The 125,710-nt window shown below is 39.9% G+C and overlaps 3 protein-coding genes across 5 annotated transcripts; all 3 read left to right on the top strand.

The window, feature by feature from the left end:
- Positions 1–22,136: 22,136 nt before the first annotated feature.
- LOC102437317 (myosin-2) lies at positions 22,137–48,448 on the top strand. Of its 2 annotated transcripts, none has more exons than XM_023763354.1 (40): positions 22,137–22,158; positions 22,378–22,420; positions 24,570–24,796; positions 24,883–25,026; positions 26,319–26,475; positions 27,584–27,611; positions 27,694–27,808; positions 27,899–27,991; positions 28,123–28,186; positions 28,820–28,918; positions 29,014–29,117; positions 29,269–29,407; positions 29,610–29,728; positions 29,812–29,961; positions 31,223–31,393; positions 31,518–31,827; positions 32,451–32,524; positions 33,377–33,464; positions 33,552–33,669; positions 34,762–34,885; positions 34,974–35,110; positions 36,555–36,810; positions 38,740–38,982; positions 39,091–39,267; positions 39,353–39,498; positions 39,582–39,672; positions 39,756–40,145; positions 41,003–41,129; positions 41,781–41,899; positions 42,039–42,235; positions 42,944–43,127; positions 43,205–43,370; positions 43,462–43,586; positions 43,752–44,060; positions 44,145–44,348; positions 44,876–45,001; positions 45,084–45,254; positions 45,334–45,438; positions 45,557–45,652; positions 48,166–48,448. In XM_023763354.1, exons 3-40 carry the CDS (start codon positions 24,590–24,592, stop codon positions 48,316–48,318), a joined length of 5,826 nt encoding a protein of 1,941 aa, XP_023619122.1. In that variant the 5' UTR covers positions 22,137–22,158; positions 22,378–22,420; positions 24,570–24,589; the 3' UTR covers positions 48,319–48,448. The 2 variants fall into 2 exon arrangements, with proteins under 2 accessions (XP_023619122.1, XP_006099792.1); XM_006099730.3 differs by lacking the exon at positions 22,137–22,158 and adding an exon at positions 22,174–22,234.
- A 2,401-nt stretch (positions 48,449–50,849) lies between these two features.
- LOC102437011 (myosin-1) lies at positions 50,850–76,962 on the top strand. Of its 2 annotated transcripts, XM_006099729.3 has the most exons (40): positions 50,850–50,955; positions 51,215–51,245; positions 52,800–53,043; positions 53,138–53,281; positions 53,388–53,544; positions 54,613–54,640; positions 55,397–55,508; positions 55,599–55,691; positions 55,823–55,886; positions 56,548–56,646; positions 56,742–56,845; positions 56,996–57,134; positions 57,340–57,458; positions 57,541–57,690; positions 59,538–59,708; positions 60,663–60,975; positions 61,070–61,146; positions 62,397–62,484; positions 62,564–62,681; positions 63,510–63,633; positions 63,722–63,858; positions 63,955–64,210; positions 64,883–65,125; positions 65,216–65,392; positions 66,464–66,609; positions 66,690–66,780; positions 66,864–67,253; positions 68,162–68,288; positions 69,848–69,966; positions 70,090–70,286; positions 71,461–71,644; positions 71,929–72,094; positions 72,182–72,306; positions 72,659–72,967; positions 73,054–73,257; positions 73,594–73,719; positions 73,809–73,979; positions 74,249–74,353; positions 74,479–74,574; positions 76,704–76,959. In XM_006099729.3, exons 3-40 carry the CDS (start codon positions 52,840–52,842, stop codon positions 76,854–76,856), a joined length of 5,826 nt encoding a protein of 1,941 aa, XP_006099791.1. In that variant the 5' UTR covers positions 50,850–50,955; positions 51,215–51,245; positions 52,800–52,839; the 3' UTR covers positions 76,857–76,959. The 2 variants fall into 2 exon arrangements, with proteins under 2 accessions (XP_006099791.1, XP_023619121.1); XM_023763353.1 differs by lacking the exon at positions 50,850–50,955 and having other exon boundaries at positions 51,016–51,245; positions 76,704–76,962.
- An 18,996-nt stretch (positions 76,963–95,958) lies between these two features.
- MYH4 (myosin heavy chain 4) lies at positions 95,959–119,156 on the top strand. Its single transcript, XM_023763356.1, has 38 exons — positions 95,959–96,162; positions 96,248–96,391; positions 96,758–96,914; positions 97,602–97,629; positions 97,733–97,850; positions 98,247–98,339; positions 98,492–98,555; positions 98,677–98,775; positions 98,891–98,994; positions 100,723–100,861; positions 101,421–101,539; positions 101,640–101,789; positions 102,864–103,034; positions 105,031–105,340; positions 106,692–106,762; positions 107,325–107,412; positions 107,495–107,612; positions 107,927–108,050; positions 108,145–108,281; positions 108,411–108,666; positions 109,238–109,480; positions 109,769–109,945; positions 110,168–110,313; positions 110,580–110,670; positions 110,751–111,140; positions 111,592–111,718; positions 112,418–112,536; positions 112,649–112,845; positions 114,102–114,285; positions 114,369–114,534; positions 114,638–114,762; positions 115,030–115,338; positions 115,935–116,138; positions 117,453–117,578; positions 117,666–117,836; positions 117,917–118,021; positions 118,124–118,219; positions 119,004–119,156. Exons 1-38 carry the CDS (start codon positions 95,959–95,961, stop codon positions 119,154–119,156), a joined length of 5,823 nt encoding a protein of 1,940 aa, XP_023619124.1.
- Positions 119,157–125,710: the final 6,554 nt, after the last annotated feature.

The following is a 125,710-nucleotide window of genomic DNA, read 5'->3' as shown; positions in this document are numbered from 1 at the left end:
CTCGGTCTGTGGTTGCTCCTTGGGCGGTTGTGGTAGCAGCGGCTCCTCTGTTGATAGCAGGGCCTCTGATGGGTGCTGTTCACAGTTGTGGTGGCTCTTCTGGTTGGTGGAGGGAGGCTTCAGACGCAGCAACTGTTCCCCAGGCAGAGCGTGTGGTGATCAGGAGGCCGCTGTTGCTTGAATATGCACTGGGCTCAACAATCAAACCCACAGAAGTAAGAGGAAGTGTGCGAACAAGAGCCTGGGAAGCTGCTGGAACTCGCAGGATTCTATTAATTACACTTGTTATTGTTTCTCTAAGAGATACTTCATTTAATTTGATATACCCAGAAATGGTGTGGAAAATAGAAATGTTGCTAATTCCAACATATCATTACATATATTTTTTCCTCACTAAAACACTTTATTTTTTATTTTATTTTATTTTTCCCCATCACCATTTATACCCTCTATGCCCTCTTCCACCTCCACCCACTCCCTCCCCACCCTGAAATCACCACACTATTATCTATGTCCATGAATTCTCTTTTTTTTTTTGCTCAATCCCTTCAGCCCCCTAAACACCTCCCCCACCCTACTAGAGCTTCTGCCTGCTTAAAATAAAATGTTTATCACATGCTTTAAATGTATTTTATAGAAACCTTAGAATAGCAGATTTCACTCGCTGAATTTATAGAGGATGTCACAACATCATGTTGGTGAATCCAGACCTCACTGGCAAACCTGCAGACAAATAGACTTACTTTCTGTCAGAAAAGCCTCTTTTCGCTTTTCAGTTGAAACACGGGTGTTACTCATGTAACACAATCCTGCCACCTCTGAATTCTAGACTGATATGGAGGCAACAGGAAACCAGTCACCACCTCTTCGTCTTTCTCATGCCTGCCTTTTCTTTGTTCTCATGAACTTCTCCTTCCAGAATACTGCGTTTTTAAGCAGAGTTTGGGGCAAGAAGACATGGGGGCTATAAGAGGAAATGTTCACCTCTCCGCACCATGTGACATCTGAGTGCAGAGCATGCCAAGGTGCTCAAATGCTTGCTTTCTAAGTCCTGCTTCGCTCTTTTTGCTGTTAGTAATCCTCACCCGAGGATATTTTTTTCCATTGATTTTTAGAGAGAGTGGAAGGTAGGGAGAGAGAGAGAGAGAGAGAGAGAGAGAGAGAGAGAGAGAGACATTGATGTGAGAGAGACACTTCAACTGGTTGCTCCCCACACCTGTCCGAGGTACGTGCCCTTGACCAGAACTGAACCCAGGACACTTCAGTCCTTGGTCCAATGTTCTATCTACTGAGCAAAACTGGCTAGGGCAGTCATGCTTCACTCCTAACAGATGTGTAAGACAGGAAAGTCATAAAGCCTTGATTAAAGGAGCTTGCGCCGCGGTAATGTTTCAAACTGGCCTTTCTGAGTGCCCCCCAGGCAATGCAGCACAGTAACAGGTGATGGGTGAGACATGCCTCTTTCCTGGTGAAAGGGGCACGAAAGGACTGGTCCGACGCCTCACCTGCAGACAGGTTCTCAGCTCTTTTCAGTTTAGGCAAGAGGAAGTGAACATATGAAAATAGACTGCCTTCGAACTATGCAAGCTGTGTCGCTTTTGGATGGCTTCCTTCACCCTGGAGGCTATGCACAGCTCGTTTAAAGACACCTGACCTAGGCTGAGCAGATCACTGCATTCCTGTCCCCTGGCCACAGAGATGAGCATGTGCCAAGCTTGTCCAGGAGAGAAACGCTCCCTTACTCCTCGCCTTGTGTAGGGAAGCATGTAGACCTGTGTGTGGGCTCTGGCAGCCTTGTTAGACCATGGAGAGATCCGGCCGTAGAGCGAACAACTCACAGGGAGAGCAGAGAGAGAGAAGGAAGTGGAGCCCTTGATTCAAGCAGCACTGGGCTTCCGGACCAAGCCTTGCCTTATACCAGGCCTCCGTGGCTTTTCCAAATATATTAGCTGATGAGTTCATTGTTTCATCTTCTTTGAGTTGGAATTTCTGTTCTTCTTAACGAAAACATAGTAACTGAAACATTTCAAGAACATTTTTTATATAAGTACTTATACCCACTAGCTCCATTCCCTTATCACGTCCTCCCTGAAATCAGCTTCAAGCTAAGGGATATAGCCATGAGCCAAGTACCCCTATGTGTGTTCACAGTCCTTATAAATATGTTTTTATTGATTTTAGAGAGATGAAGGGAGAAGGTGAGAGAGAACATCAATGATGATTGGCTGCCTCCTGCACGCCTCCCACTAGGGATTGAGCCTGCAACCCAGGCATGTGCCCTGACCCAGAATTGAACTGTGACCTCCTGGTTCATGGGTCCACACTCAATCACTGAGCCACGCTGGCTGGGTGACACAGTCCTTTTTATAATAGCATTTATTCCACTTTATTGTGTATTGTCTAGGTCTACCATGCTTTATCTGCAATTCTGAAATCTAAAAAGGTTTGAAAAGACAGATTTTTATGCAGATGAATCGACAAATAGATAGATTTGCACTGTGGCAAAAACAAAAATCCTCATCTTAAACTGCTATGAATATTTGTGTGCAGAGACCATTCGTAAGGTGTTTGATTCTGAGGTGCTATGGCCCTGCTGGGGATGTTGTGTAATACAGGCCCACAGGTCCAAATCCAAAACCTCTGGGGCCAGATGTGTTAGGAACACAGTATTTTTATGATTTTAGGAAAGTTTCACATGGTGCATAACACATATAACCCTGCTGGGAGTATGATGTGATATTCAGTAACTCATTACGGATGCCAAGAGAAATCTCCTCTAAAGAGGAAGGGCAGCCCTAGCTAGTTTGGCTCAATGGATAGAGCGTCAGCCTACGAAACAAAGGGTCCCAGGTTAGATTCCAGTCAAGAGCATGTACCTTGGTTGCAGTCTCCTCCCAGGCCCGGGCCCTGGTCAGGGTGCGTGAAGGAGACAACCAATATTTCTCTCATATCAATGTTTCTCTTTGTCTTTCCCTCTCTCATCCACTCTCTCTAAAAGATCAATGGAAAAATATCCTCGAGTGAGGATTAAAAAAAAAAGAGGCAGGACACTCAAAAGTCCTCAGCATAACCATGGGGACCCACTGATTTCAGTGTAGGGACACTGAAAATCCCTTGGTGGTCACAGAAAATCCCTTTGTCAGTGTGGTATTAATCTGCACTGTCCCTGAAAGAGAAAGTAATGTCTGTAGGATCCTGTCATAGTGCATGTCTGACATTACACATTTGTCAAAGTCCACAGAACTGTCAGCACAGAAAGTGAGCCCTGATGTAAACTATGGACTTCAGTTGGTATCAATATTATGCATTAATATTGGTTTCTAAATTCTAACCAGTGCGCCACGCTAATGCAAATAGGGGCAACTGTGGGGTGAGGGGTGAGGGGGGAGGGAGAGGTCCTAAGAGGACTCTGAAGTTTTAGTTAGATTTTTCTGTAAACATAAAGCTGCTCTAAAAGTAAAGCCTATTCTTTTTATTTAAAAAAAAGAACATACATTTTTGAGAGATATGCCTACCTTTAATCAACCATTTGGTAAAGAAACTGGTATGCCCACATTGAAAGGGATATTTGCTTGGGAGGTGGAGGTGTATGTCCATCTTTATCTGTGGAGCTGGACTCCCCCTCCCAAAGCCTGAGCATTGATGAACATCACTTCCTATTTGCCTGGGGATCTGGGTGTTATTCAAGCTCATGGAACTCACTTTAGGACAGTGTATGGGGAACAGACAGAGATATGTGGAGGGGGCGCTCCGAGGTGGGATATGGTAAAGCTTCCCAAGGAAGAGGAGTGAAGCTTTGCGTGGGGAGAGCTGAAGGTGAAGGAGCTGGGGGGAAAAGGCCCAAGAACCGGGCAGGAAGCCCCTGAGGGCGTGGGGAGAAGTGGCAGGCCTCCCTGGGAAGGTCTCCGTCTGGTGTTTCTATAGCCTAGCGCGGCGCTTGGGGTTAGGCTCTGAGGCCACACTCCCTGGGCATGACTTTTAACTGTACCACTCAGTGGAAGCCTGACTTTGGGAAAGTTGCTAAATTTGTCTGGGTCTTGATTTCCTCTTTTGTAAAATTGATTTCACCTACCTCTTTGGATAGGTTGAATGTTTTGTAAAGACTAAAAAAAAAAAAATCATGCATGTAGAGCGCTCAGTACTGTGGTGAGGATAGAGTAAGCACTCAATGAAGGTTATAGCTCTTACTGGCTTTTACCCCCTTACTTTATAATTCTCTTCTAACTCTTCAATAAAGAAGCTTCATAGATCATAGTCATTGTGTGGATGTTGAGCTTAGAGGAGCAGGATGGCAAAAGGCTAAGTGAAGGAGGATCTGTTTTTACCTCATCTACGCCAAAGAGAAGGGTTGTTGGCCTCTTAAGGGGTTTACATCGCCAAGTTTTAGGTGGGGATGACAACCTGGGGCAAAGCTAGCAGAGAGACTCACAATGCGATAGGAGCATTCTGGAGAGGACATCAAAATATTGCTGAGAGAGGCAATAAAATAACTCCTGTAGTTTAGAGAATGCTGTTTTCCTCAAAGGATAAGAGGACTCAGTGAACCCCTGGATACAGCAGCATAAGGAAGCCTTTCAAACATGCTTGTTAGACTGAAATAGACTGTAGTGCGCAGCAGGTTGGACCAGACAGCGGCAGACACCATCTAGCCTGTTTAGAATTCCTCTTTGTGAGCTCTCTGTTCTTTACATTGGTTCAGATCTGTCTCATCTCAGCCTACACACTCAGTCGGAAATGCCATTAGCCTCTAAATCCAACTTCTGCTCTTTGTCCCAGTCTGCACTCGACTTCCCGATTTGCCTCTCCAACACACTGTCTTCCTTGCCTGCCTGTTTCCTTCAAGACCTTCAGTGGCTTCTACTATTTACTAAGCCAAGGTCATGAGCTCCCCTGGGCGCCTAAAGTCATAATGAATTCAACTGGTTCCCCGTTTACTCATGCAAGCTTTAGCTCACCCTAGCTCACTCTCCCTCCACGAGGATCCCCTATTAAAGGAAAATTCCTCAGTGAATATTTGTAAAAAGGGCCCAGACCCTTGTTCCTTCTGCCTTTTACCTTTCACTGATTTGGATTGTGTACTTCTAAATTATTTTTGCCATTGTCATAGCCACTCAGTTCTCATGCATCGATCTGTCCGTAGGCCTGCTCAATTGTTCTACTCTTGAAAAATCTTTCTTGGTTCTAATCTCACATTTCAACCATGACCAGTGTAGTTACCTAATTTGAGTTTTTAAACATTATTTTCCAAAGGGGAATCCTTGATGAATTACACTCCCTTTAAATGTCAGATCCTTATAGGAAGCTCTGTATTTGGGTTCCACACACTTAAGAGTCTGTATTGTCAAATTTCCCAGTAAGAAGAACCAATTGTTCCACTGCTTTCAATATAAGATTAGGGAGAGAAGGATCACTTTCTTGACATATAAAAGGACCATTCAGTCATAACAATTTAACGAAAGGAAAGGATTAACTTGGATTTGAGGTATGTCATTTTCTGTCATCTCTGGAACACAGACAAGGGACCGGTTCTCTGAGACCAAAACTCAGAATGTCATTCTTCTTGATGTTGGTCTGTTTTGTTTTCCATCTTTGACACCTACATTTTGTTGTTTGTTTTTGTCAGAGCACATGTCCATAGACTAACATGAAGCTTCAGATTCCTATGCTGTCTCTAACCAGAAACCTAAGAATTCAAAGGGTGAGTCAGTGCACCCCTGGCTCTTGATTTCATTGGTTTTGGAAGCCAAACACAGGCGGGAGGAAAATGGCTGTGAAATTTTCTTTAAAGCTCAACTCATCTCATCTCATAAGTGATTGCTGCTGAAGAAGACATGGGGCTTATTCAAATCCAATAGCCTCAGAGGAAAGGGACTTTCCATAAAATGGCCTGGTCCATCAGCAAATGTCACACAGACTTTCCCAAGTGAGTAAACCCAGTTTTCCCAGATTCTGACAACATTGAAGGAAGAGTCACCAATGGTATTCACTGACAGCCAGATATAAAATATTGTCTTCTGAAAGTTACCAGCTATGCATACATATGGTTGAGGTGCACAGGTGAGAATATGACAAAGTGATATATAACTGCTTGTAAACAGTAATTTTGACGAATAGGAAAACTTCTAGAATTCAGTCTCCCTCCCCTGACTAAGGCCCAAGTTTTGTTCCTATGATACAGTATATTTTTCACAAGTTAATACCTTTCAGAATTATTATAGAAACTTGAGTGACCTCTCACACCACCAGATGTGCTGCATCTGAATGCCCAGGCTCCTACAGACTGCGAGGACACTGCTCCAACCACCTCGGAGCCGGCGCTGGACTGGAATGGAGTCCAACATTGCTGAGTAGGGCTTTATTTGGTGAGAGGCGCAGAAGTAGCTGCTGGGCTTTCAAACGATGGGTTTAGGTAGCAAAGGTGAATCAAGAAATGAGGAACACCTCATTCTGTAACTAAGGTGAATCAAGAAATGAGGAACACCTTAAAATTCTGTAACTAAGAACCAGAGAAATGGTGACAATTGTTAGTAATTGGCAGTTAAAACAAAAACCCTGAGAGTAAAGATGAAGACGGTGAAGATGATGACCCCAGTTTTAACGTGAGATGGGTGTTCTGGCAAAGTCTACACACAACTGGGACTGCAGGAGGAAGAGAGGGTTGGGACACAGTTGTCTGCCTGCCCAGAATCTGTTTAGGCAACTGGTCCTCCCCGCTCCTGGTCCCCATGACCCGGTGACTAACTCAACTCGCAGGATTCAGGAATCCACCAGCTCCTTGGACACAAATGACTGGGGTAGGGACAGGGCTGCCAAGTTCAACAAATAAAAATATAGAATTGAATGCTCACTTAAGTTTGAAATTCTGATAAATAAAAGCTTGTTTAGTATAAGCATGTCACAAAGATTGCATGGGACATAATTATACTTAAAAAAATTCTTTGTTTATCTGAAATTCGGAGTTAAGTGGGAGTTCTATATTTTGTCTGGCAACCCTACTGAAGCATGAAAATGTGACTTGAGCAGGCCATTGGAATTGGAACTGGACTCCTGGCCAAGCCTTCCTTTTTCCTCTGAGCTCTCTAACCGCAAGGACAGTGAAAACTTTGAGCTGCCACTGGCTGCCTTTCTCCCCACAGAGAGGGCCCTGCCGAGGCGTGAAGACACCACAGAGCAAAGCTCAGCTGTGGAGTGGAGGAAAGAGATATTTCTGGAGACAGAACTTGAATTCCAAATCTGAGCCTTGTCAGAGCCAGACTCACTCCCTTAAGGTTCTTAATAATCCAAACCCATACATTTTTATTTGTTCGCACTAGTTTGATTTGCATTTCTATCACAGCTAAGAGGGTGTGTGTGTGGGGAGGGGGGGGGGTTGGTGGTGGGGGGAGCCACGGCTGAGATCTAAAAAATCATCCCTGTGGATGGGCCCAGTCGGGTATGGCAGGTGCTTGACCCGAGGCAGAACTTGAGTCTAGATCTGGGACTAGTCACATTTGGGATGCTTGCAGATGGTTCTATTATAGCGAGAACAATGTGCTTTAGGAGGCTCCTCATAAACTCCACAGTCGGTCCTTTGATCCCTGAACATGCCGGTCCTTGCTGACTGCATAGCCCTGCTCCACCTTGCCCTCCAGCTATGGAGCCTCCTGGCTCCCACCTTCTGCCTTGCCTGACTTGCTCTTCCACTTCGACCTCCGGCATCAGTACTCTCTGCATACACACTGTCCTTTAAACTAGCTTCGGAATCCTCTTTGTGTCGCTCCTTGATTCTGCCTACCCTGGACCATTGCCCATAATAGGATTCTGTGAGTGCTAGCCCTAATTCAGCGACAGAAAAAGACCCCAGTGGTCCAAGCATTGAAAACACTATATACATCATTCAAGATAAAAGGGGAAATAGAGGCCACCAAACATGAGCGTGCTTCTTTTAAGGGAACGGGCACACACAGACCTTTTTGAATCCTGGCTTCACCCTTACAAGTTGGGCAGCATCAAGCAAATTACTGAAGTTTACTGGGCTCCACGATCACAGGGCAAAAGTCAAAAAAATCATTCTCTCTGGTGAGAATTATGGGGAACGGTGGACATGAAGAGCCCAATATCTGGTCATTTCAGTCATTCAGTCAATGTTAGCTTGACTTCAATTTCACAATGTGTGTCAGCTCAATTAGAAAAAGCCAGCTCTAAAGTTAAATTAAATGACTGGGGAGCTTATCTTGATTGGAAATTAGAGGCTTCTTAGGAAGGGATCAGATAAAATATCTTCCAAACAGGAAGTTAATAAGAAAGTTTCAGGGATTGTCTCTGAACTAAAGAAGGCTTCTGAGGCAAATAAATGCCAAGAACCTTTCCCTCTTCTTTTTCAGCTTCTCCACGATACCCTCTGCTCTCAGTTTCCTCGTGCAGACTTGCCCTCCGCCTCTCTTCTGCCTTCTGTCACTTGAATTCAATAAATATAATCTGATAAAATATGTTTATTGTTTATCTGCTACAATAAGTCCTTAAAACCCACAGCTGAACAATGTGACTAAGAACCTTGCAGCAACCCGGCCAGTCCCTGCCCTCAGCACTGGCCAGTGTCTGCCATTTCAGCATAATTTGCAGGACCGACACCCCACCCCAGTCCCATCCCTGGTTCACACATGGTTTTCCTGGTGGGAGGGAAATGAGGGGAAGACTTTTCTCTCAGAGGCTGCCCAAAGCAAACAACTAGGAAGGCCCTTTAGTAAGAAGTTGTGACACGAGGTCAACACAGAAAACAGAAGCTTTCTTTCCAGCTAAATTAGTATCTATCAACTATAATAAATTAGTAAATATAATGAAAAATTGTATTCAAGTAGCAACAAAAACTGCAAACTATCAAGGAATAAACTACTAAAAGTGAGTAAGATATGTATGAATAAAACTATAGAACTATATAGGATGCAAAAGAAGACTTAAATAAATGGGAAAAAAAACCAACAACAACCACAAAACACCCAGAAAACATTGTCATGGTCCCAGGTGCAAAGATGCTACATTGTAAAGATATCAGTTCTTCCTAAATTAATCTACAAATTAAATATATTGCCAATTAAATCTCACTGACTATTAAAAAATTAACTGAAAGTGGATTACATAAAACAGAACAATCATACATTTACTAGGTAGCAGAAGAGAAAATCTTCGTGATCCAAGAGTTCTGGACAACCCAGCAAAGGAGAAGTAGATGAACTGGACTTTATCACAACGTAAAACTTCTGCACCGGTAAGAGATGAAAAGACAAACTACAGACTGAGAAAAGTATTTGCAAATCTCGTATCCAACAAACAGGACCAACTACATAATTTTGGGGCCCATATAGGCTGAAAATGTGGGACCCCTTCCTGAGAACTTATTAGAATTTCAAGACCGTAACAGCAGAACACGGACTGAGGGAGGGCCCTTTGAGCTGGGGACCTTGTGCGACTGCTCGGGTCACGCTCATCAAGCCATCCTGCCAACAAGGGTTTTGTATCCAGAACATGCAAAGAACCCTCAAAACTCAATAGTCAGGGGACAAATAACCCAGGGTCTTGGCCAGAAAAGTCTTCTGAATGCTCCACGACTTCTTCCTGGAGAACTGGGGCCTTGGGTGGCAAAGGGACAGGTCTGGCCACGAGGGACCTGGTAGCCACCTAGCACTCACGTCCCCCGCTGACCAGGTGAGCTTTCTCCAGGCTTCCATGGCCTCTCTCAGACCCCTTCCTCCCGTTGATCCCCAGGTGGTGAAATTAACTTTTAACAATAAATAATACACTGCTATGTAAGTGATAAACTAGAGCCACTGATTAGCATTTCCTGTGGGATGTGTTAATCCATTACATAGCATCAGCAGTGATAACTTACACACATACACACATACATACATATAGTGTTACATGTAGTGTCTTATCATTTCAAAACCCTCAGTGCACAACTTTGCATTATCCTTAAAGCAGGACAGGTGTCATCCTGACTTTGCAGACAGGGAACTAGAAGCTTGGAGAGCTACATGTCTGGCAATTCCCTCACCAGGTCCCATGACTGCACCGGCAGGTGCCCAGGCAGAGCTGAGCACCTGCACCACCAGAGGGACGCGTCCAACACACCAGCAGCAAACTTGCAGCTTCTTTAGAAAAACCCATAGGAAGGTCCATCCCATCTCAGCAATGGAAAGAAGCAGTTTGAAAAACATGGCTCTAAAAACAGTAACTTAAAAAAACTCACAGACACAGGCAGCCATATGGTGATTACCAGAGGAAAGGGTGGGGGGAGGTAGGAGAGGGTAAAGGGGGTAAAATGGTGATGGAATGGAAGGAGACTTGACTTTGGGTGGTGAACACAGAATACAATATGCAGATGATGTGCTGTAGAATTGTACACCTGAAACCTATATAATTTTATTAGCCAATGTCACCCCAATAAATTCAACAACAAAAAATAAAAATACTTATTTAGTGATTATGTAAGCATAAAATGTATATTTATATACACACAGAACTTTTGTTAGAATTATTAATGCCTCAATAATAAGAACAAAATTCAAAATTACTTCAACAGCATAAACAATGATATTCTTAAGGTAAATCAAGTCCAGCCTTGTGTTTTAAAGTAATTGTCAGTCACATTAATTTACTTTTAAGACACACTGCTACAAGGAGGAACTTTCTTTAGCTGTGCTCCTAGGCTTAAAGTCCTTTGATATTGCTTGAATAAATTGTAGCTAAATTTGGAAGGCATGGTGACATAATTATCATAAGGTTGCTCAGTAAAATTATCCTCTTATGACATAATTTACCACTTTAAATGAGACAACACAGCTTCCTACAAAACATGAAAAGAAAAACATTTAATGTAACATCATTTTTTAATAAAAACATTTGTAGCTTTATGGTTATAAGTCAATAGTCCTTGGAACTCAAAAGACACATTTTTAATATTATAGGAAATCTCTTTTTTCATCTTAACAAAGAGACTCAGAGAGAAATTAAACTTCACATGGAATAGTGTGGAGTAACTTATTGATTTATCTTAAATCTTATGTAAATATGTGCTAATCTTTTTCTCCCAACAGATGTGATGGGAGCTGAGTGCCATCTCCTCCCAGAGCCTGAGTCAACAGCCCCCTTCAAGGTTTCTTTTAAAACTGCCACCGGGGCCTGTAGTTTGTGTCTTCAGTTAAATTTCTATCTAGGGATCAGGCTTAAAAGATTCTGTTATATTTATTTATTTATTTATTTATTTATTTATTTATTTATTATATTTTATTCATTTCAGAGAGGAAGGGAGAGAGATAGAAACATCAATGATGGGACTCGTTGATTGGCACCAGCCATGTGCCCTTGGCCAGAATCGAACCTGGGACCCTTTTATTCCACAGGCCAACACTCTATCCACTGGCCAAACTGGCTAGGGCAGTTTCTGTTATTTTTTTTTAAAGTTTTGTGGAAGAAGACAAGGCTTACAAGGTCCTGTTTCCATGCAGCTAACACAGTGCACTGTGCCAAGGCCTTATCTGTATTGTGTCCTTTCATTCTCACAATAGTACAAGAAACTGTCACTTATATGTGGAATCCAAAGAACAAATAAGTGAAAAAACAAAACAGAAACAGACTCATAAATACAGAGAACAGACTGCTGGTTGACAGTAGGGGTGGGGGTGAAGCGGGGGGAGCTGGGTATAAACGGTGAAGGGATTAAGAAGCACAAAATGGTTGTTACAAAATAGTCACAGGGGTGTAAAGAACAGCATATATAGTCAACAATATTGTCATAACTATATATGGTGCCAGGTGAGTACTGGAAATATCCGGGGGACACTTTGTAAAGTATATGATTGTCTAACCCACTATACTGTACACCTGATACTAAAACAGAATACTATTGAATGTAAGCTGTAATAAAAAATAAAAGTTAAATAAAGAAATAAATATTCTTAGTCACAAAAAAGAGGAGAGAGAAAGTTAAGCACCAGGGTCAAGGGCACACAGCAGCAAATTAAAGAATGAAGACTTGACCCTTGCAGAGCTATGCAAATCCAGAGCACAAACCTTCGTCCGAGAACATGAAAATAAAGACGTAAATGTGCTATCTAACATTTGAAAGGTGCTAACTCACAGGTTTAACTTTGTGTTTTCTTCATCAGCATTTTTCAAGAAATATTTCTTGTATCCACTAGACTCCAGGAAATACCCTAGATGCTTTGTCAGATATGGTGGTGAATGAGATTCTTGGAGCTTATGTTCTACTGATGAGAAAAGACAATAAACTCACAGATGAATAGGAAAAGAAAAACGAAAGACATCAGATACGGGCTCTGTCGGGCACTGAGGAGGATAAGCAGTGAGTCTAGTTATAGGCATATCTCAGGATGTGGGTTCCGTTCCAGACCAACCCAATGAAGAGAATATTGCAATAAAGAAAGCCACACAGAGTTTTTGGTTTTCTGGTACATATAAAAGTTATGTTTACACTGTACTGTAGTCTATTAAGTGTGCAATCAATAGCATTTTGTCTCATAAGTGTGCATTTTGTCTCATAAGTGTGCATAATTAAAGATAGTTTATTACTAACTATCATCTGAGCCTGTTGGAAAATGGCTCCCACAGACTTGCCCCATGAAGGGCTGTCACAAACCTTCCATTTGTAAAAGATACAATGTCTGTGTAGCACAATAAGTGGAGCGCAATTAAACGAGGTCTGCCTGTTTTTGTCTGCCTGCTCCACCTTCTCTCCTGGGTCGTGAGCTCTCAAAAAGTAGAAATATGTATTTCCAATATGCCCTGATTGGTCTTACACAACTGTTTGCACATAGTAGGACCACTGAATCAGTAACACACTATTTAGAGAGGAAAGTATGCTCTCTTGAAAACCTTTTATTTGAATGTAAATCATGCCCTTCAGGGAATTATAGTCCTTTGTAGCTTTAGTTTATTCTCCCTGTATTTGAAAGTGAAATACAGGATTTCCTTCTTCATTCACTAGGGTGCAAGAGCCCACACCTTACTGTAGTGAGGAAGATCAGAAACCCCGGAGAGCTCAAGTTCCCTTGATTTAAAAAAATGCACAATTTAATTTAACTTGGTGAAGACGTTTAGGTTTTAAAAGTCTGACCTGTGGGCTTGTTTTTAAAAATTATCCCACAGCTGAGCCACAATGCATCGTTTGTTAAATAATGATGCCCTGCAATAAGGGGCACCTTCAAAGGGAATATCCATATTGCAAAGGGCTCATTGTACCTAGTTCCTGTGCAAGTCACCAGAGGCTGATACATATAGCTGCTCATCACTGAAAGAGTGGGCCTCGAAAATCTCATTTCCTTCTTTTATTTGACAAATATTTTTGAGTCCTGACTGTGACAGGCACTAGAGCTACACTGATGAGCAAAACTGGACTATGCCCTTGGCCTCACGGAGTTTACTGAACAATGGTACTTTTTCCATATAGTTTTCTGAATTCCACACCATACCTTCCGAATCAGAATCCATAGGACAGTGATTCTCAAACTTGAGTGCATATCAAAATCAGAGATTGCTGTCCCCTCCACCCCAGAGTTTCTGATTCAGTAGGCTTGGGGTAGGGTTCAACTATTTGCATTTGTTGCAAGTTGCCAGGCTATGATGATGATGTTGGTCTGGGGACCACATTTTGACAACCGCTGGCATAGGACATAGAACCCAAGCATTTCCTGGTCATTCTGATGTCTGTCCAAGGTTGAGAGTCACTGGAGTATAATCTGACCATCACTGTGTTGGTTGCATTGATCAGGGAATTTCAAAATAAGTGCAAGTCCAGTCTCTGTATCCAAGAAACCCACAATCGACATGCTTTGCTGGGTGTTATTATTATATAAACACAAAGGCTCCAGAAATGTGGGGTCTTAGTGGAGGCTGGAATAGGTGGAGAAATCTTCTGGGTCCTGAAAAATGAACAGTATTCAGATAGGTAGTAGGAAATTGGGAAAATCTCATTTCCATTATTCAGAGAAGATTAACTTAAAGTCCATTTCCTTAAATATGATATGGGTGACAAACCCCAGTACTATAGTAGTAACTGTGACTTTTTCACCAAAGAAAATCTGGGTATTTTCATATCAGATCTCAAGGTCTTATATGAAATGCAAATATATTTACTTCTCTTATTAACACAATTTTAAAAATATTTTAATAACTGTATTTCACTTTCTTTTGAAGTCTTACATGTTTCATTGTATGTAATTAAGAACATTCTGAGAAGGGCATAAGAACTAGAAGGCACAGTGGCTGTGAAGTGGATTATGCAAAGATAACAGTAAGCAGTATATAGGGCTGGGTATAAAAGAAAATTAAGTTTGGATTGGGTGGGTGGGACCTTAAAAACCAAAGAGCGAATCTATAAAATTTGGTGGATTGGTTATCTAAGTACTGTAATTGTTGGTCTCAGTTCTGACTAAACAGCTACTTCAAGGCTTCTTTCTAGTGTGAACAAAAATCACATGGCAAGCTTATGAAAACAGATTCCTGGGCCACACATGCAGAGATTCTAATTCAGTAAATGTCAGTGGGACCCCCAAATCTGCATTTTTAATAAACTCCCTGGTGACACCAACACAACCTGCCCACACAGACTTCACTTTGATTACCAATGATGTACTTAATGAAACATACAGAAAAGTACATTGTGTTAATGCTTTCCTGCATTTGTTATTATGGTGCAAGTACAAAATGGGAAAGAAAAAAAGTCCCATGAATAAGTAAGTACAGTATGTGAAAAACTTAGAACAATAAAGTCAGACGTGCTAATACCCTACATCATGTCAAAATGCACGGCTACTCTTCAGGAGGACATGGCGTACCATGTGTCCTAAGCTTATGTGACCAAAAATTCTTTGCCATCAGTTGTGCTGAAACAATGGTCCCAAGGACATATTTTGAGCAAAGCTTGTCTATAGTACTTTTGAAAGAACTCTCCCAGGAGACAAATACCAGAAACTGTTAAAAGCAGGCTTTCAAAGAAGGCTCTTTTGTTTGAAACTCTTTTCTCACAGTCCTGAATAGCTCAAACAACATCACAAGACTCAATTGAAGATAGTTTCTAGAGGTTCAATTTCCTTATTTCACCTAAATTACTGATTTTCCTGAATGTCAATTTAGAATTATTTTTTCTAGTAAGACCTTAGGGGAGAGGATTGATCTCAATACTCAGCTACCCTATGATGAGTTTAAAAGAAAAGCACTCAAGAAAAATGGGTGTCTCTCTCATTCCTGCCTTTCTCCTAACTGCATGGAGCACTTTTTCCTAAGCATATACATGTGTGCTGGGCACACCTACACACCCACATGTATGTACACACACAAGCATCTAATCTTCAATCCATCATTTCTTCACATAAGTTTTACTTTGAGAGCTGTTCAAGATTGGCCAGCTAACATTTTCCCATGAGGATATGACATATCATGGGGATTTCAATGGAAATTTTTGTTTTTATTGCTCAAAGGAGGATACAGGCTTGAGCCTCCCACAGGGCAAGGAAACAGAGCATATACCTGTGTTCATTGACAGTGTATAAAAGGAACAAAGAATGAGAAATCCACTCAAACTTCTGTCAGGTTTTTCAGATAGATGAGCAGAACAACTGGGTCTCCATAACCTTTGGCTGCATTCTTTTTGAGGTATGATTCTCAAGTCATGTCAGGTCGAAGCTTCTGCATAGGACTAGGACTTTGGATGACATTACCATCCTTTCCTTCAAATAAAAAAAACACCTCCTTCCTCGAATTCTAAAAATACTCCTCAGCCTTGGAGTGCTGCCTTGTTTTCATTAACGCTGTCCACTGGACCATTTGTTTGAGGAAGCTATTCACATTTGGCCCTCCTTGAAATGTCCAGCTCACAGAAATAGTAAAAATATTCCCTTTTCAACCATGAGAATCCCATTCCCACCTCCAAATCACAACTCCTCTTTTCCTTTTCATTTTTGGGATTTTTTGGGGGAGGGAGGTGGGGTGGGAAGAGGATGACCTTGGTAGGACAGAATTAAAATTAATTTGACTGATTTTTTATTCTTGCAGTTAGGGTAAAGAAAACAGAATTGTGTTAACGGAATATTTCTCTTCCTAAAAATTGACTCTACCAATCTCATCACAGTCAAGTACAATAAAAATTTCTCAGACAAATGTTGGGTAGATTTTATTTTACAACATGTGTAAGATTATTTTAATACTCAGTAGTATAGCATTCTAAATTCATGGCAGTGTTGTTTTGGTTAATAGCTCCATATTTAAAAGACTAAATATTCATTTTATTCAAGTCAAGCTCTTGTGTCTAGCATTCCAGGCCCTTTGCTGTCACATGCCATGAGTGGGCTTGGGAGGATGGTGTAGGAGCTGGGGGCTGTGTCCACCTTCAAAAAGCATCAATAGGAGGAAGGATCCTTTCTCCTATTGTCAAGGAAGATGGTGAAGGGTTAGGTTACCCGACAGTGTGATCAAATGTAGTCAAGGGAGGAAGAGGTTGATGGTGGGAGGAGTCCAACAGTGGAGAATACGGTGAGTGGATGTGGGAGATGGAAAAATAGAGTGCTGAACTGAATGAAAAACAAGGAAACTGGGAAGCCAAGTGTGGGGACAAAGGCAGGAGTGCTCTAGTGGGCCTCATTTGCAGTGTGGGGACAGGACATTTCATTCTTAATGAATTAATCATAGAAAAAGCTTCTGACATATCTGGTCTCACTCTGTCTCCCTAGACTTCTCCCTTACACTTATGTTAGACTCCAGGCAGACTAGAAAAGCTCCCTCTTCCTCAACAGACTTCAGACTTTCCCTCTTCCCACTTTTGTTCTTTCTGCTTCCATTCTTGCACCTAGAACTTCTTTCTTCCTGGATCGCCACCTGTCAGATCCTACCTAATTCTTCATGGACCATCTTAGATGTTGTTTCCATGAAACCTTCCCTGATCCCTCAACCATACACCATCTCTTCATTAAAGAAATTTGCATGTGCTGTTACAGTCAGTGTGCTAATTTTGAGGCAATTAAGGGAACAGGGTAGTAGAAGGTTAAAAGGGACAGCTATTCCATCCATTTGCTCTGGGGCTCTTCACTTAAAATGTTCTGCATTCTAGAATAACGTTTGGTATATTCATATTGGTTTATTATCTTACCTTCCCCACAATAGTTGAAGATGTTTGGTTAAGGTTAGCAGTTTACTAACTTACATGCTAATAGTCAACCTAAAGGAGTTAGAGCAATTCTATAATGAACACAGTCAGAGTTACACAGATTAGTCATTAAAGTGATGGAGAGTGGAGCAGGAAATCTTCATGTGTGTTCCACTCTGAATCAACAAGTTACTTCACACCCCTATGAATCGTGGTTTCTTCACATATGAGATGAGGAGAGTTTATCTGCCCTATTCATACACCAGAGTTTTGAAAGAAAAAGTGAGATAGTGCCCATATACTATTTATAGGTTATAAAATGCTATGTAAATAGTGGAATTATAAAAATAATGTTAATTTATTATTTAATTTATATATTCAACTAATATATATTGATGCCTCCTGTTTAATAAGCAGGAGGATAACAGAGACCATCTATAGCAGATCCTTGAATATCATCGTTTTGTTCAACGTTGTTTTGTTATAATATTGATAGGATGCTATAGGAACTTAATTCTTATTTATGTCAGTTAGCTTGTGGTATAACTAGTTTTGTTATACATCATTTCACTTAATGTCACTTACTGTACATACTGAGTATACTTAATTGCATAATCAAATTAACCTGATACAAGTTGGTAATTGAATGTTGAGATGTGCAGAAGTAAATGCATGCTTCTCTACATCCACCATTAAGAAATCATTTCCATTCTTTTATTGTTCTTATTCCAAATTTCTAGGATATCTATAGATCTACATTCCTTTCATAGCTATAAAAACAAATGGTTTAGAGTTAAGGTAGTTTTGCTTCTCCAAAATGTCTCCTGAAAGGGTCACCAAACTTCCTTATGTACATACAGATTATGTGCTCTGTGCTGGCAGAACCTTTGGATGTTAGGCACTGAGTATGGTCCATCTTCCTCTCTCCTAAGTGCTTCATAGATGCTTTACATGTGACAAGCCTTCAGATTCTTGTACTTTAGTGCAGTACGGTTCCAGCAACATACTTACCATTCTGTCCGAGTGCTCACAGGTACAAGCTTTCCCCACCCACATCTATCTCAAATTAGGGCTAATCAATGGATTCTTTGAAAGCTCAATCTGCAACTACTAAAAACGAGCCATGTAGTATATGACAAAACCAAATTATAAATGGCTTTTGAAAAATCCTCATCTCTCTCTCAATGACTAAATTTCAAGCACTGCCATAGGCCCCTTGCTAGCCATTCTCTTTTTTCTTTGCAAAGCAAATGCCCAGGAAATCCTATGACTGGCCATTTGGAAGTGTAGGTTTCTGCTGGTGGGACTTCTACGTGGGGGTTGCTGGTGCAAAGGCACCAAGCTTGGGCCAGAAGATCAATCATTCCAAGAAAACAACATCAGCAGCCACAGCTTTCCACATGCAGGTTGGTGGACCTGGCTCCTAGTCCGTGGAACAGAGAAGTGGCCCCTGGAAACTCACATCCCTGCTCCTCGAGGGCTTAACCTTCTCTTTAGTTCTGTGGTTGGCCCTCTTTCCATTCCATCTGTTTTTTTCTTTCATTTTTAGAGGATCCTCATTGGACACATCACTTTTTATTTTTAAAGCAGTACTACAGGAACAACATTCAAAAAGTACAGAAGAGAACAGTGTGAAACGTCAGTCTCCCTTCAGCCCTGTTACCAAACATTCGCTTCCCCTCTCAGGGGGCCAGTTGACCAATTTCTTGGGCACCCTTTCTTTTTCATTTCCACCACCAACTCCCTAGACCGGGCTCTCCTTTCTTCATGCCTCTCTTAATGTAACAGCTCACACCAGTTTTTCTCTTTCCAAGCCTGACTACCCTTCCTCTATCAGGTAGAGTAACTGAGAAAAATGCCTGGGTGAGACCTGATCTGGAGCTTGATATGCATGAGACATGTAAATGGTACCAGAGGGAGGAGGGAGTCCAAGGTGGGAGCTTACTTAAGTGGGAAGCTTACCTGAGATTCTGGCATACAGCGATTCTCTGTAAATGTTTCTTGGGTAACTGGGATGAGCAATGAAACAAGCGTGCCATGTTACAGGAATCAGGAAGGAAAGAACTTCACTGCAGCAGAGAATTCAGAATAAGAACTGAATAAGGACAGGGCCAGTACCACAATGTTAATATCTATTGGATTAGTCATGGATGTCCTCAGCTTCTAAGCATTCTGTTATTTATTCCTATTATTTAACCCTTTATGAGATAGCACTCATTATCCATTTTATAGATCAGGAAACAGAGTCTTGGGAAGGTTTAGTAAATTTCCAAGGACACTCAGAGGATGTGCAGTCAAAAGTCAAATCCAGGATCCAAGTTCAATGGTCAGGGATAAGAATAAAGATAGGATAAAGAAACCCGGAGCATCTGGAATTTGCAAACTAGGATTTGGGGGACACTGCCTGTATGTCACCTCATTCTAGGTATTGATGAGGACCTAATGTGTGCATAAAATATGTCTCCTTTCCTGTAAGAACTTGTATGCTGTATGTTTTTAAATCTGATGTGACATTGTTTTGAAGGTGACCTGAGCTACTTCATTAGTGCTCTCTTGGTGTTTCAGTTACATTACAGCCTCCTGAAGACAGGGTCAGTGGTTAATATTCCCTCTGAACCTCCTTGTACTGCACAGACAAGTCTTGTACCATTTACATGTCTTATGCATATCAGTATTTATTCTTGAATTCCCTCTGTTCCTGAGTTGTTACCAAAACTAAATGTGACAGATATCCCAAGGGGCAAACAATGGAAAGAAGAAGGCCCCTGACTCATTAGCGCAAGGGTCAAAATATTGATGAAATCAAGAAAAATGCTAGAACTGAGTGTATGTATATCTTCACCTGTTTGCAGAGTGGAAAAGCAAATTATCCTGAACATTTCCATAACATCAGCAAATTCTCCCCTAACATTTGCCAATCACGAGTCATGAGCCGAAAGGCATAGGGAACAATCAAGATGGTGCAGTTCTCAAACACTAGGAAGGCGGCTTTGCATTTTCTTCTTCACATTAAAAAATAATATATTAGACAGCTTCTGCCTTGGTATCCATTGAAGGAATTTAACAACTGAGAAAGAAGAATATATAACCATGACATGACTTAAAATTAAAGGGCACTTTATAAAGAATATAAACAATAAATATTTTTTAAAAGTATAAAGGAAGTGCCCATGGGCAGGAGGAAGGGGATAAGAGTTTAGTTTGGGCACTAAAAGGGCTGCATTTTTAGTGAAACAGCATAGGGAAATAGAACCACAGCTCTCCTTTTAGCACAGCTGCCTAGCCAGTGTGTCTTGGCATCAAGAAGGTTACAGATGTGCCATGAAATGTTCTTGCCTTCTATCTTTGGGTGGCTGGGTGGGTAGGGGATGTCAGAGCCTCTGGAGATGGTCTCCAGCTGTGAGAAGCTCAACAGGGGTTCCTAGAGGGTGGCCTGGGCCGAGTTAGAGTTTGACAGTGTACCCTAGATCCCTAAAGGAGACAAGCAAAAACAGTGGCATTGACCATGTGCTAAGTGGAGCCAAGAAGAGCAATTACTTCAGCAGCCAGCTGGGAGTGTGATGCTGGCAGCTGTAGGCAAGAGACCCCTGGGTTGCTGGGAGGGTTGGTATTTCAGGATGCCTGAAACAGGGCACGCCGCCAGAGTGCCACCAGCCAGCGTGGGGAACCTAGAGGGCCAAGTCGTTTGTCCTGGTGGAGACAGCTCAGGGTGGGAGCTCCGGATCTTGGACTTTGAACGGATCACGCACCTCTGTGTATTTGTGGCTGATGTCCCCTTCTAGTGGGGACCGACCCAGCAGTGGGGTGACTCTAACACAGATTAGAGCTTCACCATCTTTTGAAATAGTTGATATAAACAAGGGTTCAAGTAGATTTAAAATTTACTCTCATTATCCTAGAAATTTTGACATTATATTTGCTAAAGAAGGAAAAAAGGGCAGGTACATTTAAAAAATATAAATTCAACAGTTGTGAAGAACATGGTTTTATATTTTTATTGCCTTCTTGTGCAAAATTTTCCCACAATGGTAATTACCAAGAATGCAAATACCGTATGTGATCATCTTTTAAATTTTTGATCAGAAAATGTGTGCCATTATTTCAAGAACAAAACCAGGTATAAATAAGTTTTTGTCCTTTCAATCTAGCTGAAATTTCTCCTTAAAAGTTTAAAAATTATGTTATTTGGAAGTTTTAGACACATTCAGTATTTAATATTTTCCTTCATGTTGACTATATTTATTATATTTATATCACATAAAGAAAAGTTCTCACCAAGCCCTTTATAGATATAGCCAAATCACTTCCATGTTACTCTAGCATACCACTCTAGTATATCTGATGGAAAATGTTGGGCAGTACTCCCTAAACACACTTTTTCCTACAAGAAAGCCTTTCTTATTGTAGGCAAGTCAAACAAGTAGTTGGGTGGGAGACTGCACTGTATAGAGAACCAGCTGGGATAAAGCAAAACAGTGGGAAAGTAAGGATATTCCCCCAAACCACAACAGTATTGGAACAAAGAGAGGACTTTCTCTTTCCACTGTTGAAGGCTCATAGCTTAGTTCGGCAAGGGCTGGAAAGGACAAATCCAACAGGTAAAAATTAACCCTCACAAAACTAAAATAAGTATTTGTATTTTATGTCTATCATTTAATATGTTGGCTGTGAAGGCAAACCCAGATGGCATGCCCAACAGGGCCAGAAAGAATTTGTGAGAGAAGCCAGGTATCCTGGCTGCCCAGTCACTGTCTTCATCCACCAGCCTGAACCTCCCATCCAAATCATCTTCTCAAATTATCCATAGGAGATTTATTCACATACTCAATAACAAAAATATTTCTAATTATATCCAGCCATTCTTAATATGAATGAGAATTATGCGGGGATGCGAGATTGCCAAGAGGTTTTTGCCAAACGACTTCTTTTGACTGAAGAACAGGCAGCTGCATTGTTTTCATAGCTATGCATATAAAAGAGTTCTTGGAAGGAGGCTGACTCCGCCTGCTTTAAAAAGCTCCAAGGTAAGTGGGACCAGGACAGGACTTTCAAGAAGGACACTGGCCACTCTGCCCGTATTGCTTGCAGCTGCCAGTTCTGGTACTGCTCCTTCTGCTCCTGCACGTTTCCCAGCCAGGCTCCCGTTGCCTTCTGTGTACAGTAGCAACTAAGGCCACGAATGAGATTTTGTTTGGTTTTGGTTTTGGTTAACTAATCCAGTGCTTTTCCCTTTTCTTTTACAGAACGGTCTCGCTTCCAGGCTACATCTTCTCTCTGGCTAACAAGGTAAGATTTAGATGAAGCAGTCCTTCGAGGAGAAGGCAAGGGCCTGAGGGATGGATTGGTGTCTCTTAGCAACCTTCGGAAAGTGGTGCCTCAGTAAACACCTCACAGCTCTCCAGGAAAGGAGAGGGGCAGGAAGGACTAGCCTTTCAGCGCTGTGCACACATCCTCACTGAGCACTCAGGCGTTGGTGGGTGACACATTAGCAAGATATTTTGTTCTACATGTTTCTGTTTGGAAAAATGTCTGCACTGAGATTCCCTTGCTAAAAATCTCAAATTTGATAAAGATGTATCCTGCTATTAGGATTCCTTTAGGAAACATGATATCTAACAAATAAGAAAGGAAGTACCTAAGAAAATGCTTCCTTTAAACTTCTCTAAAATCTTTTTTAAATGTTACCTTACTCCAGCGACTCTCAACTGGTGTGCTGCAAAAAATTTTAAAATATGCAATACCTGACTATGTAGTCAGGGGCACTGACCTCGTTTCTCTTAGATTGTCAAGGAAATGACAACAGCCAACACAACAATAGTTGTCTGGTGTGAATGAATGAAACTTATACCTATTTTTTGTCAGATCTTCAAAAAATATGATTTTTGGTGTGTCTCAGAATTCTAGTAATTAGTTTTACGTGTGCCATGAGATGAAAAAGGCTGGAAATCGCTGCCTTACCCAGTGCTGAGTGTTGTATGAAATGAAAGCACCATGAAATTGTTGCCTATACAGTAGAGGCATTAACCTGCCCTGCTGCTGCAGACTGCAGTTCTAGAGAGAGAGCTGGGGGAGAGCTGGTTAAAAGGAGCTTCAAGTAATGTGATCATGTAATGACCACAGGAGCATCCTTTGCCAAACCTTTTATTCTACCGATCCCACCGGCAACCTGCAGATAACACAGAATGGGGCAGCCGAGCCTGCACTTTTCAGGAGGGAATTTGAGAAAGCAAAGGGAGCCCTTCAAGGGAGAAGAATGAGGATAACGTTTGCTATGGCTTTTAGCCTCAATTAGTTTACCTCGGTTAAATGAGTAAGTGGATATTATATACACAGAATTATGCCAGAGAAATTCTACTGAGCACACAATTAAAACAAAAAAATGGTAAACAAGATTACAACCCCCCAAATCCACTGAAGGCGAGCACTTCTGGATGAACACCCAAAGGAGGAAATCAAGTTCTCCATCACCTGGCAAGATGCCACTTTATATCTACATGGTAGCCTGAACTGTTTCAAATTGCTTCCTCAGTCAGCATTCTTTTTAAAAACTGTCTTCACTATGTCTCAGGCCTGTGAATTAAGAAAGGCAAGATATGCCCTAATAATCAGTTTGGCTCGGTGGATAGAGCATTGGCCTGTGCACTGAAGGGTCCTGGGTTCGATTCCGGTCATGGGCATGTACCTTGGTTGTGGGAACATGTAGGAGGTGTGCAGGAGGCTGCTGATCGATGTTTCTCTCTCATCAATGTTTTTAACTCTCTTTCCCTCTCCCTTTCTCTCTGTAAAAAATCAATAAAATATACATATATATGTATTTTTTTAAAAAATATATTTTATTGATTTTCTACAGAGAGGAAGGGAGAGGGAAAGAGAGTTAAAAACATCGATGAGAGAGAAACATCGATCAGCTGCCTCCTGCACACCCCCCACTAGGGACGTGCCCACAACCAAGGTACATGCCCTTGACCGGAATCGAACCTGGGACCCTTGAGTCTGCAGGCCAACGCTCCATCCACTGAGCCAAACTGGTCAAGGCAAAATATATATATATTTTTAAAAAGGCAAGATATCGTAGTCCCTATTCTACAGATGGAGACACCGAGGCTCAGAAAGGTTAAGTGCCTTAGCCAAGGCCACGAGCTTCTCGGCAGCTGCTGGGCCTACCACTCAGCTCCCTGATTAGAATGCCAGTCTCGAAGAGTAAAAGGAGATAATGGATGTAAAGCCGCATGTTTGGCGTTGGGTGCACAGGGACCCCAGATGCATTTGAGTCTTTGTGATTATGTTTGTTTCAGTAACTAGAGCACAGTGTCCGGTGGACGCGCTTGGTGGGGTTTCTCACGGGGCTCTTGAGATATCATCAATGTAGAGATTTATTGATCTGCCTGACAGGGCAGCATCTACCTCTAGGGTGACGTTTCCTCTCCTCCTTTAGGCCCCCAGAGTCCCGCAGCCATGAGTTCGGCCGACCAGGAGATGGCTGCTTTTGGGGAGGCTGCTCCTTACCTCCGAAAGTCTGAAAAGGAGCGCATTGAGGCCCAGAATAGGCCCTTTGATGCCAAGACATCTGTCTTTGTGGTGGAGCCCAAGGAGTCCTTTGTCAAAGGGACTATCCAGAGCAGAGAGAGTGGGAAAGTGACCGTGAAGACTGAAGCGGGAGCGGTGAGTTGAGTCCCAGGAGCTGACATTTAATTGATTTTTTTGTTTGGTCACTCAGTTGACATAAAGTTATCTTTTCTGTTCACCAGACTCTGACAGTGAAAGATGACCAAGTGTACCCCATGAACCCTCCCAAATACGACAAGATCGAGGACATGGCCATGATGACCCACTTGCATGAGCCCGCTGTGCTGTACAACCTCAAAGAGCGCTATGCAGCCTGGATGATCTACGTGAGTGCCCTCTCTCGAGTGGTCATCACTTGGACCCCAGCCCATTGCTCTCACTGTAGTATGAATGGGACACGGATAGTGACCCATTGTGCTTTCACTAGTAGTGGAACTAGTTAAAAGGGTCACTATTGCTATTGGGAGGCACAAGCCAACAGCTGGCACTTTATCCTATCTTCTCATCCCAAGCTGGGCATGGCCATTGTCCACACACTGAGTTTGCAGCAGATCCTTTAAACAAATCTTAGAGCAGCTGCTCATATCTCAACCACATGCCTCCATTTCAACCCTCCCTTATTCCAGCAGCAAAATCATCCAGAGAGAAAAGATAAACTTATGTTGTAGCACTTAAACATAATGCCTTTAAAGACCAAATTTCACTCATTTTCACTCCTCCTAAATAACAGCGATGTGTCTATGCCTTTTCAACCCTTCTATATGGAATGTCTTGATGACACCTTTCCAACGTCCCAGGCAGAGTTGCATTTTCTGTCCTATTGTTTCTGTCCCTGCAATAACACTGACCATGTTTTTTGACCATCTGCGACTTCCTCAAGGAACATCATCTTATTTAGGCTTCATTCCTGGTGCCTCACAGACACCTGACATATAATGCACACTCAGTACCGATTTCCAGCTGAAGTTATGCTACACTGTATTTGGTATAGGTTAGTCAGTGCTGATGTTCAGCTGGACACACTATGCAAACAAACCTGGTGTTCAGTCAGCGTCCATTGTTTCGGGGGGGTGGGGGATGCCTGTTCTGATAAGTTGTCAAAGATTTGAAAATCATCCTATCGTAATCATGATGCATTTACATCATTTTCTGTTTGGTTTAATTATTTACCTTTTTAAATGCCTGTAATATATTGTCTTAAGAAGATTTAGTCTATTTCACCTAATCATTCCTGTATTGGGTACTTAGGTTGTGTCCAAATTTATGTTTTTATGAATTTGAACTATCTTAATGTTATAAAAGGGATATATCCTTCTTTCCTAAAGTACAGTAAAAATGTCTCATATTACACATAAAAAATCTTTTTTGGAGCTTCTGCTATGTGAAAATCACCAATAAATTCCAACGGGAATAAATTTAAATTGTGGTCCCTTCCCTCAAAAAGTTTGCTATCCTATTGTTGAACCTTCTAACTAGTTTTCACGCTGACATCTTGAAGAAGAACGGCATCAGCATTTTACTTAAGTGCTCCTTTTAGTTAAAATTCATTTAATAAGTGAATTGTACAAATAATGGAAAAAGCCTTTGAGTAGTTATTCTTTCTTATTCCTTTGCACAGACCTACTCGGGCCTCTTCTGTGTCACCGTCAACCCCTACAAGTGGCTGCCGGTGTATAACCCCGAGGTGGTGGCTGCCTACCGAGGCAAAAAGCGCCAGGAGGCCCCGCCCCACATCTTCTCCATCTCTGACAACGCCTATCAGTTCATGCTGACTGGTGAGCTGAATGCTATACATGTGCATCTTTTTAGAGCAGAACCATAGGAGGAAGAAGCTCTAACATCTCAACACTCTTTGAGATGGTCCCCTTCAGTTGAGGTTGATGTGTTTATGAGAGAGACGGTCCAGGAAGGAGAGAGCGTAAAAGATGACTTACAATCCCTACTATTCCATAATTACTAATGATCCGTTAAACTTTTGAAAATCAAAAGATGTTGGCCATAGTTAGATAATTAACTTTTGAATGACTGAGACACTAAATGAGCTTGAGCAAAAATATGAACATATCTACATATATGTAATCACACACACACACACACACACACACACACACACTCACACAAACACACTGTGTTTCTATTACCAAGAGTTAAAAAACAGAAGAGTAAAATTTGCCTCTCTGGTCTTATCCTCATATCTACAATTAGGACTAATGAACAGACTCTTTACATTAAGGATGGCATAAATGCTATTGCCCTTCTCCTAGAACCAACACAAACACATTCCAGATTTTAAGGTGTTCCTGGTATAAAAACAGTTATACCATGAATCTTCTTCCTAGAATATTGTCTCAGCTAGACCACTCCTTAGTACTATACACCTTGGGGAAAGAGCTTAGAGAAGTCCTCCTTAGGCAGAGTAAAACATGAAAACTAACTTTTACCTTTCCCTAAAAAAATGACCAAAGCCATGATTACTTCCAAAATTACCATGTTTACTATAGTTATTCCTTTTCACAAGCTAAAATATCTTTAACACCTATTTTTCATTACTTCTTCTACCTACAATAAATAAGTCAATAACTTGCCATCTAAATCCAACTGAAGACCCAAGCCCACTTTCGATGTTTAGTGATAGAGTATTTAACTAGCCTGGTGCTTCCCAGCAGTGTTCTGTTTAAATGGTTATATGTATGATAAATTGGGTGGGAGGTGAGGGGTGCCCTACAGAGCAAAAGAGAAGAGACTAAAAAAGGGAATAGACCTCAAGCCCATCAGCCCTAGCGATAGCTGAAAGTAACACTAGGGTCATTACATTTTACTTTACTTGCCAGTTACAAATATATGAGAGAAGAGTACTAAATGACTATAATTTCTCTTTTGTAGACCGAGAGAATCAGTCAATCCTGATCACGTAAGTAGGTTTATGCTTTCTTTTCTTGGCTGCAATAGCTGCCAGCTTTGGGACCTCTTTTGACTTAGTTACTATTTGACAGCGGAGAATCTGGTGCAGGGAAGACTGTGAACACCAAGCGTGTCATCCAGTATTTTGCAACAATTGCAGTTACTGGGGATAAGAAAAAGGAGGAAACTACTTCTGGCAAAATGCAGGTGAGTCCAATACCACAGTCAGAATCAAGACTGTCGGGGCTCTCAGGAAGTGGGGAGCCTCAGATGTGAGCACTGCGCTTGCCTTTGCAGGGGACACTGGAAGATCAAATCATCAGTGCCAACCCCCTGCTGGAGGCCTTTGGCAATGCCAAGACCGTGAGGAATGACAACTCTTCTCGCTTTGTAAGTGTCTTGGTCACAGAGGGGTCTTCTTAGCCTTTAAATGCCAGAGAAAGCATGTCTGAATTTTCATTTCAATCTCATCTTTCTTGTGTGCTGCAAGCTTTGCACATAACATCTTTTTTACTTTCAAGGGTAAATTCATCAGGATCCACTTTAGTACCACAGGGAAACTGGCTTCTGCCGATATTGAAACATGTGAGTAACAGGACCTCCTAAATAGAATCCAAGAATGATGGCTTGGGGGCAATATCATGCAGCTTCTGACGAGCCTGGAGCCTGTTTAACACCATTCTGCTGCCAAACATGCCCACAGTTAATGCCATCCTTACCCAAAGTCCACAGTGTGCTTTATCCACGTCAGTCATGAGCTGCTGATTCTTTAGGAACTGCCAGGAGCTGTTAGGCTTGTCTAAATTATTTCAGCATCAGAATTGACCTCAAAATTTTCTAAGAAAAAGAAATTAACACTATGGGTTGAGTGTGTGCAATTACTTCCAAGTCTGAGCCTTGATAAATTTCACTTTTCAGTATTTCCTCTATTATAAAGTGAGAAGAGACCCTGGGAAGGAGGAGTTAAAGAATCTATTATATTTCATGCATCAGGCATCTTCTGTATGAGAAATGAATATGCCTTGGACCAGCAAGCTTTAGTTTCTTTCTAGAGATACAAGAGCAACTGCCATTGTAGAGATGTATTATGTGGTACCTCATGGGAACATTCAGCTGGAATCTCAAGGGGCCAATAAAATATAACTGATGACCATAATGCCAAATCACCAAAGGAACTTTACAATTTCCCTCCAATCTAATATCTACTTTCCACTGCAGATCTTCTGGAGAAGTCCAGAGTTACTTTCCAGCTAAAGGCGGAAAGAAGCTATCATATTTTTTATCAGATCATGTCTAACAAGAAGCCAGAACTGATTGGTAAGAAAGACCTTAAATTCACAGATGAAAGTTAATCTTTTTTATTAACAACAACCTGTAATGTACAATGTATCTCCTGAATTCTGTGTACCCAGAAATGCTCCTGATCACCACGAACCCATATGACTATGCCTTTGTCAGTCAAGGGGAGATCACAGTCCCCAGCATTGATGACCAAGAAGAGCTGATGGCCACGGATGTAAGTGACACATGCAGTTTTTATAAAAATACATTATGCATGGGAATGACAATAGCAACCTACTGTAGGTGTGGTAAGTATATAGTATAAATTCTCCTAAATAAGTTAGTCTCTTCTGCCCTAATCTTTATCCTCTCGTTTCTCCCGGTAGAGTGCCATTGACATCCTGGGCTTCACTTCTGAAGAAAGAAGTTCCATCTATAAGCTCACAGGGGCAGTAATGCATTATGGGAACATGAAATTCAAGCAAAAGCAGCGTGAGGAGCAAGCTGAGCCAGATGGCACTGAAGGTACAAAATGTAGTTCCATTTGGGTTTAACAGGAGAATTTAGGCAAAAAAAGCCCATTCCAAACTCATGTCTCCTTTACAACTGAGCTTCTGGTGGACATACAGAAATGTACTCCTGCACAGACTTTCTATAGTGATTCACACTCCATGAACAGTGGGGTGCACAGTAGGTCATGTTGGGTACCTGAATTGTGTCTCTACAGTTGCTGACAAGGCAGCCTATCTCCAGGGTCTGAACTCTGCTGACCTGCTCAAAGCCCTTTGCTACCCTAGGGTCAAGGTCGGCAACGAGTATGTCACCAAAGGCCAGACTGTAGAGCAGGTAGGTGCACAATTCAAATGCACTGTCAGGGATGCAAGAATTTTACAGTCCTCTAATAACCTCAATATATCTTTGTCTTTCAGGTGATCAATGCAGTGGGTGCTCTGGCCAAAGCCGTCTACGAGAAGATGTTCCTGTGGATGGTCACCCGTATCAACCAGCAGCTGGACACCAAGCAGCCCAGGCAGTACTTCATTGGGGTCTTGGACATCGCTGGCTTTGAGATCTTTGATGTGAGTTGAGAGCTGGTTGGTTATTGGGATTTTATATTAAGGCAATAGAAATATCAACAGGAAGAAACCTGTGAATCTAATAACCTTTTCTTAAGTTGTCAAAAAATTATGCTAAGACTTAAAAGAGTGTGATTGGGCAGCTCTTCATCATTTACTGTAGTGGCGATTTTACTTTATGAGAAATAATGCCCTTATGACAACTCTTTAACTTGCTCCATGGCCCAAAGGGAGTCAGACACCAGCATGGTGTAGTGTCAGGGGGCACTCTAAAAATCTGACAAGGCAAAATGAGTTTAACCTATGCAACACCTAATATGCCCTGAATATATGGTGGGAAAATAAGGCAGATAATAAGGTCTGAGAAAAGGTTAGCAATTTAGAGTAAGCATCAATAAACTCAATGCAGCCCTTGCCAGTTTGGCTCAGTGGATTGAGCATAGGCCTGCGGACTGAAGGGTCCAGGGTTTGATTCCGGTCAAGGGCACAGGCAGGAGGCAGCCAATCAATGATTCTCTCTCATCATTGATGTTTCTATCTTTCTTTCCCTCTCCCTTCCTCTCTGAAATCAATAAAAATATATATTTTAAAAAACCCAAACTCTTTGCAATTAACTTTTAATTCTCATGAAAGTACTATCATGGGATAAAGATTCATATGTGAATATGAAATAAATCTTTCTGGTTTATAGTTTTGAAGAAGTTCATATTTTTCATTCAAATTCTTAAAGTAAAACTTGGGCATTGCAGATAATATGGAAGATCTAGGAAAAGGATTCCACATTCATTCCACTATTTATATCTAGCTAATATTAATGTTTTGGCATTTAATGAAATACAAGTATGAGTTAACATACTGTCCATAATATTTGGTATCTTGATTTTTATTTCACTTCAGATTAAAGAAGAATGTGGGTGGCAATCACTGCTCACTGTAATGCTGACCAGGATGTGCAGACAGCAGAAATCCTCTCTGCCAGCTGCCAAGGGCTCACACATTATCTTTGACATGAGTCAACAGAAAATGTAAAAATTAATGCGAATACACATGATGATTAAGTAGGAAGTCAGAAAAATACCTGAGTAGACTTATGCCAGTGCAGGAAAGTGTATGAACAATGATTTAGGGTTGTGCATAAATGGTAGAAGAGAAAACATCCGACTGCTCAGGCCCCCAATGATTTTTAAAGGCTATTGGACACATATTTTTAAATTAAAAAGCCCTATATGTCGAAAGAGGAGAGTAAACACATCTATTTATTTAGTTCAACAGCCTGGAGCAGCTGTGCATCAACTTCACCAACGAGAAACTGCAACAGTTTTTCAACCACCACATGTTCGTGCTGGAGCAGGAGGAGTACAAGAAGGAAGGCATCGAGTGGGAGTTCATTGACTTCGGGATGGACCTGGCTGCCTGCATTGAGCTCATTGAGAAGGTCTTTTTTACATTTCAGAAACCGTATTTTCTGGCAATTAAATTATTCATTGCATCTTATTTGAATTCTATGCACAGAGAAAAGTGTTTAAATAGAATTATAACTGTGTGTGGTCTGCTTCTAGCCTATGGGCATCTTCTCCATCCTGGAAGAGGAGTGCATGTTCCCCAAGGCCACAGACACCTCCTTCAAGAACAAGCTGTATGAGCAGCATCTTGGAAAGTCCAACAACTTCCAGAAGCCCAAGGTTGTCAAAGGCAAGGTTGAGGCCCACTTCTCGCTGGTGCACTACGCGGGCACCGTGGACTACAACATTACTGGCTGGCTTGACAAGAACAAGGACCCCCTGAACGAGACCGTGGTCGGGCTGTACCAGAAGTCTTCACTGAAAACTTTAGCTTTCCTCTTCTCTGGGGCTCAAACTGCTGAAGCAGGTACTGCTCAAAAAAATCTAACACGTTCTCTGGGTGTTACAAAATGCGGTGCTAGATTGAGGCTGGTGATCTCAGAGCCCTCGCAGAATTGCTGGCCAAATCCATTGTGTCTCCAAGTTTTGAGTAAGGAGGCTGTATTGTAATACAGCCTGTGGCTCCCTCCAGCACTGACAGAGGCCTATCGTGAAGGGCCAGAGAGGAACTGCCAGGATCTCAACCATAGCAAAACGTTGGCTTCCATGATTCTCTCCTGCTTCTCCCTCCACATCTGCTGGATATTGAGTATCTGGGGATATTTAAGGCAATATAATGGCAAACTTCTGCCTCTCAATTCTAGCTTCTATTGATGATTTTTAAAGTTATAGTGTCCCTAAGTGTCCTAATATTGAGGAGTCCTCTATCCAGTGAGACAAATGCCCTTCCCTTCATTTCCTAGTGATGAAATAAAATTACAGAAAAGTGGATGCAAACATGGATGGCATAACAATTCTTTCGAGTCCAACAGAGAGCCTAGTGGTGTCAAGAAATGTTCACTTCAGCACAAAAATCAGCAAATAGGCAAGAAATAGCCCTGTTGATTCAAAACTGTATTTGAATGACATCTTTTCTTATTCTTTCTCCAGAGGCAGCTGGTGGTGGCAAGAAAGGTGGTAAGAAGAAGGGCTCTTCTTTCCAGACGGTGTCTGCCCTTTTCAGAGTAAGGGAGAAACTGTTCTTGACACTCCCCAGCCACTTTAGGAATCTGTTCAAATCAAAGGGTCTTCTTTTCACAAGTGTTCAGAAAAGGGCTGACATTAACTAGTGACATGTGTTAATCTAGCTTTGGAGAGAAGAGCTTTAAATTACTCAGAAATTTTTAGCTCATCTTTCATGTTAAGTCAAATAATAAACAATATTTTATAGGAAATTTTATAAAACTTAATACTCTTTAATTCATAATTTAGTTGAGTCACAAAAATAAGCAATGGCATGTACTCAGAGAGACAAAATAATCAGTAAGACTAATGAAAATCTAACAGCTAGCCTATAAGCAATGTAATACGGTATCCTTGTTCTTAATCTGGTCAATTCTCAAATATAACTGGTAGAATTGTTCCCTTTATAAAAAAAATTTATGCCCTAAACATTGATATAATTGGAAATGGGGAACCATTTTTATAAGAAAAAAGTCCAAATGTGGTGCAGGCTTGTATTTTCTTACTTGGAAAACCATGGGGTATAGGAGAAGAAAGTGTGACCATCTAGTATGGGAAGGCAATGGCCTTGTGAATGTATGTGGGTGACCAGGGGGTAGAAAGACAGACAGTACTTGTCCACAATAAAAAGCATCATGTGTCAGATTCTTTAGGTGTGTAACTCTTGGCCACTCAAATGGAGAAGGAAGTACTGAGGCAGAAACTGCATCTCAGGAGAAGCATATCAAGGTGTTACCTTAAGTGAAAATGCTCCATGTAGGTCATTCAACTCCACCATAGACACTGATTTTATAGACATCATCAAAATGCTTAGTCTAAAGTCTGAGATAACAGGATTTTTCCTGACTTTACAGGAGAATTTGAACAAGCTGATGACCAACCTCAGGAGTACCCATCCCCATTTTGTGCGGTGTATCATCCCCAATGAGACAAAAACTCCTGGTAAGAAGTTCTAGAATGAAGGCACAAGGCATGATGGCCATACCTCCTTTTAAGCAAACTCTTCAATGAATAAATATCTATTTTTAGGGGCCATGGAGCATGAACTTGTCCTGCACCAGCTGAGGTGTAATGGTGTGCTGGAAGGCATCCGCATCTGTAGGAAGGGATTCCCAAGCAGAATCATTTACGCAGACTTCAAACAGAGGTCAGACTCTCCTAAATGATGCATCTCAAAGTTTAGCATGAATATATTTAATGCAGGCAAAACAGTTTAGTGAAAATATGCTTTTGTTATATTAATTTTCCACAAAAAGTAAAAAAACATATGCCTCAAAACACCTTTAAAATAAACACAGACTACATATTTAAGTATTCTGCAAACTTTTCGTAGAATTTACCACGCTTCTGGGTTAGCTCATAGATGTATACCTTAACTTTGATAATTATGAATACTATAATTTTGAGTGCTTAATATATTTGAATTATCTCATTTAGTGCTTATAAAAACTCAGCAGAGGAAGTACTATCAGGACCTCATTTTATAGACGAATAAACTGAGGCTAAAAGACATTAAGTTACTTACCCAAAGTCACATAGCTATTAAGTGGTTGAGTTAGAAACTTGCTCACGCATATATAGCTATCAGTAAGTCATTTTCTGTCACTTCTTTTGTAACTTCATCTTTTTCTCTCATACACTAATTTCCTAGTTTTGCAGAATCATGTCACAATAACAGCTCCTCAGCTCCCTTTTCTCCTCCCTAGATAAGTCCATCTTGAGAATCAAATAAAGGCAAAGTGGACAAGAGGCTGAGTAACAGCTATAGGGAGTTGGTCTGGGGGAATTGACAGAGAACTCCAGTGTCCAAGACCTAAAGCACTCCTGTTTGATTTTAGGTGATTAGAACAGTTCCGTGTACCTAGAACTTTCTACCAGATTCCTCATTAAACCTTGCTTTCTTAGACTCAGGATCTTAAAAAGCAAATGCATCTAGCAAGGATAACATGCTATATTTTATTAGACATCTATACCTTAATGGGAATAAGATTATAGAACCCTTTCATGAGAACAAGGTCTGATGAGGCAGAAAGTTGCAACTATGCAGGAAGGTAAAATGGAATAAGAATAGTCAATGCTAGATTGACTATCCATATATTCAATGTCCTTCCTGTGAGCGAAATAGCATAATAAATTTTAAAACAGAAACTTTGATTGTTTAATGGATCATTTAATGCTTAGTTACTACTAGTATTATCAATAAACCAAGTTTTTTAAAAAGTTGTATGTACTTTAACAGATACAAGGTATTAAATGCAAGTGCTATCCCAGAAGGACAATTCATTGACAGCAAGAAGGCTTCTGAGAAGCTCCTTGCATCCATCGACATTGACCACACTCAGTATAGATTTGGTCACACCAAGGTAATAGTCTCTGAAGTCTACCTGACGCTATTCCTGTCGCTTTGAAGTTGATGTAAAGTTTCTGATCTACAGCTCTGCTCATGCACAGGTCTTTTTCAAAGCTGGTCTTCTGGGGCTCCTAGAGGAGATGCGAGATGACAAGCTGGCCCAGCTGATTACCCGAACCCAGGCCAGGTGCAGAGGGTTCTTGGCAAGAGTGGAGTACCAGAAGATGGTGGAGAGAAGGTATGTAAACATATTGTTTATTCATGTCTTCCTTCTTCAGAAACACATTTGAGGAGGCTTACAGTTAAGACTCAGATATGATAAGGCGACCAAAGTAATAAGGAATGAATCTGAGTCCTGCACTGAAGTGAAGAGATACATGTACCAGAAGACTTAGGTAGAGATCATCACATGGAATACATGCTGAATGTTTTGGGTATAGATTAGATATAGATATAGATATAGATATGGATATGGATATGGATATGGATATAGATGAAAATTTACTAACAAGAGGAAATATACCAGTGAGTAAACAGAGACAAAGTTTGCCCTAGCACTTGGTTCTAAATGAATTTATTGGGTGGATTACTAAATAAGATACATTGAACTGCATAGCAGACAGTTATTTTCAACAGTGGTTTTATACAAGAAGTCACATAAACAACTTCTTCCATCTGATTATTTCTATTATCAAACTATCATGATTTAAAATATTAAGGGCATTTATCTGTGAAAATTTTCCCTTCAGTAAGCTAAGACAATGTCACCAGGTACATAGTTTTCTAGTGATCTAATATGATGCAGGGACAGTTTCAAGACTAAAGAGCCAGATATCTCAAACTGCAGGATGCATATGAATAGGACCCACAGTGAGAAGTGCATTTTCTATTTGTCATCTATACACCCATACATATATGTATGTATGTGTAAATATATAAAGAATTTACATAAAACAAATTTTATTTCTATCACCTCTAGTTATGCTAATATGTTTATTGTATTCTATTTAATTAAAAATAATAAGTATCATGACCCTCTAGATATATATTTGGGCAGTTAATTGCCTAAATATGAGGATAATTAATTTTTAAAAAATAATTTAGATGAAAATGAATGTGATATTATAGAATAGAATGCAAAATTCATACAATATTAAAATATAAAACCAGAGAATTTCAAAGAAATTCAGTTTTTAATGAGTCTGTTTATCCCATGTCTCACATCCCTGAGAGGCTAGTTGCCCTTCCCTGCTCCTACTGGTGTTCTCACAGAAAACTCTGAGAGCGCTGAGGCAGAGCCATACTCCTCAAAGGGTGGTCCTTGGACCAGCATCATCAGTGTCTCTTGCAAACTTGATAAAAATGCAAATGTTTAGGTTTCACTTCAGATCTTCTGAATCTGAATTTCTGGGGATAGAGTCCAGGAACCAATGTTTTAACAAGCCCTTTAGATGATTTTTGTGTACAGCCAAGTTTGAGAAGCACTGAACTAGAGAATAAGTGATGAGCAAGTCCTGGACCAACACCACAAAATCAATGTTTTTCATTTGTGCTTTTGAAAATAGTTGAGAAAACAGTGGGGCAGCACCCCGAACTCTCACTGCCAAGATTTCATCTACTTTTCTCATCCATACAATATCCAATTTGCATCAGTCTACACGTATATTTCTTTGTCATTTCAGAGAAGCCCTTTTCTGCATCCAGTACAACGTCCGCTCCTTCATGAACGTCAAGCACTGGCCCTGGATGAAGCTCTTCTTCAAGATCAAGCCCCTCCTCAAGAGTGCGGAGACCGAGAAGGAGATGGCCACCATGAAGGAAGAGTTCGAGAAGACCAAAGAAGAACTTGCCAAGTCAGAGGCAAAAAGGAAGGAACTTGAAGAAAAGATGGTGTCACTCCTGCAAGAAAAAAATGACTTGCAGCTCCAAGTTCAGTCTGTAAGTAGTGGTATTATCCGGGGTACTGCTAATCAAGATACAAATGCTACAAATATGCTCACGAGCAACATTAAGTTGGGTAGTCAGCGTGAGAGACACACTGTAGGGAAAAAGTGAAAGCATTCTGATTGTACTAATAAAGTCCAAATATTCCTTTATTGCCCAATAAACACCCCCACACCAGCACCGGGGCAATGAGGTAGAATGGAGGTAGAATGTTGTCTTCCATTTTTCAGTTTCATAAAACTATAGAATTTATGACTTATTTTCCTTTGAAGACAGTTCTTAAAAGTGATTTTCATATAAAACTATCCCAAATAGAGTATTAAGGGCAGGATAGCATGGAGAGAGTGATTTTCTCTCTGAAAGTTTCTTCAACTTCTAGATGTTCATGGATCATGAATCACAATACATACAGCTGACAACTGCAGTATTCTACATCGAATTTTATTAAATTATTGCTTGTTATTGATCTCCAAAACTCAGACTTTCTCTCTCCAGTCCACCTCCACAGTCAGGGCCCACCATGTCATACCCAGATTTCTGCAGCAGCACCGAGTTGCTCTGCCTGCCGCCAACTCTCTTTTCCTCCATCCAGCCTGCTCACTGCTCACTCCTGAACCAATCATTTTAGAAATGCTTCCATCAACCCTAATGCGTGATTTTTAAGACTGCCTTTCACTTGGTTTGAATTGATTTGGTCTGGCATAATTTACTCATCACAAAATCATATATTTTTCCTGTTAAGATTGCTCTCTTTAGTCAAGTTTTGGGGTGTAACGACTTCTTCTTCTAGATTACAGAAGGAAAAAGGGGTGTTTTTCTTCCCTCACACTCTTCAAATCTTTCCTGAATTTTTCTCTCGTCCTTTAAGAATTAGTTAGAATCTGTCCTACATCACTATATCCACCACATGGCTCTAAGGAGCACATTTTATTCTTTATGTACTCAAAGGCTGATATGGAGGCTCACTGATAAATGTGCATATCAATTCCTCTCGCATTTCCTGTATACCCCCAACCTTCTTAACATAGCAGATTGCCAGGAATTTCTTGATTACTTTATGCCTCAACTTGAATTTAGAGCATGATCAGGATCATCCTACAGTATCACAAAGAGAAACAGTCTAGTAGCAGCTGCATCCCGAATGTCTCCTGATGGAATGCCTTCTCTCTTCCTGCTCCTTCCCTCAATAAATTGATTTCTAAAAACCAAATCCTACTCATCTGTCAAGGCCCAACTTAAATTCCATTTCATTTACAGAACCATCTCTGATATAACTTCTCTGAACTCTTATGTCACTGATCGCTTTCTGAGTTAATGGCAGCTTTTAGGGGATAGGCTTTCTAACCTATTGTAGAATACAGCTGGTCCTTCATATCCATGGGTTCCTCATCTACAAATTTAACCAACTGTAAGTTGAAAATATTAGGAAAAATGTTCTATTATTGCTGACATGTACTATATAGACAGGCCTGTGATAACTGTGTTTCTACTGACATGTACAGACTTTTTTTTGTCATTATTGCCTAAATAATATAGTATATCAACTACTTACATAGCATTTACCTTATATCTGTTTTATAAGTAATCTAGAGATGATCTGAAGTCTATGGGAGGATATTTGTAGGTTATATGCAAATACTATGCCATTTTATATAAATGAGTTGAGCAACCGTGGATTTTGGTACCCATGAGGGGGTCCTAGAACCAATCCCTCACGGATACCAAGGAACAAGTGTATACTCTACTAAAGGCACAAGACAATAACTGATACATTTTGCTTTTTCCACAATGTAGAATATCCTGCATTGCACACAGCAGATGGTTCACAAAAGTTTAAATTCAAAGAATAGCAGGAATTTACACTGTTATCATTGGAAATATTTCATTTATTCTTCCCAATTTTGATTTTGTTCCCAAATCAAGGAAGCTGAAAGCTTGGCTGATGCAGAGGAAAGATGTGACCAGCTGATCAAAACCAAAATCCAGCTTGAAGCCAAAATCAAAGAGGTGACTGAGAGAGCCGAGGATGAGGAAGAGATCAATGCTGAGCTGACAGCCAAGAAGAGGAAACTGGAGGACGAATGTTCAGAACTGAAGAAAGACATTGATGACCTTGAGCTAACACTGGCCAAGGTTGAAAAGGAGAAGCATGCCACAGAGAACAAGGTATGAAATATATACAAGAAAAGCTTGTTTTTATTATTATGGAATACAAGCACAAAACTGAATTCACCAAAATATAGCATGTAATGCAAAGTATTTTTACTTCCTAAGGTGAAAAACCTCACAGAAGAGATGGCAGGCCTGGACGAAACGATAGCTAAGCTGACCAAGGAGAAGAAGGCCCTCCAAGAGGCCCACCAGCAGACCCTGGATGACCTGCAGGCAGAAGAGGACAAAGTCAACACCCTGACCAAATCTAAAATCAAGCTAGAGCAGCAAGTGGATGATGTAAGTCTAGGATCACCAAGAAAATAATTTATTTTTTTAAAGAAAGGCTAAGCAAACCTTTTGACTCAACATTATTTATGTTTAGCTTGAAGGGTCCTTAGAGCAAGAAAAGAAACTTCGCATGGACCTAGAAAGGGCTAAGAGGAAACTTGAAGGTGACCTCAAGTTGGCCCAAGAGTCCATAATGGACATTGAAAATGAAAAACAACAACTTGATGAAAAGTTAAAAAAGTAAGTATAAAAGAATTACTTATGAACTTGCTTCCAATAGTGGATATGGACTCAATTGTTATCTTTCGCTACTTTTCAAAAAGGAAAGAGTTTGAAATGACCAATCTGCAAAGCAAGATTGAAGATGAACAGGCCCTTGGGATGCAGCTGCAGAAGAAGATCAAGGAGTTACAGGTAAGTACCTGGTTTCTACCAGTGGAATTCCACATGATAAAATTACTAACACAAGCTAAGTTTGTGTTTTTCATCACTCCCAGGCCCGCATTGAGGAGCTGGAGGAGGAAATCGAGGCAGAGCGGGCCTCTCGGGCCAAAGCAGAGAAGCAGCGCTCGGACCTCTCCCGGGAACTGGAGGAGATCAGCGAGCGGCTGGAGGAAGCTGGTGGGGCAACTTCAGCCCAGATTGAGATGAACAAGAAGCGGGAGGCTGAGTTCCAGAAAATGCGCAGGGACCTGGAGGAGGCCACCCTGCAGCACGAAGCCACGGCAGCTGCTCTGAGGAAGAAGCACGCGGACAGTGTGGCTGAACTTGGGGAGCAGATAGACAACCTGCAGAGGGTCAAGCAGAAACTGGAGAAGGAGAAGAGTGAGATGAAGATGGAGATCGATGACCTCGCTAGTAACGTAGAAATAGTCTCTAAAGCCAAGGTACTACAGAGTCTGAAAAATTGGTTGTTAACGACAATAATCCTTTATGTACACATCATAAAGCAGCGGTTCTCAACCTGTGGGTCGCAACCCCTTTGGGGACTGAATGACCCGTTCACAGGGGTCGCCTAAATACATCCTGCATATCAGATATTTACATTACGATTCATAACAGTAGCAACATTACAGTTATGAAGTAGCAACGAAAATAATTTTATGGTTGGGGGTCACCACAACATGAGGAACTGTATTAAAGGGTCGCGACATTAGGAAGGTTGAGAACCACTGTCATAAAGGCACAGGGTACTTTACACACATTATGACAGTTGTTCTATGCAGTAATCTAGGAGTTTTGTAAGAAAGACATTAGTGTTTGTATCATTTCTACTGAACATCTGAAGAAACTGAAATCAAAGAAGTTAAGCACCTTGGCCCCATCACACCAATAATGAATAAAAGCATCAACTTTGAACATAGACCATCTGTGTTCTCTAGGTCTCCAATTGAAGAACACGGGTCTCCAATACTCTCAATTATCCAATAAGCAACATAAAGGCAGTGAAATATTGAACATGCTTTTAGAAAATATACCAAAAATTCTCACAAAATCTTAAATTTAGACCATAATCATGAAATTTTTTATAATATTGAATGGAGCTTCACAATTAGCTTTTTAAAAATCCCAATGTATATTTTCAACTTAGGACAGCATAAAATATACTGTCTATATCATATTACATATAAGAGAATTTGACTTATTTCATATGTAAAAATAAATATTTTTCAGAAGAAATTATAGCTGCAGCTAAATTATGTTAAAATGTCTTCATTTCTTCCTTTGTGTTTTTCTCACACAGGGAAACCTAGAGAAAATGTGCCGCACTCTAGAGGACCAAGTGAGTGAACTGAAATCAAAGGAGGAAGAGCATCAGCGGCTGATCAACGACCTGACCGCCCAGAGGGGCCGCTTGCAGACTGAATCTGGTAACTCCCTCCTCTCCTATGCCGCCTAACAGTGGAGGTGATGTGGTTAAAAACAACTGATTTGGTGATGTGAAAACCTAATAAAAGCAACTGAGAGCGGGTGATTCACTGAACAGCTCAGACTCTCAAACTTGCAAGGTCGCTTGGGGACAATGTTGGAGATAGAGGCTTCAAAGGACTGCATTAAGTTCTGCTCCAGAGAGGCCTTGAGTATTTGGCCACATTGAGAGGGTGTGGGGTTAGGAAACACTCCAATGTGGGTCCAGAGCTTCTATTTTAGACCAAGCTTCTTTTTATCTATATCTAGTAGGGCAATGGATAACCCAGTCTCTAACAAGTCTTATAAAATGGGACTAGGTACAATTTGGTACATTAGCACCCTTCTCTGAAAGTTATCACCAGGTTTTACACAGGAGCATATAACCCTGAAAGACTAAATTATGAAGAAAACAAAAATATTTAAGGTGTATTTATTCATTCAGATTAATATGTCTCACCATAAACATCAGAAAATTAACATTACACATGAAGATGTCAATATCTCAATCATTTGAGCACTCAATTGGGGGGGGAGTTAAAATTTATTTCTAATATATACTTGCAAAATTTTTCTTCACTTAAAAAAATGGTGCTATTTCTTTTGCCTCTCAGGTGAATTTTCACGTCAGCTCGATGAAAAAGAAGCAATGGTGTCTCAGTTATCAAGGGGCAAACAAGCATATACTCAACAAATTGAGGAATTAAAGAGGCAACTAGAAGAGGAGATAAAGGTAACTATTATTATAAGACTCATTTTTTTCCTCCATGATCTGACTCTAATTGGAGTCCAGTACATCAACTTTTAAAAGATTTTGAAACTTAATAAACATTTAAATATCCAGTAAAATGAAGATGTAACTATTTCCACAGGCCAAGAACGCCCTGGCCCACGCCCTGCAGTCAGCCCGCCATGACTGTGACCTTCTACGGGAACAGTATGAGGAGGAGCAGGAATCCAAGGCTGAACTACAGAGGGCGCTGTCCAAGGCCAACACTGAGGTTGCCCAGTGGAGGACCAAATACGAGACGGACGCCATCCAGCGCACAGAGGAGCTGGAGGAGGCCAAGTATGTGCACTGATATGAGAAAATGTACAAAATACTTTGCATATTAAATCAGAAAGCTACAACCTTTGAAGAATCCATGAATTAGCCTACAAATGGTCGTTAATTAGCTGCTATTTGCCAGGCATTCTGTGAAGAATGAATAAAACAAACATGATCTCTGCCCTCTTCGTCTAAAATCTGGTTAAGGAAATAAAGAACGACAGATGATTAGGACTTATTGCTGTTGGTCAAGCACACAAGCTCATTGCTGCTTCAGGGCATTGCACTTGCTGGTCCCTCTGTCTGGAATACTCTACCCCAACCTCCCTCCAGCTCACACTCTGACTTCTTTTAGATTTTGACTCAAATGTTACCTCCTCTAAGGAGCCTTCCCTGATTACCTAGAATAGTTGCTCACCACTTCCTCTTTTTTCCCCCTTCATTGCACTTATATCAGCAAATGCTACTATGCATTTTCTCACTTGCTTATTGCTTCTCTCTCACTTGTTTGGAAGCCTCATGAGACAAGGACCTTTTTCTATCCTGTTCACTGCCATGTACTCAGTGTCTGGCTCAGAAAGGGAGCTCATCAATATCTGTCCAATGAATGAATGGATATTTTTAATATGAAGATTTTTAATATAAAGTTTCCAATACCTTTCAGTGTGGTAATAGTTCACAATTCTTGTTTTGGTTCACTTCTCTCTACAAATATGTGTAATCCTCAAGGAAGAAGCTGGCCCAGCGTCTGCAGGATGCCGAGGAGCACGTGGAAGCTGTGAACGCCAAGTGTGCCTCCCTTGAGAAGACCAAGCAGCGATTACAGAATGAGGTGGAGGACCTCATGCTTGATGTGGAGAGAACTAACGCCGCCTGCGCAGCCCTGGACAAGAAGCAGAGGAACTTTGACAAGGTAATTTCTGCAGCCGCCTTTGCTCTCCACTATTTCCCTCCATCCTTTACAGCACGTAACCACTCTTGGTTTTTCAGATCCTGGCAGAATGGAAACAGAAGTATGAGGAAGCTCATGCTGAACTCGAGGCCTCCCAGAAGGAGGCCCGCTCTCTTGGCACTGAGCTGTTCAAGATGAAGAACGCCTACGAGGAATCCCTGGATCAGCTAGAAACGTTGAAACGGGAGAACAAAAACTTGCAGCGTGAGTTCCTTTCACTTTCAGTGATGAAGAAACCTTTCTCTTATGTCCCCTGTCTGACCAAATCTCTACCTGTCTTTTACCCAAACAACAGAGGAGATTTCTGACCTCACGGAGCAGATTGCAGAAGGAGGGAAACGTATCCATGAACTGGAGAAAATAAAGAAGCAAATTGAACAAGAAAAGTCTGAACTACAGGCTGCTTTAGAGGAGGCAGAGGTACAGGTCAAAGTGTGCATTACAAATAAATTCAGAAAAGAATTAGGCCCATCCACTACAGATTGAATAGAAAGATAAAAAGCACAAAATTTGTGAAAGAAAAGGTGTGCAAAAAACTTCCAAATGTTTCCATTCCCCGCTAATGTCACCCTTGCTGTCATTCAGGCATCTCTTGAACATGAAGAGGGAAAGATCCTGCGCATCCAGCTGGAGTTGAACCAAGTCAAGTCTGAAATTGACAGGAAAATTGCTGAAAAGGATGAGGAGATTGACCAGATGAAGAGAAACCACATTAGAGTGGTGGAGTCCATGCAGAGCTCGCTGGATGCTGAGATCAGGAGCAGGAATGATGCCATCAGGATCAAGAAGAAGATGGAGGGAGACCTTAATGAAATGGAAATCCAGCTGAACCATGCCAACCGCATGTCTGCTGAGGCCCTGAAGAACTACAGAAACACACAAGGCATTCTCAAGGTAAATGGGGTCAAGAGATGGCCCCAGTGCAGGTGAGGTTGAAGCCCTGAGAACAAGGTCTCTCAATGATCCTTCATCCCACAGGACACCCAGCTACACCTGGATGACGCTCTCCGGGGCCAGGAGGACCTGAAGGAGCAGCTGGCCATGGTTGAGCGCAGAGCCAACCTGCTGCAGGCTGAGATTGAGGAGCTGAGGGCCACTCTGGAGCAGACTGAGAGGAGCAGGAAAGTTGCAGAACAGGAGCTGCTGGATGCCAGTGAGCGTGTCCAGCTCCTGCACACCCAGGTGAGATTCAGCACAAAGAACTCGCCTTTAATAAATGTGTATATATCCCAGAAAATATAAGCTTAAATTTATATCTGACAGCTAGGTTTTATGTTTCTACCAAATTTTCACTGTATTATTGAGAAATCTTTTGCTCTTTTATTTTGCGTAAGTTATTTTTCTTCCTATAATATTCTAAGGCTACTCATATCATTTTGTGTTAACATCATTATTGACCCTAGTTATCAGTATTGACAGTTTTATTGTGGAGAAATGGAATGTTTGAATATCTGTTATCATTTTATGCCTGTGAATGGTCTCATTGGTAAATAGCAGTTATAAAATTATAGAGATATTTGCCCTAATTATGAACTATGTACTTGAAGATGCTGAATATTCTATAACATTTCTATTTTATATAATTGTACCACATAACAAAATCATATTGAAGGTCATTTGACTTACATATTTTTATCTGAATTAAAAAAATAGCTACCACTAAGTACTTAGGTAACATGATAAAAAATTTATAACTTATTTTTAAACAGAACACCAGCCTGATCAACACCAAGAAGAAGCTTGAGACAGACATTACCCAAATACAAGCAGAGATGGAGGACATTGTCCAGGAAGCTCGCAACGCAGAAGATAAGGCCAAGAAGGCCATTACTGATGTGAGCAGAGGGCAACGCAGTGGTGGTCAGACTGATGTGCTATCTCAGCTCCCTCAACTGATTATGTTTTATTGCTAATTAGGCGGCCATGATGGCCGAGGAGCTGAAGAAGGAGCAGGACACCAGCGCCCACCTGGAGCGGATGAAGAAGAACCTGGAGCAGACGGTGAAGGACCTGCAGCACCGTCTGGATGAGGCTGAGCAGATGGCCCTGAAGGGCGGGAAGAAGCAGATCCAGAAACTGGAGGCCAGAGTGGGTATCTCAACATCTATTTCCATTTGCTCCCAATGCCTCACTGGATCACAGTTCTTAAGAGCCTATTTATTCACAGGTGCGTGAGCTGGAAGGAGAGGTTGAGAGTGAGCAAAAGCGTAATGTTGAATCTGTCAAAGGTCTGCGCAAACATGAGAGGAGAGTGAAGGAACTCACTTACCAGGTACAGCAATAATTTTTATCAGCTAAGCTCTCCTCCATATATACGTGAAATGCTCATATGCAATGATATAACAACCATATTATTTAGAAGTAAAACTCTATGCTTTTTATTCTTTCAGACGGAAGAAGATAGGAAAAATATTCTCAGGCTTCAGGATTTGGTAGATAAACTTCAGGCAAAGGTGAAATCTTACAAGAGACAAGCCGAGGAAGCTGTAAGTATCCTTAAGCTAGAAGGGAGGAGACAAGTCCCCTGGTTAAGAAAAGTTAATAAATAATTAGATTTACTACTCCTTGTAGTAAATAAGCTATTTGCTTTGTAGAGACTATGTACTTCTTAAAAACTTTTGTGCCCTTTTATACTTATTGCTCATTATTTATAGCATTAATAGCTTGATTTAAAAAGTAAATTTTCAATCCACAAAGAAATCTCAAAAAATTTCAGAACAGAAATAATACAGGCCACATTTTCTCGCCACAGCATATAAAATTGTAAAGTGATGAGAGATATAAACAAAAATTCCCAAATTCTTAAACATTAAGAAGCTACCTTTCCTAAATATTTTGGGCTAAATCAGAAATCAAAAACATAATTACTGAATAGTTGTCCATTATAAATAATATTTCAAGGAAGATACTATTTTCACACTTATAGAATATAGTCAAAGCTGTCCTTGGAGGACAAGTCATTGCTTCATATGCTTTTGTTATGAATAAAATAAAAATAAATGAACAAACTGGCAGTCCAATAAAGAAATTTTAAATAATAATAAAAGTAAGAAGTACTAATAAAAATAAAGGTAGAAATTGATGAACAAGAGTGTGTTATATTCTAATTTGATAATTTCAGTACTATCTGATAGTCTCTAGGGAGTTAATAAAATAGTAATAAAATAAATACACTTATATCTAGCTTAATTGAGGAAAAAAGAAAAAAATACAAACTCTCAACATTAGAAATGATATAGACAAACCATATAAGTAGGTTTACATTTTTAAAATGTAAAATATAAACCTGTCAACAAAGTTGAAATCTAGAAGAAATTGTTGATTTTTATAGAAGAACATAAATTAGTAAGTTGGCTAAATAATTTATTTCAGAATTACTTCTGAAGATGAGCTCAGCTCCAGATAGTCTTTCAAAACTTCAAGTAACAGATAATCCCCAAGCTATGTTAGCCGTTGCAGAGCATGGGAAAATATGAAAAGATTCCCAAATTATTTTAAGAAGCTCACATAACCCTCATTCCAAAACCTGTCCAAGAGAGAAAGAGGGGGAAAACTAAAGGCAGTGTTACTAATGAATATAATTACAGTGGGGCCTTGACTTAGGAGTGTCCCGACTAATGAGTTTTTTGAGATACCAGCTGTCTCTCGGCCGATTTTTTGCATTGAGTTGATAGAGTAATTTGAGTTAACGAGCTCCTTAACGAGCTCGGTCTCGGAACGAATTAAACTCGTAAGTCAAGGCCCCACTGTATAGTAAAAATAAATTACTAAGCTGCGGAAACCCTTACTTTTAGAAAATATATTTTTATTGATTTCAGAGAGGAAGGGAGATGGAGAAAGAGATAGAAACATCAATGATGAGAGAGAATCACTGATTGGCTGCCTCCTGCATGCCCCCCACTGGGGATCAAGCCCGCAACCCGGGCATGTGCACCAAAGGTGACCTCCTGGTTCATAGGTCAACACTCAATCACTGAGCCATGCCAGCAAGGCTAAAACTCTTTATTCAGGATATTGTCCATTAGTGATTAAATAGGTTCAATTCTTATAATGGAAGGAATATTTAATATTAGGGAAATCTCTCAATAGAATCATTACATCCAGAAAAGGAGAAAAAAAAGTGAGTGATTGTATTAAAATGTGACAAAATACTATATCATGAAATTAAACATTTTTTCAAGTTAAAGAAACTATTAAGAAATTCATCCTTGCCCTAGCTGGTTTGGTTCAGTGGATAGAGTGTCCATCAAGGGCACATACCTCGGTTGTAGGCTCAATCCTGGTCCTGGTTGGGGCATGTGCAGAAGGCAACCAATGTGTCTCTCTCACATTTATGTTTCTCTCTGTCTCTCCCCCTCCCTTCCAATCTCTCTAAAAATCAATGGAAAAATATCCTCGGGTGAGAGTTAATAAAAAATAGAGAGAGAAATTCATCCTTGCTCTGGTCAGTGTGACTCAGTTTGCTGGACATTGTTCCATGCACCAAAAGGTTGCCGGTTTGATTCTTGGTCAAGGCACACAATGGGTTGTGAGCTCGATCCCCAGTAGCGGGCATGCAGGAGGCAGCTGTTAGATGTTCTGCTCTCACATGGATGTTTCTCTCTCTAAAAAAAAATCTTTTTTAAAAAGAAATTCAGTCTTAATATGATAAAGAATATCTACCTCGTGCAAACAGTCATCTTATAGCAAGCATTAACAAGCATGACAATATTTTTGCCTCCTTCTCTGCTCTTAAACTTTTTCTTGCTCTACTTGTGGTATGTATCTTTTAATACGTTTTGGTTGCAAAAATATGGATGTGATTATTTATGAGATACCAAATCCCAAATAAATCATAAATTAATTTCAATGATATGCAGAATCCAGAAGGTAAGACAATCATGTTTCTTGTTGAGTATTTTAATTTTTTTGTAGATGCCAAGTCTGTTCTCCCCTTAGGCTTATACAGTCTAGAAAGATGCACAGTATGGGTTCCTTACAATTCCATTTTTATTCTCAGGAGGAACAATCCAATACAAATCTATCTAAATTCCGCAAGCTCCAGCACGAGCTGGAGGAGGCCGAGGAGCGGGCTGACATCGCTGAGTCCCAGGTTAACAAGCTGCGGGTGAAGAGCCGCGAGGTTCACACAAAAATCATAAATGAAGAGTGATTGTGCCCTGATGTTATGGAGTGACTGAAAAGAAGCACAAAATGTGAAATCTTTGGTCACGTCTATCTGTAATTACTGTCTATTCCACCCTATGCAACGGAAATAAAAGCGTAGGGTGCTTTGCATACAATGTCCTTAGACTGGTCTTTTCTCTCTCTCCTAAATGGATGTCAAAGCTTGAATAATCACAAGGCCATCAAACAATGCCCTTCAACGTACCACTAAGAAGTAGTTATGTATTTACTTTTATTTTAGGTCTATAATACTTTAAAACTACAAAGTTGTCGCTAATTAGGGAAGCCAGTTCTGATGAACAGAAATCTGGAAGTTCTTTTGTATTTCTTTCTAATCTTTCCCTAATACTGGAGTATAGTAGGGTCTTAGAAAGCTCCTGCTTCCCCTAATATGAACCTAATTTTCCAGGTCTATGCAAAGAATGGCTCTATTCTCACATAGGGGATTCAGGCTAAAATATATCATTAACTCTCCTTGCTTAATAATTGTTATCAAGAATACAAATACAAAGTATTATTAGCACATGAAGGTTTTCATCATCAATACCAATATATTGTCTATTCACAGTGTGTGCACTAGGTAATGGGTGTGACATGACAGAGTTTGATGTGACCTCCCTATGAAAGTCACAGGTTGATTATACAGTTTGGATACAAAGAGAATATTTAACATCAGTAAGCTGTTTATTGGCCTCTGTTTCCAGACTTTGTGGCCTCCTATGTAATAAATAAAATATAAATCTCAAAATAGATTATTTATATATTCAACACACATAATGATGAGTATGAGTTTGGTGCAAAAAACAGATAATGGTGGCACTCTTAATTACTCCGAGTTTTCCTGGAGGATTGATTTTTAAACTGGATTCAGTTAAGATCACAGCCAAACATATAACCTTCCTTGGCAGCATAAATGAAAAGTTAACAGGTAACTTTCCATCTAAATAGAAAGGAAGTGTACACTGGTGTAAACGGCACCGTGAGACAATAACTCAAATTGGATGTGAGCAGTTTAACAGGTAGCACTGGCCTTAGGGTGTGTAATTGTCCTTCTCACTGCATTGTTGCCCATAATTGGCAACAATGACCAAAAGTGGTGTCTTACATTCTACTTTTTGAAAAATCTATCCAGAGCAGGTCAAAAGGCTCTTAAAATTCCCATCAAATCCTATTGAGAGCATTATTAAAATGTTTTATCTTCCTGAGAATCATTACCCATATTTTCCAGATGCCCTATAAAAAAAACGGACATGTAAGAAAATAAAATGATGTACCTGTGGTAACAAAGTGGGTTAAGAGTTGGTTAGGGAAGCCCCTCTCAGAAGAATGTCTCCTTCAAGACCCTTTCCCCGATGGCTTTAATCCACCCCAGGTAGAGGAGTGTTACAGCAATCACACTGCACTGCATCAGGTGACCAGCATCTAGATCACTGTGGGATTTGTGAAAATTCTCTTCTATTCTTTGGATTTCAGTTGCATAATTAGTAAGATGAGTGATATGGATTAGATGGTCTCTTACACTAATACTATCATGTGACCATTACAACCAGTATCTCCAGGCATCTGCTTTCATAAGGCAACCTCTGTCCACTAAATCGATAGAAATATAAGCACAATAATACTACAGGAATGATAGCAAAACAGGGAATGTTAAGCAAATTTGATGTCAGTTCCAGACAGACAATGCTGACAAAGAGATGCAGGTCACAGAGATAACAACACAAATATTTTTTTAAATTAAAAATTAGAATAGAAAACAATGTTCAGATATTGTTTGTAAGCAAAATGTGAAATATATACCATGGGTAGTTGATGGAAGAGAAGTCATAGTTGCTGATTTATAGACAGAGAAAAGCCCCCTTTTTTTTTCTTATGTTGAGTTTCATAGAGGAAACAGGATTTCACAAGCAACTTGCATGAAAAACAAACAAAAACGAGAGAAGCAGGACATCTCAGCTCAGAGAGATAATCCAGTTCTGGAGCAAGTTTGAAGTGGGAGTGGTATAATGTGACAATGAATCCGAGACGACTGGCTCGGGAAAACAAATGAAGCTATCTTTGGCTACTCTTCATGAAGCAAATTTTAAAATTAAATTTCCAGGCAAAACCAATAAAAAAAATATCATGCATTCTTGGGAGGAACTAAGGATCTTTTCACAATTCTCTGGTAAAAAGCAGAATCGTCCTTCCCTGGTGTAGTATCTGCAATTGTGCAGGCAGTTGACAAGACTTCCCACAGTTGACACAGTGAAACAGAAGAGCAGCAGGCAAAAAAGTCCAGGGATTGCAGAACATAGCGCCTCTGAAACAGCACCTCACTTTCAGGTTGCCAACAACTCAAATTATTTATAGGAGATTGATTCATATACTTAACCCAATGAGAGAGGAAATATTTCTAATTATATCCAAACATCTTTAATATGAAGGGAATTATGTTTGGAGACCTTCATTGCCAAAAACATGCTTTGCCAAACATGTTTTAAGAAAGAGGAGGAGGCTACGTGTTTTCCATATTTGATCCTATAACAGAATCCTTGGAATGAGTCTGACTTGTCTTTCCTCATAAAGCTATAAAAGTGCCCTTGGAATGAGTATGCCTCGTCTTTCCTCATAAAGCTTCAAGGTAAGTGTGTGGGAGGACAGGGCTCTGTGCGAAGGACGGTAAGGGATGCCTGGCCGCCCTCACACATGCCAGGCCACATATCCTGGCTCCCACTGCCCCTGGCAGCCCTGCCAGTGAGGCACCGACGTACTCCGGAGCAATTTTAATTAGACGTTTTAGTGGCCCCAGTCATTTTCTGGTCCCGACTTAAGAATTATGCACGCTATAATTGGGAATTGTTAGACTGTAATGCAGAATAAATTTGTCTTTTTTCTTGCAGTTCTGATCCACTTCCAGATTGCAGCTCTAAGGTAAGAGACTGATTTTTTTCTCATTCCTCAAGGGTGCAAGAAACCTTCTGCAGTGGTTTGGAGAGTGCTCAGGGGTTATCAAATAAAAGCATTTCAATTCCATGGATGGTCAGACCTCCCTTGAAAAATTCTGAGGGGGACTTAGAAACTGATTCCATATGCATTTATGTCCTTTGTCATATATGAAAATGCTTTCTCAGGTTTAGGCGTTTTATACATAATTTTTCTATTTGCAACACTGCAGGTTGTCTTTTAAATAGTTGAATTCTAACATGCAATACATTTCAGTGTTATTAATTTATAGAGAAGATGTAAATTTCCTATACTACAGCTTTTACCCAGCACTAAATAATATAAAAAACTAGAGAAGTTGTCTAAATGGATTGAATCCTTGCCTTGGAAAGTGGCTTAAATCTGCATGTTGTTTCATAATCTGTAAAATGGAAAATTTTTAAAATATGGAAAATGATGATGAATAATTTCAGCAAGACAAAGCATTTTAATTGTGTCACTCTAATCACTGGACTCTGGGAGAATGTGGAAAAGTCTGCTCAAGTGCTTTAAGTTCTCCTGGAAAGATATCACTGTTATTATAAAATGGATTACCTATTATCATTATGGACAGGATTAATGAATGTTAAAGTGGCAAGAGACTGATCTTGAAAATGTTTGTGAAATTTTTATAATATTAGTAACAAAGCAAGAAAATATAAGTAATAACATTTTATCTTAAGTCTTTGATTCACACTAAAGACAGGTGAAAGAGCTTAGTTTGTCAAAATTATGGTACAGGAACAAGAGCAATTGATGAATAGAATCTTTTTAACAAAATGATGCAAAACAAAGCCCTCACAGTTTGGCTTTTCTTTATTAGTCTCTGAAAATCCAAATCTAGAATGAAAAGATTTTCACCACAAGCAAAATAGTTCCTAGAACTTTTGCAACCTATTTCTATAGTTCTTTTTACTCACAAAGCCAGCTTTGAGCTATGTGCTGCATCCACCTTGTGTTCTGAGAGGTGTGAAGGATGCCATAGAGGGGAAGGTGCTCCCTGCCTGCGAGGTACTTATCCAATTGGAAGATGAGAACAGTAAGTGGAAGAGATGGAGAACACCCTGCCATCATCTTGCTTTGTGTTTTGTATAAACCAATAAATAATAGGCAGCTTATAAAAATCAATATACATATGCAATAGAACTCAGAAAGCAACTACAATATCAAAGAGTAAGTGAGCCAGGTTACAATAGTTTCTTTCCAAATGCATGATTAAGTGTCTGTCAGCACTGGCATGGAACACAGACACTGACATTTCTCCTCTAGCCAAGCCAGGGAGGTGGTCATACTCAATGCTCAACTGGCCAGTGAATAAAAAATGTTTTTTTCTCCTCTTAAATTAAAAAGCATTTTTTCAGTTAGTTTACTTTCAATATTATTCTGTATTAGTTTCAGACATACAGCCAAGTGGTTAGAAAATCAGATGATGTTTTATTTTTTAAACGTGAATCTAATGGTTCAGTTTCTGAATTTCTATACTATCTTTTCTTCTTATGCCAGGCAACGTCTTCCACTGTGCTGCCATCACTAACCCGCAGCCATGAGTTCCGACCAGGAGATGGCTATTTTTGGGGAGGCTGCTCCTTTCCTCCGAAAGTCTGAAAAGGAGCGAATTGAGGCCCAAAACAAGCCCTTTGATGCCAAGTCATCAGTGTTTGTGGTGGACCCTAAAGAGTCCTTTGTGAAAGCATTTGTGCAGAGCAGGGAAGCAGGGAAGGTGACGGTCAAGACTGAAAAAGGAGCGGTGAGTACATCACCTGGAGATGGTGAGACTGGCCTGCATTTTGGCTTAGGTGAGCTGACACTGATTTTTTGATCTGGCCTCTCTTACTTCGCAGACTGTAACTGTGAAAGATGACCAAGTGTACCCCATGAACCCTCCCAAATATGACAAGATCGAGGACATGGCCATGATGACCCACCTGCACGAGCCCGCTGTGCTGTATAACCTCAAAGAGCGCTATGCAGCCTGGATGATCTATGTGAGTGCCTTATCATGGCCTTCTGCTCATACACGTAGTTAATATTTTTTAAAAAATAGTAATTAAGGTCTCCATAAAATAATAATTATTTTTTCTTTTGGTGCAGACCTACTCGGGCCTGTTCTGTGTCACTGTCAACCCCTACAAGTGGCTGCCAGTGTATAATGCAGAGGTGGTGTCCGCCTACCGAGGCAAAAAGCGCCAGGAGGCCCCGCCCCACATCTTCTCCATCTCTGACAACGCCTATCAGTTCATGCTGACTGGTGAGTAGCTCAGCTGGTTCTCCTATGAATTATTTTACCACCTATAGTCAGAAAATGTTAAAACTATAAAGACCTTTAGAAATAATCTAATCAAACCCACGAGTTGTCCAGAAGAGGAGACTAAAACACAACAAGGTACATACTATAAAAGTGGGGACTAAAACTCAGTTCCCCTGATTCCACCTCCATGATCCTACCAGGGCAGCAAACTGCCCCATCCCTATTAGTCTGCTTAGTTAGTCTCCCTGCTTGAAAAGATGGGATTTATTTTATATATTTAAGTAGCAAGAGTAAGATGAAGTAATAACTGTCTGAATGGAAATAAAAAATGTGTTCAATCATTTTAGTGCCTAAGTTTCTTGTTGATGCTTTTAGAAGTACTTTTATCTCTTTAAATCATCAGAGCTGACTTCAGATATGATATTCTTTCTTTGAATGAAGGGGTGTTTAAGGGCTACAGGCATATAAACAGAAATTGTTATTTTTCCCCTTTAAAAAGGTTTTACTCTGATTGAAGCACCCTCTTTCACTTGCTCTTTCTTTGACCCAATGCCATACTTTTGGGAAGACTGAGCAGTTAGGGTTGCAATCTGTGGCCATGACACAAAGGCATGTGTGTGTGCGTGTGTGTGTGTGTGTGTCCAATGTATCCATTTAGAAAGTAAATCTCAACCTTAGCTTAATACTATTTTAACCAATTAAACTACAACCCAAACACTTAGCATATTGTGCATTTTCCAGTTGCATGCATTATCAGCACTCAGCATGACACTGAAATCCACACATGACAACTAGGGAATGTATCTATCTGCCTTTGCAAAGTACTATTCTTTATTGTAAACCAGAAGGACACACTTCCTGTGGGGGCTTAAGGAATTTAAGATATGACAACACTTTATATTTTTTTCTTCCTCAACTTAAGAATAATATCATATATAACTTTACAATAATATATTGAAAAACTTCATTGGATATGACACTTATGCTCAATGTCCTAAGTGTTTCCCTATACAAAGTTTTGTTTGGGTAACTGGTAAATATGCTGATTGTCCACTGTTTTTCTTCCAGATCGGGAGAATCAGTCTATCCTAATCACGTATGTATTCCTATTCTGAGTCTTATTAGTATTTTATTCTCACTGGGATAATAAAAACTAAAAGAAGAAATTTAGCCCACATACTAAAGCAATAGCATAATCAGCCTAAAACTAGATATTGTTTTCACTTTATTGTAGGATTTTAGAATGTATCAGAATGTAAAATAACAATGCCGCAAATTACATCATTCTAGTCCAGTCTTGAAAGTTCCACAGGACTTACCTGGGAGAAGGAGATACAAAATCCACTCTCCAGACATGGCCTAAACCCGGTACAGCTCAGTGAGCAATGTATAGCCTTCTGATGGTTAAGCAGTTTGGGAATGTTACCAGTGGTTTTTAAGACCTACTTGAGGAATGTCTATTCCTTCCAAGACCTAACTTGAGCCATATCTTTGGTCTAAGGAAACTGAAGAACACTTGCATTTTTTCATAGTTTTTTAAACCAATAGTTTAATTTCCTACCTAGTTGTTGAGTGGCTGCTTTGTGGACAACTCATGCCCAGGCCTCAGCACCTAGAAGAAAGCCTGGCATATTTTAAGCACTAAAGAAATATGTGTTATATGAATAATGAATTAATGAATTTATGTCTTGTCAATGATAAGCAACAGAAGTAATATGAGCTTTATGTAGGCACAGAAAAAGATCTAGGAGACTCTAATAAAGGCATAAAATAGATGCTTAGGTAGTAAATGCTTATGGTGGAAGTAGTTTCATGGCTTAATTTCTCGTATTTGCTTGGTCACATTTGACAGTGGAGAATCTGGTGCAGGGAAGACTGTGAACACCAAGCGTGTCATCCAGTACTTTGCAACAATTGCAGTTACTGGAGAGAAGAAGAAGGAGGAAGGTTCTGGCAAAATGAAGGTGAGTCCAATACCACAGTTAGAATCAAGACTGTCGGGGCTCTCAGGAAGTGGGGAGCCTCAGATGTGAGCACTGCGCTTGCCTTTGCAGGGGACACTGGAAGATCAAATCATCAGTGCCAACCCCCTGCTGGAGGCCTTTGGCAATGCCAAGACCGTGAGGAATGACAACTCTTCTCGCTTTGTAAGTGTCTTGGTCACAGAGGGGTCTTCTCAGCCTTTAAATGCCAGAGAAAGCATGTCTGAATTTTCATTTCAATCTCATCTTTCTTGTGTGCTGCAAGCTTTGCACATAATATCTTTTTTACTTTCAAGGGTAAATTCATCAGGATCCACTTTGGTACCACGGGGAAACTGGCTTCTGCCGATATTGAAACATGTGAGTAACAGGACCTCCTAAATAGAATCCAAGAATGACAAATGATGGTTTGGAGGAACATCTTGCAGCTCCTGCTGAGCCTAGAGCTTGTTTAATACCATTCTGCTGCCAAACATGCCCACAGTTAATGCCAACCTTAACCAGAGTCCACAGTGTACTTTATTCACGTCAGTCATGAGCTAATGATTCTGTAATAACTGCCAGGAGCTGTTAGGCTTGTCTGAATTATTCCAGCCTCAGAATTGACCTCAAAATTTTCGAAGAAAAAAACCAAAACTAACACTAGGGATAAATGAGTTGCCTCTGGGTGGAATATGTCTGATTGCTTCCAAGTCCGAGCCTTGACAAATTTCACTTTTAGTATTCCCTCTATTATAAAGTGAGAAGAGACCCTGGGGAGGAGGAGTTAAAGAATCTACTATATTTCATGCATCCGGCTTCTTCTGTATGAGAAATGAATATGCCTTGGGCCAGCAAGCTTTAGTTTCTTTCTAGAGATACAAGAGCAACTGCCATTGTAGAGATGTACTATGTGGTACCTCATGGGAACATTCAGCTGAAATCGCAAGGGGCCAATAAAATATAACTGATGACCATAATGCCAAGTCACCCCAGGAACTTTACAATTTCCCTCCAATCTAATATCTACTTTCCACTGCAGATCTTCTGGAGAAGTCCAGAGTTACTTTCCAGCTAAAGGCGGAAAGAAGTTATCATATTTTTTATCAGATCATGTCTAACAAGAAGCCAGAACTGATTGGTAAGAAAGATCTTAAATTCACAGATAAAAGTTAATCTTTTTTATTAACAACAACCTGTAATGTACAATGTATCTCCTGAATTCTATGTACCCAGAAATGCTCCTGATCACCACGAACCCATATGACTATGCCTTTGTCAGTCAAGGGGAGATCACAGTCCCCAGCATTGATGACCAAGAAGAGCTGATAGCCACGGATGTAAGTTACACATGCAGGTTTTTAAAACTACATTATGAATGGGAATGACAATAGCAACCTCCTGTAGGTGTGGTAAGTATATAGTATAAATTCTCCTAAATAAGTTAGTCTCTTCTGCCCTAATCTTTATCCTCTCGTTTCTCCCGGTAGAGTGCCATTGACATCCTGGGCTTCACTTCTGAAGAAAGAGGTGCCATCTATAAGCTCACAGGGGCAGTAATGCATTATGGGAACATGAAATTCAAGCAAAAGCAGCGTGAGGAGCAAGCTGAGCCAGATGGCACTGAAGGTATAAAAATGTAGTTCCATCTGGGTTTAACAGGAGAATCTAGGCAAAAAAGCCAATTCCTAACTCATGTCTCCTTTACAACTGAGCTTCTGATGGACATACAGAAACGTACTCCTGCACAGACTTTCTATAGTGATGCACTCTCTACTCTGAATAGTGGGGTGCACATCAGATCATGTTGTGTTCCTAAATTGTGTCTCTATAGTTGCTGACAAAGCGGCCTATCTCCAGGGTCTGAACTCTGCTGATCTGCTCAAAGCCCTTTGCTACCCCAGGGTCAAGGTCGGCAATGAGTATGTCACCAAAGGCCAAACTGTACAGCAGGTAAGCCCACGACCTTAATGAATGACATATATCCTAAGCCTTCCCAACATGTCTTTAATAACACCAAGTTATTACTCTGAAGGTGATCAATTCAGTGGGTGCTCTGGCCAAAGCCGTCTATGAGAAGATGTTCCTGTGGATGGTCACCCGCATCAACCAGCAGCTGGACACCAAGCAGCCCAGGCAGTTCTTCATTGGGGTCTTGGACATCGCTGGCTTTGAGATCTTTGATGTGAGTCATCAGAAAGTTTGAGCAGGGAAGTTTACAAATCATGCTGCTGCAATCAATACTGAAAAAGGTCTATGAGAAATAGCTGTACTACACACTAAATAGGCATGTGAAAGAAGACTGAAAGTCCATAAAAGGGCACGAACTTGGAATGAGACAGCTCTGGACTCCAACTCCAACTCTGTCAATTCCTACCTAAGTAAACTTGGATGATGGGAATGGTATCTGACCAATTACAGGACAAATTCAACTAGGACCGATAGGTAAATCACATATCACTCCAAGTAGCACACTTACTTCTGAGATCATTCTGCCAGTTACGAGCTTGTTGTATCTTAATCCCTAAGCATAAACTGCAAGCACATAGTACTCGGTAAGGGATAAAGAAGGTAATGAGGACAACAAAGATGACAGTGGGGAAGACAATGACAAATTCAAAGGGAGATTTCAAGGCTCCTATCTGCCCTGAAATATCCAGGTATAGAGGATGAATGTGGTATTGCAAAGTAACTCAAATTCATCTGCCTGAGAGAGAATACTTCAAATATAGCTTAGGAAACAAGGGTACCGAAGTGAAGTCCTCTACCTGATAGCAATATCTCAGATGTGTCTGATCCACAAGTAGAATTCCTATACCTTTTCCTGACTGGTAGACACTGGAGGAATCTTCCTCAGTTTTAGGAACAAGAGCATTTCCAGAAATTCCCAAGCCCACATGGGAAGGAATAATCTGGCACCAAGCAGGAACAAGAACCTATCACACTTTTTTAAAATAAGAAAACTAACAACACTGCATACTCGCAATGTCTTTGAGTTTTTTAATAGATTTATTAATATAATTCACATACCATTAAATTTGCCTATTTAACTCAATGGTTTTTAATGTATTTACAGATATGTGCAACCATCACAATAATCATTTTTAGAACATTTTCATCACCCCAATAAGAAACCCTATTCCGTTAAATCATTCCTCACTTCTCGCTCCCCCAGCCCTTGGTACCACTAATGTCCTTTCTGTCTCTATGGATTTGCCTATTCTGGACATTCCATAGAAATGGAACCATACAATACATGGCCCTTTATGATTAGTTTCTTTCACTTCGTATAATGTTTGCAAGGTTCTTCTGTATGGTAGAACCTCCTCGACTTCTGTGTATAGTGACACTATTCGAACACAATAGCATTCACAATTGTTTTTAGGTCTAGGTGTCCTGACTGGTAAAGCAGAGCGGATCTCCTCAAGTTCTAGTACTGGGTACAAACACTGGCTCTGGTGTCAAAGCTTTGGAGCCCCATCATGCCCCTAACCAGCAGGATCTTGCTCAGGTTACATAACCTCTCTCAGTGTTTCCTCACCCATGAAATGGACAAACAGTACCACTTTGAAAGGCAGCTGTGAGGATCAAATGCAATAATTTATATAAGCACTTAGCACAGTGTCTAGCATATAGTAAATGTTCAATGAAGGTTAGCTATTGAATTTTTATTCCTATTATTAATAATAACACACAGACCATAGTGACTCAGATGTATCAACCTTAGCTAGTTATACGACATAATCAGAGAGATAAATTCCTATGAAACCTATAAGTAAAAATATACATTGTGAAAACCAAATAATTGTTTTATTGCATAGGGAGTATCATTCAGACCCTGTTTATTCCTACTTAGGAGATACTTCCAACGAGGGTGCTAACACTTCCTCACCCACAGCAGCAAAAAAGACAGGCGGGATGAAGCCATACCATCCTGAGGGCAGTTGGGCTTACCAATTAAGAAAAGCCCCTATCCAATAGAAGCTTTTATTATAAAATTAACGGTAATTTGTATTTTATACTTATATTTAGTACAACAGCCTGGAGCAGCTGTGCATCAACTTCACCAACGAGAAACTGCAACAGTTTTTCAACCACCACATGTTCGTGCTGGAGCAGGAGGAGTACAAGAAGGAAGGCATCGAGTGGGAGTTCATTGACTTTGGGATGGACCTGGCTGCCTGCATTGAGCTCATTGAGAAGGTAAAGAAATAAATGCTACTCCCCAGGGATAGCTCCTCTTTACGTGGGGCCATCGCCTCTTCGCTCTAACTCTTTCCTGCTAATATGTTGCTGCCCCTAAGCCCACTGCCCCAGGCTGTAAGCCCTCTGATAGTAGAATCCCCTTGTGCATAAAGGCTAAGTGATTGGAAAGCACCTAGAGAGGTGCCTGGGTGGTTAAGACCCCAGGGCTCAGTTATCCCCAAGAATATGATGGGAGCCCAGCAGGGACTGTGGCATTTCATACCCTTCTGGTTTGTCCAAAGACCCATGGAGGAGGGACCATGGAGCAGTGGGGTTCAATGTCACTGTGAAAACAACATTAACTTAAAAATTTTTCCCCATGACATTTTGATCACTGGTCAAATGTTGAAAGGGGGTGGCTACTGAGAAATACAGATATGATTGTTTAAAATATTACTTATATTATTTGATGAAATTTTTGGTAAACCTATTGCTAAAAGTGAGCTACATTTATATACACATAATTTTTTTAAAATTTTCATTAAATTTATTGGGATGACATTGGTCAACATGAACATAGATTTCAGGTGTGGGTTTCTATGTTACAAGATCTGTATATTGCACCTTGTACCCACCACCCAAAGTCCATTTTTCTCCTGTCACCTTATATTAAGACCCCCTTCTCCCTCAACCCCCTTCCCTCTGGCAACCACCACACTGCTGTTTGATATACACATAATTTCATTCCATGTACTGTTGTTCAACAAATATTTATTAAGCACATACCATATGTCTAGTGCTGCTCTGTCATTGCACCGAACAGACCAAGAGCCTTGCTCTCACAGCACTTACAGTCCAGTGTTCTAGTAACAGAGCGGCAGCACCAAAGTGGCTTTGGCTCCTGCAGACAATGGAGTCATTGGAATAGACTGGTGTTGAATACTGAGGTACAGCCTGTTGTGCTCCTTCTAGCCCATGGGCATCTTCTCCATCCTGGAAGAGGAGTGCATGTTCCCCAAGGCCACAGACACCTCCTTCAAGAACAAGCTGTATGAGCAGCATCTTGGAAAGTCCAACAACTTCCAGAAGCCCAAGGTCGTCAAAGGCAAGGTTGAGGCCCACTTCTCGCTGGTGCACTACGCGGGCACCGTGGACTACAACATTGCCGGCTGGCTTGACAAGAACAAGGACCCCCTGAATGAGACTGTGCTCGGGCTGTACCAGAAGTGTTCCCTGAAGGTTCTAGCCTACCTCTTCTCCGGGGCAGCAGCAGCCGCTGAAGCAGGTAATTTTTGATAGAATTCTCTTTTACTGAGTGTCTGAAACCTCATGTGAGGAAGCCTGTACTATGACTGTTGTGCTTTCTCGGTTCCCCTTAGAGGCTAATGCTGCTGCTGGAAAGAAAGCTGCCAAGAAGAAGGGTTCCTCCTTTCAGACCGTGTCTGCTCTCTTCAGGGTACAAACTTCATTTTCTCTAATTAGATTCAGGAAATTAAACTTAATTTTACTGTGTGGGAAAGGGGAATTAATGTTTCAAGGATTATAATACTGGGTATGACTCAAGGAGAGAGGTCAGCGGGTAGAACTGAGTCTTATGGCACTCTGGAAGAGATACTCAGTATAACATAGGAGACACAGGCCTCAGGAGGGATGAGCGTGAATTGCAGAAATAAGTATCAGATGGTAAAATTCAATTTGGGGCCAGGAAATGAGGTCATTTGACACTCATAAGTTTCTAATGGGGTAGGATTAAGCAAAACATGCCATTTTCTTGAGCCTTTGGGAGCCTCCAAATGATGCAGGTGCTTAGGCGAATATTGGCATAGACTGAAATGAAGAGATTTCAAAATCTGGGGATAGAATAGTGGTAGGAATTGGAAGCTGATCTAAAAAAAACAAAACACCACACACACAAAAAACCCCAGATATGATTTAAAAAATAGCCCTTTAAGGAAAATTTACTTTTCTTTTGACAATCCAGCTGGCAAAAACTGAAGCTCTAGTTATTCCAAAAAACCAGGATTTCCTTGGAAAACATCTCACACTTGGTAACATGGCTGTCAGTTTTCTGCCAGTTCCCAGAACAAGGCATTAGAAGGCTACTCACTGTGGAACCAGAAGGAGGACAGAGCTCTCTAACTATGATAAGGAATAAGCATGTGATAGGGAAGGAGATACAACTGCAAGTCAGGTAAAGAAAGAAATGGAGATTTGGAGAAAGATATTGACTTATTTGTAAAACCAGATCACATATCTAGGCAAAAAGAGTGGCTGGAAGTATTTCCATATGTTTAGAATGTCATACTAAATTGACAACGTATTCTATGATCTCAACATCAGTGAACAACCACTTCAACATTTAGGAGACAAAATCTCTATATATAATGCACAAAAATAGGCAATAAAAGACCATTTTAGGAATGTGGAAATTTCAGAGTTAACTCTTTGCAAATTCTAATCTGTATGGGTACTGGAAATATCAGGGGGAACACGTTGTAAAGTATATGCTTGTCTAACCATTATGCTGTACACCTAAAAAGAAGACAAAATATTATTGAATATAAACTGTAATTGAAAAATAAAATGTAAAAATAATTAAAAATTTAAGAAGTATTAAATGAATGCCATGGAGCATGATTATGTCTGTATATATGAATGTCTGAAAACAGTATACTTTTTAAACCAAATATTCATATGGTTTCACAGGAGAATTTGAATAAGCTGATGAGCAACCTGAGGAGCACACACCCCCACTTTGTACGGTGCATCATCCCCAATGAAACCAAAACTCCCGGTAAGACAGCTCTGATATCCAGACAAGTTGGTGTGTTTGTGCTAGACCATGAAATGAGGCATGTGTATCTTTCATTTAGGGGCCATGGAGCATGAACTTGTCCTGCACCAGCTGAGGTGTAACGGTGTGCTGGAAGGCATCCGCATCTGTAGGAAGGGATTCCCAAGCAGAATCGTTTATGCAGACTTCAAACAGAGGTCAGACTTTCTCACCATGAATTATTTTAAGAGATTTCTCTTATAAATGTTAATTTTTCAGTGAAAGGCTCATTAGTGATCCTGATTCTAGGAATATTTCCTAAGAATCCCGAAACACCAATCAGAAAAAATATATGCACCCCTTTGTTCATAGAAGCATTATTTACAATAGCTAAGATCTGAAACATACCAACTGCCCATCGGTAGGTGAATGGATAAAAAAGGTGTGGTACATTTACATAATGGAATACTATGCAGCTATAAAAAGAGGATCTATTACCCTTTGAGACAGCATGGAAGGACCTGTAGAGTATTATGCTAAGCGAAATAAGCCAGTCAGAGAAAGACAAGTATCACATGATCTCACTTATATGTGGAATCTAATAAACAAAAGAAACTGACAAATAAAATAGATCCAGAGACATGGAGGCATGCAACACACTGACCAACCTCAGAGGGAAGGAGGTGGGGGTGGGAAGAGATTAACCAAAGAACTTATATGCATTGACAATAGTGGACACAGACAATAGTTCTGTGAAGGCCTGGGAAGTGGGAAGGAGTAGGGTGGAGGGGGTCAATGGGGAAAAAGAGGATATCTGTAATAATTTCAACAATAAAGATATGTTAATATACATATATATGAAACAAATTTAACTGACTCTGTATTGAAATACCAAAAGTTTGACACCCTTTGAATATATGGAGAATAAAGAAGTAGATATGATTTCTTGTTTATGTTTATTATACTACTTAACAGCTATGTTTCTATAATAAAGCAGGAAGACTTCTTGTTCATGACAAGAGCTATATCATTTATTTGTTAAACAGATACAAGGTATTAAATGCAAGTGCTATCCCTGAAGGACAATTCATTGACAGCAAGAAGGCTTCTGAGAAGCTCCTTGGGTCCATCGACATTGACCACACTCAGTATAAATTTGGTCACACCAAGGTAATAGTCTCTGAAGTCTACCTAATGCTATTTCTGTCGCTTTGAAGTTGATGTATAACTTCTGATCTACAACTCTGCTCATGCACAGGTCTTTTTCAAAGCTGGTCTTCTGGGGCTCCTAGAGGAGATGCGAGATGAAAAGCTGGCCCAGCTGATTACCCGAACCCAGGCCAGGTGCAGAGGGTTCTTGGCAAGAGTGGAGTACCAGAAGATGGTGGAAAGAAGGTATTAATAGGGGTACTTTACTAAACTCCATCAGCATAGGCCTTGTAATTCTGATTCCTGTTATAACCTGACTGAAAATTTCTGCTCCTATCACAGAGAGTCCATCTACTGCATCCAGTACAATGTCCGCGCCTTCATGAATGTGAAGCACTGGCCCTGGATGAAGCTGTATTTCAAGATTAAGCCCCTCCTCAAGAGTGCTGAGACAGAAAAGGAGATGGCCAACATGAAGGAGGAGTTTGAGAAAACCAAAGAAAACCTTGCAAAGGCTGAGGCCAAGAGAAAAGAGCTGGAAGAAAAAATGGTTGCTCTGATGCAAGAGAAAAACGAACTACAACTCCAGGTTCAATCTGTGAGTGTCAGAACCCATTTTTGTAATCTGATGCTAAAATTTTATTTAAGCAATTGCTAGGGAAAATTCTAGATTCCACCTTACCAAGAGACTTATTATCAATCTTTCCTAATTCACAAATGCTTAGAATGTTCTATAAATTTTCATATACAATATTACTAAAAGAATGAACAAGATACACGGGTTTGTGCTAAGGGTAGTTAATGGCGAAGAAGTAACTAGCAAGTTAAGGATCAGTTTAATAAGGCTTATGTATACAGCCTTGTTGGCTCCCAACTCCCCATCTCTGGTGATAAAAATGTCTCCTTTCCTCCTCACATGGGAAATTTATGGAAAGAAGGATGAGGGGATGAGGTCAAACGACCTTCCTTCTCAAACTCCTTCAGCTTAAGATTTTCAGTATGCCAAAGGGCCATATTTTGAGGTGGTGTGCCCTGAACACCATCACTGGAAATAAAACTGTGTCATAATTTCACTAGGAACCATGACTTAAATTCCTTTATTTTGTCATCAGTGTGGTAAGTGCCCAATAAATGTTTCCTAAATGATGGGAAGCTAATAAAAATTAACCTAATGTTTTAAAACACAATTTAATTTTGCTTTCAAAATATTAATATAATCTGAAAATATGCAGAGAACTAAAATAGAAAAGTGTCTATTGTTCCTTCTTAGGAAGCAGATAGCTTGGCTGATGCAGAGGAAAGGTGTGACCAGCTGATCAAAACCAAAATCCAACTTGAAGCCAAAATCAAAGAGGTGACTGAGAGAGCTGAGGATGAGGAAGAGATCAATGCTGAGCTGACGGCCAAGAAGAGGAAACTGGAGGACGAATGTTCAGAACTGAAGAAAGACATTGATGACCTTGAGCTAACACTGGCCAAGGTTGAAAAGGAGAAACATGCCACAGAGAACAAGGTAAGAGACATATTCTGCTATACTCTATAGAGGTTCTACCATCCAATTAGCTGCTTTATAGTAGAAATCATCTCTTCCTTGACTTCCTAGGTGAAAAACCTCACAGAAGAGATGGCAGGCCTGGACGAAACGATAGCTAAGCTGACCAAGGAGAAGAAGGCCCTCCAAGAGGCCCACCAGCAGACGCTGGATGACCTGCAGGCAGAAGAGGACAAAGTCAACACCCTGACCAAAGCTAAAACCAAGCTTGAACAACAAGTGGATGATGTAAGCTTAACATCATGTAAAATTATTTTTTTTAATTTTGTAACTAAGTGGGCATGAGTTTGGATTCTTACCGTGTAATGAGTACTTTCAGGAGTGTTCAATGAATAAACAGTATAGGACATTATCTATATATATAAAAGCCTAAGCGACCATTACGACCAAGTGACCAAAACAACCAGAATGACCGGTCGACCAGTCGCTATGACACACACTGACCACCAGGGGAAAGACGCTCAATGCAGGAGCTACCTCCAGGTGGTCAGTGTGCTCCCACAGCCAACCTCCCACAGCCAGCCAACCTACTGCAGTCCCTCCCCCCGACTGGCCCTGATTGCTGGCCAGGCTGAGGGACCCCACCCATGCATGAATTTGGGCACCGGGCCTCTACTCCTGCTATAAGAACTAATATGGACATGTTAGTAAAAAAAAAAAAAAAGAAAGAAAGAAAGTTAGTTGTAACAGATAATATGGGTAAAATAAATTAGGGGGAAAGACGGAAGAAAAAACTGTATAAACAAAACGGGTCTTTATCTGAGCTTGAAAGAAGAGAGGCTATGAGAAGATATAGAAGAGAGAACGTTCTCTAAATGAGAAGTGTAGCAAGAGCAAAGAAGCAATAATGATCCATAAGGTTTTCTCTCACAGTGACAAAGGAGAACATGGGAGATAAATTTGGCTTCAAACATGTTCTGATATTGAATGGAGAATCCGCTGTAAATGTCTGAGTAAGGGAGGACTTGACAAAGGTCATGGTTTGGAAATATTGCTATGGTGTTTATCCCATGTGGTAAAGCATCAAACAATGAATTCCAGTGGGGAGACAGAGATGACAAGAGGTCTCCCTAGTAGTTTACTGTAACAATGTTGTAATGAGGTGCATTTCACTTTGTAAATGATGAATCCTTGGACTAGATAAATAGCAATAAAAAGTAATAGATGGGATAAATTTGTCTAATTCAAAGAAAAATCAAAATAATTTGCTGATTACATGAGTTAAATGTTTATAAGTTCAACTTGGGACAAAAGGTGGTAACATGCCAGGAACTGTATTCATGGATTATTAACTTTTAGCTTGAAGGATCTTTGGAACAAGAAAAGAAAATCCGGATGGATCTAGAAAGATCAAAGAGGAAACTGGAGGGAGACCTAAAATTGGCCCAAGAATCCATAATGGATGTTGAAAATGACAAACAGCAACTTGATGAAAAGTTTAAAAAGTAAGCAGCAAAGACAAAAGTTTAATGGGGGAAATTAATATTAATATTTATGTGACTAACAACAAGTGTTTTTCTAATAGAAAAGAGTTTGAAATGAGCAATCTACAAAGCAAGATTGAAGATGAACAGGCCCTTGGGATGCAGCTGCAGAAGAAGATCAAGGAGTTACAGGTAAATACCTGGTTTAAACCAGTGAAATACAACATGATGAAATTACTAACACAAGCTAAGTTTGTGTTTTTCATCACTCCCAGGCCCGCATTGAGGAGCTGGAGGAGGAAATCGAGGCAGAGCGGGCCTCTAGGGCCAAAGCAGAGAAGCAGCGCTCGGACCTCTCCCGGGAACTGGAGGAGATCAGCGAGCGGCTGGAGGAAGCTGGTGGGGCAACTTCAGCCCAGATTGAGATGAACAAGAAGCGGGAGGCTGAGTTCCAGAAAATGCGCAGGGACCTGGAGGAGGCCACCCTGCAGCATGAAGCCACGGCAGCCACCCTGAGGAAGAAGCACGCGGACAGTGTGGCTGAACTTGGGGAGCAGATAGACAACCTGCAGAGGGTCAAGCAGAAACTGGAGAAGGAGAAGAGTGAGATGAAGATGGAGATCGATGACCTCTCTAGTAACATGGAGAGTGTCTCCAAAGCCAAGGTACAGTCATGATTTAAGCATGGATGGACCTGGAGAGCATTATACTAAGTGAAATAAGCCAATCAGAGAAAGACAAATATATGATTTCACTCATACGTGGAATCTATTGAACAAAATGAGCTAATAGGCAAAGCAGAAATAATATCTTTAAGAGATTTCTGTAAGAAACATGTGAATGAGCCTTTCACTGGCAAGAGACTGGTCAGAGGGAGGGGCAACTCAGGTGTGACAGGGCAAAGTGCTCACTCTTCATGGGAGCTGAGTCATATCCAAAGAATGTGCATAGTGAAAACTTAAGCTCTTTCAAATAAAAAGTACAATTCAACTATACATTTTGAGATTTTTAAAACATCTCACCTTGATTAGGCTTTTTTATTTTCTTTTAAGCACAAATACATAATTTGCTTCTCAAAAAGAACTCATGAGCTGAATCAAATATAATTACTCTCTTACAAGTAAGCCAGTTGAGTAAAGACAAATTCCCAAGTAGTATCTTGTTACTCTTTCCATCAGAGTCTAAGGCCTAAGTTGTTGTTTTTTTTTTTTTTTTGTAAAAGTAGTTGATTCTCAAAATAGATGAGTACTGAAGCTCCTACGGAATGCTTGGGATTAATAACAATTTCTACTGGTCCAAATACTTGCTTGCGATGTCTTCTGCCACTTTTTTTTTTATAAATATATTTTATTGATTTTTTACAGAGAGGAAGGGAGAGAGATAGAGAGTTAGAAACATCGATGAGAGAGAAACATCGATCAGCTGCCTCCTGCACATCTCCCACTGGGGATGTGCCCGCAACCCAAGTACATGCCCTTGACCAGAATTGAACCTGGGACCCTTCAGTCCGCAGGCCGACGCTCTATCCACTGAGCCAAACCGGTTTTGGCATTCTGCTACTTTTTGAACACAGGGAAACCTTGAAAAGATGTGCCGCACTCTAGAGGATCAACTGAGTGAACTTAAGACAAAGGAAGAAGAGCAGCAGCGGCTGATCAACGACCTGACGGCTCAGAGAGCTCGCCTGCAGACGGAATCAGGTGGGCCACTTACTAGTGTTGACCTTCAATGACAAATTTACCTCGGATGCTCAATTTGTTAAAAAAAAAAACAACAACAATAACAACAAAAAACACAAACAACAACTCTGCACTGACTTACTTGAGATCATATATTCTCTTCCTGAGAGGTGCTCACTTATATGAGCACATTATTGACCACAGGCATGAACAGCTTTCTTTCTTTTTGTTTTTAAATAATAAAGAGAGTCAGGCTTTTTGTTTTTTTAACATTTTAAAGCAGACTTGACTCTAATGAAAATTATTAAATAAAAACTGTATCCTCACAATATTTATTTTCACTTTTCAAGATGCTCCAACAAGTTATTACTTTATTAGCCTCATTACCTTAGAATGTTATCCCAATTTTAAAGATGATAAGTTATGGTAGTGATGAAATGACCTGTCCAAGAAGCTTACTGCAGTCTTTTTCCTGAAGTCTTTCCAATTGCTAGTAGCTAACCCCGGGGAAGTAGGGAAATATTCAGGACCACAACCCAGCCTAGGAACATTCAGTGAGGTTCAGAGCACTTTGATTATCCAAACTGGGGAGTTTCTGCATTCATTCCTCCCCCAATCAACTTATCCACCTTTCTACTACAGTTCTCCATCCCCTGGGTAACATGAAGGAAATTGTTTTATAGGTCATCTGGACTATTAAAGCAATATGCAGATCGAAGTGTTTGGAACCACTTCACTTTCATATTCATTCAAATGTTGTTTTTTCAAGAACAAATCTCAAAGTGGGGTTTTTATTATTGTTATACAGATGATAAGTACACTTATGAAAAAGAAAAACTGTATTCTAAAAGAATAAAAATGCTCCTTGTAGTTTCTCTTCCTCAATACATGTTTACTGCTAGTAATTTAGTGGTATATAAAATATGCAAGCTGTGATTCTTATTAAATGTCAGAGATAAGGCTTCCAGGTAACCAGTTCAATAGTGGTGTTGAAAAATTTTTCTCTATATTTAATATAATGTATTTTCTGAATTATGGTGCTTAAAGAATTGGAAATAAATGCCATTTTGTTTATGATATAATTAGTTATCCCATATATCAACTCCTTCTGGGAGTGGAAGGATACTTGACCATTTCTTAATATAAAAATAATTCCATAATTTCCTTTTGAACATCACTTCTACTTACAAAGGGAACTACTCAAAGCCTCCTGTTTCTACAGAATAATTTTTTGATTCAATGGAAGATAAACTAGTATAACACTATTGCCTTTCACAAAAGGCACTGGAATGTTCCGTTGGTTTGATTTACTTTTCACATGTTTCTTAACAATTTCTATTGTGATCAAAAGATCAAGAAAATCTTTGTGTTGTTCATAAGCATGTAATCTGCCTCAAGGTTTTCCATACTTCTCATTTTTACATAAACTTTCTTGTCAGGGTTGAAGTGGATGTTGGTGGTTTGTTGTAATGCATGCTTTCCATCATGTTTTGACTCAGCTCCCTTGCCCTGCTCCAGTTTTAATGTAGAGCTTTAATTTCCACAGTACAGTTGAATTTTCTGGATCTTGGTCTTTATAGGTGAATTTTCACGCCAGCTGGATGAAAAGGACTCGATGCTTTCTCAGCTCTCAAGGGGCAAACAAGCATTCACACAACAGGTTGAGGAGCTAAAAAGGCAACTTGAAGAGGAGATAAAGGTAAGCCTTACTTTTTATTGTTCTGGTCATTATCATTGTTTTCTTCTGGTGACCTATAGGAACGTAGGTACTAAATATAACTTTAAACATATATAATTAAATTGCCAATCTCTATGTTTTCAGGCCAAGAGTGCTCTGGCCCACGCCCTGCAGTCCTCCCGCCACGACTGTGACCTGCTGCGGGAACAGTATGAGGAGGAGCAGGAAGCCAAGGCTGAGCTGCAGAGGGCAATGTCCAAGGCCAATAGTGAGGTTGCCCAGTGGAGGACCAAATATGAGACGGATGCCATTCAGCGCACAGAGGAGCTGGAGGAGGCCAAGTATGTTCTAGACTTAGTTAAAATGAAGCAACTCTCTTAACAGAGTGCATCTGCCACCTCTAGTAAGTGAGCAAATATCCATTGCTCTCAAAACAAAGAAAAAACGAAGGGAAAGTAGTTTTTTTTAGAAAGGACATAAGGGAAGAGGGAGCTGAATGGTTGTTTTTAAAAGGGGGGACAGTTGTAGATAGAATAACAATTAATTATACTCTCTTGTGCCTCTCCTCTTTCTGAGCAACTAACAAAAATATTGCTCCAAGATGATAGGCCTGTGAAAGAAAAATAATTAGGCTTTAAAGCATAGCTCCTCCCTTTGAGATGTGAAAATATGGCTATATTGAAAAAGTGGGGGCATACGTATATTGTTAAAGACAATAAAATAAAAAGTAGGTAAAAGTTTTTAATAAGAAAGAAAACTGTTTCATAAATATACAATGCAATATAAAGTCCAACACTGAACTATAAGAGGGAGAATCTGGACAGAATAGACTTACTTATTCAACAGAAAGTTTAAGAAGAGATCTATTCATTTAATCTATGGCTAATGTACATCCATATCATTGGAATTACAATGCTTTGTTAGATGCTATGGAAGAGATTCTGAGTTGAGCTCTCAAAGCAAAATTTATATTGATTTGGGAAAGCTTTTTATTAAAGGATTTATGAAAAACTAAGAAAATAGGGGATACAGTTAGACAAAAATCAAGTATATTTTATTTAAATTCAATTAATATAACATCTCAGTACTTAAAATGTATGACAGCCTACAAGAATACTAGCACAAAGATTAGCAAAATATAGATTCTACCCTCTGGAGATCAAAATTCAGTGGAGAAGAGATATAAATAACAGTAATTCAAGGTAGATATTAAGATTCTATAAAGGAGTAATGAATCAGCTACCTTGAAGGGTAAAATGTTGCATTGGGCTGATCATGGATTGCCTTAAAGTCAGACTACTAGTATGAAGTACAGAGATATTGAAATTTGGGTTATTTTCAGCATTTGGTTGGTAAGAGAGCGGGAAGGAGTTAATACAGAACTGGACCTCCAAAACAAGTTTGAAAAGCATGGTAGTAAGAGTCTGACTGTGGAAATCACTCTCTTGTACCCACTTTGAACACCGAGTTCTGCTGATGACCATTCACTTCTATTGTCCCTATTTCACTTTTCAGGAAGAAGCTGGCCCAGCGTCTGCAGGACGCCGAGGAACACGTGGAAGCCGTGAACGCCAAGTGTGCCTCCCTTGAGAAGACCAAGCAGAGGCTCCAGAATGAAGTGGAGGACCTCATGCTTGATGTGGAGAGATCTAATGCTGCCTGCGCAGCCCTGGACAAGAAGCAGAGGAACTTTGACAAGGTAATTTCTGCAGAAGCTTCTGCCTCAGCATCCAACATATAATTCAAGCTAGCCTGCTACCGTCAGTGTGCCTTATTCAAACCATCTGAGGACTATTCTCAGTAGCTCCTGCTTCATGGGTAGGTTGGGGAGGGGGGAGGGATATGTTCTTGTGGTTTCCACTGTTCTCATTCATCATAATTTTTCAGTCCCAGATCATCTCAACTCTCAGAGATGCTAGAATAAATGGTTTCATTACATTAAACTTTCTCCAGTAAATTTCTTGACCATTCCTTGCCCCTCAGATCCTGGCTGAATGGAAACAGAAGTATGAAGAAACTCATGCTGAACTTGAAGCTTCCCAGAAGGAGTCCCGCTCCCTCAGCACAGAGCTATTCAAGATTAAGAATGCTTATGAGGAATCCTTAGACCATCTTGAAACCTTAAAGAGAGAAAATAAGAATTTGCAACGTGAGCACATTTCACCTTTTCTTTAACAAGTAGTTAAATAATGCTTTCCCTCAATGAACAATTTTCTCTATTTTTGTTCACCAACAGAGGAGATTTCTGATCTCACTGAGCAGATTGCAGAAGGAGGGAAACGTATCCATGAACTGGAAAAATTAAAGAAGCAAATTGAGCAAGAAAAGTCTGAACTTCAGGCTGCTTTAGAGGAGGCAGAGGTAGACATATTATTGTACACTCTCGATTCACCAATTCTTGTGTGCAATCGACCCTAATTTCTCTGCATATGAGTATGGGGATGGAGAATTGACCATGTATACAAGTAACATAATTGTATGTCAGGAACTGTGCTAGACATTGAGAAAACAAAGATGAAGTTAAGGGCCTTGCCCTCAAGGGCACTATCTAGCTGGGGAGATAGACATATATAAAACCAACAATAGAACATTGTAGAAATTTCTATAATAGAATAAAGATATGTTATGGTGGCAAAAAAGTAGGAACTCATTCCTATTTCTAGAATACTACATACTTCCATTCCCTGCTAATACCACCCTTTCTGTCATTAAGGCATCTCTTGAACATGAAGAGGGAAAGATCCTGCGCATCCAGCTGGAGTTGAACCAAGTCAAGTCTGAAATTGACAGGAAAATTGCTGAAAAGGATGAAGAGATTGACCAGATGAAGAGAAACCACATTAGAGTGGTGGAGTCCATGCAGAGCTCGCTGGATGCTGAGATCAGGAGCAGGAATGATGCCATCAGGATCAAGAAGAAGATGGAGGGAGACCTTAATGAAATGGAAATCCAGCTGAACCATGCCAACCGCATGGCTGCTGAGGCCCTGAAGAACTACAGGAACACACAAGGCATTCTCAAGGTAAATGGGGTCAAGAGATGGCCCCAGAGCAGGTGGGGTGGCTGAAGCCCTGAGAACAAGGTCTCTCAATGATCCTTCATCCACAGGACACCCAGCTACACCTGGATGACGCTCTCCGGGGCCAGGAGGACCTGAAGGAGCAGCTGGCCATGGTTGAGCGCAGAGCCAACCTGCTGCAGGCTGAGATTGAGGAGCTGAGGGCCACTCTGGAGCAGACGGAGAGGAGCAGGAAAATCGCAGAACAGGAGCTGCTGGATGCCAGTGAGCGTGTCCAGCTCCTGCACACCCAGGTGAATAGATAGAATAGGAGAAGAGTGAAAAATACAGAAGAAGGAAAATCAAATTCTTGCTCACATTTTAGTATTATTTAAAAATTTATTCATAATACTTCATGGAGGATAAAATTTAAAACATTTAATATTTTTGGATTAACAATATTTTGCTTATCTTAATTTTGACATCAAGTCTTGACTGTCTTTTAAAAATACATTGTCACCTGAGATACTTTATGTAAGAAGGAGGGACACCAATTAGTTAATTAACTAGTTTGTGATTTCATTAGAACAGCGGGCATCCTAATTTTTCTCTCAGGTGTTTAATATTTTTAAATGTGATGTTTTAACCAGAACACCAGCCTGATCAACACCAAGAAGAAGCTGGAAACAGACATTTCCCAAATCCAGGGAGAGATGGAGGACATTGTCCAGGAAGCTCGCAACGCAGAAGAGAAGGCCAAGAAGGCCATCACTGATGTGAGCAGAGGGCAACCCAGTGGTGGTCAAATCTGAATCTTAATGTGCTATCTCAGCTTTCTGAACGGTTTTAATTTACTGCTGATTAGGCAGCCATGATGGCTGAGGAGCTGAAGAAGGAGCAGGACACCAGTGCTCACCTGGAGCGGATGAAGAAGAACATGGAGCAGACGGTGAAGGACCTGCAGCACCGTCTGGATGAGGCTGAGCAGCTGGCCCTGAAGGGCGGGAAGAAGCAGATCCAGAAACTGGAGGCCAGGGTGGGTCTTCTGATCAGCATATTTCGCATCTCATTCCTACCCAATGCATGATTTTTCAATACCTAACACTACTGGATGATGTGTGGCATACAGAGATGAATGAGAGATATTCCTTGCTGCCAAGAGCTTATAAGAGGGAGATTAGACTAGGGTATCAATAACTACAATTAAAGCAGAGTAAAAGAAGTACTACAGGCCATTTGAAGAGTAGAAATCCATTAAATGAATGCATCGTAATAAATGTCTTTAAAATTCCCATTTTCTTGCAGGTACGTGAACTTGAAGCAGAAGTTGAAGGTGAACAGAAGCGCAATGTTGAAACTGTCAAGAGTCTACGCAAACATGAAAGAAGAGTAAAGGAACTCACTTACCAAGTAAGAAAAATGGCCTGTCGAGGTTTTCACCCCTGTCTACAGAGGATTAAAAACCAAATATACAACAAAATATGATGGTATTTGTACTTTCAAGAAACTCACTCTTTCAAATATAATAATTTCAGACTGAGGAAGACCGCAAGAATGTACTAAGGCTCCAGGATCTGGTGGATAAACTGCAAGCAAAGGTGAAAGCTTACAAGAGACAAGCTGAGGAAGCGGTGAGTTCAGAATCCCTCATGGTGATTAGGCAGCCTCCAGTTCTCAGATATGTCCAAGCTAATTTGGTTAAAGGGATGAAAGAAAAAAGGGTAAAATGAGGAAAGATTAAAGGGAAATGGTTCAATGAAGGTCTAAAGAATGAGAAGAAACCAACCACTTGATAAGCCAGGGAAAATTTTCGTTCTAGGGATGGAGAAGAGCAAATGCAAAGCTTTTGTGTGGAAAAGAGACTGGTTCAAGAAGTAGAATAATGAGGGAAGTTGCAGGAGAGATAGAGCTGAAGAGCTGGCAGGAGGAGGATCACATGGTCTTCTAGGTCATAATAAAAAGTCTGGCTTTTTTCTAAACATAATGGGACACTGGAAGCCACAGGATTTTTGCATTTGGTCAGTCATGCCCTGGTTTATATTTTTTTAAAGAGTATTTTGGCTACTAGATGGAGGATGATTTTTGGGTAACATAGGTAGGTACAGCAAAACATTCTAGGAGGCTTTTCAGGTGGTCCCATGGCTTGGATTAGGATAGTAGTGGCGCATACAGACAGAAGTAGAGCTATTTTGGAGGTAGAAACTACAAGATATGCTAATAGGTAGCACTTGGGAGGTGAGAAAAGGAAATCAAAGATAATTTGTCAAGTTATGGTTTGATTAACTAGGTGGGTGGTGTATTATTAAAATATAAAGCTAAGGGAAGAACAGATTTGCAGGGCAAGAAGAAAACAGGAATTCTATATTGGAAACATTGTTTGAAATATCATTATATACACCATGAATTCTTAGCATTCCACCTTATCGCATTCCCCCAGCCTGTGATTCATGGGAAATAATGATCAAGTAACATCAATTTCCTAAGTATAAAAGTATGGCTATACAGAATTACATATCATAAATTAGTTCTTGTGTTCATTTATAATTTTTATTTTCCCCCTGACCTCTAAACTTCTAAGGTCAGAGAGAGACAGAGAGGACTTAGTTAACCTTTCTCTAGCTCCAACTTTCTTTATCTGTAGGAGGAAGATCTGAGGGTTTTTTTCAAACTCTATTATTTAGTTATTTAAATTTTATTAATGTTCTAAATTTGAATGACATATTTTGGATGGTTCTAAATGAGCCTTTTAAAAAAGTATGATTACTAGAGACTAAACCAGGACTGGGCTTCTCAAATTCATTGCTATATATTTAAACATAATCAGAGACCACTCTATTTTAGGAAATAATCAACTTCTTGTTTAATTCCCAAACTGCCTTAAATTGCAATAATTTATACTCAAGGCTATTGGTTTGGTATAATATAGATTGCATGTCTGCATTTTTGTTGTTGTTAATCCTCACCTGAGGATATTTTCCCATTGATTTTTAGAGAAAGTGGAAGGGAGGGAGAGAGACAGAGAGAGAGAAACATTGATGTGAGAGAAACACATCGATTGGTTGCCTCCCACATGTGCCCCCCACCAGGGCAGGGGATCACGCCTACAACTGAAGTAGTTGCCCTTGACTGGAATCAAACCCTTCAGTCCTCGGACCAACACTCTATCCACTGACCCAAACCAGCCAGGGCCATGTCTGCATTTTTAAAGGTCTGGTACCATTCTCAGGATTGTGAAGAAAGAAGAGGCTGGAAAGTTGGCACTTTAGGAGTAGCTCTAAGACAGTGGTTCTCAACCTTCTTAATGCCGCGACCCTTTAATACAGTTCCTCATGTTGTGGTGACCCCCAACCATAAAATTATTTTCGTTGCTACTTCATAACTGTAATTTTGCTACTGTTATGAATCATAATGTAAATATCTGATATGCAGGATGTATTTAGGCGACGCCTGTGAAAGGGTCTTTTGACCCCCAAAGGGCTCGCAACCCACAGGTTGAGAACCGCTGCTCTAAGATGTTAGAAGTTAGAGCACCTTGGAGACAAATGTCACCTGTCCCTCCTTGTTATCCATGAGTTCAAGATGCATGAGAGACGTTAATCCAAAAAAAAAAAAAATGTTCCAGATCATTTCTCTAGGTTTTTAAAAAGGTTTGCTAGAGTGAATCATTTTGAAGTAAAAAGAAAATTCAAGACCCACTCACTTAAGAAACTAGAAATTCTGAACTCTATTCACTCCTGAATGCATTTCCATTCATTCTCAGGAGGAACAATCCAACGTCAACCTCTCCAAGTTCCGCAAGCTCCAGCACGAGCTGGAAGAGGCCGAGGAGCGGGCTGACATCGCCGAGTCCCAGGTCAACAAGCTGCGGGTGAAGAGCCGCGAGGTTCACACAAAAATCATAAGTGAAGAGTAATTCACCCAAATATTGAAAGGTGACCAAAGAAATGCACAGAATGTGAAAATCTTTGTCACTCTGTTTTGTACTTACATTTTTTGCAAATAAATAATTTATTTGCAAAGAATTTGTGTTTCTTTCATCCACCGCCCCCGCCCACCCCAGTATCAAATTTACCATTTTAGGCAACAAATAAAGAAACAAACATTTTGCTTGCATCTAATGGAGAAGGATTTAGTCACCAAAAATAAGAGTATAGCAGCCAGGTCAATCCTGGTTAGTAAGTGCTCTAACCCATACATGCCCCTGTGGGGAGCAGGTGAACCCCAGAGGCAGACCTTAGGCATACAGAACATAGAGTACCTGTTAAACCTCACTTGGCAGATTTCTCTTAATGAAGTAAACAGGCTTGATCCCAAAGCTGAGTAAAAATAAGGTACCAACACAAAATAAAAGAGAAAGTAAAAAATTTAGATAAGACACTTTAAAATACAAACTCTCCCCTATAATGATATGAACTATTAAGTTGGCATTAGAATCCCTTAAGGGGGAAATATGTTCTAGATTTTATGGTCCAATTTATTTATTTATTTATTTAATCCTCACATGAGGATATTTTTTCCATTGCTTTTTAGAGATAGTGGAAGAGAGGGAAGGAGAGAGAGAGAAACATCAATGTGAGAGAGACACATCGACTGGCTGCCTCCTGCATGAGCCCCAATTGGAGGCAGGGGGCAAACCCACAATCCAGGTATGTGTCCTTGACCAGAAATTGAACCCAAGACCCTTCGGTGCATGGGCCAATACTCCAGCCACTGAGCAACACCAGCCAGGGCACTGGTCCTTTTTAAATATGAGATTTTTCTTTTTTGTGACCTGCAGATGTTTAGTTGTTCATTATACTGAGCCTCCTCTCTTGGTATTACATTAGAAGGTAAACAGGAATTAAGAATAAACATATTTTAAGTATTTGTTCTTTTCTTTGAAAACTGCTGCATCTTTTACAAGGCTTCCTCATAGAACTTCTGATAGCAAAAGAAGGCCAATTAATATTTTTTAAAAGTCAGTTTCCTACTCTCATTATTTTGTCTTTAGGTCGCTACATTGTACCTTTCTATGGTGTTATGACAATTCATGATTATAATGTGTAACCTTCATTATATGTATAATTAAAAGGTATAATCTGTGACATTACTACTACAGATTTACACGTGCTGAGGGTAGCATGGGCCTTCTATTTATCTCATTTTTTTGGCAGACAGGAAGCAAGCAAGAATCTTGTCCATTAAAACTTAACAGAGATCTTACAAGAACACTATACAACCTATTTAAGAGAAACAATATAAAATGAATCAAATCTTGTTATCTAATAGGTTAAATTATTCAGCTGAACACTTCTGGACTTCAGATCCTGGGGAAGTTTCCCTCTGGCTTCCCTTATTTTGTAGTAATCATTGGATTGATTGCTTTAACACTACATCTTGAGCTAACTTTAAAGTAATTTATAAAACAACTGGCCTTAATATATTATCCAATTATCTGCTAAAAGTTACAACCTATTAGTCCAATTCCACATTGTCATTTCATTTGGTTATTCACTTAATGAGGAAATGAATAAATAGGCAAATGTTTAGCAAGAGGCAGGAAAAGAAGGTAGAATCTGATAACAGTAGCCAATCTTAGTTGTACCCTCACCTAATACTGACCATCCTGGAAAAACATGGGATTTCTTATGTTCCTTGGAACACTGCCCTCATTGCTTGGCTTACATTGAAATCTGCCCCTCCCTGAAAACAAAGCTTCCCTGGAAGCTCTCTTAAGAGATAACCATTATCCTCTCTTGCTTTAAGACAGTGGTTCTCAACCTTCCTAATGCCAAGACCCTTTAATACAGTTCCTCATGTTGTGGTGACCCCCAATTTCATTGTTACAAATTGAACATAATTAAAGCATAGTGACTAATCACAAAAACAATATGTAGTTCTATATGTGTTTTCCGATGGTCTTAGGCGACCCCTGTGAAAGGGCCGTTCGACCCCCAAAGGGGTCACAACCCACAGGTTGAGACCGCTGCTTTAAGAACTCCTTAGTCCTGAGCTAGACACAAAATCACCCCTCACCCTCGGTCTCCACTGCTGCTCAAACTGTTTTAGAAGCTCTTCCTTCTTTGAGATTCATGCTATTTGGCTATTGCACATCCCTATCGCTATCATCTACTGACTTTTTGTCCCAAATAAGCTTCTATTTCTTATATATTTAAGGCCCGTCACCTATATCGAGGTGCGGGGGGTTCCCATATAGGTGCTGCTCCTAAGTGGGACATGCACAGGTGGTCTGGACCATCCGCTTGAGGCTTGCACCAATACCTTCTGGTCAGACACTTTCACAGAGACAGCACCAAGATTTGAGGCGAGCTGGAGAAATTACACACAGAAAGCACACAGCGGGTTTATTTACCAGTTCCTGATGGGTCTCAGACGCTGGGAAGGATCCACCCGGCGATGCTCGCTGACACACACAAAGGGGTAGACGGCGCTGTTGGCTGCTGGCTCCTTCGTCGATCGACAGTTAATTGGGCAGAGTTTTGTGCTGGGAACCGAGACGTGAGCACACACAGGTCCTCACCCTGTGGTGACAGGAAAGCTATGAGCTGCTGGGTCGATCAGACTGTCTGATTATATACCCGTCTGTAGACATGGTCTTCGTTGGTGTGTGTGTTATCAGCGGCTGCCATATGTGGATCCACCCTGGGTCTGCTAATCTCTGAGTATGTACAGGCTTTGGGCGTTCCCATCAGATAGGTTGTTTACCAGTACTAGTGGGGTTACCAGGGTGCATTCTTGGGTCTCACACAGTATTCCTATATCTAACATTAGGCACTATAATAATTACTATAATAGTCCACACAGGGTTACATGCTTTAGGTCTTACATTCTAAGGTCCCAACATTAAGTACCATAAAAATTACTATAACACTTTTCATTCATCAAAGATTTTGGCACCTCTTCTCTCTTCATAGTCTTATCACATTCTTGGGAGACTTCAATGTCCACACGAATCATTCATCCAAAACACTGACTCCCTCCCTCCACTGCCTTCTCTTCCACCTTCCTCTTCCACAACCTTACTCCCGAAAATATCCAAGCTTCAAAGTCACCAAACCAAACATCTCCTTCCTGATTTTCTAGCTTGCTTGTTGGACTATTCCCAATATAACAGGTCTTCAACACCATCGACACTTCCATTATCCTTGCCTTTTACTTTTTTTCATTTTCATCAGCCACTATTTTACTTTTATTTCTCTCCCAAGTAAGGAAACATTCATCATCTATCTTTTTGTCTGCTTTCTTGACAACACTGTAAAAATTCCTTGCCATTTCCTACCCCTCTATTATACTTGAGTGTAAAAACACTACACCTAAATGAATCTGATAATTTACTATTCCAAACTTCAGAGAAAATGGTACCACTATATATTCCCAACCACTAACCCACTGGGCCTTCAGTGCTGGAGTTACATTATTAGCCTGCTCAATCACTGTATTTCTCTCTATTTGAAATCTTGCCCACCCTCTTCAAATTTCCATTTGTCCCTTTGATTCTAGAAAATAATCTCACATCCTGCTTAAAAGAAAAAGTAGATGCCATTGGATGAAAATGGTCTTACATTTCTACTGCCAAGCCATCTTCTTCCTTTCACCGTGGAGGTCTCTCCTCCAATTTAGGGCCAGCTCCCATGCCTGGCTCTGAATTTCATCGCTTTTCTCAGTCTTAGTATATTTATAGAATGGACCATCCTTTTCCTTCACTTTTATTCCAATCTCTCTCACTCTACTGGACCCTTTCGTAAGCTCTCCTTTAATCCTATTTTCTCTAGTTATTGTCTCATTTCCCTTCTTTTCTTTACAACAAAATTTCTCAAGAATTGTGGAAACACTCTGTCTCCATTTCCTCACCTCCCTCCTTCTCTTCTACTGACTCCAATCTGGCTTTTGCTCCCACCACTCTATCTACATGGATTTCACATGATCCTATGACTTCTTCGCTGCTAAATCAAATGAATACTTCTCAATCCTTAATTAAATCGACCTTCCAATTGCATATTATACATCTGGTCATTCTCTCTTCTTTTTAATTTTTTAAAATCCTCACCCAAGGCTGTGTTTTTATTGATTTTAGAGAGAGAGGAAGGGAGAGTGGGAGAGAGAAAAAGAAACATTGATCAATTCCACCTATATGCACCCCAACCACCCTAACCGGGGATTGAACTCACATCCTTTCTTATCTCTCCTCAGTTATTCCATCCTGTCTTATCTATCCTGTTCTCTCAAGTTATTACATCTTGTTCTCTCTCTCCCTCCCTCTCATTTATTGCATCTTTTCTCTTCTTGTTTTTAAATTTAAATTCTTTATTGTTTAACGTATTACATAAGTCTCCTTATCCCCCCATTGACCACTCCCCGGCTGCTCCCACCCCCCAGCACATGCCCTCACCACCATCACACCCCCCCATCAGTGTCCATTGGTTATACTTATATGCATGTATACAAGTCCTTTGGTTGATCTCTTACCCCCTCACCCCCCGCCTTCCCTCATAGGTTGGACAGTCTGTTCGATGTTTCTATGACTCTGGTTCTATTTTTGTTCATCAGTTTATGTTGTTCATTATATTCCACAAATGAGTGAGATCATGTGATATTTATCTTTCTCTGACTGACTTATTTTACTTAGCATAATGCTCTCCAGTTCCATCTATGCTGTTGCAAATGGTAAGAATTCCTTCTTTTTACAGCAACATAGTACTCCATTGTGTAGATGTACCACAATTTTCTAATCCACTCAACTACTGATGGGCACTTAGGCTGTTTCCAAATCTTAGCTATGGTAAACTGTGCTGCTATGAACATAGGGGTGCATATATCCTTTCTGATTGGTGTTTCTGTTTTCTTGGAATATATTCCTAGAAGTGGGATTATTGGGTCAGATGGAAGTTCCATTTTTAATTTTTTGAGGAAACGCCATACTGTTTTCCACAGTGGATGCACCAGTCTGCATTCCCATCAGCAGTGCAAGAGGGTTCCTTTTTCTCCGCATCCTCTCCAGCACTTGTTTGTTGATTTGTTGATGATAGCCATTCTGATAGATGCGAGATGGTAACTCATGGTCATTTTGATTTGCATCTCTCAGATGATTAGTGACTTTGAGCATGTTTTCATATGTCTCATGGCCTTCTGTATGTCCTCTTTCAAAAAGTGTTTATTTCGGTCCTTTGCCCATTTTTTTAATTGGATTGTTAATCTTCTTTTTGTTAAGTTGTATGAGTTATAAATTTTGGTGATTAAACCCTTATCCGAGATAACATTGGCAAATATGTTCTCCCATGCAGTGGCTCTCTCATTGTTTTGTTAATGGCTTCTTTTGTTGTGCAGAAGCTTTTTATTTTGATGTAGTCCCATTTGTTTATTTTCTCCTTAGTTTCTATTGCCCTAGGAGCTCTGTCAGTAAAGACATTGCTATGACAAATGTCTGCTATTTTTCTGCCTATGGCTTCTTCTAGGACTTTTATGGTTTCCTATCTTACGTTTAAGTCCTTTATCCATTTTGAGTTTATTTTTGTGTATGGTGTAAGTTGGTGGTCTAGTTTAATTTTTTGCATGTATCTGTCCAATTTCCCCAGCACCATTTATTGAAGAGACTGTCTTGACTGCATAGTATGCTCTTGCCTCCTTTGTCAAATATTAAGTGAGCATAATGGCTTGGGTCAATATCTGGGTTCTCTGTTCTGTTCCATTGGTCTAGATGTCTGTTCTTGTGCCAATACCAGGCAGTTTTGTGAACAGTGGCTTTGTAATATTGCTTGATATCTGGTATTGTAATCCCTCCAACTTTGTTTTTCTTTCTAAAGATTGCTGCAGCTATTCGGGATATTTTTTTACTCCAGATGAATTTTTGGAGAGTTTGTTCTAGGTCAGTGATGGTGAACCTATGACAAGCGTGTCAGAGGTGACACGCGAACTCATTTTTTTGGTTGATTTTTCTTTGTTAAATGGCATTTAAATATATAAAATAAATATCAAAAATATAAGTCTTTGTTTTACTATGGTTGCAAATATCAAAAAATTTCTATATGTGACACGGCACCAGAGTTAAGTTAGGGTTTTTCAAAATGCTGACACGCCGAGCTCAAAAGGTTCGCCATCATTGTTCTAGGTCTTTGAAGTATGCCATTGGTATTTTAATGGGGATTGCATTGAATCTATAGATTGCTTTGGGTAGTATGGACATTTTAATGATGTTGATTCTTCCAATCCATGAACACGGTATATTCTTCCATTTGTTTATGTCTTCCTCTATCTTTTTTTTCAGCGTCCTGTAATTTTCTGAGTATAGGTCATTTACCTCCTTGGTTAAATTTATTCCTGGGTATCTTAATTTTCTTGTTGCAATGGTAAATGGAATTTTTTTTTAGTTTCTCTTTCTGTGAGTTCATTATCTATAATAATAAAAGCATAATGCAAATCGACCAAACGACTGAACAGTAGAATGACTGTCCAGACGACCTTCTGGGTGACCACGTTATGACACTCACTGATGCCAGGCCAGCCAAGGCCGGTGCGATGTGACTGGTGGGGGGGGTGGGGGGGCTGCCATCGCCCCACAATCACCCTGCAGAGGGAGGCCCAGGACATCGGCCAGCAGGGCAATCAATAAGGGGGCTCTGAGATTACCCCAAAGAGAGAGGCCCAGGCCACCCTCTGTGGGGCGATCGATGGAGGTGGGAGGCTCCACGATCAATCGCCCTGTAGAGGGAGGCCCAGGCCATTGGCCGGAGGGCAGTCAATGGGGAGGAAGGGAGACTTTGTGATCACCCCAAAGAGGGAGGATCAGGCCACCCTCTGTGGGGCGAACAACTGGGTGGCTCTGTGGAACCAGGGGGGTGTGACAGTGGACACAGGCAGCACCAGGCCAAGGACAGTACAGGCAGGGGGTGGGGCCATGAGGCAGCTGGGGTCGCGCGGCAGCCAGGACTATGAGGGCCCCAGCAGCTGGGGCTGCGAAGGCCTACCCTTGCTCAAATTTTGTGCATTGGGCCTCTAGTTGGTGTGTAAAAAAGCCATAGATTTCTGGGTGTTAATTTTGTATCCTGCTACATTGCCAAATTCATTTATTAGTTCTAGTATTTTTTTTTTGATGGAGTCTTTAGGGTTTTCTATGTACAATATCATGTTTTCTGCAAATAATGACAATTTGGATGCCTTTTATTTCTTCTTCTTGTCTGATTGCTTTGGCTAGCACTTCCAGTACTATGCCAAACAGGAGTGGTGAAAGTGGGCATCCCTGCCTTGTTCCTGTTGTTAGGGAAAATGGTTTTAGTTTTTGCCCATTGAGTATGTTGGCTGTAGGTTTGTCATATAGGCTTTTATTATGATGAAGTACGATCCCTCTATTCCCACTTTGCTGAGAGTTTTTATCAGGAAAGGGTGCTGGATTTTGTCAAATGTCTTTCCTGCATCAATTGATATGATTATGGGTTTTTGTCTCTCAATTTGTTTATGTGATGTGTCACATATATTGATTTGCAGATATTATACCAGCCTTGCATCCCTGGAATAAATCCCACTTAGTCATGGTGTATAATCTTTCTAATGTAATGCTAGATCCAATTTGCTAGAATTTTGTTGAGGAGTTTAGCATCTATGTTCATCAGGGATATTGGCCTATAATTCTCTTTCTTTGTGGTGTCTTTATCTGGTTTGGGATTAGGGTAATGCTGGCTTCATAGAAAGAGCTTGGAAGTGTGCCTTCCTCTTGAATTGTTTTGGAATAGTCTGAAAAGAATAAGTTTTAGTTCTTTGAATGTTTGGTAAACTCTCCTGTGAAGCCATATGGCCTTGGGCTTTTGTTTGCTGGAAGCTTTTTGATGACTGCTTCAATTTCCTCCTTAGTTATCAGCCTGTTGAGATTTTTTGATTCTTCCTGATTGAGTTTTAGAAGGTTGTGTTTTTCTAGGAATATGTCCATTTCCTCTAGGATGTTTAGTTTGTTGGAGTAGAGTTGTTCATAGTATTTTTTTTTTTGTTTTTACAATATTTTGTATTTCTGTGGAGTCAGTTGTTATTTTGCCTCTTTCATTTCTGATTTGGGTTGTTCTCTCTCTCTTTGCTTTTTGGTGAGCCTGGCTAGAGGATCATCAATCTTGTTTATCCTTTCAAAGAACCAGCTCTTGGTTTCATTGATTTTTTTTGTCTCTATGTCATTTATTTCTGCTCTGACCTTTATTATCTCCTTCCTTCTGTTCACGCTGGGCTTTTCTTGTTGCTCTATTTCTAATTATTTAAGTTGTAGAGTTAGATAATTACCAGTTTTTCTTGTTTTTTTGAGGTAGGCCTGTAATGCTATGAACTTCCCTCTTAGAACTGCTTTCACTGTGTCCCATAGGTTTTAGATTGTTGTGTTTTCATTATCATTCATTTCCAGGATGGTTTTAATTTCTTCTTTAATCTCGTTGGTAACCCAATCATTGTTTAATGGCATGCAATTTAGCCTCCAAGTATTTGAACTTTTTTTATTGTTTTTATTGTAGTTGGTTCCTAATATTATGCCATTGTGGTCTGTGAAGATGCTTAATATGATTTCCAACTTCTTGAATTTGGAGAGACTTTGCCTGTGACCCATAATGTAGTCTACCTTTGAAAATGTCCCATGTGCACTTGAGAAGAATGTATATTCTGTAGCTTTGGAGTAAAATGTTCTGAAGATGTCAATTAAGACCATCTGATCTAGTGAGTCATTTAGGATTGCTATTTGCTGATTTTTTTTGTCTAGAGGATTTATTCAGTGATGTCAGTGGGGTATTAAAGTACCCTACTATAATCATATTGCAGTCGAACTCTCCCTTGATATCTTCCAGAAGTGTTTTTTTTTTAAATGTATTTTGGTGCTCCTGCATTGGGTGTATATATGTTTACCAGAGTTATATCCTCTTATTGTATTGATCCCTTTAGTATTATGAAATAGCCTTCCTTATTTTTTGTTATGGCCCCTTCACTCTGAGGTCTATTTTGTCAGATATAAGTATTGCTACCCCAGCTTTTTTTTCTTCATTTCCATTTGCCTAAAAAATATTTTTCCATCCCTTCACTTTAAGTCTGTGTGAGTCTCTTGTTTTGAGGTGGATCTCCTATAGACAGCATATATATGGGTCATGTTTTCTTATCCATTCAGCCACTCAATGTCTTTTGATTGGAGAAATTAGGCCATTTACATTTAAAATTATTATTGATAGGTACTTGTTTGTAGCCATTTTTATTTTTTATGCCTGTGTTCCTTCTCCCCCCCTCCCACCCCCCGTTTTTTTCTTTTTACAACAGTCCCTTTAACATTTCTTGAATTGCTGGCTTGGTAGTGATAAACTCCCTTAGCCTTTTTTTTTTTTGTCTGTGAAGCTCCTGATTTCCCCTTCAATTTTGAATGATAGCCTTGCTGGATAGAGTATTCTTGAATTCAGTCTCTTGCTTTGCATCACTTTGTATATTTCATTCCATTCCTTTCTGGCCTGATGTGTTACTGTTGAGAAATCATTTGATATTCTAATGGGAGCTCCCTTGTAGGTAACTCTCTGTATCTCTCTTGCAGCCTTTAAGATTCTCTCTTCGTTGTTAACATTTTCCATTGTAATTATGACATGTCTTGGTATTGGTCTTTTGGGGTTCATCTTGTTTGGGACTCTCTGTTCTTGTGTGACTTTTTCTTCCCCAAATCGGGGAAGTTTTCTGACATTATTTCTTCAAATAGGTTTTCTAACCCTTGCTCCTCTTGTTATCCTGGCACCCTTATTATACATATGTTGCTTCGTTTCATGTTGTACCAAAGCTCCCTCAGGCTCTCTTTCTGTCTTCTAATTTTTCTCTCCAATTGCAGTTCAGGTTGTCTGTGTTTTGCTTCCCTGTCTTCTAATTCGTTAATTCGGTGCTCCACTTCTTTTAGTCTACTGTTGAAAGCTTCCATGTTTTTTTTTTTTATTGTATCTATATCACTCTTTATTTCTTTCTGATTCTTACAGGTTGTTGATTTTTTCATCCATCTGGTTTATGAATCCTATCACCCTAATTCTGAATTCTTTTTCTGACATATTGCATGCCTCCATTTCATTTAGTTCCTTTCTGGCGATTCCTCCTTTTATTTCCTTTGGGGGTTGTTCTTTCTTCCCATTTTTGCTCTCACGAAAGGATCTAGGTGCCACGTCGCACGGGGCCTGAGGCTGCAACAGTGGGCATGGTGGCAGGTTGCGCAGCTGCTTCTCAGGTGGTTGCGGGCAGCGGCTGCTTGGGGGGCAGCAGCTCCTCGCTCAGTCGTGGGCAGCAGCTGCTTCTCCCGGATAAAATATTGATCAGCTAATAATTTATTCCCATTGCCCAGAGGAGCTGGGGGGCAGGGAGACATTGACTGCAAGGGAAACAGGGCTTCCTGGGTGCTGATAGAGTTCAACTTCTTGATCTGGATGGATGCTTGGTTACTTCCTCAATCCCCAGCCCTGGTTAGGGTGCACGGGGAAGGCAAACAAATGGATGTGTCTCACATCAATGTTTCTTGCTCTGTTTTTAATCCCCCACCCCCAACTTCCACTCTCTCTAAAAAAAATCAATGGAAAAATATCCTTGGATGAGGATTAACCCCCCCCCAAAAAAAAAAGGCACTGTTAGAGTGGCCTGCCACAGCGCCCACCCAGCACCTCTCGCAGTGGCTTTTGGGCCTCTCTATTGCATCCTTTCTTATCTCTCCTCTCCAATTACTGCATCTGTCTTATCTCTTCTGTTCAGTTATTCCATCTTATCTTATGTCTCCTACTCAATTGATGCATCTTACCTTATCTCTCCTCTTCAGTTAATACATGTCTTACCTCTCCTGTTACTCAAAGCAAGTTCAAATTTTAGAGTGATAAGTCATATAGTCATCACTGACTTTATCATTATCAATATCTGTACCTTCACAAAAATCCCAATTTCAAGCATGCCATTCAGCCTCTGCACAAATTACCAAAGCATATAAGGAGAAATAGATAATCTGAATAGGCATATATCTATTAAAGAAATTAATCAGTATTTAATAAGCTTTCCCAAGAAAATACCAGGCCCAAATGCTTTTATTAGTGAATTCTACCAATCATTTAAGAGAAATCATACCAATTTGCCACAATGTCTTTAAGAAAATAAAAACAAAGAGATTTTCTAACTCATTCTGTGAGTCCAATAACAAAACAAGTTAAAGACATTACAAGACGGAAAAACTACAAACCAATATATATCATGAACATAGATGCAAAAATCCCCAACAAAATATTAGAAAACTGTATCCAACAGTATATAAAAAGCATTACACACCACAACCAAGAAGGATTTATTTCATTCGATCTCTATCCAATATCTCCTCTTTTCCAGCTCACCTACTCCAGATATCCCATCCCTGCAATTCTTTGACATCATCACAACTGCCTATTCATTGACCCATACCACTTTTTCATTGTTATATGTCTTCTTATATTCTCATTTCTTCCTGTTCCAAGCTTAACTTTCATGGTTTAGTATTATAATCACTCACTTAACTCCTTTGCCCCTCTCTCCCTATATTTCACTCTTCATCTTTTCTATGGTCACCTCCAAGCAACTAAAGTTGCTGGAGAAAAACATACAAATCTCCTGAACTGATCTCATTTAACTCCATGATTATAACAGTATTTCTGGGCAAGCCTTCAAAATGAAGTTCACATCTTCTATCTGTATATTCACTACATCTCCTCCACTGCCCTTCTCTCAGCCAAAGATCTTGCCTTATACTTCATCTATACTAATAAAAGTCTAAGTGGTCCTCGTGCCCTTGCACGTGACGTCGCCACAAGATAGCCGCGCGCACAGTGGAGGTGGGGCCCAGCGGTCGCTCCACACAGTGAGGCCTGGGCATCCCATGGCTCCACATGACACAGAGAAGGCTGGTCTGGGTGTCTCCGCCATCTCACGCAGAGGAGGCGGGTCCCAGCGTCTCCGCTGTCTCACACGGAGGAGGTAGGTCACGGCAGGGGAGGGCAGTTGTGGGTGATCAGGCCGGCATGGGAGGGCAGTTGGGGGCAATTGGGTCAAGAGGGGAGAGCAGTTGGGGGTGATCGGATTGGCAGGGGAGGGCAGTTGTGGATGATCAGGCCAGCAGGTGTGGGCAGTTGTGGATGATCTGGCCAGCAGGGGAGGGCAGTTGGGGGCAGTCAGGCTGGCAGGGGAGCAGTTAGCGTCAATCAGGCCAGCAGGGGAACGGTTCGGAGGTGATCAGGCTGGCAGGCAGAAGTGCTTAGGGGCAATCAGGCAGGCCGACAGGCGAGCAGTTAGGAGCCAGAGGTCCTGGATTGTGAGAGGGATGTCCTAAACCAGCAGTCGGACAGCCCTCAAGGCGTCGCAGATTGGAGAGGATGCAGGCCGGGCTGAGGGACACCACCCCCACCCCATGCACAAATTTCATGCACTGGGCCTCTAGTTAAGAAAATAAAGGCAAGCAAATAGAAACTCCTTCATCTTTCCACCATCAAATCTACCAACTAACATGCATGCTGTCCTCACTCTCTGTCTTCTTGCCTAATACATGAGATGCCCCTGCTTCCACCAGAGTCCAACCTTTCCACCTGGCCTCTGGACTCCAACCTCTTTTGCCTGTGTCCCACAATTATCCCTTCCCTCTCTTGTATCATTTTGACTAACTCTAGGATTCTTGTCCTCAGCACAAATATGGTCTCTCCCATCTTTTAAAAAAGCTTCCCCTGGCCCCATGTCTACTTCAAAATACCACTTCATATTTAGCCACCCTTCTTAACAATCCTTTCTCTAACCTTTATTATAAGACATAATATTTGCCCCTATCTGTTGAATCTCCCCCAGACTTGGGATTCTCAGAGTCTCCACATATTATAGAACAGAGACTGCAGTGTCCCTTCCACATTCCAACTTCCTTACCCATAGAACTCATGAGAATAATAAAAAGATTGTTTTAAGCCTTATGTGTGGGGTAATTTTTTATGTAGCTACTGGAACTGGAACATGTTCCAAACCACCATTATATTCCATCTACATTATGGCAATTGCCTACTCCCTCCTCCCCCCTTGCTGTCTAAAATCTACATTCAGCACAGGAATCTGAGTGGTTCTTTTAAAACTTCAGTCAGACTACATTGCTCCACTTCCTAAATTTCTTCCCTGGTTTATCTCAGTCAGATTATAAAAGCCAAAGTCTCCATAAGATCTTACATTACCTGACTCTCCCTACCTCATTTCCGGCTCTCTCCCCCTTGCCCATTTTGCTCCCATTTTCCTTGCTGTTCCTTAAACAGGTGTACTCCCACCTCAGGGACTTGCACTTTCTGATCCCTTTGCCTGAAATACTCTTTTTCTAGATATCCATACTGCTTGTTTTTTCACTTCCCTCAAACTTCTACCCAAATGTCACCATATTGTAGAAGCTGGCTTGGTACAATACTCCCTTCCCCTTTACTCTGCTTTATTTTTCTCTTTAGCACTTACTGCTAAATTGTTTATTGACTTATTTGTTTGTGTATGTCTGCCTCCATTCACTGAAATTGCCTTGAGGACATGGGCTTTGCCAATTTTTATAGCAACATCCTATGCTAGGGCAGGGCTGACATGTAGTGGACATTGAACAAATATATACTGAATAAGCAAATGAGTGAATGACTGCACCCACATGTTAGAATGAGAATTCTAAAGTGTAGCAAGCAGTTGACTTAAAAATAAAAATACAGCTGCTTTTCAGTAGTGATGACTCATTGGAGTCCCAGAGAAATTTAAAAGAAGACAAACAAGGTGTCCAGCATGACAATATCACCTCAGTAAAACTAGTGAAGTCATATTGTCCTGCTGGATACCACAGAAATTAGGACATAAGCATTTCTCCAACCTAGTTCCCAACTGTATTTTTTAAAACTCAACTTATATAAGAAAAGCATCCCAACAACAAAAATAATCTTGTTCACTGACATTTCCTAAACACCATCTATCCTCAGCCCTTTACTACCACTTTGACTCCCTGGGCATATTTGGGAGGATTATCAGCATGCCATTGTGACCTTTACCTCTAATAAGAAATGTCTGCTTCAGCAGCCCATGGTGAACACTATGCTAAGACATTTTAACATGTGTCTGTGTATGTGTATAAATTAAATGAGATTACATATAAATTGGGTATAGTTTCCATTTACAATATAGTAAAAGAATCTATAGTACATATAATACTTATATAAGTATTATATACTATTAATTACTTATGTAATCTAATTTAATTCATACAACTCTATAAGGTGAATATTAGGATTTCACCAGATTTATGTATTTAATTGATAAAGATCACAGAAGACTCTAATATTTCCAAATCTTGAGGATAATGAGGGAGAAATGCTAGAGAGAAGCTTTTATCCAGACTGCTTAAATATGGCATCCAAAATCACTCTCCTTCCTACCCATACCTACTCATAAAGAACCACACACATACAAGAAGACTTAGTGTAGTTTCCTGTATTTCCAATGTAGGCAGTCATCAGAAAAGCAAGTGTGAGAGAAAGTCTTCTCCCTCATCCACGCTCTGCAGGGTTCCCTGAGCGACTCCTGGTGGTCCATGCCAATCTCTACTACAGTATCACTGTCTTGTTTGAGAGAGTTCAAGATCTGAATGATCAGTCTATCTGCGATTGGGCAGAGTCCCCGTTAGCCAGAGCTGAATAATTCAGCCTAAGTGTCTTGATCTCATCCACAGTTTATTTTATCTTTCAGTTCCAAAAGTAGTACATGTTTGATAACATTTATGTCTATAATTTAGATATTAACTTGCAAAAGAAGTAAAAGTAAGTGAGTCATCAAAATCTTAAGTTAAATAAAAACCAGAAGATGTTTCTCCTTTCTGGATTAGACCCTAACATTTTGGGTAAGTCACTAGACTTCTGTGAATAATTTCCATGGAGATTAAAAAAGAGTCTGACCAACTATTCCACAGTATGTGTCAAAAGAAATAAAAGGTAGAAAAGGTTCAAGCTGTTATGTGTTAAAGAAGAATTTTAGTTAATAGGATGTATAAAAACTGTGATCACATCAATCAGTAATTTCAGCTAGCCAAAGACAGATCTTAGGGACACACTGAGAGTAGATAGATTTCCTGTCATATTCAGCAACAGCTGTATACGTGGCAAAACCACCAAAATCCAATTCACAAGTATCTTGCTCATATGTGATAACCCACTCACCTTCTCATTGCACAGAGTATTGTGGATAACAGGTCTTCCCTCCCACCATAAATAAAAATATGTAGTACCCACCTCATTAAAGCTACCGCTAGCCATGAGGATTTTCCCGTGAACTAGGAATGCACATTTGTGTCTCTTTCCATTACGCAGTGGAAACATGCATGGAACGTCACACGGCACTCTGCTATCCCCTCAGGGCAAACATATGAGTTGGAGCTATCCATGGCAAGAACTCCAGAAAAGGAACAGAAGTGTTTATATCTATTCTAAATCCTTTACTGCTCCCCCACTGCTCCATTACCACCCTAATCTAAGAATCCACTTTCTCTTTCATGTTTAGACTTCAGACTTTAAAAAAAATCTATCGCCTGTGTTTCCAAAATCCGGACCTAGGCGAGGAATTGTGCCTTAATATCTATCACTCACTGCTTCCAATTAAAGTGTTGGATCTAAAATTCATCGCAGCTTCTCAATGGCTCTAAGTGCTAACAAATCAATTAGTCCGAAACTCCTCACGTCAGGCACATTCTGCCAGGCCAATTTTATACACAGGAGAGTAAGTGGGAACCTGGCTTGGAATTCTGCGATGAATGATGCAAAAGCAAAGCTGGAGAAACAGCCTCAGAAGCCCTGAATCCCCATCCCCTATCAAATGCCTATTAAAAAAAATCCAGATCATCCTCTGTCAAATTATTTATGGGTGACAACAAATATTTCTAATTATATCCATTCACAGCCACAGTCAGTGAATATTGTGCAAAGAGATTGCCAAAAAAAACATTTTGCCAAGTAGGTTCCTAGCTAGGACAGCTGAGGCGGTTGCTGTGTTTGCAGAATGGCTCTATAAAAGTGGAACCGAGGTGCCTCTGTCCTGTCCCTCCTCAAAATTCCTTAAGGTATGTATACGTGGAAGAGAACTTGCTAGTTTTACATCCCTGGTAATTATTCACTTAAGGGAGGTTGTTATTTCCAAAATTTTCCAAATTTTAACTTTTCTTTGCAACATTCCTTAAGATGACATTGTGCACAATAATTACTAGTATTTTGTGATTAAATGAAAACAAAAATAAAAGAATTCCCATTCTCTTGTGTTTCTTTCAACAGTAGTTGTCTGCTTTGAGCCTGCCACCTTCTTCATCTGGTAACACGAGAGGTAAGTGTAATCTATTATTACACTCTGAAGAACAAAGGGATATCTGTATTGCTAGTCCTAAAGAGCTAACATTTTATATCTTAGTTTAGTAATGGGAAAAGGATACAAGGAGCAGCTTCTCTTTAAAAATGGCATCTCATAAAATTTTAACTGTTCAGACCATTTAGCCACATAAAATGTAATGACTCTTGTCTTTTACATGTGTTAGAACTTCAGGAAGAATACAACAATCACATGTAACATTTCATGTGTGCTACTACTGCAACTTAAACAGTAAGGACATATCAGAGAGATGGAATGGTCATATCAACCAACAATGGGTTGATCTGAAAGTCAAAATTTCTAGGTGCCAGTCCAGGTTTTTCACTGACTCCAGTTGCTCAGTCAAGCCAGTTGGCATTTATGTATCGTGAAATAGGGTGTTGCAGTGGAATTAGCACTAAGAAGTCCTAATGTGAACTTAGGAGAACAGGACTCATGTCTGGGAACTACCACTTATACCTCTGTGTCACTGAATGACCCTTCCCCTTTCTGAGCCTTAGATTCCTTACCAGTAAAATGAGGAGGCTGGGGGACTGTTAAGGTCCCTCTGGCTCTTGCCATCTATGATCTGTCAGTGGTTTTCCAGGGTCTCCTCCCATAGAACCAAACACATTTAATGGACCTCCCCCAACTCTATGTATTGGGATCTGTACTTTTTGTATTATGTTAGGAATATGCATAATGATACAAACCTACTACACATTTCATAATTATTTTTTAAAAAGTTTATATTTAAATACACAGCTACGTTCATTTATAAAAGAATAGAAAACACTGCTTTGTGTAGGAGTGTTGCTTGTTGAACTTGAGGAATTACCACCGGGCAGGTGAATTCAAGGACTTGTTGCAACAAGCCTGAGGATCTTGGGGGCTTGTAAGTCACAAACTTGGAAATGACTGATTTTGACACGAGATGGGAATGGTAATGTCCTTTCTGTGTTTTGTGGATACGCTGTATATGGTCATCTCTACCTGGTAGTTAATTCAAAATTGCCTGGTACAAAAACAAATCTATAAACAAAAAAATAATATAACAGAATAACATTTCTCTTCTGGAAAAAAAAAAACCCTAACACTGTTCCAATATCCGTCCCCTGAAAACGTCTAAATTTCACTGTGTCTTCAAGAGACTTTTATAAGTATGAACTACACTGATTTCAGAGATACAGTATGGAGCAAAGTTGACATCTAACAGCGCAAGTTGAGAGGAAGTTTTGATCAAGACTCCTTCTGGAAAGCTTATAAAAGGTTGACACTGTTGTCATTGTTGACAATCAAGGCACTGCTTTCCACAAACCCCCCTCTTCTACTCCACCTTCTTTAACTCATGCTGTCCTTGCCATCAGGGCAAGAGGACTTATTTTCTCACAATTAATTTGTCAGTGGAAAAAATTTAACTTTATTTTGGCTTGAAACTTTATACTGAATATTTCAGAAGAGATATTTAGGGGATTGGTATTTTTTAAATAAGAGGAGGGGGAAGAGAGAGATTGAAAGAGACCTAAAACAATAAGAATTAGATAAAAAGGATCTGTATGCTAAAGTCCAGCTAAAAACAAAGAGAAGTATAGACTAAAAGTATATGATCACTACAAAAATTTTATTAAAACTTCAGATGCTTTTCTCCAACAACTTTATAAAGTCATCTTTTGTTTAGACACTACTTCTGACTTTTGCACAATTTAAGAACTAATAAAAGATAACTTGAACTTAGGGTAAAATCATTTGTTGGATTTTCAGCTTTATTGTACTTACTTTCCCCTTTAATTATCTAATACTTGTCAGTTAACTAGGACTTTTGTTGATTAGGTGCTTTCAACCTGGAAAATGTCCTCAAAGAACAGATGTACCTTTCATACATCTAACTTTAATATCTTTTTACACGCAGTTTATACATCCAACTTTAATCATTTGAGGCAGGAAGAAAATTTGTTTAAATAACTGAGTGTTTTTAAGTAAGTTCATTTAGATTGTAAAGCCACTGTTCACAGTTATTTTCCATTACTTTGTATCATCACAATGTCAAAAATGGGGGTGTGTGGAAAAAAGGAAAGAAAAGAAAAGCATAAAGAGAAAAAGTTCTGAACACACTTGGGGCATTACAAATGTTGCTGATTGAAACATCAATTCCTCCACATTTCTCAATTGATACAAAAGATAAAATGGAGGCTAAAAATGTCACAAAAATTAAGCTACCAGTATGAGACTTTCAAATCAATGATCTAATCTTTCAGAACCTTTACATAGGACACAAGAGTGATCCTTAAAAGCAGGGGTGAGGCACTCGCTGTTCTGACTCAGTGGATAGAGTATCAGCCTGTGGAATGAAGGGTCCCTGGTTTGACTCCTATTAAGGACACATGCCTGGGTTGTGGGCTCAATCCCCAGTAGGAGGCGTGCAGGAGACAGCTGATCAATGATTCTCATCATTGATGTTTCTATCTCTCTCTCCTCTCCCTTCCTCTCTGAAATAAAAAAAAAAGCAGGGGTGAGGAAACAGGCATGGCCATGAAGCCCATTAACCACAGGTGAGAGCGACAGGACAATGCCCACCCACACCCTGGGTCCTTGTACAACTGGGTTTCTTCCCTCCAGGTACACCTGGTCCTGTGCTGTGTTGCCCTCAATAACCCGCAGCCATGAGTTCCGACTCTGAGATGGCAGTTTTTGGGGCGGCTGCTCCTTACCTCCGAAAACCTGAAAAGGAGCGAATTGAAGCCCAGAACAAGCCGTTTGATGCCAAGAATTCTGTCTTTGTGGTGGATCCTAAGGAGTCCTATGTGAAAGCAACAGTGCAGAGCAGGGAAGCAGGGAAGGTGACGGTCAAGACTGAAGGAGGAACTGTGAGTTAAAAAAAGGAGGGAGCGGCATAAATGATCTTTTTCTCCTACTTAGTTGATACACATTGGCTCCTTCTTTTCTTTACAGACTGTCACAGTGAAGGACGATCAAGTCTTCTCTATGAACCCTCCCAAATATGACAAAATCGAGGACATGGCCATGATGACTCACTTGCATGAGCCTGCTGTGCTGTACAACCTCAAAGAGCGCTATGCAGCCTGGATGATCTACGTGAGCGCCCCTTGACATTACTTTTCAATAATTCTATGAACTGCGTTAGCTAAGACAAATTAAAGACTTTAGTTTCAGACTTGGCTACAGCAATTTTATCTTAAGACTAATCATTTGGTTAGTGTTATAAATTCTGAAAGTGTGCGTGTGGAAAGCCTTCTACTTAAAACTGAATTAGTTGGAAAACTGAAGCATTTTGTGAAGCAGTGGGCCTTAGAGGGAGGCAGCAAATGGATGAAACCATTAAGCATTATGAGAACTTAAGGCTCAGGTCCCTTAAAAGCACTACTTAGGTCCCTCTCTCCATGTTTCCAGGGCAGATTAATGAGGTGACTACTGACTGAGCTACCTTATCATTTCCCACAGACCTACTCGGGCCTCTTCTGTGTCACTGTCAACCCCTACAAGTGGCTGCCAGTGTATAACCCTGAGGTGGTGTCCGCCTACCGAGGCAAAAAGCGCCAGGAGGCCCCGCCCCACATCTTCTCCATCTCTGACAACGCCTATCAGAACATGCTGACTGGTGAGCCAGCCCATAATTACAATTTCCATAACCACTTATAAATTATTTGTATACTGATAACACAGAAGACAAAGGACCGGTACTTTGAAAATAACATGTTCAGCACACACATGATAATAGCACTAATAAAATAAGGGTGATATATTTAGATAAAATGTACCAGTTCCAAAAATATAAGGAGTTTTGCTTAGATTTCTATGCTAAAATCCAAATTAATCAATGCAAATTCCAGCTCAAAATTAACTAAATTTAGGCATCAACTATGCATTTTAATTATATCATCTCTTCTAAAGAGTAAAGCTTAAAATTTCATATTGAGAAGTTACCAGTTACTAATTAATATCATGACAGGATTCTGAACTATGAACCAGGTGACTGATGGGACATGAAACTATTATTCACTCACCTGATACTGAGTATTCACATAGCTATTATGGTGAAATAATGCATTACATATTTTATCACATTAAAGGAAATGGAAGTTTAACACACTAATTAGCGCATCTTTGGATACTTATTTTTTAAAAGTATTTGTGAAAATAGCAAAGCACCAATTGATATAGTTATTACTTTTGTAGAAGTGGGGAGTTTTAGAAGACAAGTTTGAGTTTACAAGTACTGTATTAATCTATGTGCCAAGTTTTGTGGTTTTTAAAAACATCTTGGGTTTCGGTTTCTCTTTTGCAGATCGTGAGAACCAGTCCATCCTGATTACGTATGCATATTTCATGCCTTTATTTTCTATTGAGTTCTGATCCTTATAGTAGTGACTTCTACAGCCTTAGATTCTGACTTTTTCTTCTGTCTGGAATTGACAGCGGAGAATCTGGTGCAGGGAAGACTGTGAACACCAAGCGTGTCATCCAGTACTTTGCAACAATTGCAGTTACTGGAGAGAAGAAAAAAGAAGAGCCTGCTTCTGGTGGCAAACTGCAGGTGGGTATGACGTTCAATTGGGGATGGAAGAACCAAAAGACTTTTACAATGTGACCACGGTACTTCAGAATCATGGCAGCCAATTGCATGCAATGCCAGATTGGGAAAATAACTCTTGGAAGGACTTGTGAGAATGAAATATATTGGCAGATTCAATATGCAAAAGTTAGGGGGAAAGGTGGGCCTGAGGATATGAAATCAAGACCATGACACTGGAGTGTCGCCCTCCCCACAATTTGTCCTCCTTCTCACTCATTTTAGAAAATCTTACCCAAAAGTTACAGGCTACTATAAAAGGGGAAAGAAGAATGGGGAAGATCAATGAGAAGTTACTTTAGCAGAATAAAACTCATCTTTTGTAGAGTTTCTCTATCTATCTTATTCAATTATCTTAAGGGGACCCTTGAAGATCAAATCATCAGTGCCAACCCCCTACTGGAAGCCTTTGGCAACGCCAAGACTGTGAGGAATGACAACTCCTCTCGTTTTGTAAGTTTGCTGGTCTTCCTTTTCATGTGAGAATTAGTACTGCCTCTCCTATACATCTGATAGCAATATCTTTTGCATCTATTTGTCCGTAGCTATAAAGAACTAGTGTCTGTCTTTTAATACGTACAATAATTCTCCTTTGCCTCTTTAAGGGTAAATTCATCAGGATCCATTTTGGTGCCACAGGCAAACTGGCTTCTGCAGATATTGAAACATGTAAGTTAATAAATATTAGTGATGGAGTATCTTTTTCTTTAGAGTACATATTAAGAATCTTACTTTCATCTTTTTTCCACTGTGACCTTTTCTGTTAAATGTGCCTAATCTCACTTTCTAGATTTGCTTGAGAAGTCCCGAGTTACTTTCCAGCTAAAGGCTGAAAGAAGCTACCACATATTTTATCAAATTATGTCCAACAAGAAACCAGAGCTTATTGGTAAGAAATATCTTTGATTTCTACCAAGAAATAGTGACAGCCCTTCTAAGAAGTCGCTCTGAAATATTTTTATAACCAAAGTAACTCTGTCTATATTTCTTTTCCATGTGTTCAGAAATGCTTTTGATCACCACCAATCCATATGACTTTGCCTTTGTTAGTCAAGGTGAAATCACAGTGCCTAGCATTGACGATCAGGAAGAGCTGATGGCCACAGATGTAAGTAATTGATACAAAGCAAGAAAAGCCAAACTCATGTTCCAGTGTACAACACTCTCCTCTGTTAGAGTAGACAGCATTAGCAGGAAGAATATAAATAGGCAATACTGACTGTCAGGCTTTCCTTTCCCTGGAATAAAATTACAAGGTATTTCAATGCCCCTGCCCACCAACATGTATTAGAAATTTCAAATGTCTATAATAAATCTTAGGTCTTTGTCATTCCTTGGCTAATTGACTCATTTTTTTTCTTATCAGTCATTTTTGGTTAATTTTTGTGCTCCAATAGTGATGTTTCTCTTCTATTTTATGGCAGACCCTGGACCCAAGAATCTGAGAAAGATGTCAGAAAGAAATGGGAAAATATTTTAAATTTTTTGTAACTAAATATGAAATCCCCACATTTCCTTTATAATCAGATGAAAACACAAAATCTTTTCTAAGTATACCTCTAAGGGCTAATTATATATGCCTCACCTCCCTATGCAGTATAAGAAGAAATGGATTATCTACCTCAATAACATTCTTTTTGAGACTCCATGAAGCCTTTATATTTATTTTTGGAACTACAGATTTTCTCTCCCTCCTTTTTTTAAAGGATTATTACTCTGGCTTATTTTCTTTATACATATTTTGTGTTTTCCTTTGAATTTCTGAATTATCAATCTTCTTTGATTATTAACTTTAATACCAATGGGAATATCCTAATATTCCCAAGATAGTACCTTAAAGTTCCTTGCAATTATAATTTTATTTTAAAATACTATTTTCAAGGAGTCTGTGAACTATGTGTGTGCCTTTATCAGCTCTTTCTCTATAACATATTGTATACGTATGTCCAAACGTGATAGAGTTGAGAAATATCTGCTAGTGTCAGAAGTTAAAAAAATGTAGCAGTCTCGCTCCAGGACTTATGTAGTAATGTCTAAGTTCTGTAGATAGGTAGTCAGTAAGCTGGGGGCAGAAGGCAATAGTCTGAGGAAAGAGGAAACAGAGTGATAAATAACCATACTTTCCTCCCTGTGCCTGCCCCACTGAATAAGACTTTTCAAATCTTGGCATGGGCAATTAAGACGGGAATCAAAATCTGACAGAGAAAAAAAGACACAGATATATTTCAATAAAAGAAGAAATTTCTTTCCACAAATGTCTATTCCTTACTTGAACAACGATCAGGTAAAGTTCACTTCCAGGTATCTCATGGTCAGCTAAGCTGTGGCCTGATATCAGACAGGCATGTGGAGAAAAACTCAGGCCATTGCTGCTGTCCTCCTATCCTCCTCCCAACTGCATCCTTCCTGCGCCTTAGGGTGGAAAGGCAGACTCTGAATATGTATTAGGTTAGGACAATGTAGGAGAAGAAGGAGCAAACACAGACTTGTGAGGCTGGAGAAAAGAGCAAGAAAAGCCCTGAGACAGTAAGAAGGATGCACAGCAAGGCCAGGCTAATAATGTGGAGAAATGGGAAATGCACTGCCTCTGAGTCCTGACTGAGTGGGTTTGGACAAGTCATGTAACACCTTTACTGTCCACATGACTCAACCGGAAGGCATACATACCTCTGGGTGTTGCTATATAGAACAAAATGGTGATGAATATGAGTGTCTTTTGAAAATGAAAAAGTGTTAGTCAAATATAAGACAGTGTGATGAGAAAAAAGTGGGAGGAGTATCCTAAGTCTGCCATAGTGATAATTGTGAGGTGAATTAAATTCAACTCTTTTCTCAGAGTGCTGTGGACATCCTGGGTTTCAGCGCTGATGAAAAGGTGGCCATTTACAAGCTCACAGGAGCTGTGATGCATTATGGGAACATGAAATTCAAGCAAAAGCAAAGGGAAGAGCAAGCTGAGCCAGATGGCACTGAAGGTAGCACTCCCTGTTGATAACTTTCTATTGACAGAACTGACATCATCAGCTCCTCAGAGACGTAGACCATATTTTCATTTTCTTTGACTTACCTGGTGATGGGAAAAAGTATTAGGGGGAAGAAATGACATACTACCTGGTGTTTTACATGCTGAGCAGGTTTGTGGAGATGTGATTTCTGCCCATTCCATTCTTCATTGACTTATTGCCAGCTAGTATTTGCTATTTGATTAAAATATTTATTTCAGTGAAAAAATAACAGATCTAAAGTTTGCTGTCACTACACCCCTAAGTTAGAGTTTCTCAAATTGCTTTTATCATGGCCCACTTTAGGTATGTTTTAAATATCACACAGAGCATCAATTTCCAAGTTCCAAATTATCATCTCCAAAAAATGACTAAAATTAGTATAAAGGTGGCAATTTTGAAGCTATATCAGCAAATGAATGTTTTGCTACATTACTCTTCAAGCAAAAATATTTTTCCTGTGTCACTGTCATTCACAACTTCAGTTGTATAAGCCTTGATTGGTTTCACCATCCTCACCTTGTTCATGCAGTTGCTGACAAGGCAGCCTATCTCCAGAGTCTGAACTCTGCTGACCTGCTCAAAGCCCTCTGCTACCCCAGGGTCAAGGTCGGCAACGAGTATGTCACCAAAGGCCAGACTGTACAGCAGGTAAACATGACTTAAACCTCCAGATTCATTTGAGCCACAGGAGACTTAAGGGTCCATCATTATTTTCAACTGAAAAACTAAATTACCTTTGTTCTTAAAGGTGTACAACTCAGTGGGTGCTCTGGCCAAATCCGTCTACGAGAAGATGTTCCTGTGGATGGTCACCCGTATTAACCAGCAGCTGGACACCAAGCAGCCCAGGCAGTACTTCATTGGGGTATTGGACATCGCTGGTTTTGAAATCTTTGATGTGAGTAATGAATTTATAGAAAATTAACAAATGCAAATCCCCGGGCATTTAAAGCATAGAGCATTAACAAACAAGTTGGGGAGATTGGTGGACTGGGTGAAGAAGGTAAAGGGATTAAGAAAAAAGAACACTCATAGACACAGACAACAGCATGGTGATTAAATGAGGGGAATGACTTGAGGGGAGAGACAGAAGAGGGTATAGGGGCTATATGATAATGGAAGGAGACTTGTCTAGGGGTGATGAGCATACAATATAACATATAAATGATTTATTATAGAATTGTACACCTGAAACCTATATAATTTTAGTAACCAGTGTCATCCCAATAAATTCAATAATCATTTTAAAAAGGGATGCATCATGAGGGTTTTCAGGAGGTAAGACTTAAAAATTATGGGTTGGGTGGTTAGATTATGAAATACTTTCTTATATTAAAGATTTAAAAATTCATATGATAAAAAAGAAAAAAATGTGTGCTCTGCTACACATTGTTGAGTAAACATCGGTCAGGTGGTCAAGCGAAGTTGATTCTGTCATTCAAGTCTATTATATCTTTCCTTTCTACCTACTTTTTCTATAAATTATTGAAAGGGATATTAAAATCTTCACCTATCAAAAAAAAGTACAAAATGGAATTTGTACTAAAGAAGGGTCTTTGGAGAGATGTGACAACTAGTAAATAGGTATAAATAGAAAAGAAAGTTTTAGTCTTTTAAGTCTAGAAGTCTTAAAATTGGTCCATGAATGGTTAAAGTACTCAACATCAATCCCAGATCCATGTAGATGAGCATAAAAACACTTTCTTAAATGAAATGAGGATATTTAAAAGATGTCTTCATTTAGCAGCATTTTGCCTGATATGCATGATTTCAAGCAGCTACTTGAGAAGCAAAGTACTGAGGAGTCAATTCTCTTTTGTTTAGAATTATGTCATATGTTAAGGAAACAATCCAAACCTTTGTAATTTAATAAATCATATGCCTTAAATTCAGAAGGAAACATTAGTAGCTGCTTTATAGATTACAAATACTTAAGTTATGAGTAATTTCCTATATCTATTGTTTCCTATAGTACAACAGCCTGGAGCAGCTGTGCATCAACTTCACCAACGAGAAACTGCAACAGTTTTTCAACCACCACATGTTCGTGCTGGAGCAGGAGGAGTACAAGAAGGAAGGCATCGAGTGGGAGTTCATTGACTTTGGGATGGACCTGGCTGCCTGCATTGAGCTCATCGAGAAGGTTTGTATGACTTTTCAAGCCTTTAGAACATGACGAAAAAATAGTCCACATTCCTATGTTTGAAACCACAATCCCAGTTTTCAAAGAACAAGCAGTAGCATTTTATGGTATATTTGTGCACTCTGATCAGTTGTGAGGTGTGTCACAAGTGATGTTATTAATGAACAAAGTAATTTGTAGAAAATGATTACAACACACACATGTACACAGTCACATTTATCCCACTTAATGACTTCATTTTCCCTCACTGTCATTCCTATATGATCTTTTTAAAAAATTTCTTTATTAAGTTATTACATATGTGTCCTTATCCCCACATTACCCCCCATCCCCCCTCTCATGCTCTCACCTCGCTGGTGTCTGTGTCTGTTGGTTAGGCCTATATGCTTGCAATAAGTCCTTTGGTTGATCTCTCCACCTTACCCCCACCCTCCCCTACCTTCCCTCTGAGGTTTGACGGTCTGATCGATGCTTCTCTGTCTCGATCTGTTTATGTTTATCAGTTTATGTTGTTCATTATATTCCATAAATGAGTAAGATCATGTGATATTTATCTTTCTCTGACTGGCTTATTTCACTTAGCATAATGCTCTCCAGTTCCATCAATGCTATTGCAAATGGTAAGAACTCCTTTTTTACCACAGTGTAGTATTCCATTGTGTAGATATACCACGGTTTTTAATCCACTAATCTACTGATGATCTTATGCATATGGAAGAAAAGAATGAAATTACAGCTAATCTTCTGAGTATTGTAATTCCCTCTAGTGAACCCAGGATGGTGTATTGTGCATGTGTAATTCTTCATGTGCAGGATATGTCAAGATGTCTTAAAGATTGGAAAGTTAACTCTTCAATTGTTGCAGTCATTAAGACTATGATGACTACTGAGTAAGTTGATGATGACTAATAAATAAGCCTTTCTATAGCCTTATCTGAAAATGAGCCCTAAATTCCCCATTATCAAGGGGTAGAGCAATAGTTATATCAGTTATGAAGATGTTAAAACTCATCAAGCAATCACAAAACACTTTCAAAACTGGAGTGGGAACTCATCATGTACCTACTGATAAAATAAGGCATATTGTTATGTATGAACCCTATTCTAATCAGTGGGAAGAGTAAATGCTATTGCCATGTAGGAAAACTTCAAATACTAATGTCAAAATTCATAAATATATGAGAGATGAGAGCACAAAAGCAGACTAGGTCTGCCCAATTTGGGGAAAAGTATTTTGCTTTGGTGACACAATATCTCTACTATTCATCAAAACTATATAGTCCTCAGAAAAGGCATTTGTTTTTCTGTAGTATTTCAGTTTCTGGAATACCCAAAATAGTTTTTGGGAGACAATTTGTGACTAAAGCAAAATCATCAATGTTGAATGTTAAATCAGGCTTTCATATCAAATTTGCCACTGAAAAGAGTCAATCTGCTTACACAGCAAAACCATATTAGTATCACTTAACTCCACAGTTGTGGGGAACATAGCTTAGAGTACAAATAGTTTTAATGATACACATGAGATGCACTTTTCTCCTGAGAATGGATCATTTCTAGTCATTATCCATAATTTCTCTTCTCTTCACACTTACATCATGTCTAAATCTGAGGTGAAGGAAGTTCACTGTCAGTAGAGAAGTAAGTATTTAGATATATACATTTATGAAAGAAAGAATTCAGTTTTGAAATGGCAGTTTCAGAATTTAATTTTATACTCTGAACATGAAATTTATAAAGCGGCACCTGTGGGCTTTAAAAAAAATGGAATCTTTGTAGCAAACATATTTCCCATATGTATGTCCTTGGTACATGATTATTTCAGATTTCAGTAGAAGAGAAGGCAATAAATTAGTATCATGCCTATTTAATTTCTTATCATTCCAAGTCTACTTTTGGAACATTTTATTTTCAGGTTTTCATCAAGCACATAAATTATTGGATCACATTTTTTTCTGAGGGACTCATCACTATTATACCTTTTTTCTACTCTTAGCCTATGGGCATCTTCTCCATCCTGGAAGAGGAGTGCATGTTCCCCAAGGCCACAGACGCCTCCTTCAAGAACAAGCTGTATGAACAGCATCTTGGAAAGTCCAACAACTTCCAGAAGCCCAAGGTTGTCAAAGGCAAGGTTGAGGCCCACTTCTCGCTGGTGCACTACGCGGGCACCGTGGACTACAACATTGCCGGCTGGCTTGACAAGAACAAGGACCCCTTGAATGAGACTGTGCTTGGCCTGTACCAGAAGTCTGGGCTGAAGACTCTGTCTCTCCTCTTCTCTGGGGCTCCAACTGCTGAAGCAGGTCATTTTTTAAATTGAATTTATTAAGGTGACATTGGTTAATAAAATTATATAGGTTTCAGGTGCATAATTCTCTAATACATCATCTGTGTATTGTATTGTGTCTCTTTCCATCACCATTTATCCTCCCTTTACTCTCTCTACTATCTCCTCCAACCCCCTTCCCTCTGATAGTCACCATACTGTTGTCTGTGTCTATGAGTGTGAGGGTTTTCTGCTTGATCCCTTCACCTTTTTTATCCAGCCCCCGAACCCCCTTCCCCCTGACATCTGTCAGTCTGTTCTCTGAATCTATGTCTCTTTCCATTTTGTTAGTTTATTGTTTTCATTAGATTCCACATATAAGTGGGATCATATGGTGCTTGTCTTTCTCTGATTGGATTATTTCACTTAGCATAATACTCTCCAGGTCCACCCATACTATCACAGAAGGTGAGATTTCCTTTTTTTTTTAATACAGCTTAGTATTCCATTGTGTAAACACACCACAACTTTTTTATCCACTTATCTATTGATGGGCATTTTAATATTATAAATACGCTTCAATAAGAAATACACTATTTATCAGAGATATAATTATAGCAAAAGTAACATGAAAATACTGGCCAATATGATCTAATGAAATTAAGGATATTTAATAAGTGTGGTAGGGTCTTACAGTCATAGACCAGAACTAAAATTAACACTATGGATCATTTAGTCCATGGCTTTCTTTCACCAATAAGAAAATAGAGACTCAAGAGAAGTGACTAGCTCAGAATTATACATCTCATTTCTATCATTTTAATAGTATTGATTCCTTCAAGGATCCATCTAAGCTGGAGAAGAGGAAATTCTTGTCAGGGCACTAGTGCTTAAGAAATTAAAGTTCTGCTCTTTTCAGTCACCTAAGACCAGATATACAAGTACGCATAGGAAAGCACAGGCTAACAGAAAATAGGACTTCCCTGCAGGTTAGCAGAGGCTCACCTACTTAGGACCAAGCATGCAACCTGCCTGTTTTCTGGGGGATGTGTGCCCTAAGGAGGCCTTACCACTCTGTCTCCCTGGCCACTCCTCCAGGAGATAGACTTTGCTTCTTTGCATTAAAGAAATCCCATCCCTTCCCCAAATCTACCCTTTCTATACAGTTCTTTTCATGCTGTAATTTTCCTGAATACTCATAATGCAAGCCAACGCTTATATTTTCCAAATCTAGAGTTGAAGGAGGAGAGATAGGAAAAGAATAGGAATAATACAAATGAATGAGTGCAAATTTAAATTACAAAGGGAATTTTGACTGTTCTAATGTCTATGGAGAGTACTCACAAGGCTGTTGCAAATCACAGTAATTTCTCTATTTTATTTTTCAGACAGTGGTGGTGGAAAGAAAGGTGCCAAGAAGAAGGGTTCTTCTTTCCAGACAGTGTCAGCTCTTTTTAGGGTACAGTATATTTTTGAATTCCAAATGATGACTTTTGTAAAGAAATGAAATGGTTATCACTTAAAATTTTTTAAAGAAATCTATGGTGAGACAGAAAAGTAGTGATGTCCTAAAAATAATCTGAAAAATGTCTCAGTTAAAATTTAACAAGAGGACCCAGACTTTGTTCACATCAAACCTTATAATAAGTTAACTACATGCTCTTTAAGTCCCAAATCTAAAGGATCTGGCATTAAGCAAATTTCACATGAAATCGAACCCTTTCTTAAAAACAACCACTGTATTCAGTTACATCTATTTCATATGACCAAAGTCTTAATATAAATTTTCTCTGATTGGCAGTGCTTGAGAAAAATAAAATGAAATTGACTGGTTTTGTGTAATCCATAATTTTCTATCTATACACCATGTATATTATTTCTCTTTGTTATCATGATTTGTTCTTCATTGAGACAGCTCATTAAAACGTGAAATAGGAACTCATTAATTACAGATCATTGATAGGGACTCTTATGTAAATGCCACTAGAAATTACCCTAAAACTTTTCATATGGTTTTATAGGAGAATTTAAATAAGCTGATGACCAACTTGAAGAGCACTCATCCCCACTTTGTACGCTGTCTCATTCCCAATGAAACTAAAACTCCTGGTAAGATATTTCTGATATCCAAAAAAGACTCCGGTGTGACTTTTCATTAGACTTTTAGACACAAAACATATCTTTCTTTTAGGGGCCATGGAGCATGAACTTGTCCTGCACCAGCTGAGGTGTAATGGTGTGCTGGAAGGCATCCGCATCTGTAGGAAGGGATTCCCAAGCAGAATAATTTATGCAGACTTCAAACAAAGGTTTGTGTCATTATTTATCACTTTCAATGTGCTAGTCTGTATCAAAATTGCCACGTATTTCAAATATTTTTTCACTTTTCCTTGAATACTAAAATGCGATTATTTGAAAGGTGACCATAAAGAACGAAGTCTTGGTTTATATGATCATAAGTTTTTCATCATCTTTTTGCAAGTTTCAAATAAAGCACTGTTTATTTGAATGCAATCTTTTCCTCCAAATATCAATAATTTTGTCAATGACAGCTACCAAGAGTTCTACCTTTTTTATTTCAGTAAAGATAAGCCATATTTTAATATTCTTTTTATTCTGACAGATACAAGATTCTAAATGCAAGTGCTATCCCAGAGGGTCAGTTCATTGACAGCAAGAAGGCTTCTGAGAAACTTCTAGGTTCTATTGACATTGACCACACCCAGTACAAATTCGGTCATACCAAGGTACCACCAACGCAAATGTCTATCTATCATAACTTCATTTCCTTTGGATTTTCTCATGAATGAAAATAACATATTCAATTTGCTCTTGGGCAAGGTTTTCTTTAAAGCTGGCCTGTTGGGAACTCTAGAGGAGATGCGAGATGATAAGCTAGCTCAACTCATCACACGCACTCAAGCCATGTGCAGAGGGTTCCTGATGAGAGTGGAATTCAAGAAGATGATGGAGAGGAGGTGAGGGATCAAGTGCAAGTACCCCTTCTCCACATTTTAATAGTTAAATCTAATGAAGTCATTACTTTTGTTGAGGAATGGACACATTCCACATACTTTTCAATTTGCATCTTTTTTTCTTTCCTACAGAGAGGCCATCTTCTGCATCCAGTACAATGTCCGAGCCTTCATGAATGTGAAGCACTGGCCCTGGATGAAGCTGTATTTCAAGATCAAGCCTCTCCTCAAGAGTGCGGAGACAGAGAAGGAGATGGCCAACATGAAGGAAGAATTTGAGAAAACCAAAGATGATCTGGTTAAATCAGAGGCAAAAAGGAAAGAACTTGAAGAGAAAATGGTTGCTCTGATGCAAGAGAAAAACGAACTACAACTCCAGGTTCAATCTGTGAGTACTGTACATTGCACAGTTCAGCCATATCTTATTCAATCACTAGCTGACTTGATATGAGAATTTTTTTAATTTAATGTTTATAAATAAATGGTTTCCACTGAAATATTTAGTGTAATTGTTTGCCTTTCAAAAATACCAAGATTAAGACCTAAAGAAGCAATAGATGCAAAGTCATAAATTATGTTGCATATGTTCATATGTGCATTCAATAGTTGCAAAGTCACAAATTATGCTGCATATGTTCATATGTGATCATCAGTGAGAAAACTCATAAAAGATACCCTAGGCAATTTCCTTTCTTTATAGAACCTTCTCTTAGATTAGAATGTTCTTTCATTACTGACCTTTCATGGATAACTATTTGGAGGAAATCTGTTATTATATTTAATCATAATAATTTGAAATTACTAACATTTTGTCCTCCTGATTTTTTAGAATTGTCGTTAGTTGGCATATATGTGTTGACCAAAATGGTTGAGTCACTGAAGTTTCCACCTTTTAATTAATTAGTATGTGTTTGCAGATATAGCTTAGACAAATAAAAATAATTCATTTCCCCCTTCAGGAAGCTGAAGGCTTGGCTGATGCAGAGGAAAGATGTGACCAGCTGATCAAAACCAAAATACAGCTGGAAGCCAAAATCAAAGAGGTGACTGAAAGAGCTGAGGATGAGGAAGAGATGAATGCTGAGCTGACAGCCAAGAAGAGGAAACTGGAGGACGAATGTTCAGAACTGAAGAAAGACATTGATGACCTTGAGCTGACACTGGCCAAGGTTGAAAAGGAGAAGCATGCCACAGAGAACAAGGTACAAATCATGATCCATTTTAGAGTATTTGCAGGGGTTAGCTTGTTACCAAAATATTTTAATTGAAATTTTATCTTTAAATTATTGAATTTGATAAGGAAATACAGTCATAATTATGTCAACTACTTAGTCTTTAACTTTATCTCCCATTATTTTTCAGCTACATAGGCCTGGGTTAGATTGTAGTTTCCCTTTTCCATCAGGCTGACATGTCCTAAGAGAGTACCATGTTTTTCATCAAGACTGCAGGATGTCATTAACATTCCTGTAAATTTTTCAAATTTAAAGGTGAAAAACCTCACAGAAGAGATGGCAGGTCTGGACGAAACCATAGCTAAGCTGACCAAGGAGAAGAAGGCGCTCCAAGAGGCCCACCAGCAGACGCTGGATGACCTGCAGGCAGAAGAGGACAAAGTCAACACCCTGACCAAAGCTAAAACCAAGCTAGAGCAGCAAGTGGATGATGTAAGTGTGAAAAACCCAGTGTTTTTCCTTAAGATGAAATAAAGAATGTAACACATAACCATAAATGATGCTCATAAACTTTTAAGTATTAATTTGGGAATAATAAGTAAAGTTCAGGCTATTTGGTGTATCTTTTAAAATTCTCTGGTGTATCTTTGAAGGCTAGTAGCATAGGGTTCAGTGCTTAAAAACTAAAATAAATAAAACCCACTAAAAATTTAGCTTGAAGGGTCTCTGGAACAAGAAAAGAAAATTCGCATGGACTTAGAAAGAGCCAAGAGAAAACTGGAGGGTGACCTAAAATTGGCCCAAGAATCCACAATGGATGTAGAAAATGACAAACAACAACTTGATGAGAAAATAAAAAAGTGAGTATGAAATAATTCAGTTGTAACCTTCTAATTGTCAGTTCAGATGAAATACATGCTTTAACGATCTGTAAAATAGTACTTCATGGCATATGGGAAAAAAGACATCTTTCATTTTTTATTTAATGAAAATAGTAGATGCTTGACATGTCAAACATGTACTACTCACTTCCTCAACACTAGCATTATAAAGACGTTCAATTATACACACACAAGAAGACTGGTAGGAGAATTGACTGTGAGCTAATGTGATACTCTTATAACAGGAAAGAGTTTGAAATGAGCAATCTGCAAAGCAAGATTGAGGATGAACAGGCCCTTGGGATGCAGCTGCAGAAGAAGATCAAGGAGTTACAGGTGAGTCATAAATTCCACCTTTTCTAGGCATTACAGGAATCAAATCTGCCTTGAATTCACATTAATATTGTTATTCCCAGGCCCGCACTGAGGAGCTGGAGGAGGAAATCGAGGCAGAGAGGGCCTCTCGGGCCAAAGCAGAGAAGCAGCGCTCGGACCTCTCCCGGGAACTGGAGGAGATCAGCGAGCGGCTGGAGGAAGCTGGTGGGGCAACTACAGCCCAGGTTGAGATGAACAAGAAGCGGGAGGCTGAGTTCCAGAAAATGCGCAGGGACCTGGAGGAGGCCACCCTGCAGCATGAAGCCACGGCAGCTGCTCTGAGGAAGAAGCACGCGGACAGTGTGGCTGAACTTGGAGAGCAGATAGACAACCTGCAGAGGGTCAAGCAGAAACTGGAGAAGGAGAAGAGTGAGATGAAGATGGAGATCGATGACCTCGCTAGTAACATGGAGACTATCTCCAAAGCTAAGGTTTTTATTAACTTGTTTAACTCATCTTTATCTGCAACAAGTCAAAATGATCAAGTTTATATATGACAATCTAATCTAACTATACACGCTTCATTACCTCAAGTATTAAAATTATTCCTATTAGATATCACTACATTGAACTGAATTATTTCATTTATATGTACAAATCACTTTAAACTTTATAAAAGAATGCAATTTAAAAAAACTTATCTAAAAACCATATTATATGTTATACAGAATCTAAATGATGCTGTGTTTTCTAATCATTTCCAATATCATTTTCATAATCATTTACTTATTCATTCAGGCAAAATTATGTGCCTCTCCATGCAAGGCACCATGCAGAAAGTAAATAAAACTCAGCCCCCTTCCACAAGTATTTACAGATCTCCAAATACCAGACTTACAAATAGAAATATATCATCTTACTGCTTTGTACTTCCAACCACAGATAAACTATGAGAAAATGTGCCGCACACTAGAGGACCAGCTTAGTGAAGTGAAAACAAAGGAAGAGGAGCAACAACGCTTAATAAATGAATTGTCAGCCCAGAGGGCACGTCTACATACAGAATCAGGTCAGTAAATAAATATGACCATCCTGTGCAGTGGTGAAGAATGAAAGGCCAGCTTCAACCACTGTATACCTATCAAATACAAATCATGTCCACCCACTTACCATTGACTTGTTATTCTTTCATCTTTTTATTGTGAGGTGGTAAACAATTGTTTATTAGTTATAACTAGAAGAAAATTAAGCTCTTTGGGCTGGGAAAACTTGTGTTGCCTCTGAATTACTCAAAAACCCCTAAATCCTAAGATATAAAAGAAAGCTCACACATTTTTGAAAGAGCAAGAAATAAGCTTCTCAACAGCATCAAACCTCGAGTTATTCTTTCCATCAGCTCTATCTCTCTATATAAAAGGCTAATATGCAAAGTGTCCCCTCAGGAGTTCAACCGTGAGACTGGGAGTTTGATAGCTCACTATGACGTGTGCTGACCATCAGGGGTCAGCATAGAACATGGCTGGTGACCAGTGGCAGCAGCTGCTGCGGGGGCACTGAGGGAGCAAGGGAAGGAGGAGACAGGGAGGCCAGGAGGTGGGGAACCTGATTGGCCCTGATCGCCAACCAGGTCTAGGGACCCTACTCATGCACGAATTTCACGCACCGGGCCTCTAATATGAAATAAGAGAGTTCTAATGTTATTTCATTCTTTAAATTATTCTTCACTTAGACAACAGAACTAAATCACTCATGTTTTGTGATTTCACAGGTGAGTTTGCACGACAGCTAGATGAGAAAGACGCTCTGGTTTCTCAGCTATCCCGAGGCAAACAAGCATTTACACAACAGATTGAGGAATTAAAGAGGCAGCTAGAAGAGGAGTCTAAGGTGAGAATTCTCCAAATGATTCTTTCAATCCCTTGAACTTTGCACTGTGGAACTTTACATAGAGAATATCAATGATCAGAACATAAACTTATAAACTTTTTGGGTGGTTCAGGCCAAGAATGCTCTGGCCCACGCCCTGCAGTCCTCCCGTCACGACTGTGACCTGCTGCGGGAACAATATGAGGAGGAGCAAGAAGCCAAGGCTGAGCTGCAGAGGGCAATGTCCAAGGCCAACAGTGAGGTTGCCCAGTGGAGGAACAAATACGAGACGGACGCCATCCAGCGCACGGAGGAGTTGGAGGAGGCCAAGTACGGGCTCTTAGGGTCGGGGGGCGGGGAGGCAGTGGAAAGAAACAAAATTTAAAAAACAGCAAAGGAAAATACAAAAGAAAGAGAATATTCAGGGCATAGAGATAGGTAAAAGATTTCAGTCTATTTTATTGCAGAGTGAGGGGTTCTACCATATTCTCCTCCTTACAGCCCCATGTATATCCATTGGAAAATGGGCCAAGACCAGAGCCCTCTCCCCATTCTGGCCTATTTCAAACGCATCTTAATTTCTTTCCACCAAAATGAATAATTATCAGTATACCTTTCTGAATTAAGTAGATTTAATTTTTTGTTAATATAAGGAAAAACAGAGTCATTGAGACTACATGTTGCAGTTACATTATTATGAATATTATAATTAACACTAATCAATTTATCTCTACCTGGAGTATTAAAATTTCAGAATAAGACTATCATACTCTTTCATCACTTAACTAACAACCAGTATCAATGAGTTTATTCACTAATAACACACATTAGTTGTGGAATAAAACTCATAGGAGTTACAGATGGGAAGAAAATAACTATTATGTTCCTAGTGAAGGCAGCTTCCCTAAATATGATTTATATCAGTATTTGTTAGAACTAGATAGAATGAGAGGGCTTGGCAAGCATTTGCAGAGGGGTATTCTAGATTAAGAGTGTGGGCTGGGAGAGCAGTAAGATTGGAGGATATTTGGGGAGTGTAATAATGGAATAATATTCATTTTCTGGGCTATAAAAAGCCAGAAAGTTACTAACTGTGTGACATTAAACATGTCACTTTGGGCTAGGTTCATTATTTGTGAAGAGGAGCACAGATGAAAATGTAAAAGGATCTTATTCAATACTAACATTCTTTGATGATATGACTTCTGTTCATGGTTGTCACTTGTTTTCAACCTCTGCCTCACATCCTCCCATTGCTCAACCAGCTAAAGTGCTTAATTTCAATCTCTCTCTCTCCACCTCCTCCACCACACACACACACACACACACACACACACACACACACACACACAATGGCCTCATAAATATGTCTGAAACCCCTGAGATGAAGATAAGAATTCACTGGGGAAAACAGAATTCTAGAAGAGATAAAATGGATATTGAGGAGATATTTTAGAAAACCGTAATGATTTGTAGACATAGGAACAAAAATCATGGGAAAAATATGTTTCTGAGTGAGCAGCTTTATCAAGTTGACTGCGGTAGCTTTGACACTGCTGTGTCACTCACACTGACCTATTTCTCAGGAAGAAGCTGGCCCAGCGTCTACAGGACGCTGAGGAGCACGTGGAAGCTGTGAATGCCAAGTGTGCCTCCCTTGAGAAGACGAAGCAGAGGCTCCAGAATGAAGTGGAGGACCTCATGCTTGATGTGGAGAGATCTAATGCTGCCTGCGCAGCCCTGGACAAGAAGCAGAGGAACTTTGATAAGGTGGCCCAGCCTGCTTAACCTTTATCAATGCTTACTTGGTCTTCCTTTCTCCTGACATTGGCTGATGATTTACTGCTTTTTAGATCTTATCAGAATGGAAACAGAAGCAGGAGGAAACTCAGGCTGAACTTGAGGCCTCCCAGAAGGAGTCCCGTTCTCTCAGCACTGAGCTGTTCAAGATCAAGAATGCCTACGAGGAATCCATGGACCATCTTGAAACTCTAAAGAGAGAGAATAAGAATTTACAACGTGAGTCTTTATAATCATTCTATTTCAAAAATGGTAGGGAGTTATTTCTTCCCAATTTTTCATTTTTCTCAACTGAATTTGGTATTTTATTATTAAATTATAGAGGAGATTTCTGACCTGACTGAGCAAATTGCAGAGGGAGGAAAGCATATCCATGAATTGGAGAAAATTAAAAAACAAATAGATCAAGAGAAGAGTGAACTACAGGCTGCCCTAGAGGAAGCAGAGGTACATGTTTCATTTGCTCACCGATACATTATAAATAAGTTGGAAAATTAATAGCAATGGAGATCAATCATGTTTCAAACTTTTAGGGGATAACTCATATAATTCCGTAAGAAATACTGTACTGTACCTTGGGAATGCAGAACTAGTAGGCTAAATTAAGATGTATGAAAACTTGAGTTTTTAAAATGCCTTCTTTAAGAAATAGTGCACACAAAAAAGCTCTTTGAACTTTACATTTAGGTAATCTAAATGTTGCTTTTTCAAAAGGCATCTCTTGAACATGAAGAAGGCAAAATCCTTCGCATCCAACTTGAGTTAAATCAGGTGAAATCTGAGATTGACCGGAAAATTGCTGAAAAAGATGAAGAAATTGATCAGCTAAAGAGGAACCATCTCAGAGTTGTGGAGTCCATGCAGAGCACCCTAGATGCTGAGATTAGGAGCAGAAATGATGCCCTGAGGATCAAGAAGAAAATGGAGGGAGACCTTAATGAAATGGAAATTCAGCTGAACCACGCCAACCGCCAGGCTGCTGAGGCCCTGAGGAACTACAGGAACACCCAAGGAATACTGAAGGTACATCAGGATAAACACACACGGTGTCATACAGTCTGGGTGTCATTGTGTAACTCAAATTTTAATATTGTATGAGGAGTATATGCCATAAACCATCCAAATAATATGGTATCAGTTGAAATTTTTATGTACACAACTAAAATATAGCTTAATTCTGGAAAGCCCAGGACAGAGTTCATTTTATCATCTGAAGAGAAGACAAAGTGGTGACAGGTGAAGAGGCAGAGGAAGTGATGAGAGAGTATTAGTTACACACTACAAATAAATCACTTCATTTATCTGGACTTCATTTGTTCAATATACATAAAATGATATCATTAGATTAGCTGGTATCTAAGAATACTTTCCTAATCCAAAATTTTGTAGCTTACATCATACTACTTTTCTATGATTTGGGATAAAAATAATATAATATCATATTCTTTTGAATAGAACTGCTATTCTAGGCTACAAAAAAAATTGTCATTAAAGGGACTTGCAGAATTTTCCTATCTAATCATACTCTAAGTTACTAAAATCAACGTGTGTACATGACCCTAAATTGGTATTTGCTTTAATTGAAGCATGAGCAAGAGTCATTTTCTCTTTCTGTGTAGGACACTCAGCTACATTTGGATGATGCCATCAGAAGCCAAGATGACCTTAAAGAACAACTGGCCATGGTTGAGCGCAGAGCTAACCTGATGCAGGCTGAGATTGAAGAGCTAAGGGCATCCTTGGAACAGACTGAGAGGAGCAGAAGGGTGGCAGAGCAAGAGCTTGTGGATGCTAATGAGCGTGTGCAACTCTTGCACACCCAGGTGAGATTCAAGACTATGGATGAATAAATGCACTCCCTGAAGCTGAAGACAATTTGAGAGAATAAGCTTGTTCATAAAGTCAGGAGTAATCTTGGCAAGGTTTTGGAATTCTGAGAATGTAGATCAGTAAAAACATTCTGGGGCCTACCTGGTTCCCAAGTATACTTATGTACTGGCATAATCATATCAATGGGAAATATTTTGAGTTCTACAAACATTAGAAAAAGAACACAGAAGACCCCCTATTAATAACCATATATACAACATTGGTGGCCATATTGTCTCTTGCAACTCTAATGGCAAAAAGATAAGCAAATAAAAAAGAGAAAAAATAAGCCCACGTAATATTTATGCATCATGTGTGCACATAAAGCTAACTTTATGTGATATTAAAAAAAGCTCTTAAGTTCAAACTCATGCAAGTAATCATTACTGTTATTCAGCATTTATATGGATGTGTTACACAATAGTGGTTTCTCCTCACAAGAGCAAATAAGCAGCCATTGTAGTATGCATATATTGCCACAGAAAGATGTTCACAATATAGTAAGTAAAACAAGCAACTTAAAGTAATATATATACATGATCATCTTATTAAAAACATCCAGAAGGATAAACAAAAGTGTGATAAATGGAGAGTGTAATTATTCTTTGTCTCTTTTTTGCTAATTTGTATGTTCTATTATTTTTACATATATTATTATGCTGTGGCTCAGTGGTTGAGCATTGACCTAGGAACCAAGAGGTCACAGTTCAATTTCTAGTCAGGGCACAAGCCCAGGATGCAGGCTCAATCCCCAGTGGGGAGCCTGCAGGAGGTAGCTGATCAATGATTCTCTCTCATCGATATTTCTATCTCTCTCTCCCTTTCCCTTCTTCTCTGAAATTAATAAAATTATATTTTTTAAAAATTAAATTTTAATAGCCCTGGCTGGGCAGCTCAGTTGGTTAGAGTGTTGTCCTGATATGCCAAGGTTGGGGGTTTGATCCCTAGTCAGGACACATATAACAATCAACCAATGAATTCATGAATAAGTGGAACAACAAATTGATGTCTCTCCCGTTCTCTCTCTCTCTAAAATCAATAAATTTTTTAAAAATTAAACTTTACCTGGAAGAATTCAAGAGAATTTTTAATAACAGAATAATGAGTAGAAAGAACAGAAGGCATAAACTTACAATCAACTTTTGATTTGGTTTTTATTCTGAACACTTCGTTGGCCAATAATTTATGCCTATGTGCACTAATAAAACTGATAATGTAAATATTTACAATTAAATATGCTTTTCTCCTTTCTTCTTAATTTAAAACAGAACACCAGCCTGATCAGCACCAAGAAGAAGCTGGAAACAGACATTTCCCAAATCCAGGGAGAGATGGAGGACATTGTCCAGGAAGCTCGCAACGCAGAAGAGAAGGCCAAGAAGGCCATCACTGATGTGAGCGAGATGAACTTTTGTTTTGCTGATACACGTGTGCTACTTGCCATTACCAAGTTTCCTTATTTTCTTGATTTTACTAACCAGGCGGCCATGATGGCCGAGGAGCTGAAGAAGGAGCAGGACACCAGCACCCACCTGGAGCGGATGAAGAAGAACCTGGAGCAGACGGTGAAGGACCTGCAGCACCGTCTGGATGAGGCTGAGCAGATGGCCTTGAAGGGCGGGAAGAAGCAGATCCAGAAACTGGAGGCCAGGGTGGGTTTACACCACTTCATTTCCAGTCTATTCACGCAGCTAGTTACAGCCAATTGTTGAACACTTTTGTTCTTTTCCAGGTGAGGGAGCTTGAAAACGAGGTTGATAATGAACAGAAGCGCAATGTGGAGACAGTCAAAGGTCTTCGCAAACATGAGAGAAGAGTGAAGGAACTCACTTACCAGGTGACCAACCTTTCCATATTTTCCAAATTTCATTTTCAAGAAAATAAAAATGAGTTCTTTTCAAATAATGACATTATCTATTTGCTATCTTTTTCATTTCAGACTGAGGAGGACCGCAAGAATGTTCTCAGGCTGCAGGACTTGGTGGACAAATTACAAACCAAAGTCAAAGCTTATAAGAGACAAGCTGAAGAGGCTGTGAGTATCTTCAGTGAGAGAGAAAGGTTCAGGAGCAAGTCCAGGTTTTGTGGAGCCTGACGTTTACAGAATTTAAGCGGTGTTCTTTAAGGCAAAGAACATAAAATTGGGAATACAAAATTAGGTTTGAAAATGAGAATTTATTTAGAATGAGAAATTTTTATCACAAATTACTGGAGCCTTCGAGATTTGGGTTCATTTCTTCTAAGACCTCTTTAACAATTTTCCAGACATGTTCACACAGAACTGCTTCTTGGTTGCAACCCAATTCCTTCCCTGTCTATAACACTCCACAACTCCCATCTGGAAGTCCTATATTCCCAGCACTCATAGGGACCATGCAAATGAGAGCTCTGAAGTTTAAGTCTTATTTAACTTCATGATAAATCCTCAGGACATTTCTTTTTCATTTGGATGCAGTTATCTTTCTTACCCTGTTAATTCAGAAACGTTCCTTAAGGCTTTCTGCACCCAATACTACCACTGTAGCTATTGTAAAAGTTTGTTTCACAGAAACAAGATTGATTCAGATTTCCACTATGTTGATCTCCCTGTGGTCACTATAGCATCTTAAGTTTGCCAGGAAGAGTTAAGTACGAAAGATGGAACAGGATGTTGTAAGCCCATGCGTTCACTGAGGCGAGTATGTGGGATCCTGTGGCCCTAATAGCAGAACCTTTTGCTTTCTCATTCATGAAGCAAATTGTGTTGCTGCTTCTAGTAATAAATAAGAATCAGAAATGTCAAATGTTCTTATACTCTCTAATGCATTTTTCCCCCTCAGGAGGAACAATCCAACGCTAATCTTGCTAAATTCCGGAAACTCCAGCACGAGCTGGAGGAGGCTGAAGAGCGGGCAGACATCGCCGAGTCCCAGGTCAACAAGCTGCGGGTGAAGAGCCGCGAGGTTCACACAAAAGTTATAAGTGAAGAATAATTCATTCTAATGCTGAAAGGTGACCAAAGAAATGCACAAAATGTGAAGTTCTTTGTCACTGTCACACATTGCTGTAATATCAGAGAAATAAAAGCTGCAGAGAATTTGCAATCTAAAAGTACCTGTGTTTCTTAATTACAATTTCAGAGTGCTACTAGAACTAATTCATTTATTCAACATTTGTTAAGCTCCTACTGGGTGCAATCAGAGATGGTGACAAAAATGAAGTGGCCAATGAATTAACTTTAATAGAAGGCAAATGAATACTCTGAGAGGATGTAAAGCGTTTAATGCACCCTCAATTCCATTCAACCAATTTTAATGTGTACCAAGTATGTGCGTGTACAGAAATGAGCAGCCAGGATATGACATCATCCCTTCCTTTGAGGAGCTCAAGCCAGGGGACAAAACAGCAATTCAAACAGATTGAAATACAGTGTATTTACTCTGATTGAAGTATAAAAACACTGTGGCAATAAAATAGAGTGAACTGCTAACCTGGGAAATCCAGAAAAACTGTGAGCAGATAAGTTATTAGGTGGAAGAGAAATGGAAGTGGTTATTCGAAACAGAGAAAATGAGCATGAGATTTCAGAGTAGTTTAAATAGGCTCCATGAGTAAAGGGCATCAGATGAGGCCAGAGATGGAAGCTAAAACCTGGCTGTGAAGTTCATACCTGATTGCCTCATATGGAGTGCTGGGGAGTTAGCATGGAGGAGGACAGGAAAGACCAGAGCCTGAAACGACTTCAGGAGGGCTGTAAAATGGGCAAATTAGAGATGAAAGTGATAGAAATGAACAAGAATGCAGAGTGAAAGCTGGGTTCTAGTACTAATCCTATATAATAAAGAGGTAATATGTAAATTAACCCTCATGCCCTCACAAGATGGCTGCCTACAACCAGGCAGGCAGGGGGGTTAGTGAGGGACAACCAAATGACTGAACAAGCAGCCTATGTGGGACAACCAGGCCGGCAGGGGGTGCAGTAAGGGGTGACCAGGCCAGAGGGGGGGCAGTTAGGTGTGACCAGGCCAGCAGGGGGCGGCAGTGGGGGCGACCAGGCTGGTGGGGGGGCAGTAAGGGGCAATTAGGCTGGCAGGGGGCAGTGAGGGGCAAAAAAGCCAGCAGGGGGGGTGCAATTGGGGGCGACAAGGCTGGCACGGGGGGCAGTTGGGTGTGATTAGGCTGGCAGGGGGGCAGCGAGGGACAAATAGGCCAGTAGGGGTGGACAGTTGGGGATGACCAGGCCAGCAGAGGAGGGCAGTTAGGGGTGACCAGGCCAGAAGGGGGGGCAGTTAGTGGCGACCAGGCAGACAGGCAGGTGAGCGATTAGGAGCCAGCGGTACAGGATTGTGAGAGGGATGTCCGACTGCCAGTTTAGGCCTAAACTGCAGTTGGACATCCCCCAAGGGGTCCCAGATTGGAGAGGGTGCAGGTTGGGCTGAGGCCACCCCCCCCTTCCCGTGCACGAATTTTGTGCACTGGGCCTCTAGTACTAGTATAAAGAAAGGACAGGAAAGCACAGAAGAAGCTACACAGTGTCACGGCATTCAAACCTCCCAGTTACTTTGTGGTTATAGATTTTACTTCCTTTGAGGGGAAATAGTTTTCCTCTGAACCTCCTCCCCCTCCCAAAAAATAAAAGAACTTTTTAGATAATTATTCCTATTACTTTCTAATTTCTACATATAATTTTGCTTACCAAGGAACCTGATTTTTCTCAATAGCACTCATATTTTAAGGTAGAACCAAAAACAGAAATTATTTCTTAATAGCAAAAAGAATGTGACTATATTTTATCATAGCCATTGTCAAAGTGGTGTTTTTCTTTGATACCTTTTTAAAGTTTATAATTTGGCTTCATTGTATGGATATGTAAAAAATTAGATAGTAGAATACCAATTTATTCATTTACGGTGATGGCCACACTTTTCTAATGAGGGGGCTGCTTTAGGGAATCTCCTTCCCCAGTGTGGGAATCCTAATTAGTAATAAGAAGCTTGCTTCATGAGAAGAGTATTTAAAGGGGATAAAAAATAATTATAAGGAATATTTCACCCTGGCCATAATGAAGACTAATGAAATATCTTGCCTAGAGTAGGCGTTTATTACCAGATTTTAATTAAACTCTGTAGAGCTAACCTATTAACCTCAAAAGCACTGGGCAATTGCTTTCTTATTCTGTCTCCTAACTATTTAAATAATTGCTTATGTAGACAGAGTAGATTTAATTATATGTGGGTCAATTATTCTGGAATCCTGATTAAAGCAGAAAGAACTCAGAGTCACAGCTATTTTGATTAATATTCTTCCTCACAGATTAAGTGATTTATAGACTTAATTCCTTATCTCTTATAATAAAACCATTCATGATAATATAGAAATACTTATAATACTCTTTGCCTTTTTTCCCCTTTTGGATTAATCCTCACCCAAGGATATTTTTTCCATTGATTTTTTAGAGAGAGTTGAAGGGAGGGATGGGGAGAGAAAGAGAGAGAGAGAAAAGAAAAACATGGATGTGAGAGACACATTGATTGGTTGCCTCCTGCAGACATCCTGACTGGGGATGGGAATCAACTTGCTACCCAGATACGTGCCCTGGACCTGGAATCTAACTCGGGAGCCTTAGGTGCACAGGCCAACACTCTAACCATTTAGCACACTGGCCAGGCCTTTTGCTTTTTCTTTAATTGACATGAGGGATCACTGAGATTTGGGAACTGTTTCTAACCTATTAATGCTAGGTATGAGAACCCAAACAGGATACATGCAAGGAAAAGGCAGGAGGCTGTTTCCAAGAACAACACTGATTAGGAATAAGGGAGATAGTTTAAGTCTTACTCCTCCCTGATAAGTAACACTGGAAGAAGATTGTGAAATGTTACAAAGGCAAGAAACTTTTTCTCTAACTTACAGATAAATCTATTTAAAATGTATACACAGAAAAAACTGATACTTAGGAATAAACTTAACCAAAGAGGTAAAAGACTTGTACTAGGAAAATTACAACATGTTGAAAAAAGTGATAGAGGAAGATATAAACGGAAGAATATACCGTGTTCATGGCTTGGTAGCATTAATTTCATTAAAATTTCTATACTATCCAAAGCAACCTATAGATTCAATGCAACCCCTATTAAATTACCAATGGCATATTTCACAGATCTAGAAAAAAGACTCCAAAAATTTATATGAAACCAAAAAAGACTCCAAATAGCCACAGCAATTTTGAGAAAGAAGAACAAAGTTGGAGGGATCACAATACCAGATATCAAGTTATACTACAAAGCCACTGTAATCAAAGCCTGGTACTGGCACAAAAACAGGCATATAGATCAATGGAACAGAACAGAAGACCAAGAAATTGACCTAAGACATTACACTTAATATTTGACAAAGGAGGCAAGAACATACAATGGAGTCAAGACAGTTGCTTCAATAAATGGTGCTGGGAAAAGTGGACAGATACATGCAAAAAAAATGAAACTAGACCACCAACTTACATTGTACATAAAAATAAACTCAAAATGGATAGAAGACTTAAATGTAAGTTGGGAAACCATAAAAATCCTAGAAGAAACCATAGGCAACAAAATCTCAGACATCTATCATAGCAATATGTTTATGGATACATCTCCTAGGGCAAAAGAAACTAAGGAGAAAATAAACAAGTAGGACTACATCAAAAGAAAAAGCTTCTGCACAGCAAAAGAAACCATCAACAAAACAAAAAGGGAGCCCAGTGTATGGGAGCACATATTTGGCAATGATACATCACATAAAGGATTAATATCCAAAATATACAAGGAACTCATACAACTTAACAAAAGGAAGATAAACAATCCAATTAAAAAATGGGCTAAGGACCTAAATAGACCCCTCTCTCAAGCTGACATACAGATGGCCAAGAGACATATGAAAAAATGCTCAAATTCACTGATCATCAGAGAGATGCAAATTAAAAATGATAATGAGGTATCACCATAGACCCCTCTCTCAAGCTGACATACAGATGGCCAAGAGACATATGAAAAAATGCTCAAATTCACTGATCATCAGAGAGATGCAGACTGGTGCAGCCACTATGGAAAACGGTATGGGGTTTCCTCAAAAAATTAAATATGGAACTGCCATTTGACCCAGAGATCCCACTTCTAGGAATATATCATAAGAAACCAGAAACACCTTTCAGAAAGAATACATGCACCCCCGTGTTCATAGCAGCACAATTTACAATAGCTAAGATCTGGAAGCAACCCAAGTGCCCATCAGTAGATGAGTGGATAAAAAAGCTATAGTACATTTATACCATGGAATACTATGCAGAAATAAAAAAGAAAGATCTCCTACCCTTTGAGACAGCTTGGAGGAATCTGTACAGTTTTATGCTAAGCAAAATAAGCCAATCAGAGAAAGATAAGTATCACATGATCTCACTCATATGTGGAATCTAATGAACAAAATAAACTGTTGAACAAAATAGATCCAGAGACATAGAAGCATGGGGCAGATTGTGAAATGTCAGAAGAAATGTGGGGGTGGGTGGGTGGAAGAGATTAACCAAAAAACTTGTATGCATATATGCATAACCCATGGACACAGACAAAAGGATGGTGGAGGCCTGGGGCGAGGGATGGGGGTGGGGTATAAAAGATCAATGAAGGGAAAAAGGGGACATATATAATACTTTAAACAATAAATATTAAAAAAATAAAGTATCATGCTTAATAATGAAATTGTGAAGACTTTCTTTTTAAGGTTGGGACTAAGGAGAGGATATCCACTTTCATCACTTCTATCTAACTACACTGGAGGTTCTAGCTTATGCAATAAGGCAAGAAAAATTAAAAGGCACAAAATCTGAGAAAAAAAGAAGTAAAAGTGTCTTTATTTGCAGATGACAAAGTTATATAAATATAGTATTTAAATAAGTCTATAAAAACTACTTAATCCAAGAAGTAAATTGAGCATGTATCAAATTATAAGGTCAATATGTAAAAATAAACTGTATTTTTCCCTGGCCGGGTGGCTCATTTGTTTGGAGCATCATCCCATATACCAAGAAAGGTTGCCAGTTTGATTCCCAGTCAGGGCACATACCTAGGTTGTGGGTCAATGTTTCTCTGTTTCTCTTTCTCTTTCTCTCTCTCTCTCTCTCTCTCTCTCTTCCCCTCCCTCTCTCTCTTTCAAAACAAAACCCATATCCTAGGGTAAAGATTAAAAAATAATAATAAACAAATAACTTGTATTTTTATATTAACAGAAAACAATTAGAAAAATAAAAATTTAAAAATCAATACCATTTACAATAGTATCAAAAATACCACTAAATATTCTAGGAATAAACATAAGAAATGTAAAACTACCTCTACAGTGAAAACTACAAATCATTACTGAGAGAGAGTAAAGAAGATCTAAGTCAATTATATACACACATACATTTATATGTAAATACTAGAGGCCCAGTGCACGAAATTCATGCATGAGGGGGTGGGGGGGAGGTTACTCAGCCCGACCTGTACCCTCTCCAATCTGGGAGCCCTCAGGGGATGTCCTACTGATGGCTTAGGTCTGCTTCCCGTGGTTCTCTGCTGTCTGTGGGGCCTCTTGGCCGCTTCTGGGTCGCCACCGGTGATGGACAAGCAGACCCTGCTCTCAGCAGCTTCCCTGCCCCCCGGGACTTGAGGACTCCAGCAGGGCTGAGAGAACTGGGCACCCCCATCTTGTGGCTATGGGCACTGCCATCTTTGTGTTGGAGTGGTTGTTAATTTGCATATTACTCTTTTATTAGATAGGATTCAAACGAACATATATATCCATACATATACACATAAGGGGAAAGAGAGATACCATTTTGTTGGATTGAAAGACTCAATATTGTAAATCTTTCAATTCTCCACAAATTGATCTAAATATTTAATGTAACCCAAATCAAAATACCATTAGGCATTTTTTTGAGAAACTGTCAAGCTGATATTAAAATACATACGATATATAAAGGACCTAAAATAGTCAAAGCACTCTTGAAAAAGAAGCACAGGTAAAGGACTTAGTCAACAGATTTTTTTTTTTAATCCGTACCCAAGGATATTTTTTCCATTGATTTTTAGAGAGAGTGGAAGGGAGAGGGAGAGACAGAGAGAAACACCAATGTGAGAAAGACACTTCAATTGGTTGCTTCCAGCATGCCCCCAACCAGGGCCGGAAGCCTGTAATCAAGGTACGAGCCCTTGATCGGAATCAAGCCCAGGACCCTTCAGTCTGCAGGCCGATGCTCTATCCACTGAGTCAAACCAGATAGGGCCTTACTCAACAGATTTTTAAACTTATTATAAAGCTACAGTAATTAAGACAGTGTGGTATTAGCATAAGGGTAGAAAAAATATAGATTGAAGGAACACAATCTACACTAATAAAAGAGAAACATGGTAATTAGCGTACGGCCGCTACCCTTTTCATTGGTTAATCAGTGAGTATATGCAAATTAACTGTCAGCCAAGGTGGCGGTTAATTTGCATACTGCCGGCAGGGAGGGCCAGCTGGAGCTGTC

The sequence above is a fragment of the Myotis lucifugus genome, unplaced genomic scaffold (genome assembly GCF_000147115.1).
Source record: "Myotis lucifugus unplaced genomic scaffold, Myoluc2.0 scaffold_282, whole genome shotgun sequence".
In the NCBI taxonomy this organism is placed as follows: domain Eukaryota; kingdom Metazoa; phylum Chordata; class Mammalia; order Chiroptera; family Vespertilionidae; genus Myotis; species Myotis lucifugus.
This window is presented reverse-complemented; position numbering and strand designations above follow the sequence as displayed.

What these genes read in the sequence shown, in the direction of transcription:
- LOC102437317 (XM_023763354.1), top strand. Translation starts at nt 24,590, where the DNA reads ATGAGTTCGGCCGACCAGGAGATGGCTGCTTTTGGGGAGGCTGCTCCT. An exon ending in CGGTGTCTGCCCTTTTCAGA is followed by an intron (nt 32,525 to 33,376) that starts GTAAGGGAGAAA and finishes CTGACTTTACAG; the next exon opens with GAGAATTTGAACAAGCTGAT. An exon ending in AGAGACAAGCCGAGGAAGCT is followed by an intron (nt 45,653 to 48,165) that starts GTAAGTATCCTT and finishes TTTTATTCTCAG; the next exon opens with GAGGAACAATCCAATACAAA.
- LOC102437011 (XM_023763353.1), top strand. Translation starts at nt 52,840, where the DNA reads ATGAGTTCCGACCAGGAGATGGCTATTTTTGGGGAGGCTGCTCCTTTC. An exon ending in AGCAGCAGCCGCTGAAGCAG is followed by an intron (nt 60,976 to 61,069) that starts GTAATTTTTGAT and finishes GGTTCCCCTTAG; the next exon opens with AGGCTAATGCTGCTGCTGGA. An exon ending in TAAAGGAACTCACTTACCAA is followed by an intron (nt 74,354 to 74,478) that starts GTAAGAAAAATG and finishes TAATAATTTCAG; the next exon opens with ACTGAGGAAGACCGCAAGAA.
- MYH4 (XM_023763356.1), top strand. Translation starts at nt 95,959, where the DNA reads ATGAGTTCCGACTCTGAGATGGCAGTTTTTGGGGCGGCTGCTCCTTAC. An exon ending in AGAGAATAAGAATTTACAAC is followed by an intron (nt 114,535 to 114,637) that starts GTGAGTCTTTAT and finishes ATTAAATTATAG; the next exon opens with AGGAGATTTCTGACCTGACT. An exon ending in TGCAACTCTTGCACACCCAG is followed by an intron (nt 116,139 to 117,452) that starts GTGAGATTCAAG and finishes AATTTAAAACAG; the next exon opens with AACACCAGCCTGATCAGCAC.